The sequence below is a fragment of the Artemia franciscana genome, chromosome 21, assembly GCF_032884065.1.
Source record: "Artemia franciscana chromosome 21, ASM3288406v1, whole genome shotgun sequence".
Taxonomy (NCBI): domain Eukaryota; kingdom Metazoa; phylum Arthropoda; class Branchiopoda; order Anostraca; family Artemiidae; genus Artemia; species Artemia franciscana.
The window spans coordinates 29,121,831-29,243,726 of record NC_088883.1 but is presented as its reverse complement, the minus strand read 5'-3'; the positions used below and the strand labels follow the sequence as shown (position 1 = coordinate 29,243,726).

Below are 121,896 nucleotides of genomic sequence, written 5' to 3'. Positions count from 1 at the left end.
GTATCTGAAGGACTGTACCGTACGGTTAATTCCCATTTGTCGCTATTTTGTACCAGCTATTCAGTAAAATAGAGATAGCAGCTTTGTCAGTTTCAGCCAAACCTTAGAAATCTTCCAATGGGGTTGAGCTTGTTTCGGACAGTTGTCAATCAAATCTTCAATTGACCACCAGGTCACTCCTCTGATGAAATCCCCGCTCTGGCCGTCATTTAAAAACTGTGGTTTGCAGTTGACATAAAAAAGAAGCATCTTGGCAACAAAAGCAATAGAGCAAATAATTCTACCAGCCTGCAAAAGCATATTTCATTATTTACCTTTTATTGGCAGTCATCCTCCAAACCCCCAAATTAACCAAATGTACCTGGCATGGTTGCTCCCCTCAGCTAAATTTATCGTCATTACCTTCGCTAATTAAAGTGTTAGCTCATGAACTCGGGAATAGATTTCCAAGATTAAAATGAATTCCTGAAAAATATTATGTTTAATGCTTCAGTTTTTCTTGAAGCTAACAAGCTAGATAAAAGAAAATAAGACATTAAAAAAAGAAAACAAAAGGACTATAGAAGCCTTATTCTATCTAAATAGCCATTCTTGAATCCTATTAAATAAAAAAAAACTGATTTTTTTAGCTGAAAGTAAGGAGCGACATTAAAACTTAAAACGAACAGAAATTACTCCGTATATGAAATGGGTTGTCCCCTCCGCAATCCCTCGCTCTTTACGCTAAAGCTTTTAATTGTTTTAAAAAGTAGAATTGTGGCAAAGAGTCAAACTTTAGCATAAAGACCGAGGGATTGCGGAGGGGACAACCCATTTCATATACGGAGTAATTTCTGTTCGTTTTAAGTTTTAATGTCGCTCCTTACTTTCAGCTAAAAAAAATCAGTTTTTTTTTTTAATTTCTGAACGTTTTTGAATTAATGCATGTTTGGTTTTCGCTCTCCGCACATAAATTATTAAAATGAAATTTGTATATTAATTCTTTTTTTGGCTAAATGGCTTTCTCTTAGTTTTGATCAGACGATTTTGAGAAATAAGGGGTGGAGAAGGAGGCCTAGTTGCCCTCCAATTTTTCGGTTACTTAAAAAGGCTACTAGAACTTTTAATTTTTACCGAACGTTTTTATTAGTAAAAAATATACGTAACTTAAGAATTAACTTACGTAACAAACTTTCATAACCTTATATTTTTATTATGTATACGAGGGGGCTTGCACCCTCGTTAATACCTCGCTCTTTACACTAAATCTTAACTTTTCTCCCAATTCTTTAAGAATGACCCCTGAATCAGAAAGGCCGTAGAATGAACAGTTGAAATTACTAAAGATACTTTAGCATAAAGAGAATTTATCTCCTCCTAAATACCTCGCTCTTTATACTAAAGTATTTTTAGAACCCCCCATATGCGTAATAATCTCTGTTCGTTTTAAGTTTCAATGCTACTTCTTCCTTTCATTTGAAAAAAAGTTTTCATGTTTATTTTTCATTGTTTTCTTATAGCAATGCTAGAGAATCCTGCGCCCTTTTCATTGAATTTTTCATCCCCCATGACAGATTCCTACAAGGAAAGATCCTCCAACATAGCCCCCACTCCTCAGCCCCACCCCCAAACAAAATAAAATCCCCCTGAAAACGTCTGCACACTTCCCAATAACCATTACTATATGTAAACACTGGTCAAAGTTTGTAACTTGCAGCCCCTCCCCCAGGGATTGTGGGGAAGTAAGTCATCCCCAAAGACATAGTTATAATGGTTTTCGACTATGCTGAACAAAATGGCTATCTCAAAATTTTGATACGTTGACTATGGGAAAAAAATGAGCGTGGGAGGGGGCCTAGATGCCCTCCAATTTTTTGGTTACTTAAAAAGGGCACTAAAACTTTTCATTTCCGTTAGAATGAGCCCTCTTGCGACATTCTAGGACCACTTTGTCGATACGATGACCCCTGGGAAAAAAATAAAAAAATAAACACGTACCCATGATTTGTCTTCTGGCAAAAAATACAAAATTCCACATTTTTGTAGATAGGAGCTTGAAACTTCTACAGTAGGGTTCTCTGATACGCTGAATCTGAGGGTGTCATTTTCGTTAAGATCCTACGACTTTTAGGGGGTGTTTTCCCCTATATACCTAAATAAGGCAAATTTTCTCAAGCTCATAACTTCTTATGGGTAAGACTAAACTTGATGAAACTTATATATTTGAAATCAGCATTAAAATGCAATTCTTTTGATGTGGCTATTGATATCAAAATTCAATTTTTTAGAGTTTTGGTTACTATTGAGCCGGGTCGCTCCTCACTACAATTCGTTACCACGAACTGTTTGACGAACTGTTTGATCCTTAAAATGGAAGTGAAAAGGATGAATTAAGTAAAAAAAAAAATCAAAAAAATTTCAACTAATGAATTAATGATTTAAGTCGAAAATTAACCAAATGTACCTGGCATGGTTGCTCCCCTCAGTAAATTTATCGTCATTACCTTCGCTAATTAAATAGTTTGCTCATGGACTCGGGAATAGATTCCCAAGACCAAAATGAATTCCTAAAATTCAAAAATTTTATTATTAATGCTTCGGTTTTTCTTTGAGCTAACAAGCTAGATAAAAAAATGAGACATTAAAAAAAGAAAAAAAGGACTATAGAAGCCTTATTGGATCTAAATAGCCAATCTTGAATCCTATCCTTAAAATGGAAGTGAAAAGGATGAATTAAGTCGAAAAAAAATTTTCTACACAGGACCATTTACTACTATAGATTAGTTCTATAGAATGCAGAATTTAAGTTCTTTAATTAACCTTATAATTATCATTTACTACTCCTAAATGACACTACATATGCCCAGCAAAATGTTGTACACAACGAACAATAATACACAACGAAATGTGGTAGTTGAGCTATGCGGATGAGTTGATGGAGGTTGAGCTGTTTAGTGGTAACTTAATTACTAAAATTGTTAATGGCTAGAAAAACTCGTTTTCATCTTGGCTAGATTCTAATCCTACTAAGGTAGTTAAATCAATTCTTCCTTCAATAGTGTTGCTTCTAACTAAATTTGTTAATTTTTCATTTGAATGTGGAGTTTTTCCGAATGCTCTCAAGCGTGCTTAGATTATTGTTACGCATAAAAGTGGATCAGGAAATGATCAAGCAAATTATCGACCAATATTAACTTTACCAGTATTTAGTAAAATCTTTAAAAAGGCCATGCTCTCACGTCTCCTTACTTTGCTAAAATCTTAAAAATTCTTCATTATTTTCAATTTGGTTTTCTAACGAAGTACTCCAATGAACATGCCTATATGACACATTTCAATTTTATACATTCTGTGTTAGATTCAGGATTGATTCCGGCCGCTGTATTCTTGGATATTCGTAAGGCATTCGATTCCTTTACCTATGAAATTCTTCCATCGCAGATGTCTCAATTTGGAATTAGGGGAAATGTATTTTCTTGGTTTCAGTCTTATTTGAATGATAGGTAAATTTTTGTTAATCCACTTTTCCGTTAACCCTCACAAGTGAATTTTGGTGTCCCCAAAGGAACAGTTTTAGCGTCTGTGCTATTTTTGATTTATGTAAATGATCTTTACTATGTAGAGAAAATGCAGGAGCTTATTAATTGCTGTGGACTTTACCATCCTAAGTCTTCCTTTGCCCATAGTGCCAACTATAGTTCGCCATCATCTGATGCCATTTTTTGTTTTGCTGATGACAGCGCACTTGACGCTTCGGGAAATTGCGAATCAGAGCTTCGATTAAATTAAAAAAATTTGTTTGACAGAGTAATTTTATGGTTTGATACTAATTATCTTACCCTAAATTTTTCCAAGTCCAGTCTTTTATTTTTTCGCGTATTATCCCTAGATTTATCCCTGGTTATCTGAAATTCATCAGCCAAATAGGATAATTCATAAATCTAAAGATCAATATATTGTTTTCGGCGCATTCTTTTCTTTCAAACATCACGTTCGTTTGATTAAAATGAAGATATGCAGGAATCTGGGTATTATAAGAAAACTTAAACATACTTTCCCTGGATCAATTTTGAAAATCCTCTTTCACTGCTTGATCCAATCTTACGTTTCTTACTGTAAAACTGAACCTTTAATTCACTGTTAAAACAACTTTTTGTTGTTTAAAATAAATATAAAAACTTCATTCAGGAAACTAATTGTTCAGGGGTTATCCTATTACTTGATTTCAATTCATTGTATATTCTTTACTATATTCACTATATTCTTTGCTATATGTACTGTGCTATGCTATGTACTGTTGCTATATGTTTGCTATATTTACTTTAAGCTTTGCAAAAAAAAAACAACAAACAAATGACCGTGGATTGTCAGTTAAATTGACATATACTGATATTTCTTCGTTAAGGTTTTGATAATTTTTCATCTAAAAAAGTAAAAAGGTGAAAACATTAAAGCTTATTTTAGTTTCAGTGAAGCTCAAGTTGTAATCTGGTCTTTAGAAGGCATAGGGGTTATTAGCCTTACTCATGTTAATTTTTGCTCGTTTCGAGTTTGACTCAACTATATTTTGTAATTTTTGTTCGTTTTGAGTTTTATTTATTTCATGATAGTGGTTTGTGGTAGTCTTACGCTTGGAAGATTATTTGACTTTATTTTTGCTCATTCTTGGCTCTATGGAACCATTTACTTTTCTTTGAAAAAATTTGTCTTGTGGAAAAAGTTTTTAAATTAATTTCTGTTCGTCTTATTATTGACATAGTCCTTTTCATGGAAAAAACATATTGTATATCTTTTCATTTCTCTTCTGTAAGAATCCATAGTATGGATTACTATTTGTATATTGGAGAAGGTTTTTCAATATTTTTTTTATCCTGACAAATATTATTTTTTAATTTAATTTTTATAGCTGCTGAAGTTGACCTGAAAATGAAACTTAGCATTATTCTAAAAATATTCTATATATGACCTTTGACAACCTGGATACACTTACACTCTTTTCATTTATTTACATTTTAAGAACGCAAGTAGTAATAGTAGTATCCCCAAAAGTTTCAACTCAATACCCCCGGTCATTCTCAGATGTGTCTTATTGGGAGCTAGTTAACACAATGCCTTTTGATTCATTTTTAGAGCAGCATTTAGTTTTAAAGTAAAACGGGCCAATTGCATAATTGTGGGGTTGACATGCCTGACATCCGTAAAGACACAGTTGCTGGCCGTTCTACTATGCTGAACAAAAGGGTTGTCTCAAAATTCTGACTGGATGCGTTTCTTGTAACTCGTAAAAGGGGCACCAAAAGGCTGCTTTCGAAATTTCTTCGAAAAAAATGGCCATCTCAATGGATCATACGAGGTTTGATGGGGGTATCCACTCTTTGATCACTTTGAGTATTAAAAAGGGCACTGGAACTTCTGATTACCAATCCAATAAGCAGTCTCTAAAGTTTATTGAATCAGTCTTTCTATGCCCCCTTATATGCCCCAGGGTATTATTTACAAGCCTTGCCCTGAGAGCTCCAGGGGGTTGTACCTTTCAATTACATTAAAAAGAATGGCCGTCTAAAAATTTGGATCGGATAGGTTCGGAGAAATGGTGGAAGTGGGAGGTCAGTTAGTTGCCCTCCAATCACTTTCGGCTATTCAAAAGAATACAAGCCCTTTCAACTTACAACGGAACGAGATCTTTTCGAGGTCTCTACGACAACAAATGGCCACTTCAGAATTTCTATAAAGATACTTTTTGGGGAAAATACGAGGTATGGGGTAAGGGATATCCACCCTCAGATTATTCTGAAACTTAAAAGGGGCATTAGAACTTTTGATTATCAATCCAATGATCCCCCTCTGAAGTTTAAGTTATCACCCTTTCTATATATACTGTATATGCCCCCAGAGAAGAACTTACAACCCTTGACCTGAGGGCTAAAAGGGTGTTGTCTTCCACAAAGCCATAATTTCCGGTATTTTCAACTACGTAGAACAAAATGAATATCTCAAAATTTCGATTGGATGTGTATGAGGAAATGGTGGCGGTAAGAGGGGGTTAGTTTCCCTCTAACCACTTTCGACTAATAAAAGGGGCAACAGCCACTTCAATTTTTAATCTAATAAGCCCTTCTAGAACTTTCTTCGACATCAAACGACCATCGAAAAATTTGTATTATATGCATTGCGGGAAAATACGAGGTACGGGGGAGGAGTTTCCCTCCTTCTATCACTATTAATGTTAAAGAGAGCACTAGAAGCTTTGATTAAGAATTCGATGAGCCCCTTCCGAAGATTATATGATAACCCTTTTTATATAAAACTTAAACGCCCCAAGGGCATAACTTACAACCGTTGCCCTGAGGGATATGGGGGGAGGAGGTTAAGACTTAATTTCCAGGTCTTTCAACTATAGTACATCTAATAGTTGGAATCACTGAGCTTAAAGTTGAAAAAAGCCTCAAACTGAAACGGTTTTTCTAAGTAAATTTTATAAAAGTACAATACTCGAATAGAAAACGTTCATTATAATAAAGGCAACTGGGAATATAACTCTAGCATTTCTTTCAATTTATTTCCCAACATCATGCGCTACATGCGGGTCAATCCCTGAAGTTAATTCTTCCGTACAAGGCTGAAAATGAAAACTGATCTCTTTAACCTTCTAACTGTGAGCAAAGTTGAAAAAAAAAATCATAACAGAATGGGCAATATTCAATATAACATCTACATCGTATTGCATACCCATAATACTATATACCTAAGAATTTTTACCCATAATAGTATATTTTAGAATGATATCCATTAGATATCTGGGAAGATACCTAATAGTTAAATTAATACATCTAATAGTTGGAATCACTGGGCTTAAAGTTGAAAAAAGCCTCAAATTGAAACGCTTTTGCTAGGTACATTTTATAAAAGTACAGTACTCCAATAGACAACGTTTGCTAGGTACATTTTATAAAAGTACAATGCTCCAATAGACAACGTTCATGATAATAAAGGCAACTGGGAATATAACTCTAGTATTTCTGTCAATGTATTTCCCAACATCATGTGGCACAAGCTGTCTACTTCTTTTGCCTCCTTCACCCATCTCACCAACAGAGGATTCAAGGTCAAATGAATAAGATCCACGTCGATGTGTTATTTTGGTAAGCAAATCACCAACTTTCATGGATACCTCGGCAGTGGATTCTCTTCTGCTTTGATCATCAGTGAAGTCAAGAGAACCAAGGGAATTTCTTTTCTAAAAAAAAAAAATTATATATTAGCAAAAAATAGTAGTTTAATGAAAAATCAGAAAAACATAAAAAATGTAAAAATGAAAATAAACTTATGACGGTAAACATCGTAGAATTAAATGAATAACAGTAAAAATAACAATAAAAATTTAAATTTAAAGCAGTAAAATATTTAAGAAAAAAGTAAAATAATAGAGAAAAATAACGGAAAATTACGCCAAAAATGCAACATTGAATACATTCAGCAGCCTTTATGAAAGACTTTAATCAAAAGTATAACTGTTTAAAATAGTTAATTTGAAAAACTTTTCCACAGGACCAGTTTTTCAAAGATTGGATATTTTTGGGGAAATGGTGGGCGTGGGAGGGGAGTTAGTTGCACTTCAAACACTTTTGACTATTAAAAAGAGTACTGGTCCTTTCAATTTCCAGTCAAATGAGCTGTTTTCGATGTTTCTACGACAATCATAATTCCTATCAGATGAATTTTGGGAAAATACGAGGTGTGTGTGTGGGGCTGGGGGGATGTCATCCGCCCTCCAATCACTCTGAACCTTAGAAAGAGCACTTATACTTCTGATTAGCAATCCAATAAGCCTCCTTCGAAGTTTATACTTTCACCCTTTCTATATAAACTTTAAATGCCCCTAGGGCATAGCTTACAACCTTTTCCCTGAGGGGTGTGGGGGGCTTGTTATTCTCAAAGAGATAATCTCCGGATCTTTCAACTACGTTGAACAAAGTTGCTATCTCAAAATTTGATTTAATGTGTTTGGGAAAATGGTGGGTGTGGGAGGGGTGTTAGTTGCCCTCCAATCACTTTTAAATATTCAAAAGGTTAATTTTCCCTTTGAATCTTCAATCAAATGAGTCCTTTTCGAAGTTTCTACGACAACTCCTCCTATATGAAATGCCCTAGTCTAAAAGAAAAAAATAAACAATACATTTTACCCACATCGCTCTTAACTTAGGCAGCGCTATTGCGCTGTCTATGATCATTGTATGTTTCAGTTCTAATATTTCCCAAGACCAAAAACATTTAGATATCTATTATTACCCCCAAAGTTGAATAGCATCAGTCCAAACCAGTGTTTTCACTTCGTCTTCTTAGGAAGTTGAAAGGGCCGTTACGAAATTATTGATTTTTGTAGAACTGATATTCAAATTCATTCAGCTTTTGCACTAAAATTAGCTAAATATATTTGAACTTAACATTACGTATCTGGCGGTATCTTAATGTTAAGGATTACCGCTGGCTGCAGGTACGCACAAGTGAGACAAGGGAGCGTATTGGTCCGTATATCCCCTCATAATATGCACTTTTTTGTATTTTATGAGGATGAGGAGTGCATGAAAACGCATTTTTGGCTTTATACAAAATCCTCTACACTTCTTTCCTCCCTCTACCTGTACAAAAACCCACTGACTCTCATCCAGATTAGCTAATGTGCAAATATAAATATCTGCAAATAATTTTATTAAGCTTCAAATGCATCAACTTAGTTCAATCGAGATTTTTAGTGAATGTCTATTTTAACCATTTATTTTGATTTGACTGATCGCATCCTAGGGAACAAAATGGACTACCGCGTGGTATTATTTCCTGCAAAATGGGATGTTCCTTACTACATTTCGACTGCAATCTTCCTACTTTGTATTTCTCTGTGGCGCAATATTGTTGTCCCATATCAAAGAACGGTAGGATTTTTATTGCGTAATGTTTGCAAAAATTACTCGCCCATTCGGAAGGGTTTTGCCCCTGTTTAAAAAAAAATAATTTATGCCGTGTTCCTAGTATTCGGTGGGTCAATTTTTAACTTAATGAACTTCACAATTATAGAATCATCAAGAAAAGCCAAATTATTTGTATGTAAATATTGGTACTTGTATGATATACCCCCTACCTAATGTTCTTCTACTATGTTTCTCTGACACTCAATCATAATAAAATACACTAAAGTAAGATAAAGTAAAATACTTTAGAAACGAATTTGGACATTAGAAGGGGGAGGGGGTAAAGTATAGTGGGTCCTTATGCCTAATGTGTTAGGTACAATTATTCTGCATATTATGTAGTAAGAATTGTTTTCTAACTTCACATTGTCTAAGTACTTTACCCAGTTACTTCTAGCACGAGTCACTCCTTACTTACAGTTAGTTGCCACGAGCTGGTTGATCAAAAGGTCTACCAGAGAGAAAACCAGATCGTTTCAAGTCAGCGTTACTATCATCCGTCAATCTCAGACCATCACAAAGATATATCAGCTGAAGGACATCAGTAGCAAGTATCACAATTTAATCTTCCTTAGCTCATTCATTTGCCTTCCCAATCAAGAATCAAATTGACTTAGTGGCTGACCAAGTCAATTTCTTTTAAGCAGATTAGAAGACTTCACGATTTCCAAATTGTAAGATAAATCAAATCCTCTGCTAAGAATACAAATTAGACAAAGACGAGGACTTCATAATAAACTGTCTCACTTCATTCCAGAGTATTTCAGCATTTGAAAGCTATCAAAGTAATAGTATTGAAGTAAAAGTAATAGTTAAAGATGAAGTGTAAAGTAATCGTAAGTAGTAATAAAGTAGTAATAGAAGTAACAAAGTGCTAATAAAGTAGTAATAAAGTACTGTAAAAATTGTAATATAAAGATAATGTTTAAATATTTAAAGGTAATTCAGTAGAAAAATACTCAGATTCTCATTCAACAAGCTTTATTAAGTAGGATAAATGGATAGGTTAAAGATCATCTAGAGCCAAAGCTGGTGTCGAATCAGCTGTTCGGTCCAAAGGTCTTTTTTTACAGGAAGATGTAACAAGCACGTCGTCCAATATTACGGCAGTAGGGATCCATCTGTAGATCCATAGGTCCATAGATGCTTTTCTTACAGGGAGAAGAAATAGGCATGTCGGCCAACATTACAGCAGCAAGGATCCATCGGTAGATCCATAGGTCTATAGATGTTTTTTTTTTTACAGGGATAAGTAACAAGCATGTCGTCAAACATTACGGCAGCAAGGATCCATACATAGATAATAGGTCCCAGATCTTTTTTATACAGGGAGAAGTACCAAGAATATCATCCAACATTACGGCAGCAAGGATCCATCCATGGCAGTGTGGTCCATAGATCTTTTTTTTTTACACAGACAAGTAACAAACATGTCATCCATCATTACGGCAGCAAGGATCCATACATAGATAATAGGCCCCAGATCTTTTTTATACAGGGAGAAGTACCAAGAATATCATCCAACATTACGGCAGCAAGGATCCATCCATGGCAGTGTGTTGCCAAACAGATCAATATTCCCCTGTGTTGCCACAGGATAATTCATTAAGTCCTCCAAATTTCTTCCATTACTTGTACATATTTCATTTTAAAACTCTGTCTGCTTATATTACTCAGTATTTGCTTGTTGCCACCGTTTCTTAGACCATTCACTAACAAGAAATAAGAGTTTAAAGTGACAGATGTCGATTTCTAAGAAAGTCATAAGCAGTAGTAAAGTAACTATGGCAGTAATTACAGGAATCTATATAAAAAAGGATATAAAATTATAAGGGGAATCGTAAAAACTAAAATAGTTAAATTTGAGGGAGCCAGGTATCAAAAAAGTCCTAACAGAGTGATTCTTTACACTTCTGTTTTCAAGTTCTTCTGTGACACATCTGTTGGTCATTCCTGAGCAGAAACTTTTCTGCGTGCATTGTGCGCAAGTATTCTACGTATGCAAGTATTCTGCTATTACCAGCAACTCATTGCAGCACAGGTCTGCCATTGCAAGCATAAAAGTGCCACAGCACAACTCATTGTAGAACAGGTCTGCCTCTGCAATCAGAAAAGTGCCACAGCACACCTCATTGCAGAACAGGTTTGCCTTTGCAATCACAAAAGTGCCCAGGCACAACTCATTGTAGCAGAGGCCTGCCTCTGTAATCACAGAAGTGCCACAGAACAACTCATTGCAGCAAAGGTCTGCCTCTGCAATCACAAAAGTGCCACAGCACAACTCATTGTAGAACAGGTCTGCCTCTGCAATCACAAAAGTGCCACAGCACAACTCATTGCAGCACAGCTCTGTTTCTGCGATCACAAAATTGCCCCAGCACAACACATTCCTGCATAGGTCTGCCATTGCAATCACAAAAGTGCCACAGCATAACTCATGCAGAACAGGTCTGCCTTTGCAATCACAAAATTGCAACAGCACAACCAATTGGATCATCTTAGCTTCTTGGTTATATTTTTGTCAAGGCTTGCCACTCTTTGAGGGATATATTTGATTGTAAAACAAAAAGCTTAAAGGTAAAAATTTTAAATAGCCTCGTTAATTGAATAAAGACACCTTTAAAACACAAACATAAAAGACGTGTTAAAAAGTTTTAAAACATTTTTATGGAAAAAAAGAATAGGCAGTTTTGGTACTTGAAGCCTATAATACAGACTATAAATAAGATACTTACATTTGGCGGTATAGTCGATTCTTCATCTAAGTATTTAGAGCTTGCTTTCAGCCTAAAGTTATTTTTTAGAATATGTTTTGTAGAAATTTTCTTCGCTTCATAAGGACGTCTGAAAAATAAAGAATTAAGGAATGATGCACAACATGATAATGATAGTAAAATTAGTCTTATCTTAAAATGATAGTCTTATAAGAAATTTTCTATAATAGTGGAAATTATACAAAAAAAAACTACTGAGGGTATTTGTTATACCCTTCAAGGGTCACTAGAGATCAAATTAGAAACATTATTTTGAACCCTCCCCCTTCCTGCGTAACGTATTCCGATTTTACATAGGAAAGCTTTTATTTTGCTGAAAGGACTTTGTTTCAGTTTGTGAGTGAAAGGTTTCAAGAATTGAGACTTTAAAGTCAATTAAAGGGATATAACGGGAATATGCAGGATTGAGGGGACAAAGTATCCAATAAAATCTAGGACTCCTCCCCCTCTTTTCAAGAAATTAAAATTATAGTCATTTTCATTGCTTTAAACTGGAAAAAACTTCCTTCGAATTTGCCTTAGATAATAACGATCAAAAATTCTCGTAGTGGTTAGGTTGTCTAATATTTTGTGTTTCAACTGTCCAAAAATTAGTAAAACGTTAGAATAAATTAGCTATTAGGAGAGTATTGCTTAGGTATCTGAAGTTTTTAATCTAGATTCCACTATGTACAAGCAATCCAAATTTTATTTGGGAATCTTCAGTGGCTGATCCTTTTGCTGCTGTAAAAGATTGCTATTAAAGTACTCTAGTTGGGTTAAAGCCAGTACCCCTTCATGGAATCTCATTGCTGGGTATTTTCGTGTCTTTTGTTTCAAGATTGATATTCATTTGGCAAGAAAACATGATTTGTGTTTGGGTTCATTCCTGGACTACCACTTTTCAGAGTTCATTCATTTTATGTTAATTAATCTATATTAGTTTTGCACCTCGTTTATGTTTTGCTCCTTTTTTTATTTTTCCACCTTCTTTTTAATTTTGTAGCCGAATTTCAATCAAGTGGGCATAATTGTTTTATTCATTTTTATCTTTGGCTGTTTTAGGCCTAAAATTATTTGGTTCTTTTTTGGGTCTCAATTTAGGGAAATTTGTACCCCTGTTTTTATTTTTATATATTGGGCTCATCTTCGCCCAATGAGTTAAGGACTGGAAGCTTCCGATTGATAAGTGACATAAAGTTTTTGGCCCATTTGTGTTGCACCCAATTACAAGCTATTCAATTACACTCATATGATGCATACCCAATCTTATTTGAATCAATAAATTTCGGAATCAACTTCTTTTATTTTTCTTTTTTGCTTTATGTTTATTTTGTCTGTGTTGTCTAGTATAGACTGTAAGCTGTGTTTTAGCCTCTGGAAATGTGACTTCTATTTGGGTTCACTCCTGGACTACTACTAATCAGAGTTAATCTATTTTATACTAATTAATCAGTTTAGTTTTGTCCTTCGTTTATCTTTTGCTCCTTTTTTGATTTTTCCACCTTCTTCTTTAATTTTAAAGAACTTTTCAAGTAAATTAATTTCAATGAAGTGAGCATAATTGTTTTATTCGTCTTTATCTTTGGCTTTTTTTAGGCCTAAAATTATTTGGTTCTTTTTGTGTCCCAAATTAGGGAGATTCAAGCCCCTGTTAATATTTTTATACATAGTGTCATCTTGGCCCAAGGAGCTAAGGACTGGAAGCTTCCGTAACTTTTTGTCCCATTCCTTTTGCACCCAATTACAAGCTATTCAATTACACGCCTATGATGTGTACTCAATCTTATTTCAATCAATATTTTTTGGAATCAACTTCTTTTATTTTTCATTTTTGCTTTATGTTTATTTTGTCTTCGTTGCCTAGTATAGACTGAAAGCTGTATTTTAGCCTCTGTGCTTATTTTGAATACGGAACCTCCATAAGTACAAAACAAGCTTAAGAAAAATCACAGAAATATTTTTACATATTTCACATATTACATATTAAATATATAAATATGTCACATATTACATATTCAAATTGTCAGTTAATTAACTGTCATTTTAACAATGCTTAAAACATTGCAATAAAACTCGACAAATTTAAGAATTGATAGCCTATATCAATTCTAACAAATTTTATATATTAATTCCTAATCAAATTAATTTTTAATCCATATTAGTTTGTAATTGCAAATTCTGTGATGCTTTACAAAAAGGGCCGAAGTCCACAATTTTTCCGAAAATGAATTAAGCATACAAATTGAAAAAGCTGAAAGATATCTATCGATTGGTTAATTCAAAATGGGCTTATCTTTAAATCTGACAGACTCATAAATTGTTCCAAGAGGGCCTAAAAAAGAATGTAAGTCCCTAGTCTTCTAAGGAATGAACAATTCAGTAATTTGAACGTTCCGGTGAATTCCAATCCAAAAGCTATCTAGGAATCAGTAAGTAATTAAGAAATCTTAAGCTTCGAGTTTCTTAAATCTTGATTTAAGAGAAAGATCTTTTCATTGTTCGTTTTTGTTTTCATTTTACTGTCTTGTAAAATTAGGAAAAGTGAACTCAGGTCCTTTTTGCAAAACAACATTGAATTCTTTTATATAAAACCTTTTTTTTTTGTTTAACCGGACATCATTCAAGTTGTCTGTATAGCCAAAGGAGCATACACAGAAACCTGTCAAAATTCGGGTAGCAAATCACAAATTCACTATCAACCTAATACTGTTCCGATTTTAACTTTTTTTTTCTTTCTGTTATAATTTCGATAATACTTTCAAATTACTTGTGCATCCAGTATTTCACTATATCTTGAATTACCTTTTTTGTTTTATCTCATTCATAGTCAAATATTTAATTAAATTACTGATATTATAAATACAACTTATTACATTATTTATTGGTATTAGTATAATTTTTCTGTTCATAAAATTTCCTTTGTAATACTAACATAATTATTTATTTTAAGTGTAATATTAATTTAACAGCTATATAGTATTAAATTTAAAATTATAATTTCAGGTATATTAAAAAAAAAATTACCTTCTTCTCCAAATACTGTTCACAAAAGCGAATTGACATAAGGCCGAAAGAAGAAAGATAAAAATAGCAAACGAAAAAATATCAAGGGCCGTAACATATTTTCCATAACGTGGTAAAATTCTCTGGGTAAAGTTCTTAAGGCACAAGTAGTTGAAAAGAGCGATTCCACCTAAAAAACAAAACATATCTAGTATTAGAGATACAAATGTTGTGATTCAAAAGTTTACTCCGGCAAGGTCTTTGAACCTCCCCTCCTCCCCCCAAAAAAAAATGAAAAAAAGACCGATGAATTCTACTCATCCAAAAAGCGACTTTTCTTGTCCTTAAGAAAATGGGACTGAAACCTACAGTTTTGGATTACTAACCACGGTGCTTCCAACGGTGCACCAATATCTGATAAACTTGTAAATGTTTATCAATCCTAAATCATGTTTAATTCTCATTGGACAAGTGCCTTGCTTCAAAACTCATTTAAACTTTCGGTTAATACAAGCGCTTTGATTCGCTCTTTTCTAGTGTGCAGCTGTGGCAGCATTAATAAGATGGTAAAATTAATTCTTATTAACTGATTATTTTTAATTTTTAATTATTTTCAAATTTTGTTTTTTTTAATATTTATTTTTTTTAATAAAAAAGACCACTTGTAAATATTTTAATTATTTTTAATTATTAAAATAATTTAAATCAACGGATGCCAAATAGTCTAGAAGGGCAAAAACAATAATAAAGAAATAGTCTAAGAAAAAACAAATAGTCTAAAACGGCAAAAAACGGCCTACGGAAGTATAGCTTGTATTTCAATTTTTCTTCTTTTTATTCTTTACAGACTCCCCTTGTATCTGGTCCTTTACGCTTGGGTTGGTGCACTTAAGGATCCCAAATCCGTGCAATATTTTGTTAATTTTGAAACCCAGAGACCAGGCCAGGCTTGCTAATTTTGATACCCTCTATAATCCAAAAAACTAGATCTCAGTTCTTGTTTATATTTTATTTTTTAAATCTGGTTTCAACCAATGATACAGTTTCGCAACAATGCCAGAAAGTTGAGGATTTATTTTTTTCTGTTTTCCTAGTAAAGGTATAATTTTTTTTTCAAATTCTAGGATTGGATCTCTTTTTTTTTTAACGAAGATACACACGAAGATATTTTTTAGTGTAAAGAAGGAAGATACAAACACCCTCTCCTCTCAATAGGTGTAACTGCTTCGAAGGATTGGGCCCGTGAAAAAATTCCGCAGTTTCCCCTCTTTGAGAAATTACACATAATTTGTAAATGTTCATTCTTCTGACTTTGAATATTTGGCTCTTACTACAGGAAGTTAGAAGAAATAAACCGTCGAATAATTTTTCCGCTTCTTTTTTTAAGTTTCATATTTGCATCACTGATTAATGTTACCGATCTACTGTCGCATACCGATTTGATATATGTATAAATTTATCTACTATATCATAATATGTACTACACTACTGCTACTGTCATGTTATCTAAGCTTCCCTATTGATTTCCCTGACCCCCAAAATTAGCAGACAAAATCCTTATGTTTTCACATGTGTTTAATTTCCTAGGTAGGCTACCTAATTGGGTTCTCCTATGCCTAACTTTGTAAATAGAGAGGCCCAACCCCGGTACCGAAGTATCCACTTTAGTTTCAACCAAAAAACCTTTGTGTTTCGAGAAGTTTCTACTGCAAAACCTAGATTTTCCCCTCTTTGAATTATTTAATTTTAATTTGTTCTTCACTGTTTGATAAGAACAGCAACACAAAAATACTTAAATATGTTTAATTATTTTATTTTGTTTAAATGAATTTATCGTCTCACATTATTTTATTTATCAGTCCTAGTTGAAAACATTTTTAGTTTAAAGTTCACATTTAGTTTAATCACATTTATACTAATCACATTTTTGTTTAACAAACCCCTGCTCATGTCATTTTTCCCCCAAATTGCATTCCGGTCAAACTTTTCAAATAGCCATTTTGTTAAACATAGTTTAATGTTTTTGAATTGAATTGAATTTATTGAATAAATAACAGAATTATAAAAAATATTTAACAAAAGCCACATTATTTTACATACGACACAATGGCTCTATGGCCAGGAAAAACAGATGGGAAATAATACAAAATTAAACAGATACATCAATCAAATATTTTTTAATAGTACACTAACATTTCCAACCCAAACACTCCCCCCCCCAAAAGAAAAAATCCAAGCTAGGCAGGATATTAGTACATGATTCCACCTCCACAAATAAACAGCAGACCCAATCCGGTGACATCAATTCCTCGGAAAACCGGAGAAAACTTGATTATAGCAAGAAATTCCCTAACATGCTTTTTGAATATATTAAATAAAAAAAACAAGTTTTTTCAATGAAAGTAAGTAGCAACATTAAAACTTAAAACGAACAGAAATTACTCCGTGTATGAAAGGGGCTTTTCCTCCTCAACATCCCACTCTTTACGCTAAAGTTTGACTCTTTCTCTTAACTCTTCTTTAAAAAATAGTAAAACACTTCAGCGTAAAGAGCGGGGGGTGTTGAGGAGGAAAAGCCCCTTTCATATACGGAGTAATTTCTGTTCGTTTTAAGTTTTAATGTTGCTCCTTATTTTCATTTAAAAAACTTGTTTTTTTAAATTTAATTTCTGGACTTTTTGAATTGACACATGTTTGGATCTTGGCTCTCCTCATATAAATAATTAAGACGAAATTTGCATATTAATTTTTTTTGGCTAAATGGCTTTCTCATAGTTTTAATCGGAAGATTTTGAGAAAAATGGAGCGAGGGAGGAGGCCTAGTTGCACTCCAATTTTTTGGTTACTTAAAAAGGCAACTAGAAATTTTAATTTTTTACGAACGTTGTCATTAATAAAAAATATACGTAACTTTTGATTTAACTTACGTAACGAACTACTTTATTCGTATGTTTTTATTGCGTATATGAGGGGGTTCATCCCTCGTCGATACCTCGCTCTTTACACTAAAGCTTAAATTTTGTATCATTCCTTAAGAATGATCCCTGAATCACAAAGGCCGTAGAATAAATAGTTGAAATTACTAAGAATACTTCAGTGTAAAGAGTGAGGTATTACGAGGAGGTAAACCCCTCATGTGCGTAATAATTTTGTTCGTTTTAAGTTTTAATGCTGCTCCTTACTTTCAGTAGAAAAAACTTTTCATATTTATATTTCATTGTTTTTTTCAAATAATACTAGAAAATAATACTAGAAAAACACAGGTCAAAGTTTGGTCAAAGTTTGTAAATTGCAGCCCCTCCCACGGGTACTGCGGGAGAGTAAGTCATCCTCAAAGACATAGTTATTAGGTTTTTCGACTATGGTGAATAAAATGGCTATCTCAGAATTTTGATCCACTGACTTTGGGGGAAAATGAGCGTTGGAGGGAGCCTAGATGCCCTCCAATTTTTTTGGTCACTTAAAAAGGGCACTAGAACTTTTAATTTCCGTTAGAATTAGCCCTCTTGTGACATTCTAGGACCACTGAGTCAATACGATTACCCCTGGAAAAAAAGAAACAAAAACAAATAAACACGCATCTGTGATCTGTCTTCTGGCAAAAAATGAGAAATTCAAATTTTTTTTTTAGATAGGTGCTTGTTAAGATTGTATGACTTTTTGGGGCTGTTTCCCCCTATTTTCTAAAATAAGCCAAATTTTCTCAGGCTCGTAACTTTTGATCGGTAAGACTAATCTTGATGAAACTTATATATTTAAAATCAGCATTAAAATGCAATTCTTTTGATGTAACTATTGGTATCAAAATTCCATTTTTTACAGTTTTGGTTCCTATTGAGACGGGTCGCTCCTTACTACAGTTTGTTACCACGAACTGTTTGATCAAAAGATTGGCAGCCCTGTTCAGACTCCGGGATAGTGTTCCAAATGTTACAATTTATCAGAAGGTTAAAGTCAGACCGTATTGACGGTCTGACAAAAATTATTTGAGGTGCGGAAATATTAAGTCGATTGCTCAGAAATAAAAGATATATTGCTATATAGGGCAGCTTGAAACTTCTACAGTAGAAATCTCTGATGCGCTGAATCTAATGGTGTGATTTTCATTATGATTCTATGACTTCTAGGGGATGAATTTCCCCTTTTTGAAAACTAGGCAAATTTTCTCAGGCTCGTAACCTTTGATAAGTAAGATCAAACTTAATGAGACTTATATATTTGAAATAAGCATAACAAGCCAGTTCATTATGTATATATTAGTATCAAAATTCTGTTTTCTAGAATTTCGGTTCCGATTGAGTTCCATACTTAGAGTTCGTTAGCCCGAACTGTTTGATAATCACAATAATATTCTACGCAAAGAATAAACGCAAGGATTTTCTTTTCCTTTCTAATGTTATGCTCTTCATTTCTTTCTAAATTTTTGATGTTTAATATTTTTTTTAAAAAATTTAAATATTCTAAATATTTTAAATAAGAAATTCAAAATATTCTAAATATTTAAAAAAAATTGCTCTTCCTTTCTTTCTAAATTATGCTCTTCAGCTAATTAGATGCAACATTCGAGCGTTAGATGGTTTTATGGACTTATCGAAGGTTTTAATAGACTTAAGAATGTTTATGGTTAGTGTGGGGGCAGCAATTCAATTCTTTTTTATTTTTTTTTCGTTTTGAGCTTGACTCGAGTATTCATCATAATTTTAGCTCTTTTCAGGTTTATTTATTCATCTATAGCAGTGTCTGTTATTTTTTTTGCCCTTTTGGGTTTCATTTTAATTTTTTTAATTGTAATTATTATAAGGCTTTATTTCTTTTTGTCTTAAGTTTCAACAGGCCAATAGCTCTTTACTTTTCGTCAAAACTACCTTGTCATTTTTTTTAACTACTTTACAAGTGAAAGGAAACCTGAGGAGCTTACCGAGTCTGAATCTAGCAGCTTCAGCATTTGGGCTTCCATACCAGAGTCCAACCCAGGAGACAAAAACGAAAATGACTGATGGAATATAAAAGTCGAGTAAGTAAAAACTTGCCTCACGTCTAAGTGAAAACTCCAGAACGAGCATGCTATGCTTATCACCTATAAATTATAATTTCAAATAACAAGGCAATATGTTTATGTTACAAAGGCCGTATCCAGGGGGATTTGACTCCCCCCCTCCCAAAAAAAAATGTTTGTCCGACTCGGAAAAACGTAACAAAATAAATATAAACAAATTCTTATTGCTTTTTATAAAAGTTTTTTGGTCAAACCCCTCCCTCGAAGAAAAATCTTTTCTAAACCCCCGTCCCCCCAAAAAAAATCCTGGATACGGCCCTGTATACATGATAAGATACATAACTAAATTCCAGGTTCTAATTCAGGCCCAGACGATGCTTTGTGAATTTATAAATTGTTTCTAATTTTGCTGGAAATCTAAAAAAAGATGAGTAATTTCCAGCATTTCCAACTCTGTAAGGTAAATTAAACCACCCTTCTTGCCGAATAAATATTATAATATAGAATATTAAATATTATATAATATAATATAATCAGTATTATAATATTATAATACTCTTCTTGCCGAAGAAATATTATAAAAGATTTCTTGTGTCATAATTATAACATTCTATGTGAATTTTCAATTAACCGTCAAAATTACTATAATAAACTGAAATGCAAGCAACTTTTGTTCACCCTCATTTAGAAACCGATTTTAGGCATCACTGCCTCGTGTGATGATTAATTTGAAAGTGTAGAGATTTTTTTTTGTCAAGTTTGTGTTCAATAAAATACCCTTGTTCTTTTCCTTATATTACTTAGAGCTGAGTGGAAGGAAAGTTTAAATAATTGAAGCTTAGCCTAGTTAATGAAATCAAAATGTACTTAAATGTACCAGAAATTTCAAATGCATATTTTATCATTTCTACCACAACGGTACGATGTTACCGCGTTGGCAATGTTTTTTTAAAAAAAGATTTCGGGGAACCCCAAACCCTTTCTGGGATGTTTAGGGAAATCCCAAAAGATACGATAAAATAATATAATGGACAGTTTTGCCTTCCTGGGCAGTATTATTAGTAACGATGGTGGATGCAGTGAAAATGTAAGAAAACGAAGTAAAGTAAAATAATTTAAGAACAACGAAGATAGATTGTGTGGTTGCACAGTTAAAAACCTTTGGAAGGATAGGAAAACATATCTGCAAACTAAGATTAGAATTTTCGAGGGCGGTTGTAAATTTGGTTCTGAAACGTTGGAACTTTGAAAGGCTCAGGAAGATTTGTTCATCATTTACCAGAGGAATTACTAAATGACATTCTTTGGTATTTATTTACCAAATATAAGGATGGCAGGATTGCCATAGGTTGTGCTTTCTGGCCGTCTGTTTAGGGCTAATAAAAAACCCATTCCAGGTCAGCCCCCGAATGAGCTTTTTAGGAATAGGTCATAAGGAGGGATTTAAAGAAAATTGCAACTTCATTTGAGGGGTAAGGAATGAAGGTTCAAATAAGCTACGTTGGAGGAGGAGCTTGCACAGCTTTGCTGGTCTCAGGTGAGTTGGTACTACAGTTAGTGGTAAGTAATAGCAGCAATGATTTTGAGCGACGAGTGATGTATATGGTATATGTAAATACAGCTATATATATATATATATATATATATATATATATATATATATATATATATATATATATATATATATATATATATATATATATATATATATATATATATATATATATATATATATATATATATATATATATATATATATATATATATATATATATATATATATATATATATATATATATATATATATATATATAAATACAGCTATATATATATATATATATATATATATATATATATATATATATATATATATATATATATATATATATATATATATACGAAACCCTCAGTAAAAGAAATACAATTACTTTTTTTATAAAGGAGATTTATCTTTGTTTATCTATATTTTACAATATTTTTCAAAGTATTATCTTAGATGGTGTTCTTTTTAAAAACACCGATCGAAATATATCGACCGAACGTTTTTTTTATATCGATCGAATGAAATTTTTTTCTCTAAATCTAGGGTTGGCGAAGTTTAAATTTCAAAGGCAAAGCTTGTTGTTTGTAATCCGTCATAGTCACAGACTATAAAATCTTCAATTTTATTACATAGCATAAAATGTCTCAATGACTAAAAATGTGTGTTTTTCTTTTATCTTATTTTATAGTGTTAGTTTTAAAACTTTTTCCCATTAGGCATAACGAATTTATCATAAAAGAACTCGCAAAATTCAAACAATAGAGCTTTAATTGACACTCAATAAATTTATTTTTAATATTCATTAGGCCTTGACTTTTAAAGAAAAACCTTAGATATTATGTTTAAAGAAGTCTATAAAGTAATCACATAATAACCAATGAATACAAATATTTTTTCAAATTGAGGCATAAAAACTGTAATTTTTATTATCTCTTAAACCTTGACATTTCGGTTGATAAGCAGTCATTTTTTATTACTTTAAAATAAAGATTCTGTTTCCGCCTTTTTATTGCAAATAATCTTGAAGCGGACAAAACCCAAATATTAATTACTTAAGGAGTTGAATGAAGCTTTCATTAACACGAAAAGCTTTCATTAATTTTTGGTAATTACAGGTAATTTTTGACTACATAAGAAGTAAACAGATAAAAATCCATGAATATGTTTAGTGTATATCTTTTTAAAACAAATGATAACTCTTTCAAAGTCAACCGAATAAATTAAATAAACATCTTTTCTTATGTCTTCTAAAATTCTAGATTTGCTTATTTTTGCTTGAAAATAAAACGTACAGAAAGACAAAGAACAAACATATGAAGAAAACAAGCACATAAACCCAAGCGGGAATAATTTTAAGCCAGTGAATAAACAAAAAAAATAAACGATTCCTCGCGCAAGACAATACATACTTTCTCCAGTAGCGGCTGACTCCCTAGAATTTAGAAACTCTAAGTTTTGGTCATTTCGTAGGTCTCAATGTTGTCCATTCCATATCGTCTCGCCCCAAAACTAAAATTTCCTTGTTTGATCCGATGAGTGATGGCGGTAGTATTACTTTTCTCCGGTGACTGCGTTCTGTTCCCAACCTAATTCATTGAGAAGTCGTATAACATCTGCGTAGTTTTCGGCCAGAATAGTTTTTTTGAACCATTCTATAGATGCGATCACACTAAACAAGAATATTTGTGTCAACAATCCGTGTTCAAGCCGTGTTAGATATGGACGACTTGCATAAGGTGTTTGGATTGGCTTTTCACTATACATCCTGAAGTTCCAGCTGGATAAAACAATGGGTAGGTAGAAGGCTCCACATTATGGTCAGTATTTTTTAAACTGATATAATTAATGCCACGTTGTCTCAGAACCACAGCTTAGATACCAATACAGTTATCAAAACTCGATTTATTTTTGGCACACAATGCGCGGCAGCGATGCTAGCGGCTGGAGACAGGAAACTGGCAGCACAGCTGAGATACCAATATAATGGCATATAAGCTGTGTATGCGACAAAACAAAATTGCTGTCCCGCCTATGGTGTTGTAGTACAATCTACGCGTTGGAGCGCGGACTTCAGAGCTCAGAGCTCTGTACCAAAAGCTTCTCATGGGCAAGATAGGTGTTTTCATAACTATACATTGTTATCTAAGCTGCGCTTACAACCATTTCATTTGACGGAAAACTATGGTCAGCATTAAAAGTAAAAACAGTGCATGTTCCATTACATTCAGGGGGGCTGAACCCTCTATAATCGATATGATCTGGCACAGCGAAAATGAGCTGAACCATTGGAGGCTATTTTTCCAGTGAAGAAGCACATTGATTTTCATCTTCCTCCATTTTTTATTTTCATGAAGCCTTTCAAAGATTATTTTAGGCATAGTTATCTGTTTCACGCAATAATTCTTCCAAGAGATCTATTAATTTACCAGAGGCTCCATAATTTAAAGGATGTGTAAGGCGTTCTTCATCAGCTTCATCATGGTCGAAAATTGTACATTTGGAAACAAATACAAGATAGAAACAATAGAGAAAATATTTTCAAGACAGTGGAAATCAATTCTGTGAATATTTCGGCCCTATGTCCAAGGGATCAAAATGATCTACCAAAATATTTTATAATAGTATTGAACCACTTACGAAAAGGCCTTTGAGGTAGGCTGCCAAATATGCAAGGTTGGCTCTGAGAACTTGCATTTAATCACTTTGTTCCGTTTTGTTTGAGTGAATTTATCATCTCAGTTCATTCTATTGGTCAGTCCTGGTTGAACTTCGTTGAAGTAAAGATGCTAGGGCTGTTTCAAAAAAGTCTTTTTAAAAAACATTATTAATTTTAATTCTCACATTTTAATGTAAGTTTATATATATACATGTTTTTTTATTTAATCTCAGACCTTGAGACCACATTGTTGAAAATATATTTCAAAGTAAGAACTAGTCATAGTAAACTTTTTTTTTTCATATAAATAGTCAAGTTGAAGTTATTTGTCCTTAAATATATAAAATTGTTACCATCACTATTTAAAAGGATTTTTCGCTTTAAGGCTTAACTCTGTCCCTATGAATAAATCTTTCATCATCTGTCGCACTTCGATCTATAACCTTGTAACCTTGACAATTATAACCTGGCAATTAACCTTGTAACCTTGTAACAATGTAACCTTGGCAACCCTTGATAATTTCGTCATTTGATGATAATGCCGTAAATCGAGGTCTCAATGATGGTTCAACGTCCTGGCAAGAAAATTTTTGCTTTAATATTTAATTTGCCATCCAGCAGTAACAATAAAAATTGTAATTATTTAAGATAAACGTGATGATTTCTTGTAGTTTCAGCAATTTTTTTTATTCAATAGACAATGAAAGGTGGAAAAATCCTCACGTTATTTTTTCTTCTTTTTGAATCCTGGATATTGTTTCCCGTTCGAGAAAAAATCCAATTTCAATTTATAAAACATTACTTTTTTTCCAAATATCACTTTTTGTAACGTTTCCTTCTATATATATTTAACGCAGACAAAACCACAAAGAAAGAGTATTACTCCGAGCGAAATTGATTTGTAATTCTTACCGTCGATTCCTATTTCTGTGGTGCTCCAGCTTTTAACACCCATCTTTGACACAGCAAATGTGGAATATTTCTGGACAATGTTGACCCCTTCTCCGCCTTTCCACAATAGCTTTAGCTCATCTGTATTCAATGACCCTGAAAACAGACGAGTATCAAGAGTTATTTTTTCTTTCTTTTTTTATGAAGCTGGTAATATTTATTGTGCCGTTTCTAAAGGGGGTTCTTGACTCTAAAATTTTACCAAACGGCTTTAATCTGGACATGGAAAAAGAAAAAATCGTTTTTGAGAGGGATCCGATTATGAAAAATAATAATTTGATAAAAAAATAATTTGCTTCTAATTCCTGATTAGCTATTAAATTACCAAACTAAGAATTTTGTTGATAATTGTCTCCAATTTCCTGGGGAGGTGGGGATCTAGAAATTGAAGCCCCTAGGGCCTTAAAACACCGCCTTCATCCACCCAGGGCTGCCTTTTGTTGTGATGGTTTCCAGGGGAAAAATTTTCTCGGCAGCTGTACCCCTAATAATTTTCCCGTATTCCAAGAGAAAATCTTGGCCACGGCATTTGCCCTACTCCGAGCCGCAGCTACTTGGGAGACTTGGTTTTCATGACCCCTTTTTTGAATTTTGCAAACTTATAATTCCACTTATGTCTCCCTGTAATTTTTTTAATGGTTGTCGTCTTTTTACAAGAATTGCGGCTATTTCACAAACTACTGCATGTTTTTGTGTTGACTATTCTTGTTCCATTAAGAATCTACTCTTGCGTATATTCCCCAATCCTCAGCTCCTTGGGCGGCTTGCCCCTATGGCTCGTTTCCTAAGCCAATAAATATTATGGACTAATTTCTAAAGCAAATTTTCCAAATTTATAATGTATTTATGTGTATTTGTAGATTGTTTTGAATGATTGTCATTTTTTCTTCTTTGTTTTTCTTTACGAGAAATAGTAAGACAATAAACAAGGTCAAATGCAAGTTCATCACTAAAGGGGAAATAATGTGATGAATGTATTATTTAATTACACAATTTTCATTTGAATTTTTTTTTCATTCCCGGAGAACAGCAGATACCATTCGCCCCCTTTCTGATGGTTGCTGGGCCAATTTTATGTTGTTGCTATTTTTCACAGCTACTTCATTTATAAGAGACCCATTCAGCATGTGCTCTAGAATGGTTGCACCTATGATTTCAAAACAGAGCGGAGAAGTCCAGGTGGCTTAAAGTTCTTCAATTATTGGAAGCCGTTTATAGGTAATGTTTAGTCTTTATATTATCAAAAATAAGAATTTTATATGTTATCATTGGGGAGGAGGGGAGATAGCCTGCTGCGCCCTCCCTCGTATTCTTGATATTAGGAAAAACAAAAGGTTGTTATTTAAAACTAAGACGAATTTTAAAATTGCAAAAGAAAGTAAGAAAAAAACACTTACAGCTGCCAATATGGAGGTTGCATTTTTGAACATCAAATGGGAAATTTGCCAAGCTGATTGCACAGTAAACTTTAGATTGCAACCTGTCATGAAGAAAAACAACTGTTATTTTTATTCCTTTTTTAGTTTGCTGTGTATACAACTCCCTCTCTCTCTCTCTCTCTCTCTCTCTCTCTCTCTCTCTCTCTCTCTCTCTCTCTCTCTCTCTCTCTCTCTTTCTTTTTCTGCATTATTTAACTTAGACTTAATTGTTATTTTATAGGTATACAGCGTTCTTTCAGGAAAACTTAATGTTTTCTCTCTCTTAAATAAAGAGAGAGAAAAAAAACATTGCATTTTACTGAAAACTGTTTGGATGGTCAACTATCCCACTTAGTCTGTAATCACTTTTGATAGACCACTATTTCTGTGAAACTCCGAAATTAAGTTGACCCGGGATAGTTACTTTATTTTTCTTCCTCTTAGATTGTCCCATCTTGGAGGATTGTCCCATCCTGGATTGTCAGACCAACGTGGAGGATCAAATAAAGCCTTCATTCAAGTATTCTCTTTTTCTCCAAGATCATTTCCTTCATATAAATAAGTGCGAGTTGTGAATTTACCGGTTTTTCCTACCTTTACAACGCACAATAGCACAAGAAGAGAAACTTCTCCAGGAGACAGTGAATTGGTGCTTGAAAAAAAATTATATGATTCTAGGGCCACGGATAGGTACGAGGTCACAATTAGGGATAGAGAAAGAGTTAAATGAATAGAACATTTTGACAATGTGCTTAACTAGGATAGGGTTAAGAAGAATAGAGGATGTGTCACAAAAAATTTCCCTCTTAGGCTAATAATGAGAAGTGCCTGAATCATCGAAAACCTTTAGTTCTCAGTATTATAGATTATTTAAGGTAAGGTAAAAGTGGGCAGGGACTGTGGTGGGATTTGAAGAGTTGTCTGGAGGAGGGGAGGGGGAGTTGAGCATTGAAGAGTGATGGAGACTAGATCTGTTATTATTATTTTTCTTTTATGTCTTTATTTATCTATTTTTTTAATTCAGTTTTTTATTTATTTATCTATTTTATCCTATTTATAGTTTATAGTTTAATTATTTTTGGTTTATTCATAATAGTTTAATTAGTTAGTTGATGTTCAAGAAAATAGTCGAGTTAATAGGTAAAAGTTACGTGAACTTTGGCGCGACCGCAAACCTTCATAGGTTTTCTCCAGCGCGAAAGTGCTATTTAATTTATTTAGTTGTTATTAGAAGTGTTAGTTATTAGAAGTGGGGGAAGTGGAATTGGTTATCACTCTATTAGAAAAATATTTGAAAAAATTTCTTAGGAATTAAGATGGGGTACCAGAGGCTGCTAAAGGGTCTGTCATGATTTGGCCTGGTGGCGTAAAATATCACGGTGCATCACGGAGGGTTGACTTGCAAAAAACATAAACCAATGGATTTAGTGCACGATTTTACCCCAAAAATGATCTAGAAAGTGTCTTACGAGTGATGAAGGGGTGCTGGAGTGATCCAGAGGGTTAGTAATAGTGTGGCATGGTGGTTTGACTTGCCCTGGAGAGCATTGCATTGGGGGGTTGCTTGGAAAACACGAATTAAAAGACTTCATGCATAATTTTTTAAAGAAAACATTTTGAAAATGTCTTAGGAATGATTATTCGTATCATAGGGTTATCATGGGAGGGGGAGCCACATATTGTCACGTTGACGTGAAATGACGTGGAGGTCATCACGTTGAGGTGCGGTGGAAGGTGCTGTTTTCCATCCAAGGTGTGGCACGGTGACGTGAATTTCTTGGATTAACATTTTCTACAGCTTAAAGTTAAGGTGGAGGGTGTTGAAAGAATTTGTCAGTGGTGGGGCTTAATTCTAAGATCCAGTCAAAGAGATGAGGCATTTTCATTAATATTTTCAGAAACAAGTCTTAATGTTGTTCAAAATTATCGTTAATAACAATCCTTCACCCCCCCCCCCTGGAATTGTTTGCTAGGATGGTCTAGTCACATAATGTTGCGGTGGCGTGAATATGCATAGCCATGGCTCAAAGAAATGTAGCATTTCCATTAAAACCCCTCAGAAAAAACTTTTAATTTGGTTTAAATTTACCTCTAACAAAACCTTCCCCTCAGGAATTGGTTGCTAGGGAACTCCTGTTGGAATTGAATGTTATGGGATCCAGCTAAGTTTACTAGCTAGGTTCCAGTTGAATTGGTTTCTAGGTCCCCGTGGAGTTGGATGTTAGGGAGAGCCACTGAAATTACTCTCTAGGGTCCCGTTGATAATGGTTTCAAAGTCCCCGGCAAAATTGGACCTTAGGGGATCCCGCTGGAATTGCTCACTAGGGGGTGAGTCAGCTGCATATTTTCACGGTGTCGTGAATATGCATAGTCTTGGCTGAAAGCCAAGTAGTCAATTTGGCTGAAAGCCAAAAGTAGCATTTTCTTTAAGATCTCTCGGAAATAACTCTAAATTTGGTTTAAATCCATCTCTAATAAAAACCCATCCCCTCTGGAATCACTTGCTAGGGTGGGATAGCCACATATTGAACGGTGGCGCGAATGTGCATAATCTTTGCTCAAAGAAACGGAGTATTTTCTTTAAGACCTCTCAAAATTAACACTTAATATGGTTCGAATTTATCACTAATAACAACCTTCCCCCTCTGGAATTGGCTGCTAGGACCCCCACCTCTCCACCTCTCTCTAATTCGTGCTTGTTTTTTGCTCATATTGTACCCTGTATCAGGTTTTTTACATTTTGTTTTCCCGTTTGTTGAGTTTTAATTGTTTTTTATGTGATTTCATGGTTATATTTTATGCTTTCAACACTTTTTCACGTATTTTTTCCCCATTTGTTGAGATTTAACTGCTTTTACTGTGTTTTATCAACACTTGTAATGTTTTCTATTAATAGAAGTAGTATTAAACAACCAAGAGAGATAAAACTCTACAAAAAGAAAACTTCAAACGAGACGACGGCCAGTAGAATTGAAAGACTAAAACAACGCGAATATTTCGCCTGTATCCAAACAAGGCGTCTTCAGCACAAGATAGAAAATTAAAAGAAAACTAAAAACAAATAAAAACCACCACCAATAATAATAAATACAATTGTCGCTACTTATCCACGTGGGGAAAAGCAGCTATTTGAGTTACTTCAATGAGAATCAAAGAGCAACTGAGGAAAAATTATGAAAATTGAAACTTAGTTAATTATTCTTTTGCGAAATAATCCTCTTGTAATAGAATAGAATATATTTATTCATTACAATAGCCGGAGCTAGCATTAGCATGTCATGAAACATTGAAGCAAACATTTTGTAAATGTTTGTAAGCTAACATTGAAGCAACTCTTTTTGGTCTAGTGGGTAATCTTGTCCCCTGGTGATTGTGTAAAATTTTAATTCCCTCATCGACTATTGGTTCATTTTTCAAAAGAATATCATAAATTGGTTCAATATTTAAATTCCCTGTGTCTCTATTTATTGAAATATTAGCAAATATATGTTTTTTTAATTTCTATAGCCTCCCTCGCCCACTGAGAAAAACCTCTATCATTAGAAATTGCTGTAGCCTCATCAAATTGTATAAAATGTTCGGGATAAAAGAATGTATGTTCAGCTAGAGCCAAAACAAAAGTTTTGGGAGGCTTTCTTAGTTGTAGGGTTTTTTCTATTGAGTTCCGATGCTCAATAAATCTTTCAGTAAATTGTTGATGAGTTCTACCAATATAAAACTTTCCACAGGAACAAGGAATTTTATACACCCCATTAACTAAATCCCCCCCGGGGTTAAATCCTTCCCAGAATTAGTGTGATTATTAGATTAGAATTATAATTAGGTAGTATGCACAATAATAGCCTTAATTCTTCAGATTATTTGTTCTAATACCAATCTTCTGTGTGTAATTATTTACGGAATAAAATATCTAATACCAATGTTATATAACTTCAGCTATTTAACTCAAGCTGTCTAGGTCACGTTATAAAATCAATAGCATTGTAATAAACAGGTGTATCTAATGAAACAAAATTCGATAGGATTGGGACTTTTGTGTTCTCGTGTGGAAAGAGTTGGATACATGTGATCAATTGAATCATTCTAGTATGTGCGAACAGGGTATTCTCCTTTCGTGCAATAAGCTATCATGTAGAATGTATTAGCCGAATCAAGATATTAGAAAAACTTGTTGTTCCAGATGTCCAGAGCACAATTCTATTGGGTTGAAATGCTCTTTTGAATCCTAATGAAAAAAAAAACATTAGAATATAAAGGTTCTCTGGGAAAAACTTATTGAGAGAAAAATAAAATCTCAAAAAGAAAAAAAAACACCTTGAAAGAAAAAGAAATCCCGAAGAAAAAAGTATTAAAAAAAAAACTTAAAAGAAGAACAAAACGCCTTGACAGAAAAAGAAATTCCAAAGAAAAAAAATTCGTAAAGTATTATGTAACACCGATATGTGTACCATCATTAGGTAACATCCCACGTTGCGCTATCATTATGTAACATCCCACGTCTACGCTGTCATTACCTAGCACTCATTTATACCCTCTGTCATTACTTAACACCCACGTGCAAGATTGTGTCACATACCGCGTGTACACTACGTGTGAGCCGTCATTACTTAGGATCCCACATGTGCGCTGGCATTACATGACATCTCGCGTGTGCTCCACCCCTACATAACACCTAGAGTTGCACCGCCTCTACGTAACACCCATGTGTAATGTTGTTTCACATTCCACGTGTGCCCCCCGTCCTTACGTAACACCCACGTGTGTGCCTTGCTCAGTTACAAGCAGGGACTCCCCGTTGGCCCCCTGAAATCTAGCATGTTATGCGAGATTGCATCACTCTAATAAATCTATCAAGTCACGCAAGGTTGCTTTAACCTCAACTCCAATTATGTAACGTGTGGCTGCGTCTTTTAGAAAATATTCTCTATGACGTAACAGAAACCTGCATCTCTTAGACACAATTCCCCATAACATAACATGTACCTGCTTCTCGAAGATATTTAAAAAAAAGTGTTGGGATCGGGCTCATGTAGAATCAAGCGATAGGGCTTTCATGGAATCCAGAGGCAGGACTCTCATAAAACCATGGAGGGGATAGTATTGATTTCTAGCAGAAGTAGTGGGTATTTTCAATAAAAACACTCCTTTGTTGTTTAGGGGTAACTATTCAAATAAAATAACAGCCAAACTTTTGCTTAAAGATCAGGATGGGTATGGGTGTCAAATCTCTTTATAACTATAAGGTAACCTATGTTCATTATAACTTTTTAAGCTAATTATGCTAGGTTTCAACTTTTTTATTATAACATTTTGATTAGAATGTAATTTCACTAATTTCACTAATTTAATTATGATATCTCATAACTTTGACAATATGAAACCACTTACCTGAACGAATATGTAATGTGACCATCTGGTGTAATTTCAATCAACACGTTTGCTTGTGGGAATTTAACAACTGATGACTGTTTTTCGTTCAGAACGTATAGACTAGGTTTCCAAATCTTTTCTGCGAACTCAATTTCTCCTTGCAGTACTTCAGGTCCGTCCGGGAAATATGAAAAAGCAAGTCTCTCATCTTTCCACGACAGTTCAACCCACAACTCTGTTGAGAAGTCCTATAAGATTTTCTTGTAAAGTTTTACAAGCTATGTTAGACTCTTCAATGAAATCAGTGGAGGAGAATAGGTGTAGGAGGCAAGGGGTTAGGCTGTTGATGCGCAGATTCACGGGGTTTTTGAACCCTTTGATTCTAGAATATGTCGTTTTGGTGTTTTCACTGGAATCACCTTTTTATGGTATTCTCATTGAAAAATTAAAAATGCCGTATATATCTTAATACGGATTGTTTTTCCCATGGACAATTATATGTTGCATGCTCAAGAGTCGGTAAACCGGACAATCTATTTATATGTACAGACAATGGGAACACGAAGAATGTTGTATATCCACAAGTTTTACGCAGTTAAAAATCACCACCTTGAATACATTTTGCTTAGGCGGGGGGGTGTCTTAGGTTTGCGGCTCCGAGAGAATTACCAAAAAAAAGCGTGTGATGTAATACAAAAGCGACCCGGAACCAGGCTTGCGGCTGAAAGAGATAGTAAAAATTCGCATGATCTCCCAGGATTTCCACCACACGTGTTACAACTAAAAATAGGCGCAACAATAATCATGTTGCAAAATATTAACCCACTAAAGCTTTGCAACGGCACGCGACTTGCCGTAAAAAAAAAAACAATGGAAAACGTAATAGAGGCAGCAATCTTGACAGGGCCTTCCCAGGTTGAGGCTGTTCTTATTCCTCGCATTCCCATGATTCCAACGGATCTGCCTTTTAAAATTTAAAAGATTATAATTCCCAATTCGATTAGCATTTGCAATACCGTCAACAAAGGTCAAGCGTATTCATTAGAAAAATGCGGTATAGATCTTAATACGGACTTTTTTTCCCATGGACAGTTATATGTTGTATGCTCAAGAGTCGGTAAACGGACAATCTATTTATATGCAAAGACAATAGGACTGCGAAGAATGTTGTATATCCACAAGTTTACCAAAATTACCAAAGAAAGTGTGTCGATGTAATACAAGAGCAAGGCGAAATTAGGCTTGCGAATGAAAGAGAAAGTAAAACAAGATTGTGTGTCGAGGAATTACCAGAGCATATCAGAGGAATTACCAGTTGTATATCCGCAAGTTTTACCCAATTAAAAATTAGCACCCTGCTACGCTTTGCTGGGAAATGTTGAGGAAAAAAAGACTAAAAAGTAAAGAAGAAAAGGAAAATAAAAAAAGAAGAAAAAACAAAAACAAACAAAAAAAAGTAAACATCTGTCTAAAAGTAAACTGAAACACTAAAAAATAGAAAAAAAAATAAAAAAGAAAAAAAATTAAAATTAAACAAAAACAGGAATTACAAGAATTCAAAAACTTTAAAAAAGAAAACCAAAGATAACTTCGAAGACCACACTGCCTTTCCATGACGAAAGTAAAACAGTTCAAAATAGGGATGATACATTTTTATTGACAGTGAAATATAAAATTATTTAACTGGATATTTCGAACACATCATCAGCAGTAAAACTAAAAGACATGAAATTTCTTTTCATGTCTAATGAAATGTCTAATGATTACTGCTGATGATGAACACTGTATATGTGTTCGAAATATCCAGTTAAATAATTTTATATTTCACTGTCAATAATAAGGTATCATCCCTATTTTGAACTGTTTTACTTTCGTTAGAAAACCAAACTTTGAAACTTAGTAGATATTATTGTTAGAAATTGAACTTGCTTTAATAATCAAATACCTTTGAAAAAACTGCAATATGAAAAGACAGCAAACTGTCTGCCGTTATAACACAAGGGACAATGAGAATCCATATATAGAAGCCTACCGCGTGCCGTGCTGTTTATTTATATATAAATATATATATATATATATATATATATATATATATATATATATATATATATATATATATATATATATATATATATATATATATATATATATATATATATATATATATATATATATATATATATATATATATATATATCCGTTGGTAAAGGCTTCTGACGTGAATTCCAAATTTTTAGAATGTATTATTAATTTTGTATTAAAAAGGCCTTCTCGTTTTTTATCGTCTCAAGGAAAAGTTAGCCGTTATTAAAAGATTTTTTTTCCAAATGTAATAGGAGGTGCAGGTTAACTTAAGAAATTGGTTATTATTTACGTCCATTCGGTCATATATATTTTAGCATATATGTCAGCAGAATGTTTTCCGATTTTCTTAACTTATTCCAATAATTATTTCTTCTCTTCTTTAAAAAAAAAACGAAAACCAGACTAGTCAAATTTATTGAAGAAGCTTCTTACAGATTCATGTATGTCAACATCGCTTAGCATCGTCATGGAGACAGAAGCTTCAACCGAAATAGGTCCCTCGGACAGAGGAGGCTCTCTTTTATCGTAGACATCCTGATCAGTAATCTCATCAAATATTTGAATGGTCCAACGGGATACTTCACTTATTGCCGTTTCATTAGTTGATCTAAAAAACAAGGTATATACGAAACTAAAACAACATTTGATAAGATACAACGTTTCTTGATATCATATTTTGATTTCCCGGGCAAGGTAAGACTAGTATATATATATATATATATATATATATATATATATATATATATATATATATATATATATATATATATATATATATATATATATATATATATATATATATATATATATATATATATATATATATATATATATATATGTAATTGGCGTTTTTTGCTGATTTTAAATATATAAGGTTTATTAGGTTTTGTGTTACCCATCAAAAGCTAGGCGTCTGAGAATACTTGGCTGTTTTTCAAAAAGGGGAGACACCCCTAAAAGTCAAGGGATCTAAATGAAAACCTCATAACTTGATTGAGCGTACCAAAGATCCTTTTGAAGAAGTTTCAAGGTCCCATCTGAAAAAATGTGGAATTTCAATGAGTTTAAAATTTTTTATAACATCCCATTTTTTCATATATTTGTCCTGCTCTGGGGCTACTAGAATATAATTCAATTCAGATTGAGCTTCAGATTACGGAGCACAAGCACTGAGATTACAAAAACATGGAGCTCTGTTAAGTGCTCCAATGTTCCATATTTCTTATTTCCACCTTCCCGAGAAAAAAAAGTGAAGTCGGAAAAAAATAATACTACTAGGTTTGATAAAAACAACTGTCTCTATTTGGATGTTGGACACTGAGTATCATTATATTTTTCCTGTTTAGGTTACATTTAGCGTCATGTTTATTGGTCCTTTTTTCCCAGGGGTAATCGCATTGAGCCTACAGTCATATTGCCGGGAATAGATAGCAGAGACCTACACTTCCCTCGGTAACTGGTATATGAATTTGACACGTTTCAGACGTGATGCCTGTTACCAGTAGTGACGATAATCTTGTCCTTGTTGATTCAGCGGTACTCAATTTTGTACAGGGCAATTCGCTAATTGGTAATGAGGAAGATGTGATTAAAAAGCAGGGAGTGGAAATTTTATACACTAATTTGGTCAAAGTGACAAAAACGTTATTGTGGCAGCTATGTCCGGGTCATGAAGATTGCCCTATTCAGACCGGAAATAATACACTGGATAGCCATTTCAGCAACATATTTACTCTATTGAAGTTTCTTGACGAGACGGACACCAATGTCTGACTTTCGTCATAAAGCGTCCTACGGAAGTACCCTGCCTCCCTACTACTGCCTACACCTCTCTAGTCTCAAAATTTAACGAGTTCCTTCAAGTTGTTTTGGGAACGTCTTCAAAACTTGACAATTATGAATTGAGCTTCCCACAATTACCAAACCGGCTCCAGTGCTAGATTCGCATGCAAACGTTATTGTCTCAAAGGTGTCGGACGCCTTATCTGACCCTCTTAAGCAAAAAGCTACTACATACCAGGTTACTAGATATGAGCTAGTAAGTAGCGTAAAGCCCATCAATGACAAGTGGTATTTCAATATGGGAAAGTCTAATACGGAGGACTTCTATTCATCAATCAAGAATGTAATCTCCAGTCCTACAACAAAAGTGGTTTCCAAACCGTTTTTTTGGTATATCGCGTAATATTCCTACCTATGTTAATGTTACAGTACTTGCAAGCCAACACGGTATCAAATATGCTAAAAGATTGAGCCGATCTAAGTCTTTGAAACTTGAATTTTTGGATTCTTTTGTTCAATCTAAATTTTTCAAGCATGGTCTTAGGGTGGGCTATAGAAATTTTCTTGTTTACGAGTTCCCAAATGCTGTTTTAATTGGTTATCACTAGACCATCTGCACAACTCCTGTCTCAGCGTTCTCCCTAAATGTGCTTGTTGTGGAGGGCCGCACATATCAACAAAAGATGAGCCATGCATTGCCGATCCCAAATGTTGAAACAATAGCCAGAAACACCCTTCCTATAGCTTTTCCTGCCCAGTTAGTAAAGATAGAATAAGGCACAACTCCACCCTTCAACCATGAGTGCTTCAGTCTCAGTTATTTGGTTTAATATAAACGGCACAAAAGATAAGGATTTCATTATTGATGAGTTTTACGGCTCCTACAATTTGGTATGTCTCCATGAGCATCTTCTCACTGTTTCAAGCTTGAATTTTGTTACGTTGAATTCAGCATCATACTACATTCCTGAGTCAATTAAAAGTTACTGACGGTCCCCCTTCCGGTGGACTAGCCTCTGTCTTTAAACGGGAAATTCGTCTACCCTCCACAGTAATCCTCTACTCCAACGAAGTTTTTGGTTGTATTTTGTCGGCAGTATCATATTTATAAACTCGTATCTCCCATATAAAGGATACTCTATCAGATCCTTGACTAAATCCGCAAAGGGTTGTGGTCTGCTGAAGAATCTTGTGAATTTCACGTGCCAAATTCAGCGACATTTACAATAGATATTGATTTGTTAAAAACCAATAACTCGCGAGAAAAATCGAAGTGGTATGAAAAAAGCAACTGCAGCTAAGCAAATATACCGCACTACATCTCCACTTTGACAGCCCTTCTTTCTACCATACAAGTTCCATATCATCTTCTTCAGCACTAGGCCTCTACGAATGGTAAAGCCGATATTGGCTGGTGTTATAACCAACTTTTGATGTATATGAAAGAAGACAGAAGAAACTGCTGTACCTCCACAACGTATTCATAAGAATATTCAAAAACCTATCTGGTCAATGGACCCTTGTCTAAAGTTGATAAGAAACAGAGCGAAACTATGGCTCCAGATATGGAATGAATGTGGTTTGCCAAGCTTTGGGTGTGGGGCTGATCTCAAGCGTAAAGCTAAAACCGATTATCTGAGGTCGGCACGTTATCGCGGCATTGATTTCTTTTTGAGTTGGAAAGATTGGTGAAAAGTGATCAATTCTGACAAGTTAAATGATAATACTATGACAAGAAACTGCCTTCCAGCTTCAGCTTGGTTTGAACATTATTCTTCGATTTTTTGGTTGATTAACTATTCAGTGAATTCTGTATATACTTGCCTTCTTACCCCCTCTTTAGTACATCGCTTTCGCAACGCCATATAGTGCCCATATTTTTCTTCCACAATTGATGCTGTGATAAGTTTTTTTGTGTGTGTATTTGTTTTTCTCATTGTATTTTTTTTTATTTATTCTTAGTGCGCCATATTTACTTTATGTATCGTGTGGGTGATAAACAAATTAATTAATTAATATCCTAGAATATCGGAAATGAAAGTATTTGACCGAAAATTAAAAGTTCTAGTACTCTTTTAAGTTACCAAAAAGACTGGAGGGCAGCTATCCCTCTCTCATCCACCTTTTTCTCGAAGTTTTCCCATCAAAACATTGAGATAGCCACTTTGTTCTGCATATTTAAAAAAAAAAACTATATCTTTTTGGATAACATGGCCTCCACGGTCCCTGGGGGAAGGTCTTTAGGTTATAAAATGTGCCAAGTGTTTACATATAATATTTGTTATAGGGAAGTATGCATATATTTTTAGGGTAACGGATGATGAATTCTCTGCTGGAGGGATTCTCGATGAGGAAAATTTTATATGGAGAGGAAAGTTTCTGGGGAGTGCACTTTCTAGGTGAAGTTTGACACTGGGGGAATTTGACAGATTTCTTTTACGAGTTTCGTCTTATTAGTCTTACTTTCCCTTTGTATACTCAATTTCACATGTGTAGATGTTAAAGGGAATTGTCAGGGAAAGAAATCTTTACGGGGGTTGGAATTGTTTAGAGTATCCTTCCGTAAGAGGGGGATTTTTCACGTGAAAAATTCACCATGGGGGAGCTTTCAACGGGATAAATTCTCCAAAGAGTGTTCTGAGTAAGAAACTTTCTAGTAGGGGGCAGGTTATTTGCGGAAAAATTTTCCCACGCAGGAAGGGACATCCGGCATGCTTTTAAAAACAATCTTTTCAAATAAAAATCTTTTAAATAGAAGTCTTTTTCGAATGACAGTACGCTAAGAAAATGTTTTCACCTGGAACCGTCCAAAAGAAATTTTTCGGGGTGAATTTTTGTAGTATGGCCCTACTACAATCCATGAATACATAATTTGCATAATTGTATTAGAACATTATTTGCATAATCGAATACTATCCCTGTAATAGGGTGAACGACTACATAATTTGCGTGCTTACATGAGCGTAAAATTGGAAATCATGCTAAAGTTAGGAAAACCAGCGCAATGAAAGTTCAAATACGTGCATTTATTAACAGGATTTTTCGTATAAAGACGGATTGAGAATGGGACATTACTAGCAGCATTGAATCAGAACTCCAATAATGATTCACTACTTGCTTTATGCCTAGGTCATTACTAATAATGGCGGACTCTTCAAAAAGTATTTTCTGGCTAGGATTTTCAAAAACATGGTTGCTTAAAGCAGAATCAAAAGAAACAGAAGTAATATTAGAATTCAGAGATTTGGTCAAATCATCCTTATGCTGTTGTAGGCGTTTCTCGAAATTCTGGTGGGTTTCTTTTGATTCTGCTTTAAGCAGCCATATCATTGAAAATCCTAGCTACAAAATACTTCTTGAAGAATCTGCCATTATTAGCAATGACCTAGGCATAAAGCAAGTAGTTCGAGAAGCAATTGAAATCAGATTTAAGAATAATAATACTATTTCTTTAAATAGGGACTTAGGAGAATATTCACTAATGCTCTATGCACAAATTTAATTAAAAATGACCTTACGAAATATTATAAAAAGCCAATAGATACTAACACAGAACCTGGCATAAATAGACTTATGAGATCAGCAGCCAAAAAAGCTAGGCTGGCATTAAACACATGTTTTTATATCATTCTCTTTCATTTCAATGAATTGCCTCGTCCCATCGCAATTTGTTTATCAGCCCTGGTTGAACTTCGCTGAGGTTTTGAAAAACTTTTCATTTTAGTTTTACTGATTTTATCCTCTTGTAAGTTGTTTCTTCTTATATATAAGACGGCCCTTGGACATAGGGCCGAAATATTTATTTTAATTTGTTACCAACTGTCTTGAGAAATTCCCTATTGTTCTTCTTGTTTTTGGTGTTTATGTCATGTCATCCGAAGTGCCACAGTCAAATAATGTATGTGTCCTTTAAGGTTGTATCCTAGGCCCTCTACTATTTTAATTTATATAAAAGACCTAGCTCATGCATTAAAAGAGCTTGTATTGACTGTGCTCTTTGCTGACGATACAGCGTGTCAAACAGTTCGTAAGGAGCGACCCGGCTCAGTAGTAACCAAAACTCTAAAAAAAAAAGAATTTTAATACTAATAATTACATCCAAAGAATCGCATTTTAATTTCGATTTTAAATATATCGTTTAGTATCAAGTTTGCATCAAGTTTAGAAATTACTCCGTATATGAAAGGGGCTTTTCCTCCTCAAAGCAAAGCCCCTTTCATATACGGAGTAATTTCTGTCTGTTTTATGTTTTAATGTCGCTCCTTACTTTCAGTTTAAAAAAAATTCTTTAATAGCATAAAGGCTCGCAATGAAACCTTTCTAGGACAAAGTCTATCAGATGTGACAACTCGACTCATTGGATGATTTAGCTGTACTCGTCTCAGTGTTAACTGGGATAAGAAAAAGTTTATTGTATATTCCAGAAACCAGAAAAAGTTTCCCGCTGTAAGTCAAATCCTGATCGAAAAATGGTGCCCTCCAATTTTTTTGGTCACTTAAAAAGGGCACTAGAACTTTTTATTTCCGTTAGAATGAGCCCTCTTGCGACATTCTAGGACCACTTGGTCGATACGATGACCCCTGGAAAAAAAAACAACAACAAATAAACACGCACTCGTGATCGGTCTTTTGGCAAAAAATATGAAGTTCCACATTTTTTGTAGATATGAGCTTGAAACTTTTGCAGTAGGGTTTTCTGATACGCTGAATGCGATGGTGTGATTTTTTTAGGATTCTATGACTTTTAGGGGATGTTTTCCCCTATTTTCCAAAATAAGGCATTTTCTCAGGCTTGTAACTTTTGATGACGAAGACTAAATTTGATGAAACATATATATTAAAAATCAGCATGAAAATCCAATCCTTTTGATGTGTCTTTTAGTATCAAAATTTCATTTTTTAGAATTTCGCTTACTATTGAGCCGGATCACTCTTTACTACAGTTCGTTACCACGAACCGTTTGATCTGTTTTTTGTATGCCTATAGTTTTTCCCAGAATCTCTAAGGCAATTAACTCAAGTACAGAAAAGCAACCATTTTAATAGTTTCCTCCTCATTAAGCAGCAGTCTCCAGGTGATGAAACATATGATTGATGAACCTCTAAGGGTATAGTACCCGTATTAGTACTACAACTCCACCTTGAGGCTGCGTGAGCAGAAATTACCATTCATGAAATCATCTTATGATTCACTTCAAGATTGTCAATGCACCAATGCCGACTTTGAGCTTGCTAAGATAGTCTGGGCAGAGGGGGGAGGGGTTTAAAAATTGTTTTGGGAGGTGGGTGCAAAATGGTTTATTGCAAAATGTACCTGGTAAGTGATGCATTGATGTTGATGGATATTTTGCGTTAGAACACGGATAAGATCTATAAAGAATTTAGGTTGGATTTGGGTTATGATTTTTCAACTCCTCATCTGGTAATGGATTTAATTCTAAAAATCAGTAAAAAAAAAAAAGAAATAGGCTTGATTAACGACGGCGATCAGTATATATTTGTAGAGAGATCAATTGAATGAGCACAATACAATATGTAGAGAGCACAAGGGTGCGATTGGTAGAAAAAGCTGTCCGGAAAGTGGAACCCCTGCTAGTGGTGTCTTATAGTGGTATCAGAGTAGAATTTTCATGACTTTGTCTAACCAGAACCTTGACTGCAAACAGTGCTGCATGGCAACTTTGGAAATGGAACCCTTCGAGAAAATTATTGCTTATTGAAGTTGTAGTAGACATATGACTCCACTGGATCTTGATAAATTGATAATTATCCTGGGTTTGATTTGCCTTTTTGGCCTTTTTTGGCTGAATAACCTCTTCCCAGCTATTACATATGTAATTAGTATTCTCCCAATTGTAGCATAATCTTTACCAGCATGAATATTTAATAACCCAGAGGTAATAGCCTTGATATAGCTTGAGTAGGTTGCCAACATTTTTTTTATAATAGAGTATTGAATAATGCGGAATTGTGTAATGATAAAGATGGACATATGCCTGCACAAAGCCTCCGTTCATCTAGATGTCCCTGGATTCTCTTCCAGTCAGGTTCCAAGTTTTCCTAACCTCTTTAAATAGGCTCAAGAAGAAGTTACTAGCATTTGACCTGCACTGGGGAGGGGCATTGCCTTTTTTGGAGCCATAACGATCCTAATGATTTAAACGATGTAAATATCGCCATATCGAATGCTAAGTCGTTAAAGACAACTATCGTTTTGACAATTTGATTGACCAATATACACAAAAGAGTTGTATTTCAAGCTAAGTCCGATTGGTAGTATAAAATTTCAATCTATTACTAATTTATTAAAAAAAAATAACTAATTGTTACAAACATTAGGATAGGTCACTTAATATTAGAGTCACCTGGGGTAAAGAATAAACTCCCCAATTCGGCAATAAAGTCTATACCTCTCCCGTTTAATCAGCCTTAGGTTGACATTTAGTGGCGTTTAGAGTAAAAAAAGTTCAAGACGAATGTTTACGTTACTTATGTATATTCCCGTTTCAAGTGTCTCAATTTTGGGGCTGGACACAAGTTTAGAGTTTACTACCAAAAATTTATAGAGCCGTGATAGATGCAGCTGCTGACAAATTTGCTTTGAATTGACTACTGAAACTTCTTCATGTGCTCCCCGCAAACTCTTTGGATTCTGTATATTACTCAGATTGGTAGGGCCCAGAAACAATTTTTTTTTAAAAAATCAAAATCTTTTCCCTTTCTTTCTTTTTCTTAAATTATCCGCGCATCTTTCTCAATCATGTGTCAAACCATGCTATTCTTGTGGATTTTAATTTTAAAGTAAATACACCCAACATGCTTGGAACAAGCGACGTGAAAACACTCAAAATTTTCTTTGGACTGGTCACGGAGATTGCGAAAACGATTTGAACTAAGAAACCTGGGATTTGAACACTGGATTCCTGGAATGTGTACGCATTACTGCATTTTTTAATAGTATAGTCTTACACATATCCGCATAGCGGGTGTGGTGTAAATTCCTTCACTACAAGTTGGTCTGATCACAAAATAAAATTCAATTTTGACAAAATGTAGTGATTTAATAAATTGAATGCTTAATAGCGTCAATGTAAAACCAACAACAATCTTCGCCAGATACAAACCAATTTAGATAATATTTTTTCCTGCTTTTTGCAAAGGGAAGAAATTTTTGCAAAACAGAAATCAAAGCTAATTTTGGTTGATAGTTTCTTTGTTAAACAGGATTGCTGAACATTCCTTTCGCTTGACAGTTCGACGATTGAAATTTTTTTCGCAATCAATAAAGAAGGATCGAAAGATAAGATACATTTATAATTAATCTACAGGTTTGTAAATATTATGATAATCTAATTATTTTATATAAATTTGGAGGTTAATCTTGCATAGATACACTTTTTTTAAGATTTTTAGCTCCTGACTGAACTTTTAAGATCTTGGAAAGAATATCTATTTGTAATCCTGTTTTCTTTATTTTTTCGCTGTATAGATGGAGACAGAATATGCGGGAGGGAATAGATTCTTTTGCGTACCCTCCTGACTAACCATGTTTCGAAAATAAGCTGTACGAAAAATGTAGCTCAATTATTCTTCTAGGGCTATAATTAGACTACGTTTGAGATAGCTAGATCAAGTTTTGTGGAGGAAGGACGAGATATAGATACAACTTGTCTTTTCGGCCAACCATCTTGGGCCCAAGGAAAAGTAGGTTGTCCTCGAGCGGGTTGTGTGGCGGTCATAAAGAAGGAATTAAGGGAAATAGAAACTTCTTGTGGGGGGACGCAAAGAGTGAGGCTTTAAATAGATTCGGGATAGAGGAGGAGCTTGCGTGGGTGTGTTGGCTTCAGGCAGCTTGGTATAGCATTAGGTTGTTGGTGGTAGCAATAGTAGCTTGTAGGAAGTAGAATAGCTAAAGAATAATTGTTTTCCACGCATCTTAGTAGTCTGAAAGAGTGCAAAAGAATCCCACCAAAGTGAAAACTTCGGGTATACCAACATGAAATTGATAAGTGTCCCTCTAAACATTGATCAGGGTATGGAAGCATGGCCATAAAGGAAAAATATACTTTACTAATTAGACACATACTTTAAGGACAATTTTATCAATTAATGTAATTTCTTAGTTTTGTCACCAAAGGCCTGATTTTTGAATAAGTTAGTGAAATTCACAGAATATGGTGAAAAAGGCTTGACGCAGCAAATATGACAGATGAGAAAGAGAAATACCTAAACATTTTTAGGTTTTCTTTGAAGGGGGCCAAGGCAGGGATTAAGGAGGGGTACCTTCCAGAGCAGATGTCTTATGCAACTTATTACTTGAAAAAAAAATTTAGTACTGATAAGAAAAGTCTGCTAGACAAACTAAATGACATAATAATTATCCAGTCTGTTCCAATGTCTTATAGTTGTTATTTCTTTTTTTTTGAAAATCTATAATAATATATTATATATAAATACTAAACCGAACATATAAATAGTAAGACTTAAGATTTTTTTTTTTTCGTTTTCTGAAGTTCTTGTAATTTGAGGATCTGAATCAGTCAAGAACAACTCCATTTATTTTTGAGGGGTCAGAAATAAATGAGGCAATAACACGGATCCTGAAAAAAATCATGAAAAATAGGGAAATCCTACAAAATATATAGGTAAATATATGAAACATTGTAAAATTTTTGAGGTTTTGGGTGAGATACTGGCTGGAAGCCCCCTTCCCTTGTCTGTCCCTTTTCTTTTTCTTGTGAGGGGAATGACGTACCTTACAGTATCCAAGGATGTGAATAAGATCCAAAATGCCAAAAGAAATGATTTCATTGTAAACTTAAACATATTTTATATTCCAAAGTCCCATTAGGGATATAAAATTAAAAGCTTACTGACTTCTTTAAGTCCACAGCGTCATTCGATAATAAATTTAAAAATTCAGTCCACGTTGATTTGGCTAATTTAAGAGAAAATTTAAGTTACGACACACTTTTATAAAATCAGTGCCTAAAATATTGATGAATTTAGTATTGCTAGCAGGACTATCGATCGTTGGTGTCCTTGACGAATTTTTTTTTTCTCTACACCTTGTAAGTAATTTTAATTTAAGGGACTCCTCATTCAATTCCTTCCCTTATACTAAAAAACTGGGGTAGAAGAAAGGATATAAAAGGGAAAAAAGAGTCAGGTACAGAAGGAGGAGGGTACAAAAGCTACAGAAGAAGAAAGAGAAGGCTAGAAAGAGAAAAATGCAGAAGGGGGGATTAGGACCATTAATTCAAGAAAATGTAAGGGAGAAAATTTAGCTTCAAAATCAAGTACTTGAATCGTTTCGTTTTTGCTTATGTTTCAATTCAAGTCTTGGGGGGATCTCCACCACAATTGACACCCTCGGCAGGGATGAGGGATGAAATTAAAATGGCTTCTACTTTGTTTTTAGAAGTTATACCCTTTTTTATTTTATTTTTGTTGTATCACATTCTTGCGAGACATATTTTTCATATACTACTTTTTATTCCCTGTACTTTTTTTTCATTTCTCAGTGAATGATCAGTTCTAATCTAAATTTTGGGTGTCATTTAAGCCAGCGTAAGGTAATATACCATCCCCTGAAAGAAACAATACTCTATCGATCCAATTAATTCACTATTTTATTTTGCACATTTTTTTGTGAAAATATCCCCAGGGATATTTTTTAATTCCAGAAGAAAGTGAAAATTCTCTCCTGAGATTGATACTCTTGGGAAGGATGAGGGGTGTTCTGCAAATCGTTCTAGTTTGTACATCATTGTTTATTTTTTTCTTTTAGTATCACTTTCTTGGAAGACTGCTTATTATTAGCTGTAATTTCTTTTCTTAGTGAACAAATAATTCTAATTTGAATTTTAGGCTCCATTTCAGCCAACGTCTGGTATTATTTATGCGTGACATTTGTTTTTTGACATTATTTAGAAAATATGTCATCCCCTCAAGCAGAGAATGTTGTATCGATCGAAGCGATTTTGTATTTATTTGGTAACTAATATTCTTAGAAGTTAATCTTTTCTCGTTTACCGTAATATTTCCTCTTTTCATGTTTACTTGTTCACAAAAATTGAACGTTAATAAAAGCATTTTCTTCTGTTCAATATTGGGTACAAAAACAAAAAAAAAAATATTTTACAAACAATGTTTATTAATAGCTAAAAAAAATTGAAATGCAATCTGTCTTTTTTTTCTGTTATCCAGTGAAATAAATAATTGTAACATACCACTTTTTATTTTACCACAGAAGAAATTTCAGATTTAAATATAAATCAGAAAAAATCAAGGTCATGAAATGACATGGTCAAACGGTGGCTGGCATTCCACCCACCTCCCAAAAATACCAACGGAAAATATCCCCCTGGGAAAACCCTTTATGACTAGCTGCTCTCCAATCACTTTCAACTTAAAAAAAAAAACTAGAGATATCTGGGGACTATCAATAAATTTCTACCTCCATCCTCCTATCATCTCTTACTTCGAATAAATTATGAATTTTTCTGAAGGCTCAATGAGAGTTGAGATGTCTTGGCATTAAAATACATTCTTTTAGGCAAATCCTAAAAAAAATAACACCCAGAGAATCTCATTGCAGAAGGTTTAGTGCCTTTTTAACCCTTTCATGCCTGTGGTCAGCATACGGATACCGCTCGCCTCCTATTTTTTTTCTCTCGACTCGACAAAGTCACAACCGTGATTTCTTTTCCACTAGATAGCGCTTACTTGACTCTGTCGCGTTTGAATTTATTGTCCCTCAAGGCTTTACCCGAGCGGTCGAGCGAGCGTCCAAGTTTAGAAAAGACATAAAATGTCGAAAAAGAGGAAAGGTGCAGATTTCGACCTCGATGACCTGGACGTTTCTGGTAAGTTCAGAGCCTGATTATGATCTTATTTTGTAGCTAGGAATGCGTTCTTTCGAATGAGATATCACTAGTCTAATTCTGAGCTGTAGTTTAGCCGCAAACAAGGTTGCTAACGATCGGTTACCAAATGGTCACGTCAGGCATTCAGTGCCAAACCATACCTAGGCAGATTTGTACAGCAAACGAGGCAGCAAGTCCTTTTTATGATTGGGAATAGGCAAATTTTCTTTCTGTTCCTCCTTTTTACTGAAACAAGGGTAAAAAAGCTATTTTGTGGGATGCCTCAGGCAAGTGTTGAGGCCAATGGCCTATTTTATTGTAATATACTATTATTATTGTTATTATTAAGTGATGCACTTACCTTGAATTTCTTTTCAGCTGATCCAAGCACGCGCTCTGACTCCATGAGAGGTCATGGTCCCAAGCCCTTGGAAGAGAGACTGATCAAGGAAAGAAGTAGAAGAGTTACCGAGAAAATGAAAGCAGAAGAAGCAGCAAGGCTTTTATTCATACCTGATTGTGATTCAGATCTCGATATCTCTTCCGACGATGACGACCCAAAGTGGGCACCAGACAATCCAGATCAAGAATTTCAGCCTTTACGTTCTCTCAACTGTTATGGCAATGAAGATGGAAGAGATGAAGAGGATATCGACCACACAGACGACATCCCTTTAGCAATGCTTGGCAGGTTCGAGTTAGACAATGGCGATGACACGGATCAGTTCGATTTGCCTCTCCCAGGCTTGAATGATATAACAGCGTCAAACAGTTCTTCAAGCACATTATCAGCACCAGTGTCAGCTTCTTCTGCAATACAGTCAGCAACAGTTACTGCACCTGCTGAACCCTTTGTCCTTACAAGAGCTCAAAAAAATGCTCCTTCCCAAGCAGTGGCCGGTCTAGTAACTCCAACTGATGCTCCTCAGGTCACGGCAAAACCAGTGGCAAAAAAGAAGGTAGCGAAGGAGGCAAAGCAATACAAGTGGATAAAAAAGGAGCCCGAACCTCGAAATATTACATGGAAGGGTTCTATGCCACACCTTGACGAGGTACAAACGCCCCTTGATCTCTTCCGAATATTTATCACAAAAGACATTCTTTCAAACATTGTGGACCAAACGAATCTGAATGCCATGAGAAAGAAGAATTTGCGATGACACCTTAATGATACCGAAAGCGGAGGTTGGTCATGATAAACTGTTCAAGATCAGAAGACTATACGACGCATTCAGGGAGAATCTGAAAAAAATAGACCCTGAAGAGATCCAAAGTATTGACAAACAGATGATCCCGTTTTTATTCAGGGAGAATCTGAAAAAAATAGACCCTGAAGAGATCCAAAGTATTGACAAACAGATGATCCCGTTCAAAGGAAGAATTGGATTTCGACAGTACTTGAAGGACAAGCCCCACTCGTGGGGTGTAAAGGTTTTCACGAGAGCCGGCATCAGCGGAATAGTGTATTACATAGAGATATATACAGGAAAAGGAGCTGTTGAAATTTCTGAACTTGGCCAAGGTACTGACGTTGTCCTTCGGCTTGTAGAAAATCTGCCAAGGTTCATGAACTTCAAGTTGTTCTTTGATAACTTCTATACTGGCATCGATCTCATTCACAATCTCCGGGTTGAATATGGCATCGAGTCATGTGGTACGATACGCAGCAACAGAATGAGAGGCGCTGTTCTAGATACCGACGCAAACATGAAGAAGAAAGGACGAGGGTCAGTGGACTTCCATTTTGAAAGACATTCAGAAGTATCGATAGTAAAATGGTATGACAACAAACCAGTCCATTTGACTTCTTCATACTGTGCAGTCACCCCAATTGATAAGTGTCAGAGATGGGATGACACAACACGGAAATACGTCGAAGTTGATCGCCCCCGAATCGTCGGTGACTACAACAAATCAATGGGGGGCGTAGATCTTGCTGACATGTTCCTGGAGCTTTACAGGACTGACATTCGCTCTAATAAATGGTATATGAGGATTGTGTACCACTTCTTTGACATGGCTGTGAACAACGCCTGGCTGATACACCGCCGACAGTGTCAGCAGATCAATGTTCAGCAAATGTCTCTGCTGTACTTCAAAATGGATATTGCTCGTGGGTTGGTTCTTACTGGCGTATCTCCAAGTCCTCGAGTTGGAAGACCATTCTTATCAGTGACCAAGCGCAATACGACTACCTTGCGAGACGGGATGCCATCGGAATCAGTGAGGTTTGACCAGACCTCGCATTTTCCGGATACGACTTAAAAGAGAAGGTGTCGCTATGAGAAGTGCGTTAGGGGTGGAGCCAGTCGAATCATGTGTTCGAAGTGCAAAGTTCGACTGTGTTTGAACTCAGATCACAACTGTTTCACAAATTTTCACCTAAAATAGTATCTGTATATATTTGACGTGACCATATGGTAACCATTCACATTTTGGATATGGAATGAAATAAAAATTAAAAAAATAAACCTGTTCTAGTTGAACCTCCAGGATCACTCTCTGCTATTTTCAGAATTTTTACGCAACTCCTTCTTGGTTCAGGTCTGAAAGGGTTAAGTTTTAAAATTTGCCCATTGCATAGAATTAGTATTTATTATTGGAAAACATACGGACATTTCTACGGTAGAGTTTTTGCATAGGTAGGATTGTCTTGGGGAATTTTCAATAGAGAGAAACTTTTTGGGAAAAATTACCCTAAATTCTTGTACAAAATACTTTGATTTGTCTTTTTTTTCCTCTTTGTATGCGCAATCTTACATAGGGATAGAATGTTACGGTGGAATAGTTTATGGGAAATTCTAAGCGAGGAACAAATTTTCTGGAAAGATTTTTCTATGGAAAAATATGGTTCATGTCCCCAAAGATACTACAAGGTGATACCTCCCTTCTTATCCCCAGAAATAAATAATATTTTGAGTAGCTTGTGATAGTACATCACAAAACAACAATGAAAATCCAGCACACCTTGTAACACGGAAGAATAGAAACGATATCTTATATTTTTTTGTTCAGTTCTAGAAGGAGGCTAGAAACTCCCAGAACTTAGGGTCCTAGATTTATAGAAAACACTTGAAAGTTTGGGTACGCATAATGCCATCAGTTGTGCGAAGTAAATTCGTCTGAAAAATTTAGACAATTTTACAGACAATATCCTATTCTTATCAGATATTTAAAAATTGAAATGTTAATCAATTTGTTCCATCCCCTTTTCGTGAGAGAAGATTATATGAATTATCTCAGTTTTTTACAGGAGATGGTGTGAATCATAGAACACCACCTTCAATAAACCCAATTCATTAGAACTTGTCCGCTTTAAGCAAATATTTTGTGACTTATTGAATCCTGTGAGGAATGGATCTTCTAGATAAATCCTGGATGGTAAATCCTAAAAACAAAAAGTTTAAACCTTTCCTAAGGCAGTAGTTTGTTTTATCTATCTGATCGATCTGATTCGATGTGATCCGAACTTAAGATCTGAACTATGGCCACGGGCACGTGTTCTTCCCTTGCCCTATTAATTCTTGCATAAGAGTGTTTTTTATACTTTTCGTTATGATGAATCACCCGTTTATGTTGTTTAATTTGTACAAAAAGGACTATGCAAGAGGGGAAAATTTAATTTTGTATTATTCCACTAAATGCGAATATACTGATAAAACTTGGAGGTAATTGAACACTTGAAAGTTACCTAAAAATGGCTTACAAATTCCATAAGTTTACATAAAAAAAATGACGAGTTGTTAAATATAAACCAATGGAATTCGAGAAAACTTTTTAATACAGAAGGATAGGACAGAAATTTCTCTTTTTTTCTTTGATTCTAGAAGGAATCTATAAACTTCAAGAATCTAGGATTCTAGACACTGGATCCCAAATCAGGTTGCAAAATGTAAAAATGATAGAAAAAGTTATAGAATTATATAACAAAATTATTAAAATATAGAATTATTGAAAACTATAAAATTAAACTGGAAAGCTTGGATGTAAATAATGCCATCAATCATGCGAAGAAAAGTCACTTCAAAGGATTTATACGGTTTTAATAATAATTTTCCATTTATTAGACTTTTAAATATTAAATTAAACTAGGTTTGTTCCAGAATATTTTTGTGGGAGTTGGGGGTATAATAAATTTATTTTTTTTTGCGATAGGGGAGTAAATCATGGCGAAAAATATTATAGCAAGTCTAGCATACGAAAAATACCTCAGCATAGTTAAAATCCCTAGCATACTTAACCCAAATTCTTAATGATTTTTCTGTTTTAACCAAATATTTTGGAATTTCTTCATCCTTTGAGAGCATGATACTCTAAACGTACCCTTGATGATATCTGGAAGCTGGTACTCCTATGATAATTGTAATCCGATAATAATGATTGATTGATTTTGATTTTTTTTTTATTGTTTCAGGACACAAGCTCTTCAGCTCTCCCTGGCGCTATGATCTGGCAGACGGTTGAGTTTCAAGCCGCTCGGTCGTGTGTGTGTGGTGCACATATTTCAAGCCACTGCTTGTCCCATCTTCGGCCGTGTCGTCGGAAACCACCAATCGGCTCTAGGTCCGCCTTGAGTGTGTTAAGCCAGGTCTTGACTTGTCCACCTCGCTTCTTCTTCCAGTGTGCGAGGGGTTTGCAGTATAGCGCCTTTTTAGTGAGGGTGTCATCTGACCTCCGACAAACATGGCCAAACCAAGTTAGGCGGCGTTCTTTTATTAGGGCTTCAATGTCATGCTTCTGGTGGCATCGTCTACGAATTTCGACGTTGCTAATTCTGTCTCGGAGGGAGACACCGAGGATTTGTCTCAGGCAGGAGTGGTCGAATACTTTGAGAGCAAGAACATCCGCTGCTTTCAGGGGCCATGTCTCGCATCCGTAAAGGAGTACGGAGCGGACGGTTGCTTCAAAGATCTGGCTTCAAAAAAACCTTATAACTATGTTTTTGGGGACGACTTACTCCCCAACAGTCCCCGTGGGAGGGGCCACAAGTTACAAACTTTGACCAGTGCTTACATATAGTAATGGTTATTTGGAAGAGTACAGACGTTTTCCGGGGGATTTTTAGGTTGAAGGGGGAGGTTGAGAAGAGGGGAATGTGCTGGGGGAACTTTCCTTGGAGGAATTTGTCCTGGGGGAAGAAAATTTTCATGAAGGGAGAGCAGGATTTTCTAGCATTATTAAAAAAAGAATGAAAAAATAAATATGAAAAAGTTTTTTCAACTGAAAGTAAGGAGAAGCATTAAAACTTGAAACGAACAGAAATCATTACGTGTATGATGGGTTCACCTCCTCCTAATACCTCGCTCTTTACGCTAAAGCATTTTTAGTAATTTCAACTATTTATTCTACTGCTTTTGTGATTCAGGGGTCATTCTTAAGAAATTGTGGCAAGATTTAAGCTTTAGTGTAAAGAGCGAGTTATTGACGAGGGGGTGAATCCCTTCATATATGTAATAAAAACATGAGAATACAGAAGTTTGTTACGTAAACTAATTTGTAAGTTACGTATATATTTTACTAATAAACATTCGTAAAAAATTAAAAGTTCTAGTTGTCTTTTTAAGTAACCAAAAATCGGAGGGCAACTAGGCCTCCTCCCCCGTTCCATTTTTTCTCAAAATCACTCGATCAAAACTACGAGAAAGCCAATTAGCCAAAAAAAAAAAAAATATGCAAATTTCGTTTTAATTATTCATCTGCGGAGAGCCAAAATCAAAACAAGCATTGATTCAAAAACGTCCAGAGATTAAATTTAAAAAAATAAGTTTTTTTTTAACGGGAAGTAAGGAGCGACATTAAAACTTAAAACGAACAGAAATTACTCCGTATATGAAAGGGCTGCTTCCTCATCAATGCCCTGCTCTTTACGCTAAAGTTTTTTACTGTTTTAAAAAGTAGAATTAAGAGAAAGAGTCAAACTTTAGCGTAAAGAGCGGGGTGTTGATGAGGAAGTAGCCCTTTCATATACGAAGTAATTTCTGTTCGTTTTAAGTTTTAATGTCTCTCCTTACTTCCCGTTAAAAAAACTTGTTTTTTTTAATTAACCTTCCTCAATAACCATTTTTTTCAGATCATAAGACCAGAAAAAATTACAATAATGCAAGGGAGACTATGCTATCGCTAAGCAAACGTTGTGATGTTAATTAGGAATGAAATAAAAAAACAAGTTTTTTCAACTAGGACCAACATTAAAACTTAAAACGAACAGAAATTAATGCGTATGTGAGAGGTACTACTCCTCTTTAATGCCTTGCTCTTTACGCTAAAGTTTGACTTTTAGTTCAAATTATTTAAGATTGACTCCTGAAACACAAGGGCCGTTTAGTTAGGATATTAAGCTTTTTTAAAGTACAAGAAATTCTAGCGTAAAGAGCGAGGTATTGATAACGGTGAAGCTCCCCTCATATTCGCAATAATTTCTTTCCGTATGATATTTTAATATTGCGTATATATACAAATAGTATGAAAAAAATTTGTTTTTTTATCTAATTTCTGATGCTTCTTAAATAATGCCGAGTCATCCTCAAGACGAAGTTATTAGATCTTTCGATTATGCTAAAAATAAATGTTATCTCAAAATTTGTATTGGGTGACTTTGGAAGAAAAGGTGACACTTGGGGGAAAGGGCTAGCTGCCCTCCAATATTTTGGTATCTAAAAAATGGTAAAAGGACTTTTGATTTTGGATCAAATTAGCCCTCACCCGATATTCTGGGATCACTTGTTCGATGCGAACACCCGTGAGGCAAACAAACATATAAACATCCATCCGTGATCATTCTTCTGGCAGAAAATGAAAAAATTCCACAATTTTGTATACAGAAGCTTTGTATCCCTACAGTAGGGATTTCTTATATGCTGAACCTGATTGTGTGATAAAATCACTAGATGTTTTGACGGTGTGTCTTCTCTTTTTCATAAATTGGGCAAATTTTCTCAACCTGGTAAATTTTGATTTGGTAAAAGTAAACTTGATGAATTTTTTATATCTCGAACAAGCATGAAAATTTAATTCTTTTGGCGTATTTATTGTTATCAAGACTCTATTGTTTAGAGTTCTGTTTTAAGCCGCATAACTCCTTGCCTTACTTATGGCTGAGATAGCCCTGATACGTTTTGCAGATGAAGGATGAAAGATTGCCAGAGATTTTTCTTTTGCGACCAACCATCTACGGCTAAAGTAAGTTGCCCAAGGTTGGGGTGGAATAATGTCGTAAAGGAATATTTAACAGAAATGGGAACTTCCTAGGAGTATGTAAAGAGGGGGGACTTTGAATAGATTAGGATGGAGGAGAAACGTACGTTACTCTGTTGGCCTAAGGCTGTCCAGTGTTGCGGTGAGTTGTTAGTAGTCGTAGTACTCCTTACTATATAAACTTTTGAAGAAAATAGAAATTTTGAAGAAAATTTACATCTAAATAGCATACTTGACATTTCTCTTTTTTCTTAATATTGAGTATCATAGGCAACGTAGTTACGCTGTAAATAGTCCAGGACTTTTAGGGTTTGACCCGGACAAAATTGCAATATAAACGAAAATGGTACCAAAATGATCAGAAGAAAATTCTGTACAACATACTAAAAGTCCCCATAAATCCGAGTGGGGCGAGTACCCGAAAAACAGGGGAAAAGGGGGAAATGCGGGGGAAAATGGGGAAAATGCCGAACATGCCCAGAAAATAGTTTAAAGTGAGTTTTCTGGGGTTTTCACATACGCTGATTATGAAATTGACATCTAAAATTCAGTATAGAAAAAGAGTACTACGGAAAACGGCGGGACAGGGGAAAGAGGGGAGAAAAGAGAAGAATACAGGGTAGGTGTAGAAAGCGGTTTGAAGGATATTTTCTTGGGTATTCCTATCTGGTGATTACGAAACTGAGAAATAAAATGATATATGAAAATCAAGTGCAAAAAAAATGGTAGAAGTATCCAGGCTGCTTCTGGTAGGGCACGCACTCTTGGGATGTGACACGACCTCACGAGTTTTCGGACTTGGAAAGCAAGCTGTGCTACCTCTTTTGAAGAAGAGCGAAGTGTTCAGAAAAAAATGCAAAGTGTTTCTGGATGAATCATCGTCCAAAGATGAAATTGTGAAAGCGGGTGAATATCTTCTCCTCAGCTTGTATAAAGCACGACCAAACGAAGATCTCACTAAGCTGCGACATCGAATTTTCTTGGAAAAAGTTTCTTCGTCTAATACTAAGGCGTTTGTTAAGCCTGAAAGGCTTCCGCCAACCGAAGCTGCAGCTTCATTCCACTCCCAGCCAGTGCGCCTCCAGGTATCCCGTTGGAAAGGGGAACCAGCTGACCTCGACCCGGCTGACTGGGGTTGGGTCCTCAGAGACCATAAATACTCACCTGTGATGACCCATTTGTTGCCCGCACCTCAGACTCTTTTGAGTGTCGTGAGATGCAACTGTAAGACAGGCTGCGAGAACTCCCGATGCAGCTGCAAGAATAATGGATTAGCGTGTACGTTCGCGTGCGGAGAATGTCAGGGTATCAACTGTTTGAACAGGGACAACGAGATTGTCGAAGACGAGGAGCTCGACTAGAGATATCAATGTTGTGTTTTTCAAGTCAACTATACTGCCTTCGAAAGTGCAAATTTTACATATAATAGCCATTTTATATATAACTGCCAAGCGGTTGTTTTCTTTATGTTTAGTAATTCAAATGGTTGTAAGAAATGTCTGTGATTCAAGAAAGTACAAGTTTGATACTTAAGCGAGTTATTTTGTCCATAGGCCTACATATTAGCCATTAGCATCTGGCTCAGGAGTCAGGCCTCCCTTCCCCCTTTCCGTTGTTTCCTCCAGTTTTGTTCGGTTTTCATGGTTCTCGTTTTCTTTCCTTCATTTTAGGGGTCAGTTTCGTGATCAGCAGATAGAAAATCCCCAGAAAACACATTTCACATGCTTTCTACCCCTACTCTGTATATTTCCCTTCCCCCCCCCCATTTCCCCGTTTTATGTTAATCGATTTTTTTATATCATTTTATTTCTCAATTTCGTAGTCACCAGATAGGAATACCCCAGAAAATATCTTTCAAACCGCTTTCTACCCCTACCCTGTATTCTTCTCTTTTCTCCTCTCTTTCCCCAGTTCCCCGTTTTCCGTAGTACTCTTTTTCTATACTGAATTTTAGATGTCAATTTCGTAATCAGCGTATGTGAAAACCCCAGAAAACTCACTTTAAACTATTTTCTGGGCATGTTCGGCATTTTTCCCATTTTCCCCCGCATTTCCCACTTTTCCCCTGTTTTTCGGGTACTCGACCCACTCAGATTTATGGGGACTTTTAGTATGTTGTACAGAATTTTTTTCTGATCATTTTGGTACCATTTTCGTTTACATTGCAATTTTGTCCGGGTTCGACCCTTTTTTGAGCTATAAGTCCTGGACTAAAAGTAAAGAACGATGTTGGCAGAATCTTCCTTTTTTTTTCTTTTTTGTTTTTGTTTGTTTGTCTTAGACCAGCGCACTTCGGATCAAAAGAATTGTCGTGGAAAATTCAAAAGGGCCTCATTCTATTGTATATTGAAAGAGCTAGTGCCCTTTTTAATAGCCAAAAATGATTGGATGGCAACTAACCCCCTTCCATTCCCATAATTTCCAAAAAACACATCCAATCAAAATTTTAAGATAGTCATTTTGTTCAATGATGTTGAAAGGTCTGAAAATTATATCTTTGTGGTTGACAATCCCCTACCCCACAGCCCTCAGGGCAAAGGTTATAAGTTGTCCCCTGGGTGCATATAAGGTATTTATAGAAATCAAATAAATTATATTCTATTCTATGCGCCATCTAGAGGAAATCAAAGGAAAACCACATTATTTGTATTCTTTCATTAGGATTCAACGAACGAAACCCACCTATTTCTGATTCTTTGTAGCCACAATGGAACAGATAAACATTGAACAGAAACATGACAACACTGAAAATTTCAACATTGGCAACAGTGACCTATTTTTGAGGCTTGAGTGTGCCATCTTGATGTAAACTTTCTTAGAGCCCTAGAGTATGGTGCTTTTCTTACGTAAGTGGGATTATTAATACATTCAAGTTTCCTTGATAGCCCTCTGTTCGAAAATAAAAGAAAGATATATGACAATCTAAAAAACTGTAATGTAAGATATAAAATATCATTCAGTCAAAATAAAAATTTTAAAAATACATGGAGACATAAGAGCAAAAAAATCAATTTCTACCTAGCTTAAGAACATAATCCATGAAATAAAATGTTCAAATCCATAGTAAAGTCCAGTAGAAAATATTCACAGTCAAAAATGTAACTGGAAATGCGATTCTACTTATTCTATCAATATATTTTCCCATTTCCTTCTGGTGAACCTTTTTAACTTTATTTTTAGTATTATTTTCAACAGAGTCTCTCTCTTTGTTGTCACTAAGCTTTCTGTCAGGGACTGGAATAGTTATTACTTTGCAGTCATCTTCAATGTAACTCCCAGGAGCCTTCAAATCTGGACAGCTAGTTGATAAACTGAGTGATGCCATTTGGACTGGGCTTTGCAGGTAGAAAATGTTCCCATTACACGAACCAAGTTCGTCAGTCATTGATCTAGGGCGTGAATCATTGATGCTTGAATTCAAAGAATCAAACGAAGATTTGTGCTGTAAATTATAATGTGATTCAGAGGAAACGATAAATCGATAATTATAAAAGTAGAAAAAAGCTTCTTGTAGTAGCACTTGCTGACTTCCAATGTGCTTCTGACAAAATATTAGAGAAGAAGCTATGCACAAAATTCTTAAGACTTATGTAAGCAGCAAATACAACATATTTAAAATCGTTGGAGGAAGGAGAAATTTCTCTTTCCTAGATAAATTAGAAATTAATCAAAAAAACTTTTCTTAAAACTTTTTCTTAAAAAGGAAATTTGTTATGAAATGGTAGTTCAGGGCTTAGACTGAAAATTGTGAGCCCAACCTACTTTGCACATACGAAGCACAATACCACGAATCTGTAGAGAAGAATAAAAAATAAAACATAAATAATAAAAGGAAAAATTGAATTAAAAACCACAGCAGAAGAAAAAGACAGAAGGGTTACGAAAGAAGCGACTTTCATTTCTACGTTGTCTACGTTGTGATCAAAGTGTACAATTCATCGACAAAATTAAAAAAAAAAATTAATAAGTGTAGCTGAATAATAAGGATCAAAACAAAACACTAGAAATTTACTAACTTTGATCAACCATTTACACAAGTAGAAAAATTATAACTTGTTTTTAAAGATTTCATTTGCCCTACACAAACCAAACTCATTGATTTGGGGCGTGTATAAATTTGGGGCGCTGTTTGAATTTAGAGAGTCAAACGATGACTTGAGCTGTAAAGTATAAAACAATTTAGAGAAACTAAAAAAAAGAAGTCTTGGTATATTTGGAAAAAAAGAAGAGAAAATTGAAAAAAATGATGAATGAATTTCTCAAAGAAGCAATAAACATAAATGAAAAGGAAAACATAGAAAGCGAGAAGAAGGGAGAAGTTGCAAAAACTTTTCTTTTTTGAATGTCTGGAGGTCCTTGGCCCTTCGTATGTGCAAAATAGGTCGGGTTCACAATTTTCAGTCAAAACCTTGAACTACCAATTTATATTCAATTTCCTTTTGAGTTTTAAGCTAAAGGTCCTTGGTTATAATAAATAAAATAAACTTTTAGAAGACAACGCTTTCAAGCATAAAGTAAAGAGCAATGGCAATACATAAGGCATACACAATTAAATAAAAATAACAAAAACTTAAGACGAACTAATGTGATTATGAACCAACATATGAACACCTAAAAAAGCAGAAATTAAAATGAATGGCCAAACTTAAAAATAACGGAAATCACCATTTGGAAATTTGAGGCGGATCTAAAATTAAATCAAAAGACACTTTTTGCATCCAGGTTGTCAAAAGGGTGTATCAAGGTGATGCAAAGGATGCATCACCTAAAACAATTAAAAATTCAAATGAACAATAAAGACAAACTTAAAACGGATAGCAACTACTGCAAACAGGAGTAAGGGTACTGCCCCGCTCTAAACCATCTAAAAGCTATTGCGTCATTTACGCTTTTACTAAAAAATATATTTTACGAATGTCATTAAGTGAAGCATCTGACCTAATATCTCAAACGCATTAGTGTAAAACACTTCCAAGGACATAAATCCGGTTATGGATTCTCTTTTTAAGTGACAACTCTATATTTGCATCTAATTCAAAATAAAACGTTGCGATTAGCAAATTATCTTAAGTGACAACATTGCTCCTTCTGCTCTTCAACTGGTTTTCTGTTTTTTTTTTTTTTTTTTTTTTTTTTTTTTTTTTTTTTTTTTTTTTTTTTTTTTTTTTTTTTTTTTTTTTTTTGCAGTCAAACATAAAAACTCATTTAAATTTCGATAATAGGAGGAGGTATAAACACTAAAGATTGGTTTGACACTTACCTGGTTCACTTAAGAAAATTGTGGCATTATTATATATAGCTATTTCCCATCATTAATAAATATTAAATAATAAAAAAACAAGTTTTTTAACTGCAAGTTAGGAGCGACATGAAAACTTAAAACGAACAGAAATTATTCCGTATATGAAATGGGTTGTCCCCTCGTCAACACCTCGCTCTTTACGCTAAAGTTTAACTCTTTGTCACAATTCTACTTTTTAAAACAATAAAAAAAACTTTAGCGTAAAGAGCGAGGCGTTAAGGAGGGGACGACTCCTTTCATATACGGCATAATTTTTGTTCCCCCGCTCCAACCGAAAAAGTCTCCCTGAAAACGTCCTGTGCACTTTACCAATAACCATTTCTGTATGTAAACACTGGTCAAGTTTGGAACTTGCAACCCCTCCCCTGGGGACTGTGGGGGATTATGTCATCCCCAAAGGCACAGTTATTATGTTTTTCGACTATGCTGAACAAAATGGCTATCTCAAATTTTGATACGTTGACTTTGGAAAAAAATGAGAGTTGGAGGGGGCCTAGGTGCCCTCCAATTGTTATTTAAGCACTTTTTTTGTCTTAAAAAATACGAATTTTCAAAAAATTATGACAGTTCATGTAAATAACTTACCACTAAAGCGAACATACCACTTGATGCCTTTTTTGTGTTCTTTACGAATATAATGGTCGCTTCTACCACAAGTTCAAATTTAGGCACTTTTTAAGCTTTTGAAAATGACGAATTTCAATTAAAGTACGAGTTATCCGTCGTTCAAGACAAAATAATACTACGTTTCCTCCGCGCCGTTTTCGATAAAATAATACTAAATTTTCTCAGTGTGAAGAAGAAAACGCCATAGCAATGGTAAAATTATTTATCCAAATTAATGTTGGAAAATCAGTGCTTGTGGATTATATAACATTAAAAAAAAATGGATTTATAATGAAACGGTAAGTTTGAGATCAATGTTTTAAAGTTTGAGACAGATGTTTTTAGCCTTTTTTATACCCCATATTTAGATCATTTTTAAGAGCTCACAAAGTGCTTAAATCTGAATTTGAGGTAGAAACGATTATTATCATCGTAAATTACATAAAAAAAGGCATCAAGTGGTATATTCACTTTATACGAAAGCCAGGTATATGGCTTGCTATAATTTTACCAAAAAGGGCACTAGAACTTTTAATTTACGTTAGAATGAGCCCTCTAGCGACATTCTAGGACCACTGGTTCGATATGACCACCCCTGGGAAAAAGAAAAAACAGCAACAAATAAACACGCACATGTGATCGATATTTTTCTGTATTAGATATTATTATCTAACACCATTATATCGGAAAATTATCGCATCGGCAATATCGGCAAATTATCGATATTATTCTGTATATTCTGTATTTTGTATTTATTCTGGCAATTAATGAAAAATTTCACATTTTTGTAGATAGGAGCTTGAAACTTCCACAGTGGGATTTCTGATACGCTGAATGCGATGCTGTGATTTTCCTTAAGATACTATGACTTTTAGGAGGTGTTTCCCCCTATTTTTAAAAATTAGGCAAATTTTTTCAGGCTTGTACCTTTTGATGGGTAAGACTAAATTTGATGAAACTTATATATTTAAAATCAGCATAAAAATCCGATTCTTCTGATGTATCTATTAGTATCAAAATTTCGTTCTTTAGACTTTCGTTTACTATTGAGTCGGGTCGCTCCTTACTACAGTTCGCTACCACGAACTGTTTGATATATATTTATTTTACGGCAGCTCAAATTTTGCCAATTCGTTTTGGAACAAACCATTTGTTGCTTCATCCAGATCTTTCATCTTGTTTTGCTTTTTTCATAATATCTATGGTTAAATGGCAATTAAGAGTGAAATGCCCTTACCTTTCCTAGATTGTTAAAAGAAGCTCTTCTACTAATGCTTGGTGTTAGGGCTCTCCTTATAACTTTTGTGGTATTTATTTTCTTCAATTCAACCTCTCGGCTAGAAAAAAAGTAAGTCCTAATAAACTGTGAACAATCTAAAACGACTTCCTTCGACACCAGAGAAGTAAAACTTATTGACACAACAATAGAATGTACTGAATTCCAGTCCGTTATAACAATTAAACTTCATGTTTGTAGCAACAGTCGTGGCCTGTTGGTCGCCACACCTCTTTGCTCTCAATCTGTACCTTATAGCGCCTCTTATGCTTTGCTGAAAACTTACTAAAATACAACATATAACCAATTGATAGCTATAAATGTTTGACCGATAAACAATATAAGTATGATCAAGTTTTAAGCGAAAATGGTAAAATGTGTTGTTTTCAGTAAGCACGGGTAGCACCCTAACATAATAAGTGGGTTTTGAAGGGGTGGTAACAGCTCTTCTGCTCTGAGCTATTGTATTTTGTTTAGTTTTTGATTTAATTTGAATTTTCTTTTATTCAATTCAGTCAGGGACACAACTTAAAACATTTTATGTTCCAATTTTCAAGCAGTTTTAATGAAATAGATGGTTTTCAGAAGGAACACAGCTGCGTCATACAATTAAGAAGGGGCCACCATCTCAGGGTTCTCAACAAAACAGTACCCATGTAGGCCGAAATCATATCTATCTTCCTTTTGTGCTCATGTTGATAACAATTCGCTCCGTTTTGACTGTTTTGTGTTTGTACAGAGTAGTGTATAAAAAAAAAATTTGTAACTTTATTTTTTTGTAAATAAATTATACGAGTTTTATTAGTCAAAATGTTGACGCTGACCCTACAAGCTTATGAATACATACGTTCCCAATCTTATTGGTCTTGTCTCGTTGCTGCAAGCACTTATTAAAGTGCCCCAGGTCTCCATGAGTCGAAGAACAAAGTTTCCAATATAAAAATAAATATTTAAAAAAGAGCTGATTATTGAAGCATTCAGTTGTACAAATTTTACATAGCCCATTAAGCTTAAGTTAAACATTAAACATTAAGTTTCCAGTCAGAAAAAGAAAGAAGCAGTGCGGGCAAATGAAGCGTATTTACGCTGTTTGAGTGCTTACTTCGGAAGCTATACATTAAATTATTCAAATCGGTGCATTTTTCAAAGCTTTTGTAATGGCATCTTCAGTACATTTTTGCCAAAACAGGATTTTTCCTGTACACTTTCACTTCTATGGCTACTCTATTCCATACGAGACAATTGGCAATACTGTTATGAACCAAAAACTATAGCCTCTGAACATAAAAATTAAATAAAAAAAGAATCAAGGACCGTGAAAATGCAATTTACTTTTTTGATTTGGATAGTCAGACTTGCAAAACCTCACATAACTTAAAAAAAAGCCAAAATTGTGGATTTAATTTTTAATTAAAGGGACCTCCATATTCAATAAATGCACTTTTTGATAGTATTGGGTACCAACTTGAAAAAAAAGAGAACAAAATATTGGTAGAAAATCAGAAAAGAGTAAGCTAAAAACACCAAAGTAAAAACAAAAAAGTAAGTTATATCATTCAATTAATGTCTGAACATTTTTCGACGAATACCGTTGTGAGTTTTAACTAACTAGTTTTTCTGTTTTAATTTCACAATTCAACTCGGCAATATTGACCAAAATGTGGTAATTTTGGAACAACGAAAAGAAGAATCTTATAAAATACCTTTTTTCAGGTATGAATGCCCACATGATGGATCCGAGGGGATGAAAATGTTCTTATTTAATGTCCTTGGTATTTAACGATAATAATTGCAGCACATTAGCGAGCCAAGTGGCTTTTTAAAGGATGTTCCCAGTGACGGCACTTAGAGAAATATGACCACATAGAGAGGCCACAACTGCAAGGATGCTAACAAATTGAAATTTGCATAGTTTGATAAGGTTTTGGTATTCTTATGGTAATTATTTGCTCTTGATGAATAAATTTGAGTTGATAAAATAAGTTCAAGTTTAATTTAAGAATGCAACTAAAGATATTATTATTTGTATTTTATTATTTTAAGTCTTAAAAGAACTTGTTATAATGACTGCTATTAGGTATTTAACAAATTTCTGATGTACAAAGTTCTTTTGTTTTTTTTTTTTTTTTCTTTGAGAAAGGTTTCCAAATGTGAAACCAAATATTTGGATATTGAAACAGTTCGTGGAAATGATTTTTTTTCTGGGGGGGGGGTGATCGTATCGAACCGGTGATCCTAGAAGATCAGAAGGTGACTCATTTGATTGAGTTCTAGCTTCTTTTCTAAGTGAACACAAAATTGGACGGCAGCTAGCCCTCCTCCCACGCTCCTTTTTTCCCAAATTCGAGATTGAGATTTAAATTTTGAGATTGCCATTTTGCTCAGAATAGTTAAAAGGTCTAATAACTTTGCCTTTGGGGGTAATATGACCCCCCCCCCCCCATGCACACGCAAACAAACACACACACAGCCCCTGGCATAAGGGCTGCATTTTGCGAAATTTATCCAATTATTGCGTGTAGTATTTATTAGTGGGAAGCATACAGAGATTTTTATTATGAGGGGAGAAGGAGAATTTTCTGCTTGGGGGTATTTTCCACGGTGAGAATTTTCCATGAAGAGAGAAAATTCTGGGGGGGGGAGCTTCCAGGGAAAATTTTACAAGGGAAAAATTTGCCAGAATTCTTATATGAAATTATTTTTACTTGTCTTACTACATCTTTGACGAGTAAATTTAACATGTGGAGATAGTCCAGAGAAAATGTTTAGTGGGATTTGAATTACTTAGAAGATTTTTCTTTATGGGGAGGCCACAGGGTGTGGGTGGATATCCAGGGAGCTAGATTTCCCGATATTATGTGAAAAAGATCAAAAATTAAATGAAACGAACAAGTTTTTTTTTCAACTGAAAGTGAGGAGCAACGCTAAAAGTTAAAAGCATAGAAATTATTCTGTATATAAGAGGATTTCTTCTCCTCGATATCTCGATCTTTACGATAAAGTTTGTGTTTGTGTCCCTATTTCTTAAGAATGATTCTAGAAGCACGCTTTTTTAAAAGTTCTAAAATACTTTAGCTTCAAATAGTTCTAAAATCTATTAAATTTTGATTTTTATACGTAGAATTATGCAATCTTTTTAAATAATATCGTGTGAAACTAAATATCGTGTGAAACTTTTTGAATTTTGAGGGCAAAACCCTCCTCCTTTCTAGAATCCTAACTTTCATATTCATTTTGGAGTTCTAGCACATTTTTTTCAGACTTATGTAAATTAAGGCCTGTCTGATTCAATAAATATCATTTTCAACAATCTAGAATTCTTATTTTTCAAAATTCAACATTAAAACTCTTAAAACTTTTGAGATTTCTAACTTTTTCAAAAGTTTCGTAATTCGTAGATTTTGTTTTCATGCTTGAACAACTGAAAATCTTCAAATTACCAGAATATTAAGAATACCCAGGTCTTTACTTTTCTAGCCCTTTTAATTCTTCTGTAGAGTTACAAAAATGAAACACATGCACACCGATTGGCCCAACCGATTGCAATTATCACCTCTAATTACCCTCTAATTATCACAATAAAGTTTATCTTTGTGTCCCTATTTCTTAAGAACGACTCCCGAAACACAAATTTTTAAAAGTTTTAAAATATTTGAGCTTTAAATAGTTCTAAAATACATTAAATATTAATTCTTATGCGGCTATTTTCCTGATCAAACCGATTGCAAGTTACTCTAAATATCACCATAAAGTCTGTCTTCGTGTCCCTATTTCTTTTGAGTGACTCCTGAAACACGCTTTTTTTAAAGTTCTACAATACTTTAGCTTTAAATAGTTCTAAAATACATTAAATATTAATTCTTATAGGTAGAATTGAGCAATATTTTTAAATAATACCGTGTGAAACTAACATAACTTGTTTTCCGAAACTTGAATCCAGTAACGATTCTATATTCTTTACTAATAACCTAATAGACAATTACAAAACAATTAATAGACAATTACCTTTTACTCTCTCTCTCCCTCTTTTTTCCCTCTCTCTCTCTCTCTGTCTCTCTATCTCTCTCTCCCTCTAACCTAAATTGCTGCGAAATATTTGTATCAAATGAGTATTCCGTTATTTTCCCACCTTCTCCTCCAAAAATTGTTGACAATGGCAAACTCTAGTAAAGTTGCAAAAATGAAACACATGCAAACCGATTGGCCTAACCAATTGCAAATCACTCTAATTATCACGCTAAAGTTTGTCTTTGTGTCCCTATTTCTTAAGAACGACTCCTGAAACACGCTTTTTTAAAAGTTCTAGAATACTTTAGCTTTAAATAGTTCTAAAATACATTAAATATTAATTCTTATATGTTGAATTGCGCAATCTTTTTTAAAAAAATATCGTTAGAAACTAACCTAGTTTGTTTTCCGAAAATTGAATCCAGTAAGAATGCCATATTCTTTACTATTAAGCTAATAGACAAGTATAATACAATTAATTGACAATTACCTTTCACTCTCTCCCTCTTTCCTTCCCTCTCTCTCTCTCTTTCTCTCGCTCTCCCTCTTTCCTTCCCTCTCTCTCTCTTTCTCTCTCCCTCTCTCTCTTTCTCTCCCTCTCATCTGAAACCCCTGAATTAAATTGAAATATTTTTATCAAATGAATATTCCAATATATTCCTACCTTCTCCTCCAAAAGCTGTTGACAATGGCAAACTCTAGTAAGGTTGCAAAAATGAAACACATGCAAATAATTACATACACATCAACTGCTTTCACGTATGAAACCTTTGGTAGACTTGATGACTGGTTTCGACTCAAAGTAATAAAGGTCAAAATTGTGCTTGATCCTAAAAAGAAAAAGAAATCAGAGCGCCCTAAAAAACAAAAAAAAAACAAAAACAAACAAAAAAACTTCAACCAGAACAAACAACGGAACATAGCACACGAGTAATGAATGCATGTACGATTTTTAACAAGAAAATATGGATTTCCTCGCCTGACCTTGCTCCATGTCACTTTTTCCTTTTCCTTTGAATTTCTAGATGAAATTTACCAAATCAAGTGAAAATGACAGTGAAAACTGAAAAATGATTCATTTATTACCATAAAGGTAAAGATGTACTAAATTTACTTCCCCCCCCCCCCTGGGACATAGCAAATTGCGTCCCTGTTGTCGTTTCATTATATCTAGGGCTGGAAAGGTAATGTTGTCTGAGAGACTATTTGTACAACAGTTTAAAACGACATTAGTAATTGCAAAAGGCCATTTTACATTTCAACGATTAGTAACGCTGATTCCAATGTATTTTCTTACAGTTATTGTCATTTTACAGCGTTAGACGAAATTCAAATTTTTGAAAACTGTTTTATGTGAAAAGGTGTAGTTTTTTTCCCAGACCTAAAGCCGTGTTTCCATTTATTGTTTTACGAAAAAACCAAAAATCGGCCGCTGAAACCACAGAAAAATTCTTCTTTTTTTTAAAAGAAAAGCAAAGCTCGTTTCGCAATTGACATGTTAATTCTTTTGGCTGGTAAGCCAAATTAATGGCACCCAAATAGAATTTGTCAGTAGGTATTGTTATGAGTTTGTTGTATCAGCTGCTCGAATGGTTTTTTAATGATTTTTAGTCTACGTGACTCTTTTTTTCATCTTATTTTACAACAAAGGCGTCTTTTGAAAAATTTAGAAAGGGCCAAGTTGTGGATACTTGAAGCTTTTTCATTTGGCTGGTTCATTTGCAGCTTAGACCATATAAAACCAAAAATAAAAGTTTCGTTTACCACAGCTAAACCCAATAAATGGCACATCCATAGGGTTTGTCAGAAGGTATTGAATTTTTTGTCTCAGCTACTAAAATGGTTTTCTAATAATTTGTAGCGTGAGTGACTTGAATAATGATCAGAATTTATTTTCTCATCTTTTTTATAAAAATAAAAAAAAGTTTTTTCAACGAAAGTATGGAGCAACATTAAAACTTAAAACGAACAGAAATTATACCGTATATGAAAGGGGTTGTCCTCTCCTTGACGCCTCGCTCTTAACGCTAAGTATTTTTAGAAATTTTGAAAAAGCTGAGATCGATCTGAGAAAAGATCAGTGTTCATTTTCTCATCCTTTTTTCTAAAACAAAGGTAGCTTTTGAAAAATTTAAATAGGGGACAAAATGTGGGTATTTGAGGCTACTTTTTGTATTGCTTCTTTTATAAGACAGTATAGGAAAAATTGGGGGTTTTAATTGGCTGGTTCGATTGGATTTTAGACCATAAAACACCAAATAAACTGTGACCTGCCACCTGTAAGGCATATAAACGACAATCCCAAATAATTTGTCGTTAGACATTGTTATGAATTTGTTGCCTCAGCTACTCAAATGAACTTCAAAAGATATTTATGCTACAACACTTGTAATAAAATCCATAAAAAACTTCCATTTTTGCTTTTTTGGCTCATCATCCTTATACAACAAAGACTGCTTTTTAAGAAACTAAAAGTCGGCATAAATATTGGGATTTGAATTTTATTTCTTCCATTGGTTTATTTTTTAACACAATATAGGGAAACAGAATTTTTGATTGGTTGATTCATTTTGACTTTAAATCGTAAAATGCCAAAAAATGCGGCTTACCATCGGTAAGCCACATAAACGGCACTCCCACAAAATTTACTGATAGATCTAGGTTTGAAATTTAGGTGTTCAAGAGATTTTCGATTGAATGACTTTTATGTGGCATGACTTGTAATATTAACCAGATTACTGTTCTTTTCAGTTCATCCTGCAGTTACAACAAACGGCTCTTTAAAAGATACAGAAAGGGAGCCGAAATTTTGGTTCATGGTTGTTATCTTTTTAATTGTATTATCCATATTTGTATCAAAATGAGCATCTGATTGAAAAACCGAAAAAAAAACATTGGTTGAACTGTAAATATTTCTTCAATTTATAAAAGCAGATTGTCTAGGAAAACTGTAAAAAAAAGGGGTCAACCTCAAACGAATTGCTATACTAGTGATTTTTTCACTACCCGACCCAAAATTATGTGCTGATTGTGAATACAAAAAGTATAGTGCTCTAGCTCTTTCACAAATTTGAGTTTTTTTTAGGTGAATTTGAGGTTGAGGCTAAAAATGTTGATTGAGTAAATACTTGAAAATGTGATTCGATATGTCATTTCTACACTTTTTTGCTGATAAACGTGAAACTAAATGTTTAAAGTCAAAATAATTATTTGGGGCTTAAAGCTTTGAAAGAGATTGAAGCTGGAGGAGAGGCTCTAGGAGAATTGTGAAAAAAAGACGTCAACCTAAAAAAAATTCCTATGCAAATGATTCTTTAACTACCCGGCCAAAAAATGTTTGCTGATTCTGAATCCGAAAAGCTTGCCACTCTAGCTCTTTCACAAATTTTAGTTTTTTGAAGTTGAATTTGAGGCAAAAAATGATGATTGAGTAAATACCAGCAAATGTGATCAGGTATGTCATTTCTTGACTCCTCTTTTGCTGATGAACATGAAACTAAATGTTTAAAGTCAAAGGAATTGTTTGGGGCTTAAAGCTTTGAGAGTGTGTGAGGTTGGGGAGTAGGTTCAACTGGCAGGTGTATGTTAAACTTGGCCTATGGCAAAACATTTGCAGCCTCATGCCTTGGTAACAACCAAGACTGGATCCAGGTAAAGTGATGTATGCCTGGAACCTCAGTTTTGTAAAAGTGAGTATGAATGAGGAGGACGAGGGGAAGTTGAAACGCATATTTGGCGACAACAAAAAACATTCTGCTAAAGAGCTTCTCTTAGCTGAGACAAAACAGTAGTTCCAAAAAAGGGATCAGCATACTCAGATATAGCGCAAGACAGAGATCAACTACGTAAGGCAGATAAAAATCACAGTAACACAGAGATTCATTGGATAGTGGCAAAGCTATTCAAAATTTGGTTTTCTTCTTCGCTACATTCGTCTTCAAGGTTTCCGGCACCAACTGTTTTGCAATTATAAATTGTTTTATATTTTTGCAGTTTACATGATAAATCTAGCAATTTTGTCAAAATTTTTAGGAGTTATTCTAGTTTCACTTGACAAATTAGATTTTTACTTTTACCTCAAATTTACCGCTGTATCTACCGCAAACCTTTGCCAGAAAATTAATTTTAAAATTTTCAGGTATTTTTCTAATTTGAATTTAAGAAATTAAAGTTATTACTCAGAAAGTATAACAGTTTTGCAGTTGAAATAATAACTTTAACGATTCTGTTAAAATTTCCAGAAATTATTCTACTTTCAATTGACAAGTCCGATTTTTTGTTAATTCTTGTACTTCAAATCTACCTCTGTATCTATCGCAAACATTATGAGTTAGAAATTAAAATTTTCAGCCAGAGAATCGAAGACGCAAAAATCCTTTCGAAACTCGGGGACAACGACCATTTTCGACAAAGTCAATCTTTTATGTAGCTCAAATTTGCCTGGGTGACAACTTTACCCTTTCCATCTTCAATTCAAGTTGTTATAATGTTCTGATGTATTAGGGATCTTAAATAAAACCCCCTAAAACCCCATCCTAGATTTGGAATCGTCTTTTCCGGAGGGTGTTTTTTACATAAGAAATTCACCCTCAACCTAAGAAAGCTCGAATTTCTAGAAAAGCTAAAGTGGCAAACTTTTCGGATTCGGAATCAGCACAATTTTTTTTTGTCGGATAGTAAAAGATTCATTTGTATTGCAGTTTGTTTGAGGTTGATTCCTTTTTTCACCATTAGCCTATTACCTCTCCCCCAGCCTCACTCTATCTTTCAAAGTTTTAAGGCCCAAGCAATTCTTTTGACTTTCAACATTTAGTTTCATCGAAAAAAAGCGCATAAATGACATTTGATGGTATTTACTCAACCAACATTTTTTACCTCAACCTCAAATTCAACCTAAGAAAAATTCAAATTTATAGAAGAGCTATAACGGTTACCTTTTTGGATTCGGGATCAGCAAAGTTTTTTTAGTTGAATAGTGAAAGAATACTTAGTATAGCAACTTGTTTGAGATCAAATCGCAGTTTTCTAGACTAATAGATTAGATCTTCGTACAGATAGCTGAAAATGTATTCACATGATAGTTTAAAATTTTAACAAAGACTCAATTACTGGCAGTTTAGAAACACTTTAAATCGCCATTATTTACCATTTTTAATTATTTTTAGTTCTTATTAGTTATTGAGATTTTTTTCGCAATGATAATATGAAAAGTAAAAAAAAAGTAAATTATGGATATATACTAGGTCGAAATCCGGGCACCACGGAGAAAGGGAAATGAGATTTAATGAGACTGGAATTGACTTTCAAAACCCAAGACATAGACACTTTATGGATATAACATAATAACAATTTCATTATTTTGCTGCTTTTGAACTTCCATAAACTGTGATGGTACCCAACAATTGAAGCAGGAAACTTATTCATCAAAATACAGAAACAGTAAAGGGCGTATTTTTGCAAAAGCGGGAAATAAAACTGAATGGTTGTTTAATTTCCCAAAATATGTCATGATTCCTAGGATCTGAAAAATTGTCCAATAGCGACGAAAAGTGACTTCAAAATTGCTAGAAAGACTACAAAACATCCATTAGAGACTTTTCTTTACCAGAAAATTGTGAAATGTAATTATAGAATGTGTAAAATATGTTCCCCATTAATTTTCCTTAGCATACTATTTGACTAAAATTAGATATTAAAGAATGTCTCGTCTAAGAAGTGGTTAATTTCTTTATTTTTATTTTCCTACTAAGCAGCTTTCACACTACGTGCGTATTTTTTAAGGTTAGTGATGAAGTTACGCTACGATAAGTATAACCATTGACATTTAATGTCATAAGTCATACTAATATGCAATGCTTTATGGCTTAGTGTGAATGAACCTTTAAGGGTAAGAAAAAGTAATTACCTAATGTGACGCGAGCTGGGACCGATCCAGGGTCGATCCAAAATGATACCCAAGAAAGAATGACGATAAAGATTGCTGGAACATAAAAATCGAGTATATAATAGCCGAATTGCCTCTGAAGAACGAATTCAAGGACCAGTTGGCTATATCCATATCCTATAAAAAAAGAAGAAAAGACTTAAAAACAAACTTCATTTTCTCAGCTCAAACTTTCAGAAAAATTGTTGACTTGACTTCATTTAAAGGTGTTACTTGGCAGCATCGCCAGCGTAGAGGGAAGGCTCCATTCGTAGCAATAGAAGTTTCAGAAGAAGGGCTCCCAACTCAATCATCCCTAGGTATATTTTGCTCTCCGGTGGATAGCTAGACATCTATAGGCACGTGTAGATCGTTCTTCGTGAGCCAATTTGCATGGGAACTAACTCCAGACTAGCATATATGTCAGGGCTTAGAAAAAGGTGTCTAATTGTTAATCTTGGAATACTACCAACAACTAAACGAATGTTGGGTCAACTATACTTTTAGGAGAATACCCACGGGCACATATGAGTCCAAAAACGAAACGTTACAAACTTTAAACCCCCATCATATAAAGTCACATGATTATTTTCAGAATACTCATTGGCTAAGAGTTGCCGACATTACCAGTTCAGTTACGGTTAAAAACCTAGAAAAATTTTGTACCTTATTGCATAATTTACGTCACATACTATCCTTGTATGGCTGATCAACGCTACACTGACAAATGCGATGCAGAGGCAAAACTGCCTATAGACAATTAGACCATGCATCCAAAGCGAACCACTGATCGAACTTATTGGATGTGTTAGGCGATAATATGGTTAAGCGATATATCGAAGTTTTCACTTTGTATATTTGTTATTATGATTTCGATACCTCCGATAATTTTCTTTTTGATTTAAACTAATTAACTCTTCACTTTGTCCAAGTTCAATAATGAAAATTGTAATGAAGGGTATTTTGCCCAATTTTTTTCCAAACATTGGATAATATAAAAACAAGCTTCGATGACATAAATGCTTACCATAAAAATCTAGATTTGAAATTACACTGGCTAAGCCTCAGGATAAAGGAAATTAAACTATTGGCTATTTTTGGCTAATCAAAATCAGCAGCATTTCAATGTTTTCTGCTGAGAACCGTTTGTATTTTTTCGAGATTTAAAAAAGGCAGGTTTTTTTTAATTGAAAATAACAATCAAAAATGAAACAAAGTTTGAGCAAAATGAATGAACTTTTACAGGTTTGGCGAGTTTAGGGCGCTAAAATAGGTTTGAAAATTATAAGTCGATAAGACAAGGGATGAGTGAAGAAAAGGTTGTGTTGGGTAACGAAAAGATTGATCGGTGGGCAGCTTCACTTACCTTGGTAGTATTATTAGAAATGAAGGTGGGAGCAGTGAAAATGTTAAAAGTAGAAAGGCCAAGGCTCAAGCTGTTTTTTTACAACTAAAAAAAGTTTGAAAAAACGAAAATTAAGTCTGCAAACCCAAACTAAGATATTGGAAGGTATGGTAATGACACTGACCAAATATGGCTCTGAAGCATGGGTGCTCCAAAAAGCGGATAAAGATTTATTAGATGTTTTCAAGAGAAATTCCTTATGGATTGTTCTGGGTACCTGGCTGACTGATAACTTTCAAACAGTAGGCTGTACAAAAAGTGTGGTTCAATTCAGCTTTCTAGGGCTATAATGAAAGAAAGATTGAGATGGTTAGGGCATGTTCTCCAAATGAAGGATGACTGATTTCCAAAGATTGTCCTTTTTGGCCAACCGTCTAGGCCTAAACGGAAAGCAGGTCGTCCTTGTCTGGGGTGGAACTATGTCATAAAAAAAGATTTAAAGAAAATGAGAACTTCTAGGAAGAATGTAAAGATTGAGACTCTTAATAGAATGTAAAGGAGGACGAGCATGTGTAGCTGTGTTGGCCTCGGGCGGCTTGGCTCTGCAGTGAGTTGTTAGTAGCAGTAGTAATTATTGACTTCGTCTTCTTAACATTTATTTCAAACCTATTCTAGCTCCCTGTCCTCGCAAAACCTCTATAAGTCAATTCATTTAGCTCACATTTGGATTTAGGATATTCAAATCTTCAGCATAATCTAGGTCCAGGAGATCTCCCCCCCCCTCATTTGATTCCATGGTCTCCCATTGCCTTTCCTGTGCTTCTTAAAACAAATCCAGGAAAATGATCAAACAGTTCGTGGTAACAAACTGTAGGAAGGAGCGATCCGGCTCAATACTAACCAAAACTCTAAAAAATTGAATTTTGATATCAATAGCTACATGAAAAGAATCGCATTTTAATGCTGATTTTAAATATATATTTTTCTTACCCATCAAAAGTTACGAGCCTTAGAAAAATTTCCCTTATTTAGGAAAATAGGGGGAAACACTCCCTAAAAGTCATAGGATCTTAACGAAAATGACACCATCAGATTCAGCGTATCAAAGAACCCTACTTTGGGAGTTTCAAGCTCCTATCTACAAAAATGTAGAATTTTGTATTTTTTGACAGAAGACAAATCACGAGTGCGTGTTTTTTTTTTTTTTTTTTTTTTTTTTTTTTTTTTTTTTTTTTTTTTCAGGGTTCATCATATCGACCAAGTAGTCCTAGAATGTTGCAAGAGGGCTCATTCCAACGGAAATGAAAAGTTCTAGTGCCCTTTTTAAGTGAACGAAAAAATTGGAGCTCACTTTTTTCCCAAAGTCAACGGATCAAAATTTTGAGATAGTCATTTTGTTAAGCATAGTCGAAAACCGTATTAACTATGTCTTTGGAGATGACTTACTCCCCCACAATCCCTGGGGGAGGGACTGCAAGTTACAAACTTCGACCAGTGCTTACATATAATGTTGGTTATTGGGAAGTTTACAGATGTTTTCAGGGGGGCTTTTTTGGTTTTGGGGGTAGGTTTGAAGGGAGGGAGCTATGTGGGAGGATCTTTCCTTGGTGAAATATGTCATGGGGGAAGAAAAATTCAATGAAAAGGGTGCAGGATGAATCTGGTCACGTTAGAAAAAAACGTCAAATTCAGAGCTAATATACAATGCTGGGTGTTCGGAGCCTCTCTATTATGGAGTATAATTTGAAAACAACATAACTATACGAGCGATAAAACATAGATACCACAACCATAACTCAGCTAATGAAAGAACTGCTAAGAGATAATACAACTATAAAGCGAAAACAGGTGAAAACTAACGGGAAAATAAACGAACTTCGGGGTGGAATGGGGCCCAGAGAAAAAATATAATCCTTTTCCAATTTTGAGCCTAACTTCTGCAAAGGAGTAATAATGTTAGAAGCCCCGAAATACCGAATTATTTTCTTTTCAAACAGTTCGTGGTAACGAACTGTAGTAAGGAGCGAACCGGCTCAACAGTAAACGAAACTCTGAAAAACGGAATTTTGATGCTAAAATATCCATCAAAAGAATAAGATTTTTATGCTATTTTTAAATATATAAGTTTCATCAAATTTAGTCTTTGTCATCAGAAGTTACAAGCCTGAGAAAATTTGTCTTATTTTGGAAAATAGGGGGAAACACCCCCTAAAAGTCACATCACACCATGGCATTCGGCGTACCAGAGAACCCTGTAGTAAAATTTTCAAGCTCCTATCTACAAAAACGTGGAATTTCGTATTTTTTGCCAGAAGACAAATCACGGGTGCGTGTTTATTTGTTTGTTTTTTGTTTTTTTTTTCTTTTCCCCAGGGGTCATCGTATCGACCAAGTGGTCCTAGAATGTCGCAAGAGGGCTCATTCTAACGGAAATGAAAAGTTCTAGTGCCCTTTTTAAGTGACCAAAACAATTGGAGGGCACCTAGGCTCCCTCTCACGCTCATTTTTCTCCGAAGTCAACAGATAAAGATTTTGAGATAGCCATTTTGTTTCGCATAGTCGAAAACCATAATATGTCTTTGGGAATGACTTACTCCCCCAAATTCCCATGGGGAGGGGCTGCAAGGTACAAACTTCGACCTGTGTTTACATATAATAATGGTTATTGGGAGTGTACAGTCGGTTACAGGGGATTTTTTTGGGGGTTTTGGGGGTGGAGCTGAGGGGAGGGGGCTATATGGGAGGATCTTTCCATGGAGAAAAATGTCATGGGGGAACAGAAATTTAATGAAAAGGGCGCAGGATTTTCTAAAATTACTATGAAAAAACAATGAAAAAATAAACATGGAAAAGTTTTTTTTCAATTGAAAGTAAAGAGTAGCATTGAAACTTAAAACGAACAGAGATGATTGCGCATATGAGGGGCTCTAAAAATGCTTTATCATAAAGAGCGAGGTATTTAGGAGGAGATAAATACCTCGCTCTTTATGCTATAGTATTTTTAGTAATTTCAACTATTTATTCTTCGGCCTTACTGATTCAGGGGTCATTCTTAAAGAATTGGGACAAAACTTACGATTCAGTGTAAAGAACAAGGTATTAACGAGGGTACCAACCCTCTCATATACATAATAAAAATTAAAGAATATAAAAGTTTGTTACGTAAGACAATTCTTAAGTTACGTATATTTTTTACTAATAGAAAAATTCGTTAGAAATAAAAATTTATAGTTGCCTTTTTGTGTAACCGAAAAGTTGCATGGCAACTAGGCCTTCTTTCCTATCTCTTATTTCTCAGAATCGTCTGATCAAAACTAAGAGAAAGCCATTTAGCCAAAAAAGGAATTAATAAGCAAATTTCATTTTAATAATTTATATGTGGAGAGCCAAAATCAAACATGTATTAATTCAAAAACGTTCAGAAATTACATAAAAAAACTAGGTTTTTTAACTGAAAGTAAGGAGCGGCATTAAAGCTTAAAACGAACAGAAATTACTCCGTATATAAAATGGGTTGTCCCCTCCACAATCCTTTTCTCTTTACGCTAAAGTTTGACTCTTTGCCACAATTCTGCTTTTTAATACAATTAAAAGCTTTAGCGTAAAGAGCGAGGGATTGCGGAGGGGACAACCCATTTCATACACGGAGTAATTTCTGTTCGTTTTAAGTTTTAATGTCGCTCCTTACTTTCAGTTACAAAAACTAGTTTTTTTTTATGTAATCCATATAAAAGACGACATCTTACAAGGATAAAACCTTTACTTAAGCTCTTCTATTAACAGAATCGAATGCTGGTTCATAATCTATAAAACTGAGGACTAAAGATATTTGGCAACTAAGGCACTGCTCAATTATTAACCTAAGAGTGAAAATTCGGTTGACATATCCTCTACCTTTTCTAAGAGTTCACTGTTCTTCTCTTAAAACTTCTTCTTCTGATTTATCTCTTTGGCTAATTTCTAGTTTCATATCACCAGGTAATTTTTCTGTGAATTTTTAATTCTTTTTAACTCCTTCTATGACAAAACTGACAAAATAAAGAAGTCTTAAACTTGGATTTTAACTAAAAGACTTTTTTGTATCCTCTTCTTTGTTCTCTCGGCTTATTACTTTCAAAATGTTAGTTTTTAATTAGATTTTAATGACTTATAAAATTAGTTTCTGTGCAGTTTTCTGATTCTTTTTTGATCCCCTTTAAAAGGAAAACGACTATTTTGGTTGAATTAGACTTACCGAAAAGATTTTCTAACATTTTCTTCGAATCTTTTTCCTTGGCTTATTTCTAATTTTCCAAATCACCGGGCAACCTTTTTCTATGAATTGCTTTGATTTTTTTTTTTTTTTTAACTCAGACTAAGACGAAGCTACTAAAAATAATCGGATGGCTTTTTGTGAAACTAAGAGACTTTGAAACTAAGAAGACTAAGAGACTTTGTGTATCTTAAGTAAACAAAACTGAACATTACTAAAAGACTTTATTATATTTTGATTTGTTTCCTTTGTTTCAATTTTAGGTTTAATTTTAGGTGATAGGAAAAATGTCTGCGCAGATTTTTCTCTTTTTTCCCTTTAAAAGGAAAATGACGACTTTCGTGTTGACCTGGATTTACTGCAAATATTCTTTTATTTTTTTCTAATTTATTTCCTTGGCATATTCCTAATCTTTAAAATCCCCTAAGAATTTTTTCTATTTGAGACCTGAATGATTTACTTCCTTATTTAGCTCCTTTTAAAATGAAACTGCCAAACTTGATAGACAGTTTTATATTTATAATGTACAAGAAATACTTTTTCATATTTTTCTAATTTATATCCCGGGATTTTTCTAATCTTTTGAGTCATCTGACCATTTCCTGAATGAATTGTAGAGCAATAAAACGTCAACAAACAAGCAAAATAAAAAATATCAAATGTGCAAAGTTTGCCAGAATATCTCTGATCTTTCCAAATATTTAGACTAACAACTAAGATAAAAATATTTCCTAATCTTATAAGTAGTTATGCAACTTTCATTATGAGTCGGATTTCTACCGAATAAAAATTATTCCAACCATGAGGGGGGAATTGCCCCTTCCTCAATACTATGCTCCTTATGCAAAATTTGTTCTTTTTGCACGAAGTCCTGTGGAATAAAAAGTTTAACTGGAATAAGGGGCTATATTAAAGTACTAAGAAACTTTAGGGTAAAGAACAAGGGATTGAGGAGGGGGCAGCCTGACTCATGTACAAAATAATTTCAGTTCATTTAAGCTTAAATGTTGCTCCTTATTTTTAGTTGAAAAACTTGTATTTTTTTAGTTTAACTTCATAATAAGTCAAAGGCATAATTTCGAACATTTTTGCAAACAAAGTGAACAGACATTGTTAACAAATTCTATGGATTTGTAAGCAAACTTAGATAAAAAAATATTAAAAGAAGAATAAAACATGTACTTTTTAATTTTCAGATTGATTGATTTGGATTGTTTCCAATCTTTTAAGTCATTAGGGACCTTTTTTCTTAGTTTTTTTTTCTTACATTTTTAGGTGTGGTAAAGGTAAAGAATACGATATTGGACTTTACAGTCTTTCCTGGCGGTGCTGATCTCCGTTTCGTAGCCCTTCATTTAGGAAGTGCCATGGGGAAAGACTGGGGATCAGCCAAATTGTGCTTTCGCAAACCCTTCCTGTTTATCTTCCCACACTTCTCCAGATACCCATTTAGAGCTGGGAAAACTTGGTTTGAGCTTAAAGACGCACACGTATGACCCCCATTCCAAACCAAATGACCAGCGATACTCGAACTACAACTCTAGTAATTACGAATAAAGCATTTTAAGTCTAGCTCGTTAACTAATCGGCTCGGATGGCTTTTTTGGTTCCCTTTAAAAAGGACCCGAAAAATTTCATAAGTAGGAATAGGTCAGTGGATTGGTGCGCAGGATTTAGGATCCTTTGTCCAAGAGAGCAAGGGATCGATGCTACTGTACCAATTATTTGGTTTGGGACGGGGGTCAGTGGCGTTACTCCGTAAGCTCATACAGAGGTGCCCCAGCTCTATATGGGTACCTGGAGTTATCTAGGGAAGGTAAACAGGAAGTGTGTGCGAAAGCACAGGATGGTTGGCCTCCAGCTCCCCGTTGCACTTCCCGAGAAACGGATATCAGCACCGCCAGTAGGGACTGTAAAGTCCAAAACTGTATTCTTTACCTTCTTTACCCAGGACTTAATACATACCTGAAAGAATTTTTTATATGTTTTTAATCATTTCCTAATCTTTTAAGCAATCAGATAGCTTTGATAAGAAATTGCATAATAATGAAAGGTCAAGAAACGAATAAAAACAAGATTAAGGTGTAAAATATTTCCCTTATAATCCATATCTTTCTCAATACTTAGATTATTAACAGAGATAATATTATTTTCAAACCTTTTAAGTCGTTATGTCACTTTGATGCTGAATAGAATAAAAGTAAAAAGCAGCGATTGCTAAAGAGTATATTAAAGAGAGCAAGTAGAACGTGGCTCCAAATGAATTAGGTTTCATATACAAAATACTTAAAAGTAGAAAAAATATTTAGTTAGGTCGATTAAATTAGCAAAGTTTAGCTTTTCGCCGTGGATTCATTTCAAATTTGAAAATAAATAAAATCAAATAAATTGATATGAAAACAGAAGCAAAAATATGAAAAATTTCCAAACTGACTGTAAATTCTACTTGAATTAATTTATTTATTATTTTTTTTTTTTTTTGGTTGTCAGTCACCTCTGTTTCTTAATCTTATAAATCTTACAAGTTTCGTAATGAATTGCATAGCAGCCAAAAATCATAATCTAAATTATTTGTAGATAAAGACCACTAGTTTAGCTTCATTACTTGATTACAATCAAAATTTAAAAAAAAAATAATATTTTTCAAACACAAAAAAGAGTTTCGTCAAAACTTCAAACGTACACTATTTGTTCTGTAGGTAAGCGGACTCACCTACAGAAGCTCTACCCTCAACCCTCCGCTCTTCGTGTTAAAGTCTTATAAATGCTGTGTTGAAAGCATTTATGAGTTCAACTAATTAATTTATATGTAACTAATTAATGACTGCCTTTCAGAATATTTGCACTGAAAACTTTGTGTTTAAAGCAAGCTTGCACTGAATATGCTCTACTGTTCTTGATGAATTAAAAAACAACTTTTTATTCCATTCCAATTGACCTTGTGGATGATCGACCGTCCATTAAGCTTTCGGGAGAAAACTTCAAACTTAGTGTGAAGATTGGGGAATAAAAAAGAAGCAAATACCTCATATTTCTATTAATTTTTGTTCATTTAAGTTTCAATAAAACTTTTACATTATAGAAACTTTTCTATTTAATTTTGTTAGTTTTTAGTACCATAACCAGGGCTTACCACACACCGGTAAGCCCGGTAAGCATTCTTAAATATGAGGAGGGCCACTGCACCCCGAAACCCCAATTTTCGAAGCAAAGTATGATTTTACAAAATAAACCTTCACCTCAGCAATGAGGGTGGCTTAATCCAAATTATATATTAATCCAAATATACATATTCTTCTTAATGGAGAAAGGTCAGAAGTTAAATTTATAATCTCCAAGTGTTCATTCAGCTCATCAAAACATAACTCATGAAAAATTTGAGAAAACAGGTATAAAAGACCACCCCCCCCCTCAAAACAGAACCTATTTCCTTACTATCATTTAGATGATGTGAGCAATGCTCTACAACCGCTAGTTTAAGTGTATAAAAAGTCTATAACACCGTCATATACCTCAAATGGTAGCCTATATGCCTCAAATGGTATAAGCAGTAGCTGCTACCTAGTAAAGAGCTATCCACAGCCTATAGTAGCCAAAAGTTGAAAAACACATTTAAGAAAAAAGCCTAACGATGAAGAATTGCCATTTGACACTGATTGCCATCAAGAATGGCATATATAGTTTCTAGTACTCTTAAAAATAAAAGTTTATTGCGAAAACAAATTTAAGGTGATTTCGAATAAAAGCCTGGATCTCCTGAAAAATAGCGTATGATCAAAATGTAAAGTGCACCAATGGAATCAGCAGAGTTCGTGGTAACGAACTGTAGTAAGGAACGACCCGGCTCAATAGTAACCGAAACTCTAAAAAAACGGAATTTTGATACCAATAGTTACATCAAAAGAATCAAATTTTAATGCTGATTTTAAAAATATAAGTTTCACCAAGTTTGGTCTTACCCATCAGAAGTTGCAAGCCTGAGAATATTTGCCTTATATTAGAAAATAGGGAAAAACATCCCCTAAAAGTCATAGAATCTTAACGAAAATCACATCATCAGGGGTTGTCCCCTCCTCAACACCTCGCCCTTTACGCCAAAGTTTAGACTTTTTTGTCACAGTTCTACTTGTAAAACAATAAAAAACTTTAGCGTAAAGAGCGAGGCGTTGAGGAGGGGAAAACCCCTTTCATATACGAAATCATTTCTGTTCCTTTTAAGTTTCAATGTCACTCCTTACTTGCAGTTAAAAAAATTGTTTTTTATTTGATAATATGATCTGATTTATTATAATATGATATTTATAATATGATCTGATAATATGATTTATTTGATATGCAGTCCATCACCTTGAACAACACGGAAAATCACTTTTTTGCATTTGTAGCGATTATTTGTTTTCTTCTTTTTCTGCCAGGGCTAGTGAGGGATGGTAAAGCGCTAGTTTTCTATCATCATAGAAACATAGGAAAATATCGTCAGTTGCTTTATCGATATATGTTGGATAGGGTGTGAAGCAATATTTTGTGTTCATTTTAAGTTTCTAATTCGTTCTTTACTTTCCTTAGAAAAATTGTTTTTATTGCTTTTGTAAATGGCGGGTTTGGAGTTTTCGTAACATTTTGAATATCAATTGTATAAGTTTGATCGAGACAGCGCCAGATAGTAAACGTTTTTTTGTAGTCTGTTTTTGTACATCGAGAAAAATATCTCTGTACTGGGAGAGCCATCACCTCACAGGACACAAATAAACTCGATTCAAGAAAAAAGGCTAGGTGTTAATCTCCACATATACACTCCAAACCTCCTTTCATGTTCATATGAATGATCACTAAAACTTAGAAAAATCAGGCATAAGGTACGTTTTTTCCCTCTTCAGGCCAAAAGTTTGATGTGTGCAATTAAATGACCGAAAACGCCACTTTGCTATGACGCAACATATTTTATTAATTAAAAAGTACCATAGGAATTCCAATATCCGTTGATATGAGTGCTATATTAATATTCTATGGCTGTGATTTCTATTCGATCACCCTTAGAAAAAACAAAACAAAGAAACATGCATCCGTGATCTTCATTCTTGGAAAAACTGCAAAATTTTACAATGTTCTAGATAAGAGTTTGTAACCTCTAAAATAGGGTTGTCTGATATGCCTAATTTTCACCAAGACTTTCCTTCTCTTTGGTAGTATTTTCTTCCTATTCTAAAAATCAGGCAAAATTTCTTCAGCTCATAACTTTAGTTAGTCACCTTCTATAGCTTGAAACCTCTAAAATAGGGTATTCTGATATCCTGAATTTTCACTAATTCTGTCCTTCTCTTCCGCGGTATTTTCTTCCTATTGTAAAAATCTGGCAATTTTTTTTATTCTCATAACTTTAGTTAGTCATACTTGATGAACTTTTACATATTTGAAACCAGCAGAAATAGCAAGTTTTTTGACGCAACTGCCTAACCAGGACTCATTTTTTTTTTTTTTTTTTTTTTTTTTTTTTTTTTTTTTTTTTTTTTTTTTTTTTTTTTTTTTTTTCAGCTACTATTAGCAAGTGTCAATCCTTGCTTTGGTTTATTACCACGAACTTTTGTGAAAAGTTTTGCGGCCTAATGCATTCTCGTGCATAGATGGGTCTTTGAGTCTGACCCCCACTCTTAAATTTCATGATTTTCAAGGTTATTTTATTAATTTTATATAATTCACCTTGTTTTGTAAGGTTAGCAATATTTGCCTCTCGCGCAAGTTCTCTTTATAGTAAATTCTAGATTTCAAATTGGGCCTAATTTCAATTTTACTATCCTAATTTTATCCATTATTTCCTTCTTCTTGTATTTTTATTTTTTCAGTAAAGACAATAAATAAAAACAAAATAATGTTCCTAGTCTGTTATCTAAATCTATACGACAATTACAGTAGATTAAATACTAGTAAAAGTAAATATTATGTCAAAGGCATTAAAGGTCTTACAAACAAAAGGATTGTCCTTAGATACTAAATGTTCTTATCTCTGAGAAAAAATTGAATACCTCTTCTGATTGAATATAATTTTATAATTATAGAACAAGACAACTCTCACAGAGAGCGCTTTTGTCAGCATAACAATTCTTGTTTATTAAGACTGGGGAAATTTGGGGAAATTTAAACTGACTGGGGAACTTTGATGGCACTGTTCTTTTATCGTTAGTAGAAAAGAACATTCCTTCATTTTTCTTCAACAGATCCCACAGACTGCAATGTTATCAAAATAAACCAAAAAAAGTGAAAGCTAATAGCACCGGACAGCTCGTTGAGGGGTAGTTTTTTTAAGGTGTTGTCTTTAGAATCACTAGGTCACTGTAACGACCTTTGTTTGTTAAGAGTGTTGACTAGGGAAATCAGATGGTTTTGTTCTTTTATCGTTAGTAGAAAAGAAAATTCCTTCATTTTTCTTCAACAGAGCCCACAGACTGCAATGTTATCAAAATAAGCCAAAAAAAACGAAAGCTAATAGTACCGGACAGCTCGTTAAGGAGTAGATTTTTAAGGTGTTGTCTTTAGAATCATCAAATTACTGTAACGACCTTTGTTTGTTAAGTGTGTTGACTAGGGAAATCAGATGGCTTTGTTCTTTTATCGTTAGTAGAAAAGAAAATTCCTTCATTTTTCTTCAACAGAGCCCACAGACTGCAATGTTATCAAAATAAGCCCAAAAAAGCGAAAGCTAATAGCACCGGACAGCTCGTTGAGGAGTAGATTTTTAAGGTGTTGTCTTTAGAATCATCAAATTACTGTAACGACCTTTGTTTGTTAAGTGTGTTGACTAGGGAAATCAGATGGCTTTGTTCTTTTATCGTTAGTAGAAAAGAAAATTCCTTCATTTTTCTTCAACAGAGCCCACAGACTGCAATGTTATCAAAATAAGCCAAAAAAAGCGAAAGCTAATAGCACCGGACAGCTCGTTGAGGCGTAGATTTTTAAGGTGTTGTCTTTAGAATCATCAAATTACTGTAACGACCTTTGTTTGTTAAGTGTGTTGACTAGGGAAATCAGATGGCTTTGTTCTTTTATCATTAGTGGAAAAGAAAATTCTTTCATTTTTCTTCAACAGAGCCGACAGACTGCAATGTTATCAAAATAAGCCAAAAAAAGCGAAAGCTAATAGCACCGGACAGCTCGTTGAGGCGTAGATTTTTAAGGTGTTGTCTTTAGAATCATCAAATTACTGTAACGACCTTTGTTTGTTAAGTGTATTGACTAGGGAAATCAGATGGCTTTGTTCTTTTATCGTTAGTAGAAAAGAAAATTCCTTCATTTTTCTTCAACAGAGCCCATAGACTGCAATGTTATCAAAACTAGACCTACGTTGCCTAGGCAACGTGAAGTGTTGCGGCAACCTTTGTTCGGCTTTGCCGATTAAAGTGTTGCGAGAGCAACACTTTGGTTTTGTTTCTTCGCTATCGGTTAAATGCTGAAGTTGTCAAAATTATCAAAGCTTTCAAAACGGCATATTCAAAGAAGAACACAATCAGTAATCACATGATCAAATTCTTCAGCGTTGAAAAAACAACAGCAAAAGAATATCGGAAAAAGGGACTAAATTGAGTTTGCAGCCAGTTGAACTTTATCCTTTTCAATAGTAGACATCGTGACGGATGGAAACTTGGAACATTATCTTATATAATCTAGTTGGTATTATACAGCTATCCGTAACTTTTCAGGATCAAATACCATAGATGTGCACCAATTTGCACAAATTTGTAGCCCCTCATGAACCTCCTCTAGCAACCCATTCTTGCTTACAAGTCCCTCTTCCGTGAGAGACAAAGAATAACACAATCAGTAATCAGATGATCAAAGGCTATTCCTCAGGGTTGAAAAAAAAAAAAAATATTGGAAGAAGGGACTAAATTGACTTTGCAACCAGTTGAACTTTATCCTTTGCACACCATAGGCTCTGGCTCGAGGACAAGCAAAAGCCATCCTTTTTGGCCCCAGGTAAGAGTCGTACGGAGCTTTCCAAAATATTATGTCATATTCATCAATCCGGCCCAAGGTCCACACTAATAGCCGATTATTACTTACTAGGCCCCTAAATGTCACTTTGCAGCCGGTTGAACTTTATCCTTTTCAATCGTAGACATCGTGACGGATGGAAACTTGGAACATTATCTTATGTAATCTAGTTGGTATTATAAAGCTATATGTAACTTTTCAGGATCAAAATACCATCAGGGACCCATAAATTTCCTGTAATGACTCGCCATCCAGGATCGCTTATTATTGGATGGCGAGTCATTACAGGAAATTTATGGGTCCCTGATTCCATAGATGTGTACCAATTTGCACAAATTTGTATTCCCTCATGAGCCTCCTCTAGCAACCGATTCTTACTTACAAGTCCCTCTCCCGGGATATACATCCAAGTTCACCGGAAACAAATAATGGGTACACCAACTAGCAAAAGTTCCAAACCCCTTGTCGCTGAAGTCATTGTAGCCTAACAGCCGATTATTACTTACAACTCCCCTACATGTCTTACAATCGGGAACCAAGTTGTTCTTACCATCAATTACACCAGAAACAGATAATAGGTACACCAATCAGCAAAAGTTGCAAACCTCTCATTGCCAAAGATGATTATAAGCTAACAATCGACTGTTGCTTGGAAGTCCCCTATATATCTCACAATTGGTATCGGCCTATTTTTGGTTCAAGTGTGTACCTTACCACTGAAGTTGTCAACCCCTTGAAACTTTCAAACAGGTGTATGTCATGGAGGAATTTTTCTAACAAAAATGGATGACATATACTTTGATCAGCTCATCAAGGTCTATCGATTGTCATTGAAAAAAAAATTCTATCTGTCTTAGTTCAAAAGTTGACTTTTTTGCCGGAGGCCAACTTTCTAACACCACCACTTAGAAAGGAGCAAAGGATAAGCTCTAATTTCTTTAGCAATGAGAGAACTTTTAAAGTTTAAGAGGTATATCTGATACCATTTCTCTATTGCAATCCCAAGTAGAAAAAAAAGAATGGTAAAGTCAGCTGAAATCACGAACAGAAATGGCTAGAAACAATAGATGGCAGCACTTTCGGACCCGTGGGAAAATCGCACTTTTATGTTTCTGTAAATTTTTCTATTTATCACTCAAAGAAGATATATTGGCTGTGGGGCCGGGGAACTACTACTACTACTACTACTAATAACTCACTGCAGCACCAAACCGCCTGAGGCCAACACAGCTACGCACGCTCCTCCTCCAACCTAATCTATTTAAAGCCTCCCTCTTTACACCCTCCCAGGAAGTTCCCATTTCCTTTAAATCCTTATTTATGACATCCTCCCAACCCAGACAAGGACGACCTGCTTTCCGTGTAGCCCCAGACGGTTGGCCAAAAAGGACAATCTTCGGTAATCTGTCATCCTTCATCCGTAGAACGTGGCCTAGCCATCTCAACCTTTCTTTCATTATAGCCCCAGAAAGCGGGATTGAACCACACTTTTCGCACAACCTACTGTTTGAAATACGGTCAGTCAGCCGGGTACCCAGAACAATCCGTAGGCAATTTCTCTGGAAAACATCTAGTAAATTTTCATCTGCTTTTCAGAGTGCCCATGCTTCAGAGCCATATTTGACCACTGTCATCACTGTAGCTTCCAATATTCTAATCTTGGTTTGTAGGCTTATCTTTCTATTCTTCCAAACTTTTTTTAACTGTGAAAAAACACCCTGAGCTTTAGCTATTCTACTTTTAACATCTTCACTGCTCCCACCATCTTTACTAATAATACTACCAAGGTAACTGAAGCTCCCAACCTGATCAATCTTTTCGTTACCTAAGGTCACCTGTTCATCTTCACTTATTCCTAACCTTAGTGACTTAGTCTTCTTAACATTAATTTTCAAGCCTATTTTAGCACCCTGAACTCGTAAAACCTCTAAAAATTCATTCATTTTGCTCACACCTTCATCTAATATGCTTAAATCATCAGCATAATCTAAGTCCAGGAGCGTTCTTCCTCCCCATTTGATTCCATGGTCTCCAATTGCCTTTCCTGTGCTCCTTAAGACGAAGTCCATCAAAATGATCCATATAAAGGGGGGTAGAACACAACCCTGCTTAACTCCTGATTTAACACAAAACCAGCTGCTAACCTCATTTCCTACCTTAAGCGCAGCAGTGTTATTCTCATACATAACGCTAATCACTTTAAAGTATTTTTCTGGTATACCATATAACGATAAGACCTTTGTTAACGCTGTTCTATCAACAGAATCGAAAGCTTGCTCATAATCGATAAAACTAAAGACCAAAGGTGTTTGACAACGAAGGGACTTCTCAATTATTAACCTAAGAGTGAAAACATGGTCGACACATCCTCTACCTTTTCTAAAACCGCATTGTTCTTCCCTTAAAACTTTGTCTACAGCATGTCTCAGTCTAAAAAGTATCATATTACTCAGTAATTTGCTACGTACAGAGACCAGACTAATGCCTCGATAATTCCGACATTCACTCTTGTCACCTTTCTTATACGGTGGTTTAATTAAGGTTTTCCTAAAATCATTGGGTACTTCCCCTTTTTCAAAAATCATGTTCATAATCTTCAGTAGCTTATTCCTAACCTCAGAGCCACCATATTTAAGGAACTCATTAATCATACTATCAGCACCTGGGGCCTTATTATTTTTTAATCCTTCTAGTACTGTCGCTAATTCTTCCTCACTAAACAAATCTTCCTTCACATCCAAGGTATCACAAACTTTTTCATTTTCATCTATATCTTTTCCTGCAACTGTATCTCGGTTTAGCACATTCTCAAAATGTTCCACCCATCTTTCTTTAGCTTTTTCCTTATCACTAATTGTGGCCCCATTTCTATCTTTAACTGGGACTAGTCCGGATCGGCTACTCCCTTTCAATTTATTAACATGCCAGTATAATATTTTACTATTATGCCGTCTAGCCGCAGCTTCCAGATCCTCAGCAATTTTATCCATCACCTCCATTTCACATCTCCTTAGTTCATATTTTAATGCTTTCTCCACTTTCTTTACATTCCTTTTGTTTTCATACGACCTATCGCTCAGATAATTCTTATACAAACCCCTTCTACTCTCTATTAAACCTAAAGCTTTTTCACTAATATTCCTGGTTGCTGTCTTAGCACTCTTCCCTAGGATACCATCAGCAACTTCACAAATTGTTTTTCTGAAATTATTCCATCCATCTTCCACATTGTCAAATTTTAAACCCTCAAGTTTAGTACTCAACTGTTCCTGGAATTTTTTTCTCAAATTTTCATCCTGAAGTCTACCAACATCATAACTTTCCGGGAGGGAGTTACTCTTCCGAAATTTCAGCTTTAAATTAACCTTAGACACTACTAGATGGTGATCTTTACTTTTAACATCAATAACGGCACTCCTATACACCCTAGTATCTTGTATTGATCCTGCTAGTCTTCTGTTTACAATAACATAATCAATAAGGTTTGCTGTCTTACCATCACGTGAATACCATGTCAACTTATGGGCCATTTTGTGACCAAACACCGTATTGGTTATAACTAGGTTGTTATACCTACAAAATTGCAAAAGCCTATAGCCATTACTGTTTTCTTTTCCTACACCAAAATTACCTAGGCTAGGATACCATCTATCCCTATTTCTACCAACCTGGGCATTAAAATCTCCTAGCAAAATCACCATATTTCTACCTGGTACCCTGTCTATTTGCTCCTGTAACTGTAAGTAAAATTCATCTGAGTTACTAGTATCTCCATCAGTTGGTTCAATGGGGGCATATGCTACTATAACTGATACCCTAAACTTTTTAGTCATAAAATGAGCAATTAGTATTCTATTATTAATACCTTCCCAGCCTAAACAAGACTTAGCAGCTTCCTTATTCATCATGAGCCCTACTCCCTGTCTATGTACCCCATCCTTCCTTATAACTACCGCATATATTTAACACTTATAGATTTTAGTCCATCTTCAATTTAAAACTGGTGCCCGCCTGCTTGCCTGCTAGAACGGAGCTTTCCACTCGAAAGCAGAAACATGGTTTGATGAAACGAAAGCTTGGCTGCACAACTTCAGATACTCCTCTCTGACATAGGCTATATAACTCCACTTCACTTCGCACACCATAGGCTCTGGCTCGAGGACAAGCAAAAACCATCCTTTTTGGCCCCAGGCAAGAGTTCTACGGAGCTTTCCAAAATGTAATGTCATATTCATCAATCCGGCCTGAGGTCCACACTTTCCGTAGAAACCGCACAGGTTAGACCCTTACCAGTTTCCAGGAATAACCTGAGGTCGGCGGCATAGGAAAAAAAACAACAAAAAAAACGGGACAAAACCAAAGTGTTGCTCTCGCAACACAATAAGCCAAAAAAAGCGAAAGCTAATAGCACCGGACAGCTCATTGAGGCGTAGATTTTTAAGGTGTTGTCTTTAGAATCATCAAATTACTGTAACGACCTTTGTTTGTTAAGTGTGTTGACTAGGGAAATCAGATGGCTTTGTTCTTTTATCGTTAGTAGAAAAGAAAATTCCTTCATTTTTCTTCAACAGAGCCCACAGACTGCAATGTTATCAAAATAAGCCAAAAAAAAGCGAAAGCTAATAGCACCAGACAGCTCGTTGAGGGGTTGTTTTTTAAGGTGCTGTCTTTAGAATCACCAGGTCACTGTGACGACCTTTGTTTGTTAAGAGTGTTCAGAGTTCATGGTGTGAGGACCTTTTTTGGATATAAACTATTACTAAAGGATTATAGTCTCTACCTGACCTACAGCTAATGTTTAATTCAGTTACCAAGGGATTATAATTTGAATAAGCGGATTATTTTTCTTCTTGAGTGAAAATTCCCTTGGGAACTATGGATTTTCTTATTTATATTCTCATGATCAGTGACCTGTATAATATATATAATTAAGGCTATCCGATATTTATTGGCAATTGGCAATTAATTGGGTGGGAGGAGAAAAGTAAGCAGAAGAGGGGTGAGTGAGTTGTTTGCAAGAGCCGTGGTACCCGCCGGGCTTGCCCCTTAAATTGCCGGGACAAGGTAGACAGCCTCCAACACTTCCCTTACGATTGATTCCCTTATCCCAGTTTCAAAATGAGTCAAAATGTACCTGTCAACACCAAACCAGGGGATCTCTTTCTAGCTAGGTTCGCAGGCTACCCATTATGGCCAGTTCGGATTCTGGAGTCTGTCCCCACTTCGAAAGGGCCTAAAAAGTATCACGTTTTCTGCTATGAAAAAAAACATGATCGTCAATTAGTTACTTCTGAGCAGCTTGTCAGTTATAAAGATAATGTAACGGAAGCTTCAGCCAAGGAAACAAGAGGAGTAGATATTGTATTTGATGAATTACGTGATTATCCGGATGTCTATAAACAGTATCTGAAGGGTTCAAATACTGCTGCTGATTGTGCAGCAGAATTGCAAAATCTTGTTAATGCTACCGAGCAGGATTTGCTCGCTACAAAGAAAAATTTATCAGAGACAATTGAAAAGAAAATAGCCGAAAAACTGAAATCGACCGGGTCAACTCCAGCGGCTTGTACTGCCAAGTTTCCAACAGAGACCATGGTTTCAGAAATACACGATCATTATAGAATTTAGCCCAAAGTTTAACATCATTGAAAAACAGCTCAAAAGTTACTTGCATGCTATTGAAATCCTTGAGAACAGGGTAACTCAACTAGAGGCGAAAGTTGACGATTATGAGCAGGAAGCTAAGCTAGATTCTCTCTGATTTAACGGTGTGAAACAGAACCCATCGCAAAATCCAAATCCAGCTATTAATCATATCATACGTGACCAAATGGGACTGTCTAGTATCGCAAATTCCGATGTTGTGAGTGTTCATCGGTTCCGTCTGGGTTCTAGTAACTCACAAAGACCGGACAAGGTGGCTCCCGTGCTCGTGAAATTTCGTTCTAAGGACATTGCTAGTGCCGTTTTCAAAGCAAAGAAGAATCTTGCAAATAGTGGAATTTTTGTATCTGAAAATCTCACAAAGAAAAAGCGCGAGTTACTGAATGCTGCCAGAGATAAATTTGGAAACTGATGTGTATGGTCAGATCAGGGGAGAGTTTTTGTGCGACAGTCTAGTGTTAGTCCCATTCAGCGTATTTGGGGTATCGATGATCTTTTGTAATATCAGTGATAGTGATAATCGTTTTCATTTCCGTTCATTTTTTTTTTCTTTTTCTTGTTGGAGTTTAGAATATTTTTTGTTTTTTCGTTATCCCTCTTCTGTATATTTCCTTACCGTCAAATGCGGTCTGTACTATATTATGAATGGCTGTTCAAGTAAATAATGATATGCAGCAGTCCCGTTTGGACTTGTTGCAAAGTTCGCCGTTTCGTATTGAAGATGTTTGTCGTTATCGGTAGCGAAGGATTTTGTGGGTCATCCATTTAAGCCGCTGCGGAGTAGCAAATATATTCGGTTAAGTGATATTGAAATGCCTGTGCAATCTGAGTCTTTGACTGTGGCTCAGTGGAATTGTCATCTGAATTCTAACCACCATGAGGTCGCCTGTCTGCTAGATCTTTATAAAAATAAGGTAGAAATATTAGGGATTTGCGAGTCGTTCGTAACTGAAGACACTTTCCTCTCGTCACATTAATTTCCAGGCTATAAACTTGTATCAAAATCAAGGAGTTCAATGAGAGGAGGAGGTTTGACTTTTCTGCTAGCAAATTCTTTGGATTACGTAATTCGAGATGATTTAACTCTCTGGAATGAAGGTAAGCTCGAAACTTTATCAATAGAAATAGAGTTAGAGAAAAATAGAAAGTTCATCATTTCTTTGGTTTACCGGCCGCCCAGCGCAAACCCGGATGATTTTTTTGAAGAATTCGATGGATTTCTTCAAAGAATGTCAAGTACTAAACTCCAATGTATTTTTTTAGGCGATTTTAACTTTGATCTTTTAAATCTAGAAGGAGTAAACCTTGATTTTTTAACCTTATGCTTTCACATAACCTTTATCCCGCAGTTTCAATCCCAACTAGGATAACAGATCATTCGGCAACCCTGATTGACAATACCTTCCTTTCTTCGGATGCAATTGTGGAGTGCTGTGCTGACTTTGTCTTAAACCCTGGGTCGGACCATCTACCATTATTTTGCACCATTAAAAGATTTGGCTGTAAACATAAAACCACTACTAAGTTTCAATTCAGAATGATGAAAGCTGAAAATCCCAGGAAATTTAAAGAAGAAATCAGCATAGTATCATGGCAAGAAGTCATGGCGGAGAAAGAAGACCCCTCGACTGCTTTTGATAAATTTATGAGTATTTTGTCTCCCATCTATGATCAGTGTTGCCCATTAAAAACTGCAACTAAGAAGAAAAACCAACCGCGGAAGCCATGGATTACGGAAGAGATACTGGAAATGATGAAGAAGAGAGACCAACTATTCTCAGATTATCTCAATTGTGAGAGTGATGACAGTTGGGAAGAGTACAGAAAGGCAAGAAATAGGGTGAATTCTGCACGTCGAGCTGCAATGAGGGAGTATTTCGGAGAGAAATTAAAATCGCAGAAAGGAGACATTAGAGGGACCTGGCTGACTATTAAAAGCGTTCTCGGCAATGGTAAGGATTCAGCATCAACTGAACAGTTAGCCATAGGTGAAAGAACTGTGAGTGGGAGGCAAGAAGTTAGTGAAGAGTTTTGTAAGTTTTTTACCAAAATAGGATCACAAATAAACCAAGAGGCAAAAGATCAAAGCGGACAGCTAGATACTGAGGAGTTTGACGATAACCGTGGTCTTCATCACTCATTTTACTTTACCGAATGTACTATGGATGACATTACCCAAGCAGTGAAATCGATCAAATCTAATGCAGTTGGTGTTGATGGCTTAAACATTAAAGCATTTAAAGCAGTTGCTGCGTATCTCTTACCTGTGATATTATATCTAGTCAATTTATCTATTCAAAAAGGTGTGTTTCCTGACGAACTAAAGTGGGCAAAAGTTATACCCCTCCATAAAGGAGGCGACAAAAGAGATATTTCGAACTGGAGACCAATATCCATTCTACCGCTCTTCTCAAAAATTTATGAAAAAGTAGTGTATAAAAAAATATACGAGTACATGAATTCGCTTGGGTTTTTGTCAGATTCGCAGTTTGGTTTTAGAAAAGGTCATTCTACAGTGCATGTCGTTCATCACCCTTTAGATTGAGTAAATAGTGCGTTAGAAAATAATTGGATCCCTCTAACTATTTTTATTGATTTGAAGAAGGCGTTTGACACTATGGATTTTGAAGTTTTACTGAAAAGACTGCGGAACCTTGGAATTAAAGATACAGCATTAAGTTGGTTTCGGTCTTATCTGTGTGGAAGATCAATGAAGGTGGTGATGAGTGATATATATAGTGCAGCTATGCCTATAAATTGTGGTGTTCCCCAAGGATCAGTCCTTGGCCCGTTACTCTTCTTGGTATATGTGGATACTCTTCGATTGTATCTAAATGATTCAGTTTTAACCTCTTTCGCCGACGATACAGCTATCACAGTGTTTGCCCGGACTTCAAAAGAGGTTGTGCAAAAAGCGAACCACGTCCTTAGTCGGCTTTATGTTTTTACAGCAAGCTCACTTTCAGTAAATCCAAGAAAAACAAATTTTATGGTGTTTAGTAGAACTGGTGTACCTGAACTTCTTGAAAATGTGCTTTATAACGGTGTTGGCATAACACAGGTTTTTTTTGTAAATATCTCGGATTTTATATTGATTGTAATTTGTCTTGGAAGAAGCATGGTGAAATAGTGTCGGCAAAAGCAGCTAGAGGATTGGGAGTGATGAGGAGGCTGAAAAAAGTGTCCCCGGTAGCAGTTGTCAAATTGTTATACAGTGCTATTGTGCACCCCTACATAACGTATGGTTGTTCTGTTTGGGCAAGCAATTTCGTGATGAATTATAAAAGAACTCAAATAATACAAAACAAAGCACTGCGTCTGATAGGAGAATTTCAAAACTGTCAGAATACTGCGGAGTGTTTTAGAAAGAACGATATTTTGAACATAGGCGAGCTACGCGATTACCAGCTAGCGATTTTTGTTTTTCAAAGTGTAAATAAGGTAAGCCCTGAGTACTTTCATGATTTTTTTAAAACTAACTCGTTTTATCACCCTTATTTTACCCAAAATTCGGAGGATTTGACTCACGAGAGAAGAAATACAACGAGAGCAGGATTTGTTCTCAGGAACATAGGTGTCAGCGTCTGGAATGACCTTCCGGAATTGGTCAGAGCGGCAGTAAGTCTGGCATCATTCAAGAGAATGGTTAAATTCCATTTTTTAAAAAGGAGAAAAGTGTGATAAGAGAAAAGAGTATTTATTTGTTTAGTATTTCATATTAATTATTTATTTTTTTACCCCCCCCACCAAGGATTTTTTTTTCTTCAAAATCATTTGAGGAAATTATTTAGAAGATCATGGTGGTTAGAATTGCGGCCACAGTCAGGACTCTTCTGTCTTAAGAGTGGCCGTTAATGGTAAATTCTTTGTTTAATTTATACGTTTTGGATGAAAATAAAAAATGTCTATGTCTATGTCTATGTCTAAAAAATCAGATGGTTTTTTTCTTTTATCGTTAGTAGAAAAGAAAATTCCTTCATTTTTCTTCAACAGAGCCCACAGACTGCAATGTTATCAAAATAAGCCAAAAAAAGCGAAAGCTAATAGCACCGGACAGCTTGTTGAGAGGTAGTTTTTTAAGGTGTTGTCCTTAGAATCATCAGGTCACTGTAACGACCTTTGTTTTTTAAGAGTGTTGACTAGGGAAATCAGGTGGTTTTGTTCCTTTATCGTTAGTAGAAAAGAAAATTCCTTCATTTTTCTTCAACAGAGCCCACAGACTGCAATGTTATCAAAATAAGCCAAAAAAAGGGAAGGCTAATAGTACCGGACAGCTCGTTGAGAGGTAATTTTTTAAGGTGTTGTCCTTAGAATCATCAAATTACTGTAACGACCTTTGTTTGTTAATTGTGTTGACTAGGGAAATCAGATGGTTTTGTTCCTTTATCGTTAGTAGAAAAGAAAATTCCTTCATTTTTCTTCAACAGAGCCCACAGACTGCAATGTTATCACAATAAGCCAAAAACAAAGCGAAAGCTAATAGCACCAGACAGCTCGTTGAGGGGTAGTTTTTTAAGGTGTTGTCTTTAGAATCACCAGGTCACTGTAACGACCTTTGTTTGTTAAGAGTGTTGACTAGGGAAATCAGATGGTTTTGTTCTTTTATCGTTAGTAGAAAAGAAAATTCCTTCATTTTTCTTCAACAGAGCCCACAGACTGCAATGGTATCAAAATAACCCAAAAAAGCGAAAGCTAATAGCACCGGACAGCTCGTTGAGGGGTAGTTTTTTAAGGTGTTGTCTTTAGAATCACCAGGTCACTGTAATCACCTTTGTTTGTTAATTGTGTTGACTAGGGAAATCAGATGGCTTTGTTCTTTTATCGTTAGTAGAAAAGAAAATTCCTTCATTTTTCTTCAACAGAGCCCACAGACTGCAATGTTATCACAATAAGCCAAAAACAAAGCGAAAGCTAATAGCACCAGACAGCTCGTTGAGAGGTAGTTTTTTAAGGTGTTGTCTTTAGAATCATCAAATTACTGTAACGACCTTTGTTTGTTAAGTGTGTTGACTAGGGAAATCAGATGGCTTTGTTCTTTTATCGTTAGTAGAAAAGAAAATTCCTTCATTTTTCTTCAACAGAGCCCACAGACTGCAATGTTATCACAATAAGCCAAAAACAAAGCGAAAGCCAATAGCACCAGACAGCTAATTGAAGGGTAATTTCTTTTAAGGTGTGGTTGTCTTTAGAATAACTAGGTCACTGTAGCGACTTTTGTTTGTTAAGATAGTTGACTGGGGAAGTACCAAAAACAAAAAGAACAATAGGGAATTGCTCAAGACAGCGGGAAACAAATTAGAATGACTATTTCGGCCCTATGCCCAAGGGCCGTCCTCAGCAATACAAAAATATATAATAGAAATATATAAAAATATTCAAAAATATATAAATATATATAGTGTGGCAGTAGTAGTGGGGTATTTGTAGTACTATTTGTAGCATGCAAATATTGTCTTTTTGATCATATCGCTTATCATTTCCTGAATTTTCCAACTTAATATAGTCAGTGTTCCTGTTTTGCATCCTTTTGACGATCTGTGCACACATAATGATTTTTGATTTAGTTCAACACTCCCCTCAACATTCTCTGAAAGGCTCACCTGAATACCCATCGTGTTCTTGGAAAGCGAAGTTCAAACATGCATACCTTTCTCAATAACATATGCTATGGGTAAAAAATAAAAGATTTGCCTAACTTACAGCCCTTGTCCTGAGGACTGTGGGGAGGTTGACATCCCAAAGGACATAAGTACTGGACCTTTCAACAAGGCTGAACAGAATAGCTTTCTTATAATGTCATATGTTTTGGGAAATGATAGGCTTGGGGAGGGGGCTGATTGTCCTCGATTCACGTTTGAATCTTCAAGAAAGCACTAAAACTTCCGACTTCCAATCAAATGATCTCCATTTGATCCAAAATGTATACGACTACCAGTTCCATAATGTATTTGCGGAAAATACGACGTATACGACGTATTTAATTGTTTTAAAAAGCAGAATTGTGGCAAAGAGTCAAACTTTAGCGTAAAGAGCGAGGGATTGCGGAGGGGACAACCCATTTCATATACGGAGTAATTTCTGTTTGTTTTAAGTTCTAATGTCGCTCCTTACTTTCAGTTAAAAAAAACTAGTTTTTTTATGTAATCAAAATATGGAACAAGATGATCAGAATGATCATCTTATGTTCTCATCAGGAGAGATAAAGGGATCAGTACGTAGAAGTAGAATATTATAGAGTTAAAATCCAACAGTGCGTGGTAGCGAATTTAAAATTTGACTTGGCCCAATTCTTTTAAAAACAGCTCATGAAACACAAGAACCGTTTAATTGGAACAAAAAGATGTTATTCCATACATACCTATTTCTCTTTGGATACATGTGTATTATTCGGCATCCACTGAAGAAATGAAGTTTGGTTAATCATAAATAAATATATTGAAATACGACAGAAATAAAATACTTTGGTAACAAAATCATGAAAAATAAAACAAAAAATTATGGTGGGGGAACCGCCCAGAATGCATTACATTAAATACCTAACCTCGCCCAATTAAAATACCATCTCTATATATTTAATATAAAATTTAATAAAAATATACCTACAACGTAGATTTCAACTGAGCTTAAGCTAATTTTCTTCGGATACTGCCGGCCAAAAACCGGTTATTGTCTTATCTGTAGATCAGCATTCTCGATTGTGTACTAAATAATGTACAAGTGCCTAAGTTTACTTTTACGGGTAATAGAGTTTATTCATTCATTTCTCAGAGACTGTCTTCACAAGAATAACGTCGACCGGCATTCTGGCATTAAATATTTTTGTTTAAACAATAAAAATAAATTAAATATTTTATCACGGCACTAAACCAGCAGGCTAGAGCTTAATTTTCAATGTTATGCAAGATCTTGTTAAAAAAAAAAAAAAAAAAGAGACTTACCATCATATCTGAACTTAGTTCCATCCGAGCTATCGACACCTTCTAAAGAAAATTCCAGCATTGGAAATTTGCCATACAAATTTACGCCTTTCCGTCTTCTCCATTGTAATACCAGTTCATCGACATTTAATGACCCTGAAATCAGACATTACTGGATATTTTAAATTACAAAATGATATTGTTAATTGCAACAGGAATAATTAAGTGAATGCATTCCGAATTTTTCCATATATGTCTTTGGTGAGAAGTTTAATGGTCATTATCACTTTACTCGGAAAATATTATTGAGATTCTTCGGTCTGGTCAAACAGTTCGTGGTAACGAACTGTAGTAAGGAGCGACCCGGTTCAATAGTAACCGAAACTCTAAAAATACCAATAGTTACATCAAAAGAATCGCATTTTAATGCTGATTTTAAATATATAAGTTTCATCAAGATTAGTCTTACCCATCAAAAGTTACGAGCCTGAGAAAATATGCCTCATTTTAGAAAATAGGGGGAAACATACCCTAAAAGTCATATGATTAACGAAAATCACACCATCAGATTCAGCGTATCAGAGAACCCTGTTATAGAAGTTTCAAGCCCCTATCTACAAAAATCTCGAATTTCGCATTTTTTGCCAGAAGACAAATCACGGATGCGTGTTTATTTGGTTTTTTTTTCAGGGGGGATCGTATCGACTCAGTGGCCCTGGAATGTCACGAAAGGGCTCATTCTAACGGAAATTAAAAGTTCTAGTGCCCTTTTTAAGTGACCAACAAATTGGAGGGCACCTAGCCCCCCTCCCATGCTCATTTTTTCCCCAAAGTCACCAGATCAAAATTCTGAGATAACCATTTCATTCACCATAGTCAAAAAACATAATAAGTATGTCTTTGGGGACGACTTACTCCCCCGCAGTCCCCGTGGGAGGGGCTGCAAGTTACAAACTTTGACCTGAGTTTACATATAGTAATGGTTACTGGGAAATGTACAGATGTTTTCAGGGAGATTTTTTGGGTTGGGGGAGTTGAGGGGAGGGGTTACGTGGGAGGATCTTTCCATGGAAGAACTTCCCATGGGGGAAGAGACTTTCAATGGAGGGGGCGCAGGATTTTCTAGTATTATTTAAAAAAACAATGAAAAAATAAATATGAAAAGTTTTTTTCTACTAAAAGTGAGGAGCAGTATTAAAACTGAAAACGAACAGACATTATAACGCATATGAGGGGTTTACCTTCTCATAATACGTCGCTCTTTACGCTAAAGTATTGTTAGTAATCACAACTACTTATTCTACGGCCTTTGTGATTCAGGGGTCATTCTTAAGGAATTGAGACAAAATTTAAGCTTTAGTGTAAAGAGCGAGGTATCGACGAGGGGCGAGCCCCCTCATATACGCAATAAAAACATACGAATACACTTCGTTCACTACGTAAGTTAGAAGTTCACTACGTAAGTTACGTATATTTTTTCTTACGAAAACGTTCGTAAAAAATTTAAAGTTAATGCCTTTTTAAGTAATAAAAAAATTGGAGGGCAACAAGGCCTCCTCCCTCGCTCCTTTTTTCTCAAAATCTTCCGATTAAAACTATGAAAAAGCCATTTAGCCAAAAAAATTAATATGCAAATTTCATTTTTTCGTAAGTTTTTTAAATGAAAGTAAGGAGCGACATTAAAACTTAAAACGAACAGAAATTACTCCGTATATGAAATGGGCTTTTCCTCCTCAACGCCCCGCTCTTTACGCTAAAGTTTTTTACTGTTTTAAAAAGTAGAGTTAAGAGAATGAGTCAAAGTTTAGCGTAAAGAGCGGGGCGTTGAGGAGAAAAAGCCCTTTCATATACGGAGTAATTTCTGTTCGTTTTAAGTTTTAATGTCGCTTTTCACTTTCATTTAAAAAAAAAACTTTTTTTTTGTTTAATTGCAAGCAGGTATGCAGTTACATTCAACCATCGCCATAACTATTATAATTATATATTTTCGAATAAGCTTAGCCCAACAACATGGGAGGTAGATAATCTTACCAATTTAAATTAAATTACTTGTAAAGCTTCTGAGTAGACATAACTTCCAAATACATTGCTTCGTAAAATTTTTGAAGATATCGGTTATTTCTAGTTTCTGAAAAATTTTATTTATTTTAGTATTTCATATATTTGTTAAAAAAAAAAAAACTAAACCAATATTATATGCTAATTAACCACCCTAAACCTTCCCTTGCCCATAGTGACAGCTATAGTTCACCATCATCTGATGTCCTTGTTTGTTTTGCTGATGATAGCATACTTGTCACTTCGGGAAACTGTGAATCTGAGCTTCGGTTAAATTTGGAAAATTTGTTTGAGAGAGTAATTTTAGGGCTTGATGCTAATTATCTTACAATAAATTTTTCCAAGTCCAGTTTTCTTATATTTTCGCATGTTTCTCAGATTTATCCCCAGTTATCAGAAATTCATCTGCCAATTGGGATAATTCATAGACCTAACGATCGATATGTTCGTTTTTTGGGCATTCTTGTTGATGAAAACTTGTCTTTCAAACGTCACATTGATTTGATTAAAATGAAAATATACAGGAGTCTCGGTATCTTAAGGAAACTCAAACATATTTTCCCTGGATCAATTTTGGAAATCCTTTTTCACTCCTTGATCCGATCTTACGTTTCTCACAGTCCAATAGCATGGATGTCAACCTTTCCTTCATTGTTAAAACCACTTTATAAGGTTTACAAAAAGCTAGAAACCTCATTAAGGAAACTAACCGTTCAAGAGTTATCCCATTACTTGATCTCGAGTCACTGTATATTCTTTCGTGTGCATGTTTTACTTTTCTCAGCTTCATGGTGACCTCCCCCATCCCCTAAGTGTTCCGCCATCTTTCACCTCTGATGAGAAAAATTATAATCTTCGCAATTCCAAAAATCATATTCAAGTTCCTTTTATTCCTTGTGTAAGTTCAGATTTTGATCCTTTAATTGAGAGTCATATTGTATGGAATAAGTCGCCCGAATCAGCTCGAAGGTGCCACTCATTCGGTTTGTTCAAAAAAATGAATTAAAAATGCTTTGGCTTCATAGAAGTTATTTTATCTATTTTTATATGTGTATATGTGTGTATATATATATGAATATGTATGTATGTATATATATATATATGTATATATATATATATATATATATATATATATATATATATATATATATATATATATATATATATATATATATACATAAATATATATATACTAGCTGTTTGGGGTGGCGCTTCGCGCCACCCCAACACCTAGTTGGTGGGGCGCTTCGCACACCCCAAGCCCCCCCGCGTGCGTAAGTCGTTACGCGCAATATTAGTTACGCGCCATTATAGTTGTGTCCCTGTGTCCCACCTGTGAATAGAGATAGATATAAATATATGTTTTTAACTACGTAAAACATGCGAATATACAACATTCTTCGCTGTCCCATTGTCTGTGCATATAAACATATTGTCAGGTTTACTGACTCTTGAACATGCAACATATAATTGTCCATGGGAAAAACAATCCGTATTCAGATCTATACCTCATTATTCTAATGATGTGTCCCTGTGTCCCGGTCGTCATTTATATTCCCTGTGTCCCGGTCGTCATTTGTGTCCCGGTGTCCCAGTTTGTAATTTCTCTTTGAGTGTCCCGGTCGTCATTTATATTCCCTGTGTCCCGGTGTCCCGGTCGTCATTTGTGTCCCGGTGTCCCGGTCTGTAATTTCTATTCGAACAATCCCTGTGTCCCGGTCGTCATTTATATATCCCGCCTGTGCCCCTGGCGTCCCCGTTGTAGTTGTGTCCCTGTGTCCCGGTCGTCATTTATATTCCCTGTGTCCCGGTCGTGATTTGTGTCCGGGTGTCCCAGTCTGTAATTTCTCTTTGAGGTTCCCGGTCGTCACTTATATTCCCTCTGTCTCGGTCGTCATTTGTGTCCCGGTCTGTAATTTCTCTTTGAGTGTTTTTTCTTTTTAGTTTTTTTTAGTTTTTTACCTTTTTTCTTTTTTCAGTTTTCTTTTTCTTCTTTATTTTTCAGCGTCACTATGAAGTACATATCGACGAACCTTTGTTTTTTTAACTTAAATCTGGTAGGCATTGATGACCTTATCCCAGTCAAAATCCCAAACCCAATCATCATCGCTATCATTTTCAGTTTTGATATGTTTTGACTCTCGCTGTCCAGGTGGATTTTCATCTAACTGCGCGGTTTTGCGTTCAAATACCGTTAATGACGTCACCGTCAAAGCAAAAATGACGACAACTAATTTCATGACGTCAGTCAACACAGAAACATGACGTCACCTGATCCACAGACAGACAGACAACTTATTTTTATATATATAGATATATATATATATATATATATATATATATATATATATATATATATATATATATATATATATATATATATATTATATATATATATATATATATATATATATATATTATTTCATTGGAGTCTATTTTATCTACTGATCTACTTAATTTATTTAGTCTATTCAATCTGTTAGTCCGTTTAGTTTTGTTTTCTATAGTTTTTATTTTATTTACATTTTCTTTTCTTCTATTTTTTCTCTTCTCTCTGTGAATACGTGATTATTTAATTTTTTTCAAATCTTTGTGTCAAATGACAACTTTCAAAGAAATTTTTTGCCATTAAGAAAAAGTGCAGTCTACTAGCTGCATTAAAATTTAAGTTTCATAGTCACATCCTAGCTGGGGTGTAAAACACATTTGACATCCCGTTTTTGCTCGCTCTTTTGCCATTGTGATGTCGATTGTTACCCACGGATATTTGACGTTGTTTTTGTAAGTAATCGTAATAATTGCCTCTGCTGCTTCTTTGGAGTTGCAATAATTCCTTGACTTCACTGTACGGGGTTCAAGGCCGTGTTCAGAGGAAGGGCTAGGGTTTTCGAGGCCCCTCCCCAAAAAAAATCCAACTCGTAAAAAGTAATAAAAACGCTGAAAAACAATTTTGAGGTTTGGTTTTCAACCCCTCCCTCTGAAAAAAACTGAACAAATATCCTAGATATGGCCTTGATAGGGTTGCTAAGAATGTAATCGTGCACGAAAAAAATGAGCAGTAGGGGAAGCAATTTACTGGTAAGAGTACCTTCAAAACAGTTCTTTACTGATAATATTCTTTAGTTGTATTTATTTATTCTAATTGTGTACAAATGTTTCATTTTCTTTTTCTAGTGATTGCTCCGTTTGTGTAGGGATTTGATATTTATCGTAGGCAGTACAGCTGTATATACATACTGCAATTCACTATAATTTGTTGGTACTGGCAGCAGGTTTAAATTTTTAATAGAAGCTCCACAAAACGGGGAGCAAGCATAGCATGTAAGAAAAGAAAACCGATCTTATATCAGTGCAGTGATATATTGAATAAAAAATACTGATTACTTCAAGAATAGATTTACGTGATCCTAGCTGGATGCTCCAACTTCTAATGGTTTTAATATTTTGAAAACACAGTTTAATTCTCTGTAACTAGGAACTTTTATGCAGGAGATTCAATTTTCCCAATCGGTGTCTTTGTTCCTTTAAAGCACCGTAGACAGGCTTGACCTGACTTAACACTCTTGCTCAGCAGATTCACACCAGTGGTGTGAAAACCAGTTGACACGGCTGTCAATCTTCTCTAATAGCCCTGTCCAGGGCTATAGAAAGGACCTCATTAGGATTGAGGTTGTAACTGAGGAGGCGTTCGCTTATTGCTTCATTCCTTCCTGGGTACTTTTTAAGAGGACTTCTTAGCAGTTTTCCGAAGGATTTAAATATGTGAGGATCCTTGCGGCGTTGTTTGGTGGGATGTGGACGAGGTACCTCTACCGCCTAAAAACGGGCTTTTATCTGAGTAGAGAGTTTTATCAGGTCTGATGCATGCAAATGCGCTATCATTACCCAAATTAGATAGAAGTCGTTTCTATTCAGCTCCAGATCGTTCATACGAAGTTCATTGGAATTACACTGGAAATTCGTTCAACCAATACAGAAGGAGAAGTTATCTTAAGGGATAACAAGCATTGAAAGAGTGACTTCTTACTTTTAGTAACTTGAACGTAACTTTATAGTAATTTTTTATAGTAACTTTAACTAAAACTACTTTTAGTTTTAGCTACTAGAAACTGAAGATTACTTACAACTTTCAAAGAAGATACTGCAGTTTTGTTTGTCAAACGGAAATTTGCCAAGATCTAAAGCGCAATAAACTTCCGATTTTACCCTAAAGAAAAAAGAAATATGAATTATGAAAGGTAAGGTTAGTGTTGAAATATTGCAATAACACTTAGTAGCACTAAGTGTTACTAAATACACTAAGTGTTACACTAACTTAGTACCAATAACAATGCTTTAAATGCTCAAATTTATTCACTTTCGCTGTTTTTTGGACATTTACATTTATTTTCGAGTTAAAAGATAAATATACCATTTAATTCTTAATTAAATGTCTTCCCATGACGCAAAAAAATGAGTCAAAAAAATTTCTCTGTTTTTAGTGGTTAGAAACTTGACACAGCAACTACAACAAATGTACAATAACGAGTAGAAAATAGCGTAGTTACTTGGCTTCCCCATCAATATATCCATAAGATATAATTTGCTTGGCTTAAACAAATATAACGGTTGACGTCACGAAGGATAATCATTAGAATCGAAGCACACTATTCAACAGGGAAGTAGAGAGCAAGCATCTATCTTTTTATCTTTGTTGCATTCATAAACATAGATCTAATTTGCCTATCGACAGAGAAATTTCAACAGCAGGGGGTTATAAAAACGTCAGCTTACTTTATTTTAACTATAAAGCAAGTTCAGTGAAACTTTTTGTTTATTTTTAATCATTTGTTTACTAGTTAATTATCATACAACTATACAATCTTATGTCATATTTGTATTTCATTTTATTATTTAACATACTTCATTTATTGGAATCTCTCAAGAAAATACCAAACTCAACTCATTTGACTTACAAGCTATTAATGCCCTGTTTGATAGTTTGTATCACTAAATTGGAGTGCAATGTTTCAAAACAACATATATTGTTTTTTTTTATATTATGCTATTTAGTGTTTTTCCTCTTCACTTTATGTCGTTTAGAATATTTCTCTTTATTTTATTCTCTGGCATTTAGCCTTTCAGTCTAGCTTCTTTTTTTCTTTTTTTAATTGATAAAGACTTCTAGACATGTAGCTGAAATATTCAAGCATTCCAAGCATAATTTTTCACTGTCTTCGTTAAATTTTTACCGGTTACTTTATTTATACAGAGGTATATCTTTCATATGTTAGTATCAAAATTACCATCTTCATTCATCTCTATTACAATTTTAGCTTTCAAGTGCTTCCAGATGTTAGTTTGGCCTCGACCACCGTCTGCTCTCTTTCCAAGAAATCTTCCATCATCACCTCTAATGCACCTTCTCCTATTTCCTGCTATTCCTTACCACAACAGCTGAATGTTAAAAAAAAAAAACATTTTGTCCGGGATCGACTCGGGTCTTGCTGCGCAAGGTTATAATTATAACGTTAAACTACAATCATATCACTAAAGCGAAATGTTAACAAACTTAAAAAGTAACTATGTCTAAGACAGAGTTGAGACATTTTGCATATAATACAGATGCTATAGCCACTTTTCACTGCTTAATCCAATTTTATGATTCCTACTGTCCAATTGTACTGATGTCTTCTCTCTTTTAAAGACGCTTTCTAAGCCGTAAAATAAAGCTAGAAACCGGATTTTGGAAACCAATTTTTGAATGGTTATTACTTTACTCGATTTCTAATCACTGTATACCCTCGATTTTATGTTTTGCTTTTCTCAGCCTCATGATGACCTCCCTCAGCCCTTAAGTGTTCCGCTGTCTTTTACCTCTTATCAAACTTATTATAATCGTCATAATGTAAAAAATCATCTTCAGATTCCTCTTAATTCGTCTGTAACGTCAGATTCTCATCATTTAATGACAAGTAGCAATTTATGGAATATGATACCTGAATCAGCTAAAAGGTCAAATTTCTAGGCTATTCTAAAAAAAAATTAATGTTTGGCTTCTTAGGGGTTATTTTCTTATGTTTTGTTATTCTCTTTTTTTTGTGCTGGATTCATTTGAGTTTTTTAAATTATTTATTTTATTTAATCTATTCAACCTGTTTAATTTTTGTGCTCCCTGATCTTTATTTTGATTTTTCAAATCTTCTCTCTGTGATTTTGCGAGTGATGTTTTTTTTTTCTTCGAGTAACTAACTCGTTTGTCTTTCCCCTTCTTTACAGGTCAAAGAGCCTTTGGGGAAACATAATAGTGTAATATTGTATTTGCATTTAATGATGAATAAATCTTCTTTGACTATATTATTTGATCATGTAAATATTAGCTGAATGTTCTTGATTACATTAACAAGTAAGGGAATTAAATCCGTATACATTTCGTAACTGGAAGGATGTAGTAATGCTGATTACTCCCTCGGTTCGTTAAGACTTTAGTCTGGCCCTGAATTTGGGGCGTGTTTGGAACTTGAATCCTGCTGAGCTCCGGTAATCACGAACACTTGGTTCCTTTAAGAAGCAGATAAAAAGTTTTTTTTTATTAAGAGCAAGTAATAAACAAGTGTTAGTTATTCTAAGATTGTATACATTTCTTGGGTGTTGTTTAGCTAGAGTTGAATCCTCAATGACGTTGGCAATATTTTATTTTGTTTTAATTGTCGGGTGACAGGAAGATCGCCGTTTGCAGGGAAACTGCTAGGGAGTTGATTCCTTGCCAATTCAAATTCAGGCAAGTTTAGTATGTCAAGTTTCATTAGTTATTGTGAGGTGTTTCCCAAATAACGGGCTATTGAGCCCTTTCAGATATTGTCTCTACTATTGCTTATTTATTGAAATAAATAGAACTTGAACTTGAACTCTATAAATAATGGTTTAAGAGCAAAAATAATCAAAATTGTTTATCCCTATTTCTTCTCAAAAAGGACAATTATGATTGCTGGGTCATCCCTACCAAATTGGTCCCTTTCAGCCTAATTGGTGCATTACTTTGGGAATGTGTAGTAAAGAAGCAAAACAAAAAACGTAGCACAATATAGAAGAAATAGAATACCATACCTATATGAATAAGATACCATCCCATCTGATCTTACATTAACTAATATATTTGATGCTGGTATATCTATAATCGAGGAACCTCTTTCATTGATTACATATATAGTTGGTTTCCATATTCTATCAGAGTACTCTGCTTCCCCCTTAAGTAGTAATGGACTTTCCACAGGACGAGAATAAGATAGTCGATCATCGTGCCATGTATATTCGATCAGTAGCTGGGATGAAAGTACCTTAAAAATTGAAAGTGATGGGTAATTATGGAAGGTTCTGAGAAATATTGTGAATGTCGTCATTTTAGCTTTGATGTTAGCGTCATCATTAGTCTTCATTTAGTGAAGTTTCTCTTACTGAACAGTTTCCCACCTAATGAGGGCTATCCTGTAGCGTTTTAGTTTAGATTAGCCGAAGTAGGGGGTTTTTAAATTGGTTCTTGTTTTTTCTGTTATTTTCAAAACTGCCCCTTGGTTTTAGTGTATAATCTATTGCTTTTGGGGGAAAAAAGCTCCCACTCTGGCAATAAATGTGTATGCGTTGTTACTAGATCAATGTGCAAGCAAACTGTATTTTACATATTCTATCGAATGGCAAAGTTCAGTTGCTGTTAGGTAAACGTCCAGAAACGTTCGGTGAACGTTGAGAAACGTTCGGTTTCCATATTCTATCAACGTATTCTGCTTCCCCCTTCTATAGTAATGGACTTTCCAAAGGACGAGAATAAGAAATTCGATCATCTTGCATTGTATATTGTACTTGGGATGAATGTACCTTACAATTGCAAGTGATGGGTAACTATAAAAGGTTCTAAAAAACATTATGAATGTCGTTATTTTAGCTCAAAGTACTAGAAATATATGAAAGATCCAAAGCAACAAACGGGACTACAGTCAGTAGAGAAAAAGACAAAGTAAAACGACGCAGATATTTCGCCTGTATAGAAAAAGGCGTCTTTAACGCTAAAGACAAATATAAAATCCAAAACATAAAACTAAGCAAAATCTAGTGAAAAAGTTAAAACTAAACAATATTTAATCGATGCTATTGTGATTGATCACCACAGGAGCTAAGTAGAGTTACTTCAGTGTTCTCATTGTTTGTTTGTGGTTGTTTTTATACATACAGGCGAAATATCCGTTTCATTTTATTTTATCTTTTTGTTCTACTGGCATTAACCCCATTTGTTTCCTTCATCTTAAAATTTTTATTTTCTCTTTTTTTTACTAGAAAATAACAAACATGTAATAAATAAATATAATAAACTAGCTGTTGAGGTGGCGCTTCGCGCCACCCCAACACCTAGTTGGTGGGGGCGCTTCGCACCTCCCACCAAGCCCCCCCCCGCGCGCGTAAGTCGTTACGCGCCATATTAGTTACGCGCCATTGTAATTGTGTCCCTGTGTCCCACCTGTGAATATAGATAGATATATATGGTGATTGCTAATCGAACATTCCCTGTGTCCCCGTCGTCATTTATATATCCCCCTGTTCCCCCCGGCGTCCCCGTTGTAGTTGTGTCCCTGTGTCCCGGTCATCATTTATACTCCCTGTGTCCCGGTCGTCATTTGTGTCCCGGTGTCCCAGTCTGTAATTTCTCTTTGAGTGTCCCGGTCGTCATTTATATTCCCTGTGTCCCGGTGTCCCGGTCGTCATTTGTGCCCCGGTGTCTAAGTTTGTAATTTCTCTTCGAACATTCCCTGTGCCCCGTTCGTCATTTATATATCCCCCCTGTGCCCCCCGGCGTCCCCGTTGTAGTTGTGTCCCTGTGTCCCGGTCGTCGTTTACATTCCCTGTGTCCCGGTCGTGATTTTTGTCCCGGTGTCCCAGTCTTCAATTTCTCTTTGAGCGTCCCGGTCGTCATTTATATTCCCTGTGTCTCGGTATCCTGGTCGTCATTTGTGTCCCGGTGTCCCGGTCTGCAATTTCTCTTCAAACATTCCCTCTGCCTCGGTCGTCATTTATATATCTTCCCTGTGCCCCCGGCGTCCCCGTTGTAGTTGTGTCCCTGTGTCCCGGTCGTCGTTTATATTCCCTGTGTCCCGGTCGTGATTTGTGTCCCGGTGTCCCAGTCTGTAATTTCTCTTAGAGTGTCCCGGTCGTCATTTATATTCCCTGTGTCCCGGTGTCCCGGTCTGTAATTTCATCAGTTGACAAACATGACGTCAGTCGACAAACAAATTCATGACGACATACAGCTCAATCCTTATAATGACGTCAGTCGACAAATATGACGTCAGTCGACAAACAAACATGACGTCAGTCGACAGACACATAAACGAACAACTTTATATATATACTAGCTGTTGGGGTGGCACCCCCCGCGCGCGTAAGTCGTTACGCGCCATATTAGTTACGCACCATTGTAGTTGTGTCCCTATGTCCCACCTGTGAATATATATATATATATATATATATATATATATATATATATATATATATATATATATATATATATATATATATATATATATAGTTGTCTGTCTGTGTGTCTGTCTGTCGGGTGACGTCATGTTTCTGTGTCGACTGACGTCATGAAGTTAGTTGTCGTCATTTTTGCTATGACGGTGACGTCATTAAAGATATTTAAGACATATATGTTCATGTAGAAATCTATTAATGTTTAGCTTTAAAATGACTGATGAACTTACAATGGCAAAAGCCGATGAAGATGCTCAAAGAGTCTATGCCAAAAAAGTTGCTGCTGACAGAGAAAGTCAGAAAAGAAAGCGTGACGAGGAATCAAAAGAACAGCAAGGAAACAGGCGTGAGGCTGATAGAGAAAGAAAGAACAGAAAGCGTGCCGAGGAATCAAAAGAACAGAAAGGAAACAGGCTTGAGGCTGATAGAGAAAGAAAGAACAGAAAGCGTGCCGAGGAACTACCAGAGCAACGCGAAAGCAGACTTGCTGCTAAAAGAGAAAGTGAAAAAAGAAGGCGTGCCGAGGAATCACAAGAACAGCAAGAAATCAGGATTGCTGCTGATAGAGAAAGTAAGAAAAGAAAGCGTGCCGAGGAATCACAAGAACAGCAAGAAATCAGGCTTGCTGCTGATAGAGAAAGTAAGAAAAGAAAGCGTGCCGAGGAATCAGAGCAACCTGAAAGTTATCGCCTGGCGTTCAGGTACAGCCCAGTCGATGATTATAGCTTGAGTAGATGTGTTCAAATCGGGACAATGTCTAAAATTTGTCCCTATTGCAAGGCCTTGAAATTCAATGGTGAAACAATGGGAATGTGTTGCGCCTCAGGAAAAGTTAAACTTCCTCTATTGGCTGCACCACCAGAGCCATTGAAGACTTTCTTTACTGGAACTACGTCAGAATCTAAGCGTTTTTTGTCACAAATCAGAAAATACAACTCATGTTTCCAAATGACGTCGTTTGGAGCCCAAATCGAAAATCCAGATCAATTTATGTCTACTTTCAAAGTAAAAGGGCAAATTTATCATAGAGCAGGGTCCCTTCTACCATTCTCAGGTGAGAATCATAAATTTTTACAATTGTACTTCATCAGTGATAGAAATTCTGAATTGAATGCACGTTGCGAAATTTCTCCCAACGTTGAAAGGACAATCGTTTCCCAATTGCAACATCTTTTCCACGAAAATAATAATTTAGTGCGTCTGTTCAAAACAGCCATCGATTTGATGCCTACTGATACGCATAAAATTGTTATTTCCGCTGACAAAACGCCTCCTGGCCAACATGTGCGTAGATACAATGCTCCAACTATCGACGAAGTGGCAATCGTTATGGTCGGTGATCAGTTTTTACCTCGAGATATTATTCTTCATAAGCGAAACGCTCAGTTGTTAAGAATTGCTGAAACTCATCGATGCTACGATGTCCTACAATATCCTATCATTTTTGGGATGGAGCCGACGGCTATAACTTTAATATTAAATTAATGATACCAGCTACTAACAAAGAAATGAATAAGAAATGCAGTGCAATGCATTATTATTCCTATAGACTAATGAATCGGAAGGATGAAGAAAATTATATTTTAAAATGCCGTTAATTGTTTCACCAATTTGTCGTTGATATGTATGCTAAAATTGAATCAGAACGTTTGCTATATATCCGCCTGAATCAGACTAATCTCCGCTCTGAACAATACATTCATTTGCGAGATGCAGTTATAAATGACGGTAATACCATAAACGTTGGAAGATTAACGATTTTACCTTCGTCATATGCTGGCAGTCCCCGTCATATGCATGAATATGCTCAAGATGCTATTGCGTATGTTAGTCTCTATGGTCGTCCAGATTTATTTATTACATTTACATGTAATCAATCTTGGGACGAGATACTGCAGCTTTTACTTCAAGGACAATCGGCGGCTCATAGGCATGACATTACGGCCCGTGTCTTCCGGCAAAAGTTGAAATCACTGATAAACTATATAGTAAAACTTGAAGTGTTTGGGTCAGTGCGATGCTGGATGTACTCAGTGGAATGGCAAAAACGAGGTTTGCCACACGCACATATACTAATCTGGCTACATAAAAAAATTACTTCGAACGAAATTGATGATGTGATTTCCGCCGAAATACCTGATAAAAATGTCGATAAGGGGTTACATGATATTATTGTAAAAAATATGATACATGGACCTTGCGGTGCACTGAACGAAAATTCACCATGCATGGCCAAAGGAAGGTGCACAAAGCAATATCCTCGGCTTTTAGCATCAAACACAATTACTGGCAATGATGGTTAAACACAATATAGAAGAAGATCTACTGAAGATGGCGGTAAAACAGCAATAATAAAGAAGCGTAACGGTACCACCATCGAAGTAGATAACCAGTGGGTTGTTCCATATTCCCCATTATTATCAAAAACATTTAATGCACACATAAACGTTGAATACTGTAACTCCGTAAAGGCAATCAAATACATATGTAAATACGTCAACATAGGCAGTGACATGGCAGTTTTTGGCTTGCAGCCCGAAATCAAAGATTTCGACGAAATCGTACAATATCAGGCTGGAAGATACATAAGCAGTAATGAAGCTGTTTGGCGAATTCTTTCATTTCCGATACATGAACGTAGTCCAGCTGTTGTTCACTTAGCGATACATTTACAGAATGGTCAACGTGTTTATTTCACGGAAACCAACGTGCAACAAAGAGCCCTGAATCCACCGGATACAACATTAACAGCTTTTTTTTCGCTTTGCAAAAATGATTCTTTTGCAAAAAAACTGCTGTATACTGAAGTGCCTTCGTATTACACGTGGAATACTAAAAATAAAGTATTTGAACGTCGAAAACAGGGTAAGTCAGTCGACAGCCAACCTACCATCTTCAAAGATACCACGATAGGAAGACTCTACACCGTTCACCCCAATCAACATGAATGCTTCTTTCTACGCCTGCTTTTGATGAATGTACCCGGTCCGACATCCTTTGAGTATTTGAGAACTGTAAACGGTGCTATACATGACACTTACCGTAGTGCATGCCAAGCTCTGAATTTATTGGAGAATGACCAACACTGGGATAACTGCATCAATGACGCGTGCGAAACGTCAACCCCAAGTCAAATTCGTGCATTGTTTGGCATCATTTTAACAACTTGATCTCCATCAGCTCCTAGAGAGTTATGGGGAAAATATAAGTCAAAAATGTCCGAAGATATACTCCATCGAAAACAGTTAGAGACGTCAGATATGAGTTTTGATTTTACATCAGAAATTTATAACTACACTTTAGGTATTATAGATTATTTGAGCGTACGTATGGCAAACAAACCTCTTCAGGATTTGGGAATGCCTTCACCTAACCGTATCGCTGCTGTTTCGACATGTGTAGAATTGGATCGTGAACAAAGTTACAGTACGAGTGATCTATTGTCGTATGTACAAAATAACATTTCCAAGTTAACGTCGGAACAAAAAGACATTTATGATACGATAATGCATTGTGTCGATAACAACGTTGGAGAAATTTTCTTTTTGGATGTGCCAGGAGGTACTGGTAAAACGTTTGTGATAAAACTGATTCTGGCATCAATTCGATCAAAAAATGATATAGCGTTGGCAATTGCGTCGTCCGGAATAGCCGCAACATTGCTGCCTGGTGGAAGAACTGCTCATTCCGCTTTGAAATTGCCTCTGAATTTGCATTCTACAGAAACTCCCACGTGCAATATTTCCAAATCATCTGGGATGGGTAAAGTATTGCAGCAATGCAAACTTATTATTTGGGATGAGTGCACAATGGCACACACAAAATCGCTCGAGGCTCTGGATCAATGCTTGAAAGATTTAAGAGGGAATTCGAAACCCTTTGGCAGCACATTAATATTGCTTGCGGGAGATTTCAGGCAAACATTACCTATAATACCTAGATCAACTCCTGCAGACGAAGTGAATGCTTGCCTGAAAAATTCTAATTTATGGGCACACGTAAAAATATTAAAATTAACAACAAATATGCGTGTCCGATTGCGAAACGATGACTCTGGTCAAACATTTTCAGATCAATTGCTGGCAATTGGAAACGGAAAGCTCCCAGTAGACTCAATTTCAGGACGTATACAACTACCTGCTGATTTCTGTAATTTAGTGACGTCCAAAAATGAATTGATTGAAAAAGTATTTCCGAATATTCTAAAAAATTATAAAAATAATAAATGGCTAAGTGAAAGAGCGATTCTCGCACCCAAAAATATAGACGTCCACGAAATCAACAATATTGTTTTGACCAAGATTCGAGACCAGGCAGTCCTTTACAAGTCAGTCGACACAGTTTTGGAACCAAATGAAGCGGTTAATTATCCATCTGAATTTTTAAATTCCAAAGATCTTTCAGGGTTTCCACCACACGTGCTACAACTAAAAATAGGCGTACCAATAATACTTTTAAGAAATATCAACCCACCAAAGCTTTGCAATGGCACGCGACTTGCCGTAAAAAAAACAATGGAAAACCTAATAGAGGCCACAATCTTGACACGGCCTTTTGAGGGTGAGGCTGTTCTTATTCCTCGCATTCCCATGATTCCAACAATTTAAAAGATTGCAATTCCCAATTCGATTAGCATTTGCAATCACCATTAACAAAGCTCAAGGTCAATCATTAGAAAAATGTGGTATAGATCTTAATACTGATTGTTTTTCCCATGGACAATTGTACGTTGCATGTTCGAGGGTAAAAGTTGGTTTTAATTATAGTTGAAAACTGATTTTTTGACATTACTATGGTTGAGATTGACTTTTTATCTGTGGCAGAGGTTGAATTTGTTAATTGGGATGTTAAATTATTCAAAAATTTGACTGCATTAAAATTAGAGGAATAGCAATCTATAGCGGTCTTACTCTCCGTAAAAGTGAAGCATCACATGTTACAACAAAATAGCTTTCCTGGATCTGTAGGACATGTGAAGTTGGAACAATCTTACCAGAAAAATCTGATTCTGAGAGCTAATTTTGACGATAGAGGCGGATGACAACCTTCTGGAATGTTACTCACAATGCGTACGAAAATGTTGCTCATAGATTACTAATGGATATTTTGTTTTGGTTCTCACAAAAAGCTGGGTCGACCCAGCTCTAAATGGGTACCTGGAGAAATCTGGGGAAGGTAAACAGGAAGGGTGTGCGAAAGGGTTAAAACAGGTAAAACAGGAAGGGTTTTTTTTAAAGCTGGGTGCATACTTTACGCCCGCAAAAAAGAGCAACATTGTTCTAAATACCGTGTTGCTGCTTGATTTTGGGTGTCAAAGGTATGGATCTGACTGCAAGGTGGCTGAAGAGAGCAGTGCTGTTCTGCTTGGCTTCAGGCATTGACGATGATTACTGTACCCGTCAGCGACAAAGGAGAAATTGTGACTTCTTAAATTGGAATCAGAATCAATTGCGAATGGAACATATCGGATTTTATATTGTCTTGTAGTCTTAAGTAAATAGAGAAGATACTTACAGAGCTTTGGGTTTGTATCCCTGTGAGTAGCACTACAGTAGTTTCTAACTCCACCAACAAAGGACCCTCGCTGTCAGGCCGACGTCGTAAATCATAAACAGTGGGGTCAGTAAGGTTGTAAAACAGTTCTACTTCATTGATACGCTCAGCAGCAACGATTGTCCTTCAAGATAAATGAATTTGTACGACAATTTGAAATTTACCAGTCCATAATAGGAGATACTTGATGTAAGAACGTAAAATAGTTTTTGACTCTTTTGCGCTACGCTGTACAACTATTCACACTAGCAAAATTTTAGACTATAAGGTTATATACTGTAATGTTTGGAAGCAAATTCTATCCGTAATGTACGCTGAGCTAAGATGATTCGAGCTCTTCATAATATGTTGCTCGTAGTATGTTGCTGCGTAATATGTTGCTGCGTAATGCGTAATATGTTGCGTAATATGCGTATAATTGCGTAATATGTTGCTGCGTAATTGACAAGTCAACATAGTAGCACAGCAAAAGAATGGAGTTCTTGGCTAAGCTATCAAAATTTTTGAAAGAAGATCGATGAACTTATCTAGAAGGCCTTTAAACATTTATCAGAGCTTGAATCTCTACCTTCATTCCATGTTTTTATTTTTTGAATAGTTTGCTATTTTAGATAATGGTTTTAAGAATTTTATGTTAGCCTGGTGCGAAAGAACATTTTTTAATTTTGAAACGTAATACTTAATGTAGCTAAACCTAACGAATCAGCATAGAAAATCACTTAAGCAATGAGAAAACCACTCTATGATCGACCAGCAGAACTAATCCACCAAGCAAATACAAGTTCTTATTCAAATAGATTTTCTGAAAATTGGTGTTTTAAACCTACTTAGCCAATTTTAAACCTCTATTAACTTGAAATCACTTTTAATTAAATACTCAGGATTTATCATGGTAATCATTTTAATGTATCTTTTTCTGATCTAGAGAGGGGATTAGTCAGGTTTTTTTATTATAATAATTTTTTCTCACTGAATATTCAAGAAATGAGAAAATTTAGCAATAGTATTTTTATATCCAATCCAGTCACTATCTAGCTTCTGATTGTGTAACTGTGTTGTAACTTCAGAAAGTCTATACTTTGAATCAGAGAAGTGTGCGCTTTAGCTTTTATCCAAAGAATATAGTTTTAAAACTGTTTTAAAAAGTAGAGTTGAGAGAAACAGTCAAACTTGAGTGTAAAAAGCGGGACGTTGAGGAGGGGACAGCCCCTTAAATATATGGGTTAATTTCTGTTCGTTTTAAGTTTTAATATCGCTCCTTACTTTCAATTAAAAGACCTTTTTTTTATTTAATTGCTATTAAGGAGGAGACAGGATTATAGTTATTTTTAGGTTAAAAACGAAGAATCCTTCTAGTGATATAATTAAGTAAAAACCATGTTTTTTTTCAACTGAGAGTTAGGAGGAACATTAAAACTTAAAACGAAACTAGGAGTTATTACTTATGTGAGAGGGTTTCCCCCTCCTCAACACCTCACTTTTCACGCAAAAGTTTCTTAGTACTTTTAAAAAAGCTTCTTAATGTTCTAATTAAACGAACCTTGTGTTTCAGGAGTCATTCTTCAAGTGTTGAGACAAAATTTGAACTTTAGCGTAAAGAGTGAGGTGTAGAAGAGGGGACAATCCCTCTCAAATAAGTATTAATTTCTGTTCGCTTTAAGTTTAAATCTTGCTCCTTACTTTCAACTGAAAAAGCTTGTTCCTTATTTAATTTCTGATTGTTTTATAAAAAATGCCATGAAATCTGGCTCCACCTCCACGAAAAAATTCCTCTCCCCATGGATATGTCCTTTATCCAATTCAATTTTGGTGACAACTCACCACGAACAATTACCCTTAACATCTTCACGCCTAGAACTGGGTTTTTGGTGACAACTCACCACGAACAATTACCTTAACATCTTCACGCGTAGAACTGAGTTGGCAAAGAGAAAAACAGGCATAAGAAGAATTTTGCATAGAAATCTTTGCAAATTCCCCTAGTGTAAAATTTCCCCTGAAAAACAACCTGGAAACTTCCCTCTCCATAGAAATTTCTCCTCGTGCAAAATCCACCAGTATAAAATCTGTTCGCTCCACCACCCCAAAAATGCATGCATGCTTCCCAACAACAAATACTATACGTACACCAAGGGCAAATTTTATAACTTGGAATTAGGGAATTTTTATAACTTGGAAATTAGGGGCGCGTGGGGGACATAGTTTTCGAATCTTTTGGTTACTAAAAAAGGGCATCAGAGCTTTTCAATTCCGCTTAAATGAGCCCTATTCCAATATTCTAGGGCCACTGGGTTGATAGGATCACCTCTGGAGAAAACAAAAAAACAAAAGAAAAAAAGATATAAACACGTATCCGTGTCTTTCTTCTGGCAAAAAAAAAATACGAAATCACACATTTTTGCAGATAGGAGGTTGAAATCTCTAGAGTAGGATTCTTTGATACGCTGAATTTGATAGTGTGATTTTCATTAACATTCTATGATTATTAGGGACGTTTCTCCCTTTTTCTCAAATCGGGCAAATTTTCTTAGGCTCGTAGCCTTTGGTGGGTAAGGGTAAACTTAATTAAATTTATATATTTGGAATCAGCATAATAAGTCAATTTTGTGATATATCTGTTGGTATCAAAATTCTGATTTCTTATAGATCTAGTTACCATTTAGCCGGGTCACTCTTTACTTACACTTTGTTACTGCAAACTGTTTGATAAATCATTTAAGAAAAGTTAAAAAAAGGTAATAAGAAAAAAAGCTTATAAAAAGCGGTGATCACATGAAAGTCGTGCAAGGCTTCCACACCTATACATGTAAATCCGGCCATTTACTTGCTTAAGCATACAAGTTCAGCTAGACATACAAGTGAACACCACTTTAGGAAGTAATTTAGCAAACGGATAATCAGGTAATGTACATGCCTGCAAGCCATTTTTCACGAACCATTTCAGCGAGTGAGCCGTGCCATGTACATGCCAGCGAGCCATTTCATATTCCTGTTTTAGTTACAGAAAATCAAAAGTTCCTTAAATTTCAGCCATATCGTATATAAGGCTAATCAGGTACACACCCACCATTTTTCTCCCGTGGGAGACATAAATTTCAGAGGGTAAAACGTAAAACCCGTATAAAATTGGGAAATTAAATGGAAAATGTTTGAGATTTATAAGCGTTAAAGCTTTCTAGACTTGATTAGAGCTTGGACCCAAAACACCCTTCCCTTCCTTTTAAAGTCCAAGGGGATTGGAGACCAACCAGCCGCGTGAGGGTGGTATTTTCCAGAGGGGGGGGGGGTATTTTCCAGGGGAGATTTTCCATGTGGAATATTTTCTGTATGGGCTGTTTTCCATGAGGGGCATTTTCCACATGGATATGTTCAGCGGAGAAATTTTTCGTGGTTGTTTTCCGGGGGGAGGGGTATTTTCCTTGTAAGGGGGGGGGGGTATGTTCTGGGTCATTAAACGCTGGTCACCCATCATGACATCTTGAGGTTTTGGGAGAAAATACAAATTATATGAAATGTACTCCAGATTTTGGAATAATATTTAAGAACTTCTAGGTTTTTTGGCTTAGCCCCAAAAGCCAGTCCTAAACAATGCGTGCTAAATAGCCTACCAGCAGAACTCAACTTTGTTCGGATGCCAGGTGAGGTAGAAATGTCTGGTCCCGCTGCAGGTGCATGTAGGTAAACCTCAATTTCAAAAATTCAGTTGCGGCCGCACCCCGATCGTCATCAAAAATAAACTCTGATTTCAAACAAGTGGAATCATCGCCAGGGTCATTACTCGCCAAAATGTTTGAGGGAGCAAGGAATTTTATCGACTGGCTGGTTATTTTTACCGATAGTTTTTTTTTTCTATCAATAATTAGCATAATGGCAGAATACGACGCTTAAAATCACTGCACGAGTCGGTAAAACCGCTGTATCTACCAATTTCGTTATATATCATGTTACTATTTTCATGCTCCCTGTTTAACCAAATGGAAAATTTTGGCACCATCTGTAAAATTATGTAAAATCGCGGAGTCGGTAAAACTGCTACGTTTACCGGCCAAATCGTAGATTTTTCTAAACGACATATCTATTTTTTTCGTGAACCGAACAAAATAATTTTTTACCAGGTCCCAAAAAAACATTAGGGGGCCGTCTCCCTCCACCCATTTGTAACGGCCCTGATCATCACAACCAAAAGCACTTAAATGTGTTTGAAACTTTTAACACTTAAACGTCCTTATAAACTTAGATGACGTAAATGGGAATTATTCTAAATTTTGAAAAAATGTGTTTTTCTGGATGCATGGATCCAAAAGATTACATCCCCTCCCTTACTCTAGCCTGCATGGTAAACAGAAATGACCTACTAGCAACTTGAGAACCTCGACAATGGCCCCTCCCTGTCAGTAATCCAACATTTTCCCTGATTTCAAATAAGGGTAAACACAGCTAAAACAAAGTATAAGAACTTACATCAAAAGTAAAAACCAATGAAACATCTCCGACTAACTGAGATTTTCAAGCTTTAACACTTAGCACAAGATAACAGAGACTAAGGAAAGTTTTGCTACCTTGGACAATAAATATGTCTTTTAATTACTTCTCGGATTAAAATAATCTCAATCTGGGATATTTGTTCATCAAATTTGTTAATTCAAGTGTTTGACGTCGATAATGATATAAAGTCGTAATAAAATTGTTTAGTGTTTGATTATGATTGAACACACACTGCAGTAGTGGTGACTCATAAATCAATTTATTGCGTGGGTGGAAAAAATCCAAAATTATTTTGTGGTTATAAACGCGTGGTATCTCAGCTTTATTTGATATTTAAGTGCATCTTCAAAACCTTTAATAATCCTGGCATTAAATTACAAAAGACAGCGTATTTTCAAAAATTAAGAAATAAGACTTTTAGAAGGTAGTAGAAATAAAAGTAGAAAAAAGTAATTTATAGTAGTATTTTCGTAAGATCAAGATTTATCCAGTACTAATCTGAACCAATTAAACTTTTAATAAAATGTTCTGATTAACTGAAAAATTCTGATTGGGTCAGATTAGTATCAGCTAGATCTCAGTATTAGTAAAATATCATCGTGATTGGGGCTTGAAAGGGTAGGAACGAGACTATAATAGTAGCATATATACAAGATTTTTTTGGAGCGGGGGAGGGGGGTTGTATTCATAGCTAGCTAAAATATATCAGATGCAAAAAGAGATACTTGCGTGTTATAGCTACCACACCAAAGAAGTGGATTTTAGTGAATCCTAATGGAATAAGCATGAAAAGCCAATTCTTTTGATGCGTCTACAGATATCAAAGCTCTAAGTTTTTTTTTAGTTTCGGTTACTACTGAGCCGAGACCCTCTTCACTTACAGTTTGCTACCACGAACTGTTTGATCTTAGTTGTTACAGTGATTTCCTTTTCCATTTTTTATAGATATCATGATAAATAAAACTACACAAATCAAAAACCAAGTTTTCAATGGGAATAGTGTAGGAAGGTGATGCTTTATTGTTAGAGAAAGAAACTATTCAAGAGATAAACGCAAGTTTTACCAGAATTTCGTTACTTTATTTAATCCTGCAAGCTTTCTCAGACTCAAAAATAGCCAGTGAGAATGTAAGTTTCTCAGAAATAGTCAAAATAAGATCAGGAAAAGTCATCAGCTGTCAGAAGCAGTATTTGGAAATATATAATGATCGTTTTCAGGCCGTACTCGACCTATTCCCATCTTCAGCTCCTGATGTTTTCCCTTAAAATCCCAAAAATCCCAAGGCTTTTGCAACGAAGGTTCCGACCAGATCAAAAATGCTAAAAGTGATCAAAGCTCTGAAGAACCACAAAACCTCAGGTAAAGATGACCTTCACCTAAAGCAATACAAACAATGCCCTGAAGTCACTGATGAAGAGCACTATGGCATTGTTAAAGAGTTCAAAGTGACTACTACTTTTCCGGAAAAAAGACATCAGTCATTCACTCTTTCTATGAAAAAGGGGATAAATTGAATGCAAAAACTACCATAGAATAAAGCTCATTGATATTGTGATCGAAATATTTTGGTCCTTACTCTTGAGCTGTTTTGAAGGAGCAAAGGAGGGAAGAGATCAAGAAACACTCAAACTGATCTTAAGAAAGGTGGAGTCACTAACGATAACATCTTCTCTTTATGATATGACATCTTTACATCTTTTATGACATCTTTTATGACATGACATCTTTATGACATCTTTTCTTTATGACTATTTCTTTATCTGGCAGTTTAAAAGGTTAAACTGCCCCCTGATCTTGATGCTCCTGGACTTTATTGTCACCTTCGACTCTGTCATACACCAGAAACCTTGAAAAATCTTGGATTATGACTGAATGCAGCTGAAATATGTTAAATGATAATGGCATACTATGTCAGGTTAGTGGGGTTAGTTTGAGTCTTCAGCAAAGAAACTGGCAAATTCCTATTTAAGTTTGAAGTAGAATATGGATGAGCCTACTCTTCGATTTTACTCAGTGTTGCAGTCTTCTTATTCAGGATTTCAGATCTAACTGATCTTGATTACGTGGAGGATTCTAGTCTCCTCTTAGAACCCGAAAAATCAGAAACATGCTTGATATTGTGATCTACTGAGCAGACCTGATTGGCTTGAAAGTCATCACAGAGTAAACAAAATTCATGGCTATTAACCCTGTAGGATCCTTCAGGGTTTTGGAAAATCAATCTCTTAAGGTCTTAGGCTCCTAGCCTTGTGCTGACGGATCTTGTTACGCTTTTAACATAGAAAACAGAAACGGCGGACAGTATTTGCCTCTCTTCACAAGCTGTAATGTAATCACTGGAGAGTCAATGCTCCTACGTAAGCTCAAAACACATTGCACTAGTCCACACTCTTCACCTCTACAGATAAAAAGATGGTTGGAAATCCTGTAGGATAAAAATATACCGGATATTTGACCAGACTTATCTGTGAAGTATCCTTGGAATACATTTCCGCATCGACCCCAAGGAGGAAAGAGGAAGAACTTGAGGCACCTGGCAAAGTCAGGTCTTAAACCTGCTGGAGGGGGCTTAGGAAGATTGGGCACAGATGGTTAACTCAATAACTTATATTTGCAGAGTTACTGGCAGAGGATCAACCAAATGGTACAAGGAAGTCCCCAAGATGATCCATTCCTGTTGAGTAAGAAACACCTTATTACTGCTGCTTAGAAATAACTGTTTGACGCGTGGTTCTCAAGGTGAGAGTCAAAGGTGACTCTATAGTGGTAATAAAGGAAGTTACCACAATATCCCACTACAACATCACAATATTACAAATTAACAAGAGATACACAGCTTTATAGAGGATTTCAATGAAAATTTCAAATTATAGAGATCCTAATGAACCCCCAAAGGGGAGGAAGGAGAAAATGTACCGCCCTTCTGAGATTCAAGATCACAGTGAAAGTGTATAAAACGGCAAAGTGATAAGTATTCTGAGAAGAAACTTTGGCAGAGACGAAGCTAATGGTGGCACTTACCACCCAACTTAGGAGATATCCAGGTGGTGTTCATGACGCCCCATCTCCGAACTTTTTTATACAATAAGGGGTAAATTATCATCCGGCAGTACCCATTTTAGGTTAAGTTCTGACCCCCACCCCTCCTTCTATACTTATCTAAATGCCTTTAAAAACTAAAAGCTTGGGCAGAAAACTGTTTTTCTTAGGTATCAGACCACCCCTCCTTCAACAACAAAAAGATACACTAGCCCTCCTACATATTGGCAGATGATCAATTCTACAACAAAAAACATAATTTTCAGAAAAGTCAAATAATATCAAGAATTTTTACTTGATAGCTTTGATTCCTTTGGTGTTCTCCCTATCCTCTTATTCATGTCGGTTACCTTTGGTCCTCTTTAGACCAAAATCGCTGTTTTGCACCACAAAATTCAAGAAAGAACCACTTCATT

General features: G+C 35.2%; 3 protein-coding genes and 1 long non-coding RNA gene across 4 annotated transcripts; 2 read left to right on the top strand and 2 right to left on the bottom strand.

Annotated features, from left to right (window-relative positions):
* The first annotated feature begins 6,764 nt into the window (after positions 1–6,764).
* Positions 6,765–7,011, top strand: LOC136040813 (uncharacterized). Its single transcript, XR_010620887.1, has 2 exons — positions 6,765–6,872; positions 6,919–7,011. It is a non-coding gene; the product is annotated as an uncharacterized LOC136040813 (long non-coding RNA).
* LOC136040812 (pH-sensitive chloride channel 2-like) lies at positions 6,855–44,411 on the bottom strand. The gene is made up of 9 exons (XM_065725146.1): positions 44,261–44,411; positions 34,156–34,330; positions 31,657–31,886; positions 26,248–26,330; positions 24,812–24,946; positions 19,623–19,781; positions 14,726–14,894; positions 11,681–11,789; positions 6,855–7,216 (listed from the first exon to the last, which is right to left on the bottom strand). Exons 1-9 carry the CDS (start codon positions 44,329–44,331, stop codon positions 6,926–6,928), a joined length of 1,422 nt encoding a protein of 473 aa, XP_065581218.1. The 5' UTR covers positions 44,332–44,411; the 3' UTR covers positions 6,855–6,925.
* Positions 44,412–47,540: 3,129 nt separating this feature from the next.
* Positions 47,541–48,638, top strand: LOC136040723 (piggyBac transposable element-derived protein 3-like). Its single transcript, XM_065725028.1, has one exon. The coding sequence runs from the start codon at positions 47,541–47,543 to the stop codon at positions 48,636–48,638; it is 1,098 nt and encodes a 365-aa protein (XP_065581100.1).
* Positions 48,639–56,488: 7,850 nt separating this feature from the next.
* Positions 56,489–118,603, bottom strand: LOC136040804 (pH-sensitive chloride channel 2-like). Its single transcript, XM_065725134.1, has 9 exons — positions 118,417–118,603; positions 113,917–114,079; positions 105,991–106,220; positions 103,029–103,111; positions 96,868–97,002; positions 70,665–70,820; positions 65,424–65,589; positions 60,713–60,812; positions 56,489–57,009 (listed from the first exon to the last, which is right to left on the bottom strand). Exons 1-9 carry the CDS (start codon positions 118,440–118,442, stop codon positions 56,620–56,622), a joined length of 1,449 nt encoding a protein of 482 aa, XP_065581206.1. The 5' UTR covers positions 118,443–118,603; the 3' UTR covers positions 56,489–56,619.
* Positions 118,604–121,896: the final 3,293 nt, after the last annotated feature.

What these genes read in the sequence shown, in the direction of transcription:
- LOC136040812 (XM_065725146.1), bottom strand. Translation starts at nt 44,331, where the DNA reads ATGTTTAAGTTTACAATGAAATCATTTCTTTTGGCATTTTGGATCTTA. An exon ending in CACATTACATATTCGTTCAG is followed by an intron (nt 26,331 to 31,656) that starts GTAAGTGGTTTC and finishes TCTTCATGACAG; the next exon opens with GTTGCAATCTAAAGTTTACT. An exon ending in AATCGACTATACCGCCAAAT is followed by an intron (nt 7,217 to 11,680) that starts GTAAGTATCTTA and finishes TTTTTTTTTTAG; the next exon opens with AAAAGAAATTCCCTTGGTTC.
- LOC136040723 (XM_065725028.1), top strand. Translation starts at nt 47,541, where the DNA reads ATGATACCGAAAGCGGAGGTTGGTCATGATAAACTGTTCAAGATCAGA.
- LOC136040804 (XM_065725134.1), bottom strand. Translation starts at nt 118,442, where the DNA reads ATGTTTCATTGGTTTTTACTTTTGAT. An exon ending in ATGGTATCTTATTCATATAG is followed by an intron (nt 103,112 to 105,990) that starts GTATGGTATTCT and finishes TTTTTTCTTTAG; the next exon opens with GGTAAAATCGGAAGTTTATT. An exon ending in AACAGCTTTTGGAGGAGAAG is followed by an intron (nt 60,813 to 65,423) that starts GTAGGAATATAT and finishes CTTTTTTTCTAG; the next exon opens with CCGAGAGGTTGAATTGAAGA.